The sequence below is a fragment of the Moschus berezovskii genome, chromosome 11 (assembly GCF_049115385.1).
Source record: "Moschus berezovskii isolate FMDL1 chromosome 11, NW_MosBer_1.0, whole genome shotgun sequence".
Taxonomy (NCBI): domain Eukaryota; kingdom Metazoa; phylum Chordata; class Mammalia; order Artiodactyla; family Moschidae; genus Moschus; species Moschus berezovskii.
Genome location: NC_142470.1, coordinates 61,921,141 through 62,065,319, shown reverse-complemented (window position 1 = coordinate 62,065,319; position 144,179 = coordinate 61,921,141). Strand labels below are relative to the sequence as shown.

The following is a 144,179-nucleotide window of genomic DNA, read 5'->3' as shown; positions in this document are numbered from 1 at the left end:
TCTATAGATTGCTTTGGGCAGCATACTCATTTTCACTATATTGATTCTGCTGATCCATGAACATTGTATATTTCACCATCTATTTGTGTCATCTTTGATTTCTTTCATCAGTGTCTTATAGTTTTCTATATATAGGTCTTTTGTTTCTTTAGGTAGATTTATTCCTAAGTATTTTATTCTTTTTGTTGCAATGGTGAATGGAATTGTTTCCTTAATTTCTCTTTCTGTTTTCTCAGCTTCTGTGTTGTCCGCTGTGGCAGGAAGAGTGGGCAGGGTCAGCACACATCCACGAGTCCACCATCCCAAAATAAGCTCCCACCTGGTGATGTCTGCTACAGTCTAAGGGCTAAACGGAGAATATAAAGTAAGAAAAAAAATATTGCTTTTGAGTAAAAGTCATCTGTGGTAAAATATGGACGTTGCATAATAAACCAGTATGTGAGGTTAAATAGGGTTTTTATTTTTAAAAAGGTTTGGAAGGCTTCTTGTACGTCGGTAGGAGTGTTTCTTTCTTGTTCGGGTTCTGATTCTGCTGTCCTTATTCAGGCTGGACTCCCAGGAGTCTGTGATGCACCGTGTTGTAAGCAAAGTGAAATCTGTTCCAGGGTGGATTTCCCGAACCAAGTTTATGATAGAGGACCATTTTAGGTATACATAAAATGACTGAAGTTAGAGTTCTGTCAAACTGTGGCTAGTTGGTCTTTTATATTAATTCTGTCGTGGAAGCAAACTTGCTTGAAGAACCACAAAGGATATAGAGATGAATAATCATTTTATCAGATTGGATCAACTTTCATCCAGTGTGGACATTAGGCTTCCTCTGGGTTGGTGTGACTCAGAAAATGAGACCAAATATTCATTAACTTCTGCAGGAACAGAGCAGAGGGAAAGCTGTGAACCTACTCAGTGAACTGAAGTCTCCATTTTAACTGTTCAGCTGTGTCCCCACTCACTCTCCAAGTTGACACATTTCACGAAGTTTAGTGATTCCCTAGTGCAGACCAGTGGAGCAGGCCGTGGCAACCCACTCCAGTCCTCTTGCCTGGAAAATTCCATGGATGGTGGAGCCTGGTAGGCTGCAGTCCATGCGGTCGCTAAGAGTCAGACACGACTGAGCGACTTCACTTTCACTTTTCACTTTCATGCATTGGAGAAGGAAATGGCAACCCACTCCAGTGTTCTTGCCAGGAGAATCCCAGGGACAGGGGAGCCTGGTGGGCTGCCGTCTATGGGGTCGCACAGAGTCAGACACGACTGAAGCAACTTAGCAGCAGCAGCAGCAGCAGTGTATAGGAATGAAAGGGATTTCTCTGTGTTAATTTTATATCTTGAAACTTTACTATATTCATTGATTAGCTTTAGTAATTTTCTGGTGGAGTCTTTAGGATTTTCTATGTAGAGGATCATGTCATCTGCAAACAGTGACAGTTTTATGTCTTTTTCAATCCGGATTCCTTTTATTTCTTTTCCTTCTCTGATTGCTGTAGCTAAAATTTCCAAAACTATGTTGAATAGTAGTGGTGAGAGTGGGCACCCTTGTCTTGTTCCTGACTTTAGGGGAAATGCTTTCAATTTTTCACCATTGAGGATAATGTTTGCTATGGGTTTATCATATATGGCTTTTATTATTTTGAGGTATGTTCCTTCTATGCCTGCTTTCTGGAGAGTTTTTATCATAAATGGATGTTGAATTTTGTCAAAGGCTTTCTCTGTGTCTATTGAGATGATCATATGGTTTTTATCTTTCAATTTGTTAATGTGGTGTATCACATTGATTGATTTGCGAATGTTGAAGAATCCTTGCATCCCTGGGATAAAGCCCACTTGATCATGATGTATGATCTTTTTAATATGCTGTTGGATTCTGATAGAATTTTTTTAAGGATTTTTGAATTTATGTTCATCAGTGATATTGGCTTGTAGTTTTCTTTTTTTGTGGCATCTTTGTCCGGTTTTGGTATTAGGGTGATGGTGGCCTCATTGAATGAGTTTGGCAGTTTACCTTCCTCTGCAATTTTCTGGAAGAATTTGAGTAGGATAGGTATTAGCTCTTCTCAAAATTTTTCATAGAATTCAGTTGTGAAGCCGTCTGGTACTGGGCTTTTGTTTGTTGGAAGATTTCTGATTACAGTTTCAATTTCCATGCTTGTGATTGGTTGTTGAGGTCCTTTAATGGACCAGGACCTGGCATTCTGGAGTCAACGATAAGAAAGTGAAAGAGAGAGAGAGAGAAAGAAAGAAAGACCCAAGCTCTGATGGAGCAAGGGTACTTTATTAGCAGAAATGCAGGCTTATATATCTTTAGTAAGATGATTACTCAGCTATTACACAGGATGAAATTTTATCAATAGCCACAATATGGATAGTCTAATACATACAAGGTCACTGATGCTGAAAAGAGTCACTGCATGTCTCATCCCCTGACCTCAGTCCTGAGAACTGCGTTCAATTCTACTCATTCTTGGAATAGGAACTGATAAGGAACAGAGAATCCTTGAGGAATAGAAAACAACATTCAGGACTCCTCCTGTTAAATGTTCCTTGACAATGGGTCTGTTAAGATTTTCTATTTCTTCCTGGTTCAGTTTTGGTAAGTTATACTTTTCGAAGAATTTGTCCATTTCTTCCAAGTTGTCCACTTCATTGGCATATAGTTGCTGATAGTAGTCTCTTATGATCCTTTGTATTTTTGTGTTGTCTGTTGTGATTTCTCCATTTTCATTTCTAATTTTGTTGATTTGATTCTTCTTCTTTTTTTTCTTGATGAGTCTGGCTAGTGGTTTGTCTATTTTATTTATCTTCTCAAAGAACCAGCTTTTAGCTTTGTTGATTTCTGCTATGGTCACCTTTGTTTCTTTTTCATTTATTTCTGCCCTAATTTTTATGATTTCTTTCCTTCTACTAACCCTGGGGCTCTTCTTCTTTTTCTAGTTGCTTTAGGTATAGAGTTAGGTTATTTATTTGATTTTTCTCTTGCTTCTTGAGGTAAGCTTGTATTGCTGTGAACCTACCCCTTAGCACTGCTTGTACTGAATCTCATACATTTTGGGTTGTGGTGTTTTCATTTTCATTCGTTTTTATGCATATTTTGATTTCTTTTTTGATTTATTCTGTGATTTGTTGGTTATTCAGAAGCGTGTTATTTAGCCTCCATATGTTTGTATTTTTAATAGTTTTTTAAATTGTTCAGTTCAGTTCAGTTCAGTCGCTCAGTCGTGTCCAACTCTCTGTGACCCCATGAACCACAGCACTCCAGGCCTCCCTGTCCATCACCAACTCCCGGAGCTCACTCAAACTCATGTCCATTGAGTCGGTGGTGCCATCCAGCCACCTCATTCTCTGTCTTCCCCGTCTCCTCCTACCCCCAATCGCTCCCAGCATCAGAGTCTTTTCCAGTGAGTTAACTCATCGCATGAGGTGGCCAAAGTATTGGAGCTTCAGCCTTAGCATAAGTCCTTCCAATGAACACCCAGGATTGATCTCCTCTAGAATGGACTGGTTGGATCTCCTTGCAGTCCAAGGGACTCTCAAGAGTCTTCTCCAGCACCACAGTTCAAAAGCATCAATTCTTCGGCGATCAGCCTTCCTCACAGTCCAACTCTTACATCCATACATGACCACGGGAAAAATCATAGCCTTGACTAGACGGACCTTGGTTGGCAAGGTAATGTCTCTGCTCTTTAATATGCTATCTACGCTGGTCATAACTTTCCTTCCAAGGAGGAAGCATCTTTTAATTTCATGGCTGCAATCAGCATCCGCAGTGATTTTGGAGCCCAAAAAAATAAAGTCTGACACTGTTTCCACTGTTTTCCCATCTATTTCCCATGAAGTGATGGGACCAGATGCCATGATCTTCGTTTTCTGAATGTTGAGCTTCAAGCCGACCTTTTCATTCTCCTCTTTCACTTTCATCAAGAGGCCTTTGAGGTCCTCTTCACTTTCTGCCATAAGGGTGGTGTCATCTGCATATCTGAGGTTATTGATATTTCTCCCAGCAATCTTGATTCCAGCTTGTGCTTCTTCCAGCCCAGCGTTCCTCATGATGTACTCTGCATCTTACCTCATTGTGATCAGAAAAGATGCTTGAAATGATTTCAATTGAAATACCTTTTTCCAGCCCTTCACTTTCAGTCTGTATGTGTCCCTCGTTTTGAGGTGGGTCTCTTGTAGACAACATATATGGGGGTCTTGTTTTTGTATCCATTCAGCCAGTCTTTGTCTTTTGGTTGAGGCATTCAACCCATTTACATTTAAGGTAATTATTGATAAGTATGATCCAGTTGCCATTTACTTTGTTGTTTTGGGTTTGAGTTTATACACCCTTTCTGTGTTTCCTGTCTAGAGAAGATTCTTTTTGTTGAAGATTCATTTGTTGAAGAGCTGGTTTGGTGATGCTGGATTCTCTCAGCTTTTGTCTGTAAAGCTTTTGATTTCTCCTTCGTATTTGAATGAGATCCTTGCTGGGTATAGTAATCTGGGTTGTAGGTTTTTCTCTTTCATCACTTTAAGTATGCCCTGCCTTTCCCTTCTGGCCTGAAGAGTTTCTATTGAAAGATCAGCTGTTATCCTTATGGGAATCCCCTTGTGTGTTATTTGTTGCTTTTCCCTTGATGCTTTCAATATTTGTTCTTTGTGTTTGATCTTTGTTAATTTGATTAATATGTGTCTCAGGGTGTTTCACCTTGGGTTTATCCTGTTTGGAACTCTCTGGGTTTCTTGGACTTGGGTGGCTATTTCCTTCCCCATTTTAGGGAAGTTTTCAACTATTATCTCCTCAAGTATTTTCTCATGGCCTTTCTTTCTGTCTTCTTCTTCTGGAACTCCTATGATTTGAATGTTGGGGCATTTGACATTGTCCCAGAGGTCTCTGAGGTTGTCCTCATTTATTTTCATTCTTTTTTCCTCTCTGCTTCACTTATTTCCATCCTTCTATCTTCCACCTCACTTATCCTATCTTCTGCCTCAGTTATTCTACTGTTGGTTCCCTCCAGAGTGTTTTTTATCTTAGTTATTGCATTATTCATTATTGATTGACTCTTTTTTATTTCTTCTATGTCCTTGTTAAACATTTCTTTCATCTTCTCCAGACGTGTCTCCAGACTATTTATCTGTAACTCCATTTTGTTTTCAAGATTTTGGATCATTTTTACTGTCATTATTCTGAATTCTTTTTCAGGTAGACTCCCTATCTCCTCCTCTTTTGTTTGGTTTGGTGGGCATTTATCATGTTCCTTTGCCTGCTGAATATTTCTCTGCCTTTTCATCTTGTTTAGATTGCTGTGTTTGGGGTGGCCTTTCTGTATGCTGGAAGTTTGTGGTTCCTCTTTATTATGGAGGTTTCTCCCTGTGGGTGAGGTTGGACGAGTGGCTTGTCAAGGTTTCCTGGTTAGGGAAGCTTGTGTCTGTGTTCTGGTGGGTGGAGCTGGATCTCCTCTCTGGACTGCAATGAAGTGTCCAGTAGTGAGTTGTGAGGTTTCTATGGGTTTGGTGTGTCTTTAGGCCACCTGTATTTTAATGCTCAGGGTTATGTTCCTGCGTTGTTGGAGAATTAGCTTGGTATGTCTTGCTCTGAAACTTGTTGGCTCTTGGGTGGAGCTTGGTTTCAGTGTAGTTATGGAGGCTTTTAGATGGGCTCTTGTCGATTAATATTCCCTGGAGTCAGGAGTTTTCTGGAGTTCTCAAGTTTTGGATTTAAGCCTCCTGCCTCTGGTGTTCAGTCTTATTCTTACATTATACTCAAGACTTCTGCATCCATACAGCACCGATGACAAAACATCTAGGTTAATGGTGAAAAGATTCTCCACAGTAAGGGACACCCAGAGAGGTTCACAGAGTTACATGGAGAAGAGAAGAGGAAGGAGGGAGATAGAGGTGACCAGGAGGAGAAGAGGGGAATCAAAAGGGGAGAGAGCAAGCTAGCCAGTAATCAGTTCCCTGAGTGTTCTCCACAGTCTGGAACACCCAGAGAGGTTCACGGAGCTCCATAGAGAAGAGAAGAGGGAGGAAGGAGATGGAGGTGACCAGGAGGAGAGGAGGGGGAGACAAAAGAGGAGAGACAGATCTAGCCAGTAATCACACTCTTAAGTAAAAATGGATACTGAAGATTGGATTCTTAAAGGTACAAAATTGATAACAAAAATCAAAAAGCAAACATTAAAAATATAGAATAGAGATTAGACTCTCAAAAGTACAATATGAAAAATACAAAACAAAATCACAAAGATTATAAAAATATATACATATATATGAAATTTGCTTTAAAAATAGGGTCTTTTTTTGCAAGGTAATAGTATGTTATAAAAATTAAAATTAGAGGAATAATAACTGAAAAATATTTTTAAATTTTTAAAATGATAATACTAAAATATATCTAGGAATTTCTCTGGAGCTGTTGAGGGCAGTGTGAGGTCAGTTCAGTTTCAGATAGTTCCTTGTTCCAGCTTATACTTCTTCTCAAGGTCTATAGGCCCCTTCCAATGTAGTCAGTGCTACTTAACCAGAGTTTTAATCTGTTGCACCTGTCACTTTCAGAGCAGTTCCCTCTTGTTTGTTTATTTTGGCTTCCTCTGTTTACAAGTCTCTTCAGTGTCTAATTTCTGCCCCGACACAAGGGGGCGAAGGTGGTCACTTATTTAGGCTAACGTTCAGTTGTGCTTTGGGGAGGGAGGAACACTGCAAACAAATATCACTGGCATATGTGGGGAGTGCTCGCAGTGTCTGGACCATACTAGGTTTGCCCCTATTCACGGTGTGTGTGCTTTCCCAACTACACTGCTCAGGCTCCAGGTTGCTCTGCAGGGAAACTGTCTAAAGCGGGCCCTGGGTTGCATGCACTTCCAGGTCTAAGCAGGTTCAGGTTCTCGGGTACTCCACAAAGGCACAGACTGGGTTGGGCCTGCGTTTTGTGCCCTTCCCAGGTCTTAGCAGCTCAGGCGACCAGGTGTTTGGCGAGCATACTCTCCCAGTTGGGTGGTGCGTCTTATCACCTCTCTGGTCCCAGCCCCTTGGTTTCCTGGGTGCACCGCGAGAGCGCCATCTCAGGTGTGCTGTGTCTCCTCTGGGGAGCTGGTCTCTGACTGCAACCCTCCTGGTGGATGTCAACCATCCAGGATCCCAGGAAGACTTGGTTAGCAACTGGGAGCCTGTTCACAGTTTGGTGGAGGATGCCATCTCTGGGGCTGAGCTTGCCCCTCGCCTTCTGGCTCTGGCTGATGCCCGCCTGCCTTTCTGCTTCCAGCAAGGGGAGGGGACGGGCCTCAGACTCTGGTATCTGCAGCTCTTCTCTGGTATTTGCTCAGTCCTTTGTTCTGTGAGTGGGCCACGATGTTCCTCAGATCTTTTCAAGGAAAAGTTCTCTCTCTGTGGTTTTTTTTTTTCCTCTCTGGCTCTCCCACAGTTTGGGTTGCTGTCTCACGTTAGCTCCTTCAGATTGTCCTCAGGGCATTCAGGCCCAGTCCCCACTCTATGCATGCAGCCCGCACCTCCCTGTTCAGCCCCCACTCACTGCTGGTGGACGCAAGCGACCAGGCTACCTCTCCTCTGGGAGTCACGGCTAGGCGTGTAATCTGTGGGTCCTTTTTTATTTTTTTTCTCCAAGTTATGTTGCCCTCAGAGATTCCAAAACTCCCCACAGACCCACCGGTGAGAGGGTTTCCTGGTATTTGAAAACTTCTCCTCCTTCACGACTCCTTCCCCAGGATGGGTCTCTGTCCCTAACGCTATTGTCTCTCTTTTTATCTTTTATATTTTGCCCTACCTCCTTTCAAAGAGAATGGGCTGCCTTTCTGGGTGGCTGGTGTCCTCTGCCAGCATTCAGAAGTTGTTTTGTGGAATTTGCTCAGCATTAAAATGATCTTTTGATGAATTTGTGGGGGAGAAAGTGGTCTCCCCGCCCTATTCCTCTGCCATTTTAGGACTACCTCTCCTCATTTTTATTACCCAAGAAAAAAAGAAGTTAAACCAACAATGGCATTAAAAATAGCATTAAGATTCATAGGATGAAACAAATTCCAAGGCACTCTCCAAGTGTTGCCTTGAGTAGAACATCTATCAAGGATTCATTTTCCATCCGGTCTGCCAGTATTGCCAGATGTTCTGCATGAAGAACACGACCATTAACATAATCTCATGTATAATTTTTAAAGAGGTGATGAGAACATCACTAAATACTTTTCAGACAGGAAATTGCACCCTACATCAAAAGGATCAATGGCTGTATTAAACTGATAGCTTACAGTGAAAGATGTCAGATTCATGATCTCCGAAGATTTAACTTTGGGACCAAGGACCAGGCTTGATCACTCAAGGGCGTTTGTGTAGCAGAGTTTTATTAAAGTAAGAAAAGGGACAGAGAAAGCTTCTGACATAGACATCAGAAGGGGGACATCAGAGAATGTGTCCATAACTAGTCTTATCAAGGCCTCATATACTTTTTTCAGACCCACTCCCACAACATACATCTTAAATTAACAAGATTAGAATGAGCAATAATGGCAAGCCACTCCAGTACTCTTGCCTGGAAAATCCCATGGATGGAGGAGCCTGGTAGGCTGCAGTCCGTGGGGTCGCTAGGGGTCGGACACGACTGAGCGATTTCACTTTCACTTTTTACTTTCACACATTGGAGAAGGAAATGGCAACCCACTCCAGTGTTCTTGCCTGGAGAATCCCAGGGAAGGGGGAGCCTGGTGGGCTTCCACCTATGGGGTCACACAGAGTCAGACACGACTGAAGTGACTTAGCAGCAGCAGCAGCAGCAGAATGAGCAATAGAAAGATCTTACCAGAACAACTCCCATAATATACATTTTAAGATGACAGGATTAGTCAGAAGGTTCTTGTTAAGGAGAAACATGTCCTATATGTTGCTATATTGACTAAGACAAAGCAATGTAGAAGAGAACATTTGTCTTTTTCTCCTTGAGAGTCCCAGACCCCTTTCTCCTTCTCAGGGGCTCCAGACCCCTCTCTCCTCCTCAGGAACCCTGGAATTATCAACCTACCTAGGAACTGATTCTCTCAAAACCAGCCATGCTTTCTGGATGAAAAGAGCTGTCCTCTGGACAGGAGAGAAGGCATTCTCCAGTTGTGTGTGTTTGGTCTCAAGTTGAATATCCACTATTTTGGTTTGTTTTTATACAGAATTACAAATTTTTCCAGTAATGAGAACTTTTAAGATCTATTCTCTTAGCAACTTTCAAATATACAATACAATATGGTATTATTCACTATAGGCTTCCCAGGTTCTGCAGCAGTAAAGAATCCACATGCCAAAGCAGGAAATGCAGAAAACACAGATTCAGTCCCTGGGTCAGGAAGATCCTCTGGAGAAGGAAATGGCAACCCACTCCAGGATTCTTGCCTAAAGAATCCTATGGACAGAGGAGTTTGGTGGGCTACAGTCCATGGGGTCACAATAGAGTTGGACATGACTGAGCAACTTAACAACAACAACAAGCCATATGTGTTGATAGCATGATACATAACAGGGAAAATTGATAAACTGACTGTTTATCAAAATTTTTATCTGTAAAGACCCTGTAGAAAAGATAAAGAGACAGCCACAGCCTGAAAAGAAATATTTGAAAACTGCAAATAGGACCAGATGATTCATGGCTAAAATATATAAAGAATTCTCAAAACTCATCAATTAAAAAAATCAAACAATCTAATTAGAAAATGGGCAAAAAAAGACATGAAGAGGTACATCAGCAAAGAGGATGACATACAGACAGCAAATAAAGTGATGTTCAGGTCAACAGCCATTAGAGATAAGCAAATTAAAACCACAATGCACTACCTCTACACAACTATTATTAATAAAACATTAAAGTAAGAAACAGGATTCCTGGGTGGCGCTAGTGGTAAAGAACCCCCTGCCAATGAAGTAGACATAAGAGGCACAAGTTCAATCCCTAGGTTGGGAAGATCCTCTGGAAAAGGAAATGGCAACCCACTCCAGTATTCTTTCCTGGAGCATCCCATGGACAGAGGAGCCTGGCAGGCTACAGTCCATGGGGTCACACAGAGTCAGACAGAACTGAAGTGACTGAGAACGCAAAGTAGGAAATAGTAACACCACTAAATGCTAGCAAGAATATAGAGAAACTAAATCTTTCAGTGGAAACATAAAATGGTAAAGACACTCTTGGGAAAAAGAAGGGCAATTTCTTATGAAATAAACATGTGCTCACCATGTGACCCAGTGACTGGTCTCTGAGGCACTTAACCAAAGAAATGAAAACTTAGGTTCACCCACAAGTCCATCTGACACAGAGGAATAGAAAATGTCTTCCACACAGTCATTAAGCAGATCCATAGCAGGATGACAGAGACGCTGGCACTCGGCTTCTTATATGGTAGAGCATCCTTTGTCAAGTCTACGGTGTCCGCTATATATAATGGGACATGACAAATTTGATTAAATTTATAACTGCTCCATTTTAGGGCACTTTAATTATTGTTTTTGGTCTCTAAGTTGTGTCTGACTCTTTGTGACTCTGTGGTCACAAAGACTGCCACCAGGCTAGCCCACCTGGCTCCTCTGTCCATGTGATTTCCCAGGTAAGAATACTAGAGAACCTTCTCCAGGGGGTCTTCCCAACCCAGGGATCGAACCCACATCTCCTGCATTACAGGCAGATTCTTTACCACTGGACCACCAGGGAAGCCCTATCAGTTCAGTTCAGTCTCTCAGTTGTGTCCAGTTCTTTGTGATCCCATGGACTGCAACACGCCAGGCTTCCCTGTCCATCACCAACTCCCAGAGTTTACTCAAACTCACGTCCATTGAGTCAGTGATGCAATCCAACCATCTCATCCTCTGTTATCCCCTTCTCCTCCCACCTTCAATCTTTCCCAGTATCAGGGTCTTTTCAAATGAATCAGCTCTTCGCATCAGGTGGCCAAAGAATTGGAGTTTCAGCTTCAGCCTCATGTCCTTCTAATCAATATTCAGGACAGATTTCCTTTAGAATGGACTGGTTGGATCTCCTTGCAGTCCAAGGAACTCTCAAAAGTCTTCTCCAACACCACAGTTCAAAAGCAACAATTCTTCTGTGCTCAGCTTTCTTTATAGTTCAACTCTCATACCCATACAAGACTACTGGAAAATCTATAGCTTTGACTAGATGGACCTTTGTTGGTAAAGTAATGTCTCTGCTTTTTAATATGCTATCTAGGTTGGTCATAACTTTTCTTCCAAGGAGTAAGTATCTTTTAATTTCACTGCAGTCACCATCTGCAGTAATTTTGGGGCCCAAAAAATAAAATCTGTCACTGTTTCCAATGTTTCCCCATCTATTTACCATGAAGTGATTGGACAAGATGTCATAATCGTAGTTTTCTGAATGTTGAGTGTTAAGCCAACTTTTTCACTCTCTTCTTTCTCTTTCATCAAAGACTAAAGTGCTCTTTAGTCTTTCTTCACTTTCTGCCATAAATGTGATATTATCTGCATATCTGAGGTTATTGATATTTCTCCTGGCAATCTTGATTCCAGCTTGTGCTTCATCCAGTCCAGCGTTCCTTATATGATGTACTCTGCCTATATCCCCTTCCTCTTGGATTTCACCACCCCCAATTCCCATCCCTTTAAGTCATCACAGAGCACGGAACTGAGCTCCCTGGGCTATATGGCAGCTTCTCACTAGCTATCTATTTTATACATGGTAGTATATATATACGTGAATGCTACTCTCCCAATTTGTCCCACCGTCTCCTACCCCTTTTGTGTCCACAAGTCCATTCTCCATGTCTGTATCTCTATTAGTTAGTTAGTTTCCATTGCTCAGTCGTATCCGACTCTATGCAACCCCGTGGACTGTAGCCTACCAGGCTTGTCCGTCCATGGGATTCTCCAGGCAAGAATACTGGAGTGGGTTACCGGTTCCTTCTCCAGAGGATCTTCCTGACCCAGGGATCGAACCCAGGTCTCCCGCATTGGAGGCAGACGCTTTAACCTCTGAGCCACCAGGGAAGCCCGTATCTCTATTACTGCCCTGCAAATAGGTCCATCTGTACCACTTTCCTAGATTTCACACACACGTGTTACTATATGATCTTTGTTGTTCTCTTTCTGACTTACTTCACTCTGTATGACAGACTCTAGGTTCACCCATATCTCTACAAATGATCCAGTTTCATTCCTTTTTATGACAGTATTTGTCTTTCTGTGAGTGTCTTATTTCATTCAGTAAAACGTCTTGAAGGGTAATTCACGTTGTAGCATGTGTCAAAATTTCCTTGTCCTTTTAGACGAGGTCTAGGAGTTACTTGAGCTTCCTAGGTAGTTCAGTGGTAAAGAAGCTACCTGCCATGCAAGAGATGCAAATTTGATCCCTGGATTGGGAAGATCCCCTGGAGGAGGAAATGGCAACCCAATCCAGTATGCTTGCCTGGGAAATCCCATGGACACAGGAGCCTGGAGGGCTACAGTCCATGGGGTCAGAAAGAGTCAGACATGATTGAATGCCTACACAACAGCAAGGGGTTTCTTCCTTATGAAGCCTGTTGAGCAACCCCCAACAGAGGCAAACCTATTTCTAGGCTCCTAGTGTCTTTGTCTGGAGAAGGCAATGGCACCCCACTCCAGTACTCTTGCCTGGGAAATCCCATGGATGGAGAAGCCTGGTAGGCTACAGTCCATGGGGTTGCTAAGAAGTAGACACGACTGAGCAACTTCACTTTCACTTTTCACTTTCATGCATTGGAGAAGGAAATGGCAACTCACTCCAGTGTTCTTGCCTGGAGAATCCCAGGGACGGGGGAGCCTGGTGGGCTGCTGTCTATGGGGTCGCACAGAGTCGGACACGACTGACGCAACTTAGCAGCAGCAGCAGTGTCTTTGTCTATATTTTTATTATAACAAAACACTGCATCGTAGTCATATGCTTGTCTGTCTTTCCTCTCTCTCCATCCCCCTAAAATATCCTAACAAAAGTACAAAACTCTTCTGAGGACAAGGATGTTATCTTATATAATAATCACATTTGGAGGCAGGTAGATTAAAAGATAAAGAACAGGGAGGAATTTGTTGTATAGAACTAGGCACGGATACATGTAATTATTTCCATACACACACACACACACGAACATATTCTTTATGGACTTGCTAAGCCTCAGCACGCTTTTATGTGGTTAAGATGTTATCATATGATTATGACTATTATTTTCGCCATTCACAGCCCTTCTTTAATACAGATGTTCAAGAGCACAGGGAGGTTTTCCAAATTCTCACTAACCACTACAAAATAAAAGAAGGAAGGTAATTGCGTGGTTTTAGTTAAAAGATTTTTCTGTTTCAGGACTGAACCTGTGACATCTGGTTTAAAATGGCTTCTGAGAAGTCTGCCCTGGTTCAGCCACTCCCTTCTCCCAATGAAAATGCTGACAAATACACAGAAAGGGCATAAAGTGTGTGCTTCTCTCCTGATCTAGGACTGGCCATCCTCTTGGAGAACTCTGAAGTCAAGGAGTGACTAAGTGCCCACGAGTCCATTCCCTGCTTTTCTACATTACTATAGCATCCATTGTGACTTCATCCATATCCATGAGCATCTCAGTCTGTTTAACCTGTTGTCACTAAATAAGGACATCCTTGCCCCGTTGCTTCAGCTGTGTCATGGCCCTGGGATGAAAGTGCTTTTAGCAAATGGAAAATGGATTCATCTTAGGATGTATGTGGGCTAGAAGTAGAAATAATCTAGATGGATTACTGTCACTTACAAATTATAGTTTTCTATATGTATCTTGCAATTCCTCACTTGGAGATCCTCCATGTTAGAAGTAGTCTATCCTTCCCATGGAAAGAGAAACAGCAATAGCTGTTGAAGCAGATGGAGATGTTGTTCAGTTGCTAAGTGTGTCCGACTCTTTGTGATCCAATGGACTGCAGCACACCAGGCTTCTCTGTCCTTCACCATCTCCCAGAGTTTCCTCAAACTCACATTCATTGAGTCAGCAGTGGTATCAGGTGATGATGTCTAGCCTCCGTCTAGTTTCCTAATAATCCAGGTCTTGTTGATTCCTCATTGTTAGAGAAGAAGATAAAACTCTGCTATAGGCTCAGCAGTTGACAGGTGGTTCTGACCTTCCCATTTTTGGAGAAAGTTCTTCAGGTATAAGAAAATGGTTTAGAGAATGGCACATGAGAGATGATTCTCACAAGGCTCGTCACTTAAGAAACTTCAGCTCTTCCCCATTTTGAAATCTTTTCCCTGATTCCTTCTCTCATTTAATCCCTAATGTGATGCTATAGGTACAGACAACACTGCCGGAGGAAAGTTGAGCTGTACATATGTTCAGCTGCCTCCAGGAAGATCCCCAGGAATGTGCAACCCACACACACTCTTCCTCTATGACTCCTACAGCATCCAGAGCTCACAGCACTCCTTCAGACACTGAATTGTATAAAACTTGGCTTCAAGCACAGCTACCTTGGGCCCAACCCATCTGTTTATTTCTTAAAGACTTAACCCCAGCTTTGGGATTTCCACTTCAAGGCTATTTAAATGACTGAAAATAAATTTCTGATCATTCACAAATGTATCAAGGATGACAAATCCATCCACAATGCTATCAGCCTTTTTTATGAACAATAATTGTAAAATTCCTGTCATAATGGATATGAATTCTCTCAGTGCTGACCCAAGATGAATTGTCATCCTATCTAAAGCCATTTTTTTAGTGTGATTTAGCAAGATACAGTTGAGGTCCTATCTATATCTACTATGGCTTCATTGATATATATATATATATATATATATATATATAGTATCCTGGTAACTTAAGCTAGAGATATACGACTAATTAGGTTCTGAGTTTGACAGCCTTCTGAGAAGTGGTAGCTAATTTATAAAGCATTCTGGAAAGATGCCTTCCCTAATTTAAAAGTTATTAAGTTATTAAAATATGATATTTTTAAACCAGTGAGATCAGTCCTGGGTGTTCATTGGAAGGACTGATGCTAAAGCTGAAACTCCAATACTTTGGCCACCGCATGCGAAGAGTTGACTAACTGGAAAAAACTCTGATGCTGGGAGGGATTGGGGATGGGAGGAGAAGGGGACGACAGAGAATGAGATGGCTGGATGGCATCACTGACTCGATGGACATGAGTTTGAGTGAACTCCGGGAGTTGGTGATGGACAGGGAGGCCTGGTGTGCTGTGATTCATGGGGTCGAAAAGAGTCGGACATGACTGAGTGACTGAACTGAACTGAAACCAGTGTATGGAAAAATAATGATTATTTTTATTTTAAAATATAATCTACAGAGATGAGCCAAAGATTTATGTATAAGAATATTGGTTGTCAGATTATATATAAAATTAAGTAATGGAAAACCTCATAAATTTTCAAGAAATTATGTTAATATGATGCAATATTATACATTCATTAAAACAATGTTTCAAGAGAATTTTTAATATCAAGGTAAAGTGTTCAAAATTATATTCAGTTTTTTAAAGAAGGTTATATTGGGAATTCCCTTGCAGTTCAGTGGTTGGGACTCCTCTCTTCCACGACATGACAGGTGAGGTTCAATTACCAGTCGGAGAACTAAGATCCTGCATGCTGCACAGCACAGCCTTTAATAAAAATTTTTTTTAAATGTAGGTTAAAGCATTATATACAGTATGGCTTCTTATTTATTTCAATGTATAAAAACCCAAAGGAAAAAATGTTTAAATATTAACTGTGATTAGCACTAGAATGAGAATTTGTACCTTTCTCTAATTAAAAATTTCCCCCACTGCACATATACTACTTTTGGAATCAGAAAAGAGATAATAACCAGAAATTTTTATTAGTTCATATTTTTCTTGCTGTTAATAAAAATTGTGGCTTAGAATCAGAATTTATTTAATATTCTGCATTAGAAATACAGTTTTTAAATAAATTCTGATTCTAAGCCACAATTTTTATTAACAGCAAGAAAAATATGAACTAATAAAAATTTCTCTGAGACTTAAAATAAATAAAGTAAAATTCACCTAGCACTCTGATTTTGTTTTCCAAGTACTATTCTCCAATGAAAGAAACCGGATTTTTTTATGGACTGAATTCCAGGACCTGAGGCAGTGAAAGTCCAAGAAGAACTCTGAATATCTTTTAACTTTTTCATTTTTACTTTTCACATAATTATTTTTATTATCAATTTTATAAGCATTACATGCAGAAGGAAAATATCTTTGAATGAAACATATCTGAGAGTTCATATGGTCAGTCCACACTGACATTAAGATAAATGAAATAGTGAAAGTGAAAAAGTAAAAAAAATAAAATAAAATAGAAGACAGAAATATAGATGAAATAAATAAATAGACAGATAAATAGATAGATACAGATGACAGGGAAGGAAGGTGCTCCTTACTATAGGATACCAGTTATTAAGTGAGATTTTAGTAATTGCACTGTGGTTACAGAAAAAGTTAACATTTGAAGAGGTCTGATGAAGTTAAGCACTTTTTGTTCTAATTTGGCAACTTTCTTGTAAACTTTAAATTATTACAACATGAATTTTAAAATTAGGGCTGTTTGAATAGTAAGGTATAATTCTTTGCCTGTATGTACTGAACTGAAGTGAAGGTGTAATTATTTATGTTATTAAATTAATGCATCAGTGGTTGTAGAAAAATGGAATAGGAGATAAAAATATCACAACTCATAGAGTCTTTAGACAAACATGCATTTCTGTTGTCTGTACTCTTTAATGGATATTTTTGAAGGCACTTAAATAGATCTAAAGAGAAACTTACAGTGCCTACTGGGCTTGCTCCAGTATCTGACACTGAGCTCTTGCACTGGACCCTAGACAGCCATCATTGCAGTGTGGTGACTCAGAATTACATCCACATGTGGCAGCCCGGGAGGACAGTGGGACCATATCAGACACGCCAAGCAGAGCCTCTTCCCAACCACTCAGAGCAAGCTTCCGGTCTGGAAACCACTGTCAGCCCAGCCCATCTGGAGAACATTAGCAGGAACTTCCACTGGTAGCATCACAACCTCCTCCAGGCATGAAGGAGCCTGATGACAACCAGAACATGCTAACAAATCTCCTGCTGCAGAGAAAGAACAAGATTACATTTAAGTTATATAAAACTGCCTTTCTTCATACAGAATCTTGATCAAAAACCAAGGCATCTGGAGTAATTACAAGACATCTACCTGCTAAGGCATCATTGCAAATTTGGAAGCAAATAGACAAAGAGGCAGTGACAAGGATGTACCCTACATTCTAACTGCCAGAATCGAGCTTCTTGGTACCATGCTCTGCCCTGACCAGAAATGACGGTTTATAGCTGGACGGGGAGGGGGATGTGAACTCAGAGGTCCATTGAGCTGGCACAAAAAATCTGGTTTCTCCTGCTGAAACTAGGCTGTTGCTATAGCAACCACCAGATGATGGACAGGTTTTTGAATGTTCAGTGGTCTACCGTGATAGAGCTCACAAGCTGTCCACTAAGCGTTTTCAGACCTGCTAATACATGCACCCTGTGGAATGATACTAAATGCTGTTTCAAGATTGATTTTAAATGCCTTTCTTCTACAAAATTGAAAAGATCAACAATCTGAACTATTTTTAGTTCTAAATAACCATTTACATTAATGCCAGTTTCATTCACGTGCCACGTCAAAACTCCCTGGAGAAGGAAACGGCTACCCACTTCATTATTCTTGCCTGGAGAATCCCATGGACAGAGGAGTCTGGTGGGCTAGTCCATGGAGGTCACAAAGAGTTGGACACGACTGAGCAACTAACACTCTGACTTTCAAGTCAAAGCTCCCATTCTTCACCAGCTCTGCTAATTTGCTTTAAGGAAAGTTGGACAGAATTCATGAAAAAGTACAGTGTCCCTGGATGACAGGAAGGTCTTTCCAAGGTGAATCCAATGCCAGGAGCTGGAAGGTTTCTAGAAACCAGTGAAAGCAAAACAAAATGCCTTTGACTTTCATTTGCTGTAATATATATATATATATATATATATATATCCTTAAGAAAACACTATCACCACAAAACAATTTCACTTTGGTTGAACCAGGAATGAATAAAACCCATACCGCAGTAGCATTTCCAGTGAGTTCTCCGAGTTTTATGCAATATACTCTTGACTGTAATACATCTAAAATACTTTTGACACCCAACATTTTAAAACTGCAGTGAGATGCTTAGAATTACTGGAATTTGGAGCAAGTGGCTTCCTCAGATCCCTGCCTAGTGAAGACCCTGGTAATCAATTAACCCACAGTGAATGTCTGAAAGAACAATCTCAAAATTCAAGCAAACCTTTTAGTGGGTTTATAGTTACAACTTAAATTTCTTTGATCAAATGTGGATTGTCTTTACTAAAAAATTTAGGCTAAAATTCATCTATCTTGAGGAAAAAAACATCAGACTAATTATATTCAGTAACCTTTTTACTGAAGTATGTTGGTGACTGTAGCCATGAAATTAGAAGACAGTTGCTTCTTGGAAGGAAAGCTATGAAAAACCTAGACAGCATATTAAAAAGCAAAGACATTAATCACTTTGCCAACAAAGGTCCATGTAGTCAAAGTTGTGGTCTTTCCAGTAGTCATGTACGGATATGAGAGTTGGACCATAAAAAAAGCTGGGTGCCTAAGAACTGATGCTTTCGAATTGTGGTGCTGGAGAAGACTCTTGAGAGTCCCTTGGACAGCAAGGAAATCAATCCAGTCAATTCTGAGAGAAATCAACCCTGAATATTCACTGGAAAGACTGATGCTCAAACTGAAGCTCCAATACTTTGGCCACCTGATGCAAAGAGCCGACTCATTGGAAAAGACTGATGCTGGGAAAGATTGAACGCAAAAGGAGAAGAGGGTGGCAGAGGTTGAGGTGGTTAGACACCTCAGTGAATCAGTCCATTGACTGAATCAATGGACATGAACTTGGGCAAACTCCAGGAGATAGTGGAGGATAGGGAAGCCTGGACTGCACAGTCCATGGGGTTGCAAAGTGTTGGACACAACGTAGCGACTGAGCAACAACAACAAAATACTCAGAGATGCACGCATATCTGAATTGTAATCAACTCAATTAACTCTCACTGAAATGATGCACCTCTATAAGAAGCACCTAGAAGAAGAAACAGGATATAAGACAGAACAAGAATGCAGAGCGACCTCTGTGCTCCTCCCTGTCACCACCCTCCAATGGCAACCAGACCCCAAGCCCATAAATTAGCTCTGCCTGTTGCTGAGTTTTACATAAATGGACTCACACTGTGTTATGTCTGTCACATTTAACTCAGCTGTTCCTTGATGAGGCTTATCCATGATGTTGCTTGTAATGATATTAATAGTTTGTTCATTCTCACCCTGGAATATAGTATTTGATCCATCAGTCAGTTCAGTTCAGTTCAGTCACTCAGTCGTGTCCGACTCTTTGCGACCCCATGAATCACAGCACGCCAGGCCTCCCTGTCCATCACCAACTCCCGGAGTTCACTCAAACTCATGTCCATTGAGTCAGTGATGCCATCCAGCCATCTCATTCTCTCTCGTCCCCGTCTCCTCCCGCCCCTAATCCTTCCCAGAATCAGAGTCTTTTCCAGTGAGTCAATTTGTCACATGAGGTAGCCAAAGTATTGGAGTTTCAGCTTTAGCATCAGTCCTTCCAATGAACACCCAGGACTGATCTCCTTTAGGATGGACTGGTTGGATCTCCTTGCAGTCCAAGGGACTCTCAAGAGTGTTCTCCAACACCACAGTTCAAAAGCATCAATTCTTCAGCGATCAGCTTTCTTCACAGTCCAACTCTCACATCCATACATGACCATGGGAAAAACCATAGCCTTGACTAGACGGACCTTGGTTGGCAAAGTAATGTCTCTGCTTTTTAATATACTATCTAGGTTGGTCATAACTTTCCTTCCAAGTAATCGTCTTTTAATTTCATGGCTGCAATCAGCATCCGCAGTGAGTTTGGAGCCCCCAAAAAATAAAGTCTGACACTGTTTCCACTGTTTTTCCATCTATTTCCCATGAAGTGATGGGACCAGATGCCATGATCTTTGTTTTCTGAATGTTGAGCTTCAAGCCAACCTTTTCATGCTCCTCTTTCACTTTCATCAAGAGGCTTTTTAGTTCCTCTTCACTTTCTGCCATAAGGGTGGTGTCATATGCATATCTGAGGTTTTTGATCCATGGATTCCATTAAAAAGGTAGTCTGGATCTACTTTAAGGGGTCCATTCTAGGAAATAGTTACAATTTTCAAAGTAACTTCTTCTCAAAGCTGAAAATCAAAAGGGCTAACAGAGAGTTGAGAGGCCCAAATGTGTTTTTCCTTGAAATCTGAGTGATGATCCTCCTATTGTGTTGCTTTGATTCGATTAGAATAAACATCAAATACAATTGCCTCTGAGCAATGAAAAGCATTGAGAAATAGTATTTTCAAAAGTAGCGTGTTTTCAGAAATTCCCCCATTTTTACTATTTTACCAGGGGATCTTCTCAACCTAGGGACTGAATCCAGGTCTCCCACATTTCAGGTGGATTCTTTACCAGCTGAGCCCCCACCGAAGCTCACCAGGGAACCCACCAGATCAAGGTTTAAAAGTCAAAATAAATTCTATTTTTTACGATCTGCTACATTAACTAACAAATCAGCACAGATCATCGTTTCTTTGGAAAGGAGTTTTAGGAGCTTTGGTGGCCAAGAAGAAAGAAACCAGGTAACAATTTCACCTTAAGTTTCCTCTGAAAGACTAGGGAAAAAACAAGTAGTTTAGAATGTTCAAAAACCAGAGGTGTGTCTTTTCAGCCAATAGATGTTTGTCTACTCCTGGTCAAATTTTCCTGTTTAATGTCTTCAGAGAAAACATGTGTACAAGAGACGGGCGAGATCTACATTGATTTCAGACTCAAACTTCACATGAACACACACACACTTGTAGTTTTGTGTGTTGCACAACACACATAGCATGAAATCTAAAAGAGAGCTGCTTTCAGGAGAGTCTAGCTGGTTGAGAAGGGCCTAGACCAGGCTTGACATCCAGGTCGGCTGGGGGTGGGCCCGGGCGCAGTTTCCCCCTGAGGTCAAGATGAGCGGAGAGTTCTCCCTTTCCCTGAGTCAGTTTCCTTTTTTATGTAACTCAAAAGGGTTTGACTATAGGGTCTAAGTTTCCTTCCCAAACTAACAGGCTCTGATGTTTCTTCAGAAATAAATCAAATGGTGAGAGGCAGGAAGGAGGTCAAAGCAGAGGTCAGGAGCTGGGCGATCAAGTTGAGAAGAGCCTGGAGGCCTGGCGGGCTGGCAACCAGTGAGGAGTAAAGGATTAGATGCCCAGGGGTTTCCAGAAAGGCCTCAGGAGCAGCAATAATGCACAGAAATGGCCTAATCCTCTCGCCTCTGTATTTCCTGCTGACCAAGGGCGGGTGGGGGAGACAATACAGGGGTCAGCTCCCGGCCTGAGGGAGGGCAAGGTTAGGGGATGGGCACCCCAAGATCATGGGGCTCCCCACCCACTTCAGAGAAGGCAGCAGTTTCAGGGGAGAATATGGGATTTGGAATTTTTTTACAAACTCCAAACAAAGTGAGAATTGTTTCAGATTTACCTAAAAATTGCAAATTGTCCACTCAGCTTGCTGCTGCTAAGTCACTTCAGTCGTGTCCAACTCTGTGTAGACGGAAGCCCACCAGGCTCCCTCGTCCCTGGGATTCTCCAGGCAAGAACACTGGAGTGGGTTGCCATTTCCTTCTCCAATGTGTGAAAGTGAAAAGTGAAAGCGAAGTCGCTCAGTTGTGTCCAACCCATAGCGACCCGACGGACTACAGCCTACCAGGCTCCGCCATCCATGGGATTTTCTAGGCAAGAGTACTGGAGTGGCTTGCCATTGCCTTCTCCGCCACTCAGCTTAACAACTAGCAAATAACATGAATGAGTCATAAACCTTTGTTCCATTAAATTAAACTAAGCCCCTGTGATTTTAAGGTTGCTTTTATTCTACTTCTGCTGTAGGATTTACCTTCACTTCCCGCCCCCCAGATGCCTTACCAGTAGTATCACCTCAAATTGTTAAGTATTTTGTCTTTCTTCATTTATCATGCACAAAATTTGAATTAGGGTCAGTTTCTGGACATTTTTCTGATTGGCTTTGTTTTCCATTGGTCTGTCTAGTTAAACTGCAATACCAGGCTATTTAAAGATGAATAAATAAATAAAATTGATCCTTTGACTCCAGTTATGATAAATAGAACATATTTTTCTCAATTTGTTTCCCCTTCTCTCTTTTAATTTTATCCATTGCCTCATAGACACATTGCTAGGTATTTGGCACTGACACTTGTATTAGGCTTGGTTTCACTCTTTTATGTTTGATGCTTATGATGTCTTTCACTGTGGTTTCTCTTAGCATCTCTGGGTCAGCTAAGGTTGCCTTCCAATTCCAATAACTCCCTTAGGTGAACTCAGGAACAATGTTTCTCTGAGTTTGCACAAGTTCAAAACCGTTTGCCTGTAGCCCTTACACCTGAAGGACATTTAAATGAGTATAAAACCTTTAACTCACTCTTCATTTCTTTCCATGTCTTTGTCCTGCCATGAAAGTTGCTGCAGAAAAGAACACAATAAGCTTCATTTTACCCCTGTCTTAGTTTTTCCTGCTGCATTCCAAGTGCTTTCTCTAACCTCAAGGCCATGTTTTTACATACATTTTTCAATTCTGTTATTTTGGTTTCCTTTTCAGCAACTCACATGTTGGCTCTCTTTTACTTATTGTCTATATTTATTTTTCTCTATATAATTTTTAATTCTGATGAAATTTCAAGCCAGAATAGTCAGCAGTATTCTCATTTTCCTTTTACCCTGATTCACCAATTTTTTATATTTTTCCCCATTTGCCTTATGATTTGTGCATTCTCTCACTCTTCCTCTCTCTCTTTCTCTCTCTGTCTCATATATTTTTATTTACACCCTTTTACCCTAATGGACACAACTTAGTGGCCGAACAACAGTAACAATCATAAATATATCAGTATATTGCCTAACAACTAGGTTTTTCTTTTTTTTTAAGATTTTTTAATGTGAACCATATTTAAAGTCTTCATTGATTTTGTTGCAACATTGCTCCTGTTTTATGTTTTGGGTTTTTGTCCACGAGGCATGGGGGATCCCAGCTCACCGACCAGGGATCGAACCTGCACCCCTGCATAGGAAGGCAAAATCTTAACCCGTGGACTGCCAGAGAAGTCCCGAGACCATGATACACGTCAGAGTGGACAGGCCAGCCCTGAAGACAGCCGCACGTGGGCGGGTAGGAGTCACCATCTTTGAGCAGACTTAGCTCAGCTGTATCTCTTGGTCCCCCAGATGTTGCCCCAGGGTGAGTCTCTGGTCAAAGTGTGCTTATTAAAAAGTACCTCTTTTCACTGAAAAAATATTTGGGAATGGATGACAAATGACATGGTTGCATGACTGGCCCAGAAGCAACAAAGCAGGCCCAGCTCCCTGGAGACAGGTGAGTCTGGCAGGTCTGGGCCATGTTTCTGGACGTCTCCTAACTTCAGGGTAAGCTGTCTGGTCAGTCACACATCCCAAGAGGATGAGGATGGCTTCCTCCTTTGCACAGAGGTGTTCTTGATGTTCTGGGAGACTGACTCTCTCCTGCATCTATCTGCTGATATTCAGATATAGGTCAAAGGGCAAATGCATGAGAAGGTTCCTACATGACATCCCCAAACCGGGTGAGGGGTTTATGTAAATGAGAGATCCAAGACTACCTGAGGAATTAATGGGGAATATAACATTCAGCCTGACACTTGCCACCAGTCAGTATCAATGCAGTGGTGACACACATTGATGTGGTTTCTTTAACTGGCCGGTGATGTCTCTGCTCCATGCAAACCAGTATATATTTGTTGTTGTTGCTGTTCAGTCAATAAGTTGTGTCCCCATGGACTGTAGCCCTTCAGACTCCTTTGTCCATGGGATTTCCCAGGCAAGAACACTGTAGTGGGTTGACATTTCCTCCTACAGGGGATCTTCTTGGACCAGGGATCGAACCCATGTCTCCTATGTTGGCAGGAGGAGATTGATAAACAACAAGGTCCTACTATATAGCACAGGGAACTATATTCAATAATCTGGGATAACATTATGAGAAAGAATGTATATGCGTGTATGTGTGTAACTGAATCACTTTAGTTATTACCCAGTACAGCAGAAACTAACACAACATTGTAAATCAGCTATACTCCAATAAAATAAACATTTTTAAAGCCTCTGTTAAAACTACTACAAGAATATGCATGTAAGTTAGACATTGTTCAGTTCAGTTCAGTCACCTAGTCATGTCCAACTCTTTGAAACCCCACGGATGGCAGTAACACCAGGCTTCCCTGTCCATCACCAACTCCCAGAGTTTGCTCAAACTCCTATCCATCAAGTCAATGATGCCATCCAATCATCTCATCCTCCTTCGACCCCTTCTCCTCCTGCCTTCAATATCCCAGCATCAGCGTCTTTTCCAATGAGTCAATTCTTCCTATCAGGTGACCAAAGTATTGGAGCTTCAGCTTAAGCATCAGTCCTTCCAATGAATATTCAGGACTGATTTGATCTCCTTGCTGAACAAGGGACTCTCAAGAGTCTTCTCCAACACCATAGTTCAAAAGCACCAATTCTTCAGCAATCAGGTTTCTTTATGGTTCAACTCTCATATCCATACATGACTATTGGAAAAACCATAGCTTTAACTAGATGGACCTTTGTTGGTAAAGTAATATCTCTGCTTTTTAATATGCTATCTGGTTTGTGATAGCTTTTCTTCCAAGGAACAAATGTCTTTTAATTTCATGGTTGCAGTGATTTTGGAGCCCAAGAAAATAAAATCTGTCACTGTTTCTACTGCTTCCCCATTTATTTGCCATGAAGTAATGGGACCAGATGCCATGATCTTAGATTTTTGAATTTTGAGTTTTAAGCCAGCTTTTTCACTCTCCTCTTTCACTTTCATCAAGAGGATCTTTAAGTTCCTCTTTGCTTTCTGCCATAAGAGTGGTACCTCCTTGTATCTAAGGTAATTGATATTTCTCCCTGCAATCTTGATTTCAGCTTGTGCTTCATCCAGTCCAGCATTTTGCATGATGTACTCTGCATATAAGTTAAATAAGCTGGGTAATGATATACAGCCTTGACATACTCCTTTCCCAATTTGGAACCAGTCTGTTGTTCCGTGTCTGGTTTTAACTGTTGCTTCTTGACTTGCATACAGATTTCTCAGGAGGCAGGTAAGGTGGTCTTGTGTTCCCATCTCTTTAAAAATTTTCCGGTATGTTGTGATCCACACAGTCAAAGGCTTTAGCATAGTCAATGAAGCAGAAGTAGATGTTTTTCTGGAATTCTCTTGCTTTTTCTATGATCCAATGGATGTTGGCAATTTGCTCTCTGGTTCCTCTGCCTTTTCTAAATCTATCTTGAACATCTGGAAGTTCTTGGTTCACGTATTGTTGAAGCCTGGCTTGGAGAATTTTGAGCATTACTTTGCTTTGCTAGACACTGTTACAGAGTTCTAACTTCAGCAAAATCTAGAAAAAGCATTATCACACAAAAACGTATCTTCCTTGATAATCTCTAAATATTTTCAAACAACGCAGACCTAGTATGCAGTGTTTTTTGCTTCTTGAAATTTTGGCTTTCATGGTAAAAGTTAATTGGATGTATTGAAAGTCTCAGTGACACCCCAGAGATAAAAGTCATTCATTTTAATTGTGAAATCCCCGGAGCACATCATGAGACCTGTGGTCGGCCAGCATCCGAAATTCAGATCACGAGTCATTCCAATATGCACTAATCATAAAGTGAAGGGCTAGATTTTTCCAAATGTTTTCTCTCCCACAGAATTGAATTTGCATCTAAAACCACAAAACTACATTTCTGAAAGATGTAGTCACAATGCCAGTGAGAGAAGCATAAGCTGTTAATTGCCAAAATGCTCTCTGCTAATGCACCAAAGGAAGCCCCTAGAAAACAGGGATCTGAGTTCAGAAGAACAGGATTGTAGATGAAACAGTGGAAAATAAAGACAATGGCAAGAGTCTGCTCTTCCTTCCTTTAATACAGACATTTGCCACTTTCTTGATCTGCTGACATTCTCAGATAGAAGCTGCATCATCAATTTAATGACAGACTTTTGGAGGAAAAAATGTATATATGTTTGGGTTTTGTGTTTATTTTTAGCTAAACAAAACTAGCATACATGCCACATGCTAATTAGTTATTCTTTCCTTCTGTTATAGAAAAAAAGTCTCCTAATTTCAGAAGAAGATTATTCTAGAAGACTCTTGGCCATCACTCAGTTCAGTTTAGTTCAGTCATGTCCAGCTCTTTGCAATCCCATGGATTGCAGCACGCCAGGCTTCCCTGTCCATCACCAACTTCCAGAGCCTGCTCAAACTCATGTCCATCGAGTTGGTGATGCTATCCAACCATCTCATCCTATGTCGTCCCCTTCTCCTCTTGCCTTCAATCTTTCCCAGCATCAGGGTATTTTCCAATGAGTCAATTCTTCATATCAGGTGGCCAAAGTATTGTAGCTTCAGCTTCAGCATCAGTTCTTCCAATGAATATTCAGGATGGATTTCCTTTAGGATTGACTGGTTTGATCTTCTTGCAGTCCAAGGGACTCTCAAGAGTCTTTGCCAACACCACAGTTCAAAAGCATCAGTCCTTCAGCACTCAGCTTTCTTTATGGTCCAACTCTTACATCCACACATGACTACCAGAAAAACCAAAGCTTGGACTAGACGAATCTAGTCAGCAATCACTAGCCATAGATAAGACGATGGTGGCACACTGCTTTACAAAACCCATACGCGTTTGTGCCTTTGACACCACAGCAGTTTTAGAATCAACTGCATAATTTTGAAACACATCCGATAATCTTATGGTTTTGTCTGAATTTCATATGATTAAATGCACAGTTAACTTCCATCTAACTTGAATCATATTTTGCTGAAAGTTAAAAAAGTTAAGCAGTTCTTCTTGCCACACATTTGGACATACAAATATTCACTGTCTGAGTGACAGAAATATGAATTAATTATGCCAACCTTACCAACTTCCCACTAAGAGACTTCTGGCAATTCTTACAACCTTTGATTACATTGCTAAGCATCAGAAAGGGATAATACAGATTTTATAACTAAGTGTCCACACTTACGTACCCATGAGCACAATTTGAGTTTCTTCTTAACTATGGTTGTATGTTTTATTAATATTCATGTTTCGATTTGTACTTGCATTTTCAATTTTATTCAACATAAAATTTAAGTTTTTAAGAAATTATCACATTCATATATAAAATTATATGCTTTTGGTTATCATTAGTGGGTTTTTCCAATCTTTTCTATGACTACACCTTTTATTCTCAGTATTTTACCTAAAAGTATCCATTTTGGGAAAAACCTGGGCTAATCCATTAACAGGGATGTTTCAGGAAGGCTAAATGTCTCCCTGTGTAATGTTCTACATTTCCTCAAACTCAAGCAAGTTGTTTGAAATGGATTTCGTGGATGAAAAAGGCAAAGTATTGGGTTCATTAAACAATAGAACTGAACTCCATCTGATCTATTATTTTAAAAAATGATTTGTAAGTTGCAGAATAAAGTCCCTTGGTCCACACCTAAGATCTAAGATCTGCTCTGTAGATAAACACAAGCTCCAAATCAATAAAAATGACTCATACAGAATCGTAGAATTATAAACTTTTTTTTACTAACTCGACACGTATTTGACATCTGCTCTACCTTAGGGATGTTGGAGCTGTTCAGTCATGTCCGACTCTTTGTAAGCAGCACTGCAGCACTCCAGGCTTCCCTGTCCTCCACTATCTCCTGGAGTTTGCTCAAACTTGTGTCCATTGAGTCAGTGATGCTGCAGTGGCAGATCAAAATCTTTGACCTCATTCCCCTGCAGTATTATAAAGAAGTCAGATAATAATATATATTTTTGTATAAAATATGCAATATAAAATGTCAAAGATCCTAGGAAATTATGCAGCCTCAAAAGCTTGAGTTTTCCTCCACTTTGGCAGCACTGTCTCCTTCACTCTTCTGTTGGGTCTCTGGCTCGTCCTTCCACCAACAACTGGTTTCCCTCCTCTTCCACCCAAACACCTTCTCTCCCCCACAACTCTGGTTAGTCATAGTTTTTGTTTCTCATAATATCACCTTCCTCCAGGCTCACATTCTCTCTCATGCCTTTCTTGAAACATCCTATTAGTTTCATAGCCCAGTTCCAGCTACCTATAAATCTCCATATTTCTCAGCGTAAATTCCCAAGACCCTTTCCTTCTACTAACCCTGGGGTTCTCCATTTCTTCCTTTTCTAGTTGCTTTAGGTGTAGAGTTAGGTTATTTAATTGACTTTTCTCTTGTTTCTTGAGGTATGCCTGTATTGCTATGAAGCTTCCCCTTAGCACTGCTTTTACAGTGTCCCAGAAGTTTTGGGTTGTGTTGTTTTCATTTTCATTCATTTACATGCATATTTTGATATCTTTTTTATTTCTTCTATGATTTGTTGGTTATTTAGCAGCGTGTTGTTCAGCCTCCATATGTTGGAATTTTTAATAGTCTTTCTCCTGTAATTGAGATCTAATGTTACTGCATTGTGGTCAGAAAAGATCCTTGGAATGATTTCAGGTTTTTTTTAATTTACCAAGGCTATATTTATGGCCCAGGATGTGATCTATCCTGGAGAAGGTTCCGTGTGTGCTTGAGAAAAAGGTGAAATTCATTGTTTGGGGGTGAAATGTCCTATAGATATCAATTAGGTCTAACTGGTCTATTGTATCATTTAACGTTTGTGTTTCCTTGTTAATTTCCTGTTTAGTTGATCTATCCATAGGTGTGAGTGGGGTATTAAAGTCTCCCACTATTATTGTGCTATTGCTTATTTCCCCTTTCATACTTGTTAGCGTTTGTCTTACATATTGCAGTGCTCCTATGTTGGGGGCATATATATTTATAATTGTTATATCTTCTTCTTGGATTGACCCTTTGATCATTATGTAGTGTCCTTCTTTGTCTCTTTTCACAGCCTTTGTTTTAAAGTCTATTTTATCTGATATGAGTATTGCTACTCCTGCTTTCTTTTCTCTATTTGCATGAAGTTTCTTTTTCCGGCCCTTCACTTTCAGTCTGTATGTGTCCCTCATTTCGAGGTGGGTCTCTTGTAGACACATATATGGGGGGTCTTGTTTTTGTATCCATTCAGCCAGTCTTTGTCTTTTGGTTGGGGCATTCAGCCCATTTACATTTAAGGTAATTATTGATAAGTATGATCCCGCAAAGAGTCGGACACGACTGAGCGACTGAACTGAACTGAACTGAATGATCCCGTTGCCATTTACTTTATTGTTTTGGGTTCAAGTTTATAAACTCTTTCTGTGTTTCCTGTCTAGAGAAGGTCTAGACATTTCTAATTTTATTGATTTGGTTTTTCTCCCTTTGTTTCTTGATGAGTCTGGCTAGTGGTTTGTCAATTTTATTTACCCTCTCAAAGAACCAGCTTTTGGCTTTGTTGATTTTTGCTATGGTCTCTTGTTTCTTTTGCATTTATTTCTGCCCTAATTTTTAAGGAGGCAAGAATATTCAATGGAGAAAAGACAATCTCTTTAACAAGTGGTGCTGCGAAAACTGGTCAACCACTTGTAAGAGAATGAAACTAGAACACTCCCTAACACCATACACAAAAATAAACTCAAAATGGATTAAAGATCTAAATGTAAGACCAGAAACTATAAAACTCCTAGAGGAGAACATAGGCAAAACACTCTCCGACATAAATCACAGCAGGATCCTCCATGACCCACCTCCCAGAATATTGGAAATAAAAGCAAAAATAAACAAATGGGACCTAATTAAAATCAAAAGCTTCTGCACAATAAAAGAAACTATGAGCAAGGTGAACAGGCAGCCTTCAGAATGGGAGAAAATAATAGCAAATGAAACAACTGACAAAGAATTAATCTCAAAAATATACAAGCACCTCCTGCAGCTCAATTCCAGAAAAATAAATGACCCAATCAAAAAATGGGCCAAAGAACTAAACAGACATTTCTCCAAAGAAGACATACAGATGGCTAACAAACACATGAAAAGATGTTCAACATCACTCATAATCAGAGAAATGTAAATTAAAACCACAATGAGGTACCATTTCATGCCAGTCAGAATGGCTGCTATCCAAAAGTCTACAAGCAATAAATGCTGGAGAGGGTGTGGAGAAAAGGGAACCCTCTTACACTGTTGGTGGGAATGCAAACTAGTACAGCCACTGTGAAGAACAGTGTGGCGATTCCCTAAAAATTTGGAAATAGAACTCCCATACAACTTAGCAGTCTCACTCCTGAGCATACACACAGAGGAAACCAGAATTGAAAGAGACACATGTACTCCAATGTTCATTGCAGCACTGTTTATAATAGCCAAGACATGGAAGCAACCTAAGTGTCCATAGAAGAATGGATAAGAAAGTTTTGGTACATATACGCAATGGAATATTACTCAGCCATTAAAAAGAATACATTTGAATCAGGTCTAATGAGGTGGATGAAACTGGAGTGTATTATACAGAGTGAAGTAAGCCAGAAAGAAAAACAGCAATACAGTATAAGCGAGAGACGCTGACTCCAGCGCAACCGATCATGCACAGAAGTGTGGCCGAGAGGAGCTGCCCCACGCCCGAGGTCAGGGCAGTGGCCGAGAGGAGCTGCCCCACATCTAAGAGGTGGTGTCTGCGCGGGCGCAGGAGGGCCGAGAGGAGCTACTCCACATTCAAGGTCAGGAGGGGCGGCCTTGAGGAGATACCCCTCGTCCAAAGTAACGTGTAGTGGCTGCCCTCTGCTGGAGCAGCCATGAAGAGATACCCCATGTCCAAGGTAAGGTACAGTGGCTGCACTTTGCTGGAGCAGCTGTGAAGAGATATTCCACAACCAAGGTAAGAGAAACCCAAATAAGATGGTAGGTATTGCAAGGGGGCATCAGAGGGCAGACACAATGAAATCATAATCACAGAAAACTAGTTGATCTGATCACATGGACCACAGCCCTGTCTAACTCAATGAAACTAAGCCATGCCATGTGGGGCCACCCAAGACAGACAGGTCATGGTGGAGAGGTCTGAGAGAATGTGGTCCACTGGAGAAGGGAATGGCAAACCACTTCAGTATACTTGCCTTGAGAACCCCATGAACAGTATCAAAAGGCAAAATGATAGGATACTGAATGAGGAACTCCCCAGGTCGGTAGGTGCCCAGTATGCTACTGGAGATCAGTGGAGAAATAACTCCAGAAAGAATGAAGACATGGAGCCAAAGAAAAACAAATACCCAGTTGATGATGTGACTGGTGATAGAAGCAAGGTTCGATACTGTAAAAAGCAATATTGTATAGGAACCTGGAATGTTAGGTCCATGAATCAAGGCAAATTGCAAGTGGTCAAACAGGAGATGACAAGAGTGAACATAGACATTCTAGGAATCAGTGAACTAAAATGGATTGGAATAGGTGAATTTAACTCAGATGCCATTATATCTACTACTGTGGGCAAAAATCCCTTAGAAGAAATGGAGTAGCCATCATGGTCAACAAAAGAGTCTGAAATGCAGTACTTGGATGCAATCTTAAAACGACAGAATGATTTCTGTTCGTTTCCAAGGCAAACCATTCAATATTACAGTAATCCAAGCCTATGCCCCAACCAGTAATGCTGAAGAAGCTGAAGTTGAATGGTTCTATGAAGACCTACAAGACCTTTTAGAACTAACACCCAAAAAAGATGTCCTTTTCATTATAGGGGGCTGGAATGCAGAAGTAGGAAGTCAGGAAACACCTGGAGTAACAGGCAAATTTGGCCTTGGAGCACGAAATGAAGCAGGGCAAAGGCTAATAGAGTTTTGCGAAGAGAACGCACTGGTCATAACAGACATCCTCTTCCAACAGCACAAGAGAAGACTCTACACATGGACATCACCAGATGGTCAACACCGAAATCAGATTGATTATATTCTTTGCAGTCAAAGATGGAGAAGCTGTATACAGTTAGCAAAAACAAGACCGGGAGCTGACTGTGGCTCAGATCATGAACTCCTTATTGCCAAATTCAGACTTCAATTGAAGAAAGTAGGGAAAAACACTAGACTATTCAGATATGACCTAAATCAAATCCCTTATGCTTATACAGTGGAAGTGAGAAATAGATTTAAGGGACTAGATCTGATAGATAGAGTGCCTGATGAACTCTGGATGGAGGTTTGTGACATTGTACAGGAGACAGAGACCAAGACCATCCCCATGGAAAAGAAATGCAAGAAAGCAAAATGGCTGTCTGAGGAGGCCTTACAAATAGCTGTGAAAAGAAGAGAAGTGAAAAGCAAAGGAGAAAAGGAAAGATATAAGCATCTGAATGCAGAGTTCCAAAGAATAGCAAAGAGAGATAAGAAAGCCTTCCTCAGTGATCAATGCAAAGAAATAGAGGAAACCAACAGAATAGGAAAAACAAGAGATCTCTTAAAGAAAATTAGAGATATCAATGGAAGATTTCATGCAGAGATGGGCTCGATAAAGGACAGAAATGGTATGAACTTAACAGAAGCAGAAGATATTAAGAAGAGGTGGCAAGAATACACAGAAGAAGTGTACAAAAAAGATCTTCATGACCCAGATAATCACGATGGTGTGATCACTCACCTGGACCCGGACATCTTGGAATGTGAAGTCAAGTGGGCCTTAGAGAGCATCACTACGAACAAAGCAACTGGAGAAGATGGAATTCCAATTGAGCTATTTCAAATCCTGAAAGATGATGCTGTGAAAGTGCTGCACTCAATATGCCAGCCAATTTGGAAAACTCAGCAGTGGCCACAGGATTGGAAAAGGTCAGCCTTCATTCCAGGCCCAAAGAAAGGCAATGCCAAAAAATGCTCAAACTACCGCACAATTGCACTCATCTCACACGCTAGTAAAGTCATGCTCAAAATTCTCAAAGCCAGGCTTCAGCAATATGTGAACCGTGAACTTCCAGATGTTCAAGCAGGTATCAGAAAAGGCAGAGGCACCAGAGATCAAATTGCCAACACCCACTGGATCATGGAGAAAGCAAGAGAGTTCCAGAAAAACATCTATTTCTGCTTCATTGACTATGCCAAAGCCTTTGACTGTGTGGATCACAATAAACTGTGGAACATTCTGAAAGAGATGGGAATCCCAGACCACCTGACCTGCCTCTTGAGAAACCTGTATGCAGGTCAGGAAGCAACAGTTAGAACTGGACATGGAACAACAGTCTGGTTCCAAATAGGAAAAGGTGTACGTCAAGGTTGTATATTGTCACCCTTCTTATTTAACTTATATGCAGAGTACATCATGAGGAACGCTGGGCCGGAAGAAGCACAACCTGGATCAAGACTGCTGGAAGAAATATCAATAACCTCAGATATGCAGATGACACCACCCTTATGGCAGAAAGTGAAGAGGAACTCAAAAATCTCTTGATGAAAGTGAAAGAGGAGAGTGAAAAAGTTGGCTTGAAGCTCAACATTCAGAAAACGAAGATCATGGCATCTGGTCCCATCACTTCATGGGAAATAGATGGGGAAACAGTGGAAACAGTGTCAAACTTTATTTTTTTGGGCTCCAAAATCACTGCAGATGCTGATTGCAGCCATGAAATTAAAAGATGCTTACTCCTTGGAAGGAAAGTTATGACCAACCTAGATAGCATATTCAAAAGCAGAGACATGACTTTGCCAACCAAGGTCCATCTAGTCAAGGCTATGGTTTTTCCCGTGGTCATGTATGGATGTGAGAGTTGGACTGTGAAGAAAGCTGATCACTGAAGAATTGATGCTTTTGAACTGTGGTGCTGGAGAAGACTCTTGAGAGTCCCTTGGACTGCAAGATCCAACCAGTCCATTCTAGAGGAGATCAGTCCTGGGTGTTCATTGGAAAGACTGATGCTAAAGCTGAAACTCCAAAACTTTGGCCACCTCATGCGAAGAGTTGACTTACTGGAAAAGACTCTGATGCTGGGAGGGATTGGGGGCGGGAGGAGACGGGGACGACAGAGAATGAGATGGCTGGATGGCATCACCGACTCGATGGACATGAGTTTGAGTGAACTCCGGGAGTTGGTGATGGAGAGGGAGGCCTGGCGTGCTGTGATTCATGGAGTCGCAAAGAGTCGGACATGACTGAGTGACTGAACTGAACTGAACTGAACGCATATATATGGAATTTAGAAAGATGGTAACGATAACCCTGTATATGAGACAGCAAAAGAGACAGAGATGTATAGAACAGTCTTTTGGACTCTGCAGGAGATGGCAAAGATGGGCTGACTTGGCAGAATGGCATTGAAACATGTATAATATCATATGTGAAACGAATCACCAGTCCAGGTTTGATGCATGATACAGGATGCTCGGGGCTGGTGCACTGGGATGACCCAGAGGGATGGGATGGGGAGGGCGGTGGGAGGGGCATTCAAGATGGGGAACACAAGTACACCTGGGGCAGATTCATGTCAGTGTATGGCAAAACCAATACAATATAGAATTTTTTTAATAAAAAAAGAAATCCCAAGACACAAATTTGGATTGGTCCAGGGTGCTTTTGCATGAGCATGTAGACCAAGCAAATTTGGAGGCAGTGCCTCCCCTCCCCACTCAGTCAGGGCCTGAGACACACGGATGAGGGGCATTTCCTAACAAGCATCGGGAGTGCAGGTATTTTTGTGAAGAAGCAGGAAGCACAGTTCGTGGTTATTTTGCTATTTACAAGTATTAAAGGAAAATACATACACACTCTATTTATCCCTCAAGTTCTTAGCTATAAATCCACAATAAGGATGAGGAATCACTATAAACGCCTTATGTTACAAAGACAAACTGAACTAACGTAAAGTAAACAACACTTAACTAACAGAAATTAAACTAAAATTAAAGTCAGCACAGCAAATGTTGCTGAGGATATAGAGAAAAGGAACACTTGTGCACTGCTGGTGTGAATGTAAATTGGTGCAGCCACTATGGAAAACAGTATGTGCGTGCATGCATGCTCAGTCACTTCAGTCATGTGTGACTCTTTGCGACCCCAGGAACTGTAGCCCACCAGGCTCCTCTGTCCATGGGATTCTCTAGGCAAGAATACTGGAGTATGTTGCCATTTCCTTCTCCAGGGGATCTTCCTGACCCAGGGATCAAGTCTTGCTTCCTGGATTGCAGGTGGATTCTTTACTAAGCCACCAGAGAAGCCCAGAAAACAGTATGCTCCTGATGCTGCTAAGTCACTTCAGTCGTGTCCGACTTTGTGTGACCCCATAGACGGCAGTCCACCAGGCTCCCCCATCCCTGGGATTCTCCAGGCAAGAACACTGGAATGGGTTGCCATTTCCTTCTTCAAGAAAACAGTATAGAGGTTCATAAAAAAATTAGAAATAGAATTCCCACATGATCCAGCAATCCAGAAACTGGCTATATATTCAAAGGAGATGAAATCATGACTTGAAGAGGTAACTGTATCCCCAAGTCCATTGCAGCATTACTTAAAGTACCCACTCTCTAACGTGGAAAGTGTTACTGGGGGATGAACTGATAAAGGAAATATCATCTATGTATGGCCAGCAGCCTCTCTCAGGGCGCCTGAGCTCTGCATTTTATTCCACCATAAATCTTCTCCACTCCTCTCTCTGCCTTTGAGTTTTGAGTCTCTGCCAAGATACAAGTGATGGTGCCTAAGTCCCAGCTATAAATAAAAAGCCTCTGTTTGTTTTCACTTGGTGACCTTTGTTTATTACCACAGAGGGTAAAAAAAAAAAGTTTAGGAGCTAAGATGACAAATACCTATAAAATCAGATAGGATATGTGTAGAGCAAGCAGAGACTTAATCAGCACGTTTCTGTCCTTTGAGAAGGACATTATAAGTTACTCAGTGTCCTTGACACTTAAAGTCAAGGTCAGGAAATGTCCCCTACGGAGACAATCTAACAGAATAGACACATCAGGTAACCACAGAGGAACCCATCTCAGGAAATCATTTGCAAAGCCGGTATTGCTATGTACAGTGTTGCCTTTGTTTCTTCCAAGCTGCGATGATCAAAAAATTTAACCAAGCGATATAAACGTAATCAACCCACAACAAGATGCAGAAACATATTTGAGCATCTAGTCTAATGCACCGGAGAAGGCCATGGCATAGAAAATCCCATGGATGGAGGAGCTTGGTAAGCTGCAGTCCATGGGGTCGCTACCAGTCGGACACGACTGAGCAACTTCACTTTCACGCATTGGAGAAGGAAATGGCAACCCACTCCAGTGTTCTTGCCTGAAGAATCCCAGAGACGGGGGAGCCTGGTGGGCTGCCATCTATGGGGTCGCACAGAGTTGGACACGACTGAAGCAACTTAGCAGCAGTCTAATTCACATCGTCCCTCCTTTTTGAAGCTGATCCAGATCTTTTGTAGTAAAGAAGCCGAATGCCAATGCAGGAGACACAGGTTCTATCCCTGGGTCGGGAAAATCCCCTGGAGGAGGAAATGTCAACCCACTTCAGTATTCTTGCCTGGAGAATCCCATGGACAGAGGAGCCTGGCGGGCTACAGTCCATGGGGTCACCAAGAGGCAGGCAACTTAATGATTAAATGAAACAATGTAGCACAGTAGCTGGCTCTAGTACGGCTTGATGTTGGTGTTTGCTAGGCTGTGGACTCCCATCAAAGAAAGAGTTACACGAGTCAGCAGTGACCTAGCCGATGTAGCACTGGCATGTTTAACCATACCAGCGGTCACATAGCTTTCCTTAAAGAGGCAGATGGTCAGTTTTTACACTTGCAGGACATAGGGTCTCTGGGGCAGCTGCTCAACTCTGCCTTTGTCAGCCAAAGCAGCCCTAGGCAACAGAAAACAAATGAGCATGGCTGCATTAATAGCACTTCCTTCCCCCAAACAAACAGAGGGCTGGATTTTGAGGCCAATCGTAGACCTACTTTTGACATAAAATGCCAACACCTCAAAGGAAGATAGGTGTTAGAAACAGCGAACAAATCCAACAGTATCTCCTAACAGCCCAAGGCTCGTCTCTGGACCAGTATCAAAAGCAGTGTGATTTGTTCCTTGCATTTTCTGAAGAAGCAAGCGCTGACCTTCACATTGGTGAGAGAAGAGGAAGGTGGAGTACGGGTGAAGAGCCTGCCCAGGGAGGAGCGGAAGGTCCCTTGGCCCTCAGTCTCCGTGACGACGACACTATTCTCAAAGGGATCACTCACCCCAACAGCCTTACTCAGTGTTCAAAGAGCGCTAGAAAATAGGAATTATCACTTCTATTTTACACTTAAGGCAACAGTGATGCAAGATAGCTTCTTGTTTGAGAACACAAGGCTCCTGGCAGGTAAAGACAAAGTCAAGCCCAAGTCTACCCACCTGCAGAAGCCCTGTGCTCAGTTCGCAGGACTAGAGTCAGCAGCTCGGGAGGGTCCTGCAAGTATCTACCACAATGCCCGCCAGAGACCAAACAACCTGAGCCTCCATTCACAACGTGATGTTTGATATTCTCTGAATTCTTGAAATCTGCCACCCAAAGATGAGAAGAAACCTCGTACGATGGAATTAAATAGCTTGGATCAATAACTGCACTGAAATCACATTCACGATCTAAGCAAAATGCAACCAAGTGCATGTTTATCAAGAAAGAAGTCTTATCTATTTATAGGTTCTAGCTCTTTACATATCAAAAGCAGAGAACATAGTTTTTCTATAATTAAAACAGACTATTTTTTATTTAAACACCTTTTAAAGGTGTATAGAAGTTCTGGTTTTCAAGTTCTCACTAGGATGAGATTGAACTTTTAAAATGGAACGTTGATCTACAGCATTCATACGACTTGCTGTGTTCTTTGTTTCTGTCAGACTTTCTCACCTCTTCTTCATAAAGGCTTCCTTTATATGGGTTTCACTAAAGGGAAGCATGAGCCGGGACGGGGGGGGGGGGTGTGGGGGTGGGGGTCTTCTCTAGTGGTCCAGTGGTTAATACAGTGCTTCCACTGCAAGGGATGAGGGTTCTATCCCTGGTCAGGGAACTAAGACCTCAAATGCCATGTGTTGTGGCCAAAAAACGGGGGAGATAGAATAAAGATTTCATTCTTTTTTAAATAAAAAGAAGAAACATGAGGATTTGGGGAAACAAAACCACACACACACTCAAGACTTATAACTGGCTTCAACCATACACTTAAAAGTTCACATATTCTCCAGTGGATTTTGACTTAAACTCATTAGCTGTTTCCTATCAAAAGATGCAAGCTTTATAGAGTCATTGCAGAAACCATGGCTAGATTCCCAAGGGTGTCAATGGAGATTTTCCTTTTGAGATGCAAATAAAGAGGTTGTTTTGTTTTATTTGTTTGTTTCTTAAGTCTCAAACACACACACACAATGACTTGAATTAACTCCTGTTAGATTTCAAAACCCGGAGAAGGCAATGGCAAGCCACTCCAGTACTCTTGCCTAGAAAATCCCATGGATGGAGGAGCCTGGCAGGCTTCAGTCCATGGGGTCTCTAAGGGTTGGACACGACTGAGCGACTGAGCGACTGAGCGACTTCACTTTTCACTTTCACACACTGGAGAAGGAAATGGCAACCCACTCCAGTGTTCTTGCCTGGAGAATCCCAGGGACAGGGGAGCCTGGTGGGCTTCCGTCTATGGGGTCACACAGAGTCAGACACGACTGAAGTGACTTAGCAGCAGCAGCAGAGTTCAAAAGCACCATAGCTTCAGCTCAGAAAGCACTGATTCTGTACCTGGCCCTGCCACCATGATGCCCTTCTGTGCTGGGATATCTCAGAATTTCCCCCCCACAAGCTCCCTAGAGGTCTCCTGGCCCCATTAGCCTATCTTAGAGACTTAAAGAAATTCTTGGCTATGGTGTTTTTCCTCTCTTCTTACAAAGGTTTTAAAAAGTCATTTTTTTAAATGGTAATTTAACATTCAGGTTATTTTGAAAGCCTTTGCAACCAAAGATTGCACAAGCAAAGGTTCTTATAGCGCCCTCACCCACGTGTCCATATGTTATATTTTGGATAGGCAAGATGTTAAATATAAGCTTTAATAAATGCAGCGAGGCTAAATGAAGTCAGCAAGCGTGACATTTGCATTCACTGTTTAACCATGATTTTGCCTCCCTGTTCCAAATGAAGATAGACAGCTTGAGCATGAGGGGGGAAAATATCTGGTTTTTTACCATTTTGTGTACATTTATTCTGTTTCAAGTCAACCATCTCATTTCTAATCTCTAATCTTTTTTCAGTTTTCATTCTTCACAATCTCATGGCTCAAATGGACAAAGACAAAGTAGGGAAAGAATATGACAAATAATAGCTCTCAAGTATATTTGAGATAAGGTGAGGAGGCAGAGGATCAAACTTGCCTGGGACTTGTGATGTAAGTTACCATCCAGATGTGTTTTGTAAAACACAAACTCCTCAAGAATATTCATATGATTGTGTATCGAGTGGAAGAGCTACAGAATAATACATCTTTGTTACTTGATTTCAAGTATATTCGCAAATAGCTTTCAACACTGACAAGGGAACAACACTCAGGCACTCTCTTTGTGGAGCGGAGCCAAACACCTGGGTGGAAACTGAAAAAGAAGAATCAAGCAAATTACCTTCATTGAATTGTCATGAAGTGAAACACTCAGGTCTTTAGGAACATCAAACACAACCTTTTGATGAGTGGATCCGTCTTCATAGCTAAAATTCTAGGAAAGCTGCCTTGTGTTGCTTAAATAAAAGTCAGAGTGTCTTTAAATGAACTTATCTATGAAATAGAAAGAGACTTACAGACATAGAGAGCAGACTTGTGGTTGCCAAGGAGGACTGGCTTGGGAAGAGATGGAGTGGGAGGTTGGGATTAGCAGGTGCAAACTATTATATATAAAATGGATAAACAACAAGGTCCCACTGTACAATGCAAGGAACTATATTCAATATCCTGTAATAAACCATAATGGAAAAGATTATGAAAAAGAATGCATCTATATGTATAAACTGAATTTTTTGCTCTACACCTGAAATTAACATAACACTGTAAATCAACTAGTCTTGCTATTGTTAGTTGAGTCCAGTGAGTCTTGTGCAACCCCAGGGACTGCAGCCCACCAGGCTGCTCTGTCCATTGGATTCTCCAGGCATGAATGCTGGAGTGCGTTGCCATTTCCTTCACCAGGGGAAGCCAACCCAGGGATCAAACTCATGTCTCCTGTTTGGCAGGCGGTTTCTTTACCACTGAGCCACCAGGAAAGCCCATATACTTCAATAAAATTTTAAAAAGTAATCAGAGTGTCTTATGTGACAGAATAATGCAGAGTTAGACAGAAACAGAACAATGGTGGAGTGGGTACTCTGGGGGCTGGCCTGTCCTCTAGCAGGAAAATGGGAGATGGACTGGGACGCACCCCCTAGACAGACTGACAGCCAACATCCCTGAGGATTCACTCCACCAGGCGTTGGGCCAAGTAATTCATGTACATCATCTCATGTAAGCCTCAAAACAGCCCCAGCTTGTAATCCGCAATGCTACTATGATGTTACTCAGGCTGCCACTAAGAGTAGACATGACCTACCAAGTGATCGTTGTGTATCAAGAGCTGTTCTTCCTTTACATCTATGCGTTTAGTCCTATGACAACCTGTGAAATCAGTCCCACTCACTGGATGAGGTCACAGAGACCCACAGACATCCTCTTAACCAAGGGTATACTATGGGAAGCCAGAGTCCACGTGGAAGGGGGTGAACCTGGAGAGGACAACAATATGGAACATATCCACCCAGTCTCTGAAAATCAGGGACATCTCAGTCTGGAGCCTTTTGTCCAGGGATTGCATCCATCCACTAGTGCGTTGTGTGCTAAGTCGATTCAGTCATGTCTTTTTTCAACCCTATGGACTATAGTCCTATGAACTATAGACCCTATGGACTCTATAGCCCACCAGGCTTCTCTGTCCATGGTATTTTCCAGGCAAGAATACTGGAGTGGGATGCCATGCCTACCTTCAGGGGATCTTCTCAGCCCGGGGATTGAACCCATGTCTCTCACATTTCCTGAATTGGCAGGCGGGTTCTTTACCACTATAATCACTTGGGAAGCCCCCATCCATCCACTAAACATGTGACTATTATGAATGAATACCTTCTATGGGATGCTCACTGCTCTCAGACAGCATCTCGTGCCCGTCAGGTCTTGGTTTTCTCATGGTTCTTGTTTATAAACGCAGATGCAAACCATCTGATGAGCATGAACACTTTCAGCTGTTCTTTGCCTCTGCTCCCTGTCTTCAGGCATGTCAGAAGTGATGGTCCCACTGCTCAGTTATTAGTTATTAGCAGTAGTGAATAAATTGAGGACACAGGAAAAATGCAGCAAAGAGAGGGACTCCACTACTTCCTTTATTCACTGTGATCCTGGCAACTAAAACATTTTTTTAATTTTTACTTTTTATTGGAGTGCAGTTGATCTCTAGTATAGATTTGACTCATTGGAAAACACTGATGCTGGGAAAGATTGAGGGCAGAAGGAGAAGGGGATAATAGAGGATGAGATTGTTGGATAGCATCACCATCTCAATGACATGAATTTGAGCAAATTCTGGGAGATAGTGAGGGACAGGAAAACCAGGCATGCTGTAGTCAGTGGGGTCCTAAAGAGTCAGACCTGACTGAGTGACTGAACAGCATAGTTGATCTACAATGTTGTGTTGATGTCAAGTGTACAGCAAAGCAGATCAGTTATACATATACATGCATCTATTCTTTTTCAGATTCTTTTCCCATATAGGTCATTACAGAGTAACAGAGTTCCCTGTGCTGTACAGTAAATGGTCCCACTGAAACATCTTTAAATGGTAGCATGCAGCGTTCTAGAATTTAGCATTTGTATCATGTTATACGCTAATACAAGTTTCTTCATTCTAAGGATGAGACTGTCTGGTTTGACCTTTTAGAGAAAAGCATATTTCAATATAATGCTATAACTATCTATCTTTCCTGCAAATGCCTTTCAAGCATTTATATCAGATTTTCACAAGTACTGTAAAGCTTGGAAACAGGAACTCATTGACCTGAAGAAGGTAGAGTTCCAGCTCACCGGAACCAATTAGACAACAAAAGCAATGAGAGTAAAGAGTTATGTTTAAGGCTGGCATACGCCCTCCCTGTTTGTAAAGCCAGTGGGAGGATGACAAGGGAGGTGGGGACAGAATCATCCTTTCAGCTGGAGAAGGAATTGGAAGCAAACCCCAGGCAAGCAGCTACCCTGACAGTGCAGTGCACGGCTCTGAACCTGCTAGTCCAGGTATGGCATATGATGACGTTTTTCTAGCTTAATTGTTGAACCAAGACAGCAGGGACTTCTGTGGTGGGCCACTGCTTAAGAATCCACCCTGCAATTCAGGGGACTCTGGTTTGGTCCCTGGTCCTGTAACTAAAGATCCCCATGGAGTAACTGAGCCTGTGGACTGCAAGGAAAACACCCCACACAATGCAACAAAGATCCTACATGCTGCAACCAAGACCCGACGCATCCAAATAGATAAATAAATAGATACTTTTAAAAACCAAGGTACTCAAGCCACTGTTTCAAAAATGGTTCTAATCAGAATGTTTTGACCTGTTTGTGTTTAACAATCAGTGAATATATTTTTGCTGTTGTTCAGTGGCTCAGTCATGTCTGACTCTGTGTGACCCCACGGACTGTAGCACACCAGGCTTCCCTGTCCTTCACCACCTCCCAGAGCTTGCGCTAACTCATGTCCATTGAATCAGTGATGGCACCCAACCATCTCATTCCCTGCCACCCCCTCTCTTCCCATGATGCCACACAGTGAGAAATCAGGTGCTAGGCAGTCTGACAACCAGAAACCTGAGTCACAACAAGGTCCCCAGAGACCCCTGTCCTTTCCACCTTGTTTGCCATTCAGTTGTCGTTCCTCTCACTTTCGTTTGTCTCCTCGTGGCTGCAGGAAGGCTGAGAAGATCTGAGCAACCTGTCTTCACAGAGCAACATCCAATACCTGGGGAGAGAACCGTCCCCCTCTGCACCGCTTTCTAATAAAGAAGAAAACCTTTACACAGATCCTCTGCCGCCACCACCACCACCAATAATGGAAAATTTTGCTCAAAACTTTGGCCCATTTTTAATTGTTAAGATTCTTTTTTTTTTTTCCTTATCGTTATATTTTAAAAGGTCATTGAATATTCACAATGCCAGGTCTTTATCAGATATTTGTTTTGCAGAGATTTTCCACCAAGTGTTTTTTCTACCAAGCTTTACAAAATACTGATGCCAGAGCCTCGTCCCCGGAGATTTTTATTTCACTGGTCTAACATGTGCTCTCAGAATCCAGATGTTTAAAAGTCCCCCAAGTGATAAGAAGCTCCAGATTAGAGCAATTAAGACATACATCCTTGGGGATGGAGAAGAGCCCTGGAGACATAGGACATCCTGAAGCCAGAACAAAATTGGAGTCAGCAAGACTCCAGTTGAATATGAGATAGCCCTAATGGTAAAGAATCCACCTGCCAATGCAGGAGATGCCAGAGACGCAGGTTCTATCCCTAGTTCTATCCCTGGGTCAGAAAGATACCCTGGTGAAGGAAATGGCAACCCATTCCAGTATTCTTGCCTGGAGAATCCCACAGACAGATGAGCCTGGCAGATTACAGTCCATGGGGTCATAAAGAGTCAGACACAACTGAGCACATACCCACATACTTTTAAAAAATAATAACATTTATAAGCATCAGTAACAGGGATAATGGGGTAAAGAGACGTCTTTTAAGGTGTCTGTCTGCCCCATTATAAATTACTCCTCCCTGCTGTCACCAGGGGCAGGAGTTGATCCAAAGGAGCTGTGTCTATGGAGTGTGACAGGACCAAGAGGACTCTAATTAAATCACTCCCCAGGAAATGCAAATGGAAGTGAGAAGCCTGAATCCTGAAATCTGACCTGAACTGGGGATGTTGGTTCCCCCGTAGAAAGTGCATGAGACACAGAAGGCTGCAGCTGGGAGGCCAGCCCTCACCGTCACAGCCACACAGACCAGAAAACTGTCAGCCCCACTGCTGAGTGCTCTCTCCAGGGGCCAGTAGCATGGGAAGCCCAGTTATGAGACTCTGTTTTGCACGTGGCATCAGCATTCTTCCTTGGAGACTGAAGCGGTAGCCTGGGGTGTCTACAGCCCCAGAAGGGAAGGATTGTCAGGCTGTGTGGACACGCCAAGGAAACCGGATCTGGGCACCTGGGAAACAAGAGTAGATCAACTTTGGGAGTTTGGGTTTGGGTTCACTCGGAAAAGGCTCTTCTCCTCTACACGTTCTCTGGTAACCGACCTGTCCCTTCCCCTGGACGCCCTACCTGAGAACTGTGATCAGAAACTGGGGACACCTGTCTTCTCCTTGCTCAGCGTCCCGACTCACTCCACTGGGTCCTCAGAGCGTGTGGGGTGGTCATGTGACACTGGGCAGCCAATCAGCATCGAGGAGAGTTAGCCTCGGCCTCACCCGCCAGGTCCCGACTCAGCACTGAGACCTTGCTCCCACCTCCTGGAAGATGCTTCCTGCACTAGCTGAGAACAGCAGACGTTTGGAAACCTTGAGAGGGGTTCCTGGTGGTGGTTTAGTCCCTAAGTCCTGTCTGACGCTTTGGGGACCCCATGGACTGTAGCCCGCCATGCTCCTCTGTCCATGGGGTTTCCCAGGCAAGAATACTGAAGTGTATTGCCATTTCCTTTTCCAGGGGGTCTTCTTGACGCAGGGACCCAACCCGTGTTTCCTGCATTGCAGGCGAATTCCTTGTCGCTAAGCCACCTGGAAAGCCCCTTACAAAGGTTTGTAAGTCTTTAAGTCACGTCATGTCTCAGAGAGCAGAAATGCTGGAAAGGGAAAATGTAAATAAAGAATGAAAAGGTGTGGGACTTCCGTGGTGGCTCAGTGGTCAAGACTTCGCCTTCCAATGCAGGGGGTGAAGGATTCAGTCCCTGGTCAGGGAGCTAAGATCTCACATGCCTCATAACCAAAGAACCAGAACATAAACAACAGGAGCAGTATTTCAACATACCCAGCAAAGGCTTAAAACGGCCCACACTGAAAAAATAAAAATAAAAAAGAGAATGAAGGTGTTTGGTTTTTTGATATAGCCCAATTTTACTACGATTTTAATCCAGTGACACATCTTTTAGAAAAAAAAAAAAAAGGAGAGAGAAAGAGATGCCATAATGGATTGCATGAAAGTGAAAGTGTTAGTCGGCTGATTCTTTGCAACCCCGTGGACTGTACTCCACCAGGCTCCTCTGTCCGTGGAATTCTCCAGACAAGAATACTGGAGTGGGTTACCATTCCCTTCTCCAGGGGATCTTCCCGACCCGGGGATCAAACCCAGGTCTCCTACACTGCAGGCAGATTCTTTACCATCTGAATCACCAGGGAAGCCCCAGTGGATTGACCCATGGTCCTTAAAAAGTTATGTCCAAGTCCTATTACCTGGAATCTATGAATGTGGCCTTGTTTGGGAAGAGGGTCTTTGCAGATGTCATTAAGCTAAAGATCTCAGGGTGATCCTGGATGACCTGGGTGGGCCCTACATTCAATGGCCAGTGTCAAAGAGGAGAGGCGCAGAGATCACAGTGAAGCAGCCACAGAAAAGACTACCTGGAGCCCGCAGAAATGAGAGAGGTGAGGAGCGACCCTCCACCAGAGCCTTCAGAAAGACGGAGGCCCTTCCCAACCTTGATCCCAGACTTCTGCTTCCAGAACTGGGAAAGAATAAATTTCTATTGCTAAAGTCACAATGTTTGTGGTCATTTCTTACAGCAGCTCTGGGAAACTACTATAAAAGCTAAATAAAAAACATAGTTTGCAGAATCATTCAAAATTTGGGCTATAGGAGGTATATATTAATACCTAAACCCAACTTCTTGTTTGTATTAATGCTTGGTCTGACATTAAAAGAATATTCAGCAAAAGGCTTGGTGCTCATCCAAAAATATTTTCTTTCAAGCAAAGCCAGATTTGGGGAAAGAATTGGCCTGGTTTCCCAAACTGGCCGCAAATCCTATTTTTTAAGTCAAAAGCGATGTCATTTTTGACTGCCACTAGAAGGGGTAGAGGAAGATCATTTCAAAAGGAACCTTTATCTTCAAATGGATTTCAGATTTCTTATGTGGGGTTTCCAACCATGTGAGTATTTTTACAGATGAACTTAAGGCATTTAAAAGTATTTTCATTGTTTGGTTTTCATATTCTTACCTTACAGGCCAAGATAAAATATGGAGAAAGGGTGAAATTGCTATTATCTTTCAGGAAACAGGTGACAGAGACTCCTCCATGTGTTTAAATTCACTTCATATTTTTGCATTTTTTTAAGGCTTCCAGCAACCAAAGAGCAGAAGTGATACTTCCTTCTTATAAAGCATCGTGTGCTTCCCAGCTCAAAAAGCATCCTATGTGATTATAGGGAAAATTAAACAATTGTATTTTCAGCTGATTCATACAATGCCAAAGTGTGGCAGTCAATCTCATTACCCCAAAACATCCAGTGGCTCAGAAAAGGACAGACTAGGGTTCTGCATTCGAACACCAGGTCCTGCGTTTCCCTGGTGGTCGAGTGGTAAAGAATCTGCCTGCCAATGCAGAGGACACAGGTTTGATTCCTAGTCTGAGAAGATCCCACATGCAGTAGAGCAACTAAGACGGTGCGCCACAACTGAGTCTGCGCTCTGGAGCCCACGTGCTGCAACTACTGAAGCCAGCAAACCCTAGAGCCCGTGCTCCCCAACAAAAGAAGCCGTCTCAGGGGGAAGCCCAAGCACCACAACTAGAGAGGAGCGCCTGCTCACTGCACGTACAGAAAATCCTGAGCAGCAACAAAGACCTCACGCAACCAAAAGTAAATTAACTAATTAATTAAATAAAAAGAATTTGTTAAAACATAAAATAGAACACCAGGTCCAGGTGTGAAGTTACTCATCCGCATGGCTCCCTCGTCAGGTCGAATCCTCTCCTTTCTCAAGTTAAATCTTCAGAAGGGCTCTACTTGTCCTTCAGCCGAAGCCAGGAGACCAGTTCAAGAACAGTCGTAGGAGGGGACACCTCTGTGATGACTAGAGACCCCGACCCCACCCGGCAGTGGCCCCAGTGCCTGGCATCACCCTCAGACACCGGCTCCATCCCCTTTCAGCCTGCAGTGCTAACACCCCATCATGGCTTTGTCTGAAGGTGCCTCATAGAGAGGAGACCTGTGTCACTTGACAGCATGGGGGCCTGTCCTTGAAGAAGATGGGAACAGGGAACGTTCTCACCAAGGGCAGTGGAGGTGCTGAAATGAGACCCAAGGGAGATAAGCACCCTCCCAAACCCTGTTCTTGCAACAAATACAGGATCACAGAAGGAGGGCTCCAGCTAAAAGGGGTAGTTTTCTCATTGGGTATTTCAAGTTAAGTGTTAGTCGCTCAGTCATGCTCGAATCTTTGTGACCTCAAGGACTGCAGCTCACCAGGTTCCTCTGTCTGTGAGATTTTCCAGGCAAGGATACTGGAGTGGGTTGCCATTTGCTTCTCCAGGGGATTTTCCCAACCCAGGGATCGAACCCGGGTCTCCTGCACTGCAGAGAGGTTCTTTACCAACTGAGCTACAAGGGAAGTCCTCTCAGGCATTTCAGATTGTGCCTAAATGTGCCCAGACACTTTTCTGTGCCTGCTGGGCTGGTGGTGCTGACGCTATCATGATGGTGCTCTGCCCATTCTCCATCAGACCCGGGCGTGCAGCGCGCCAGGCTGACCTCCAGCTGCTGCCACTCCATCCACATGCCTGGGGGCTTCCTCTGGCAGCTGGAGTCCCTCTGGACAGCATCAAGGAACTAACACTGCCCCCCCACCCCCTCAATGCAGCCCTTGAAGAGAGATTGGCACATCTAACACCCCGGCTCTATCACCCTCAGAGCTCAGTGCTTTTGCCAGGGACCCCCACAGGATAGATCGTGGGGACCCACCCTGATTATCTGCTTCACGATGCTCTTTTTATCGGCTGTCTCTGCTTACAGGCCTTCCTTCCCCAAGCTCCCTCCATACTGATATTTCCTGGGGTCACCTCCACTTGCACTTGTCTCAAAGTCTGCTTCTGGGGAAACCAAACTACAACAGCTGGCACAGTTCTCTGCAAGCAGAACCTCTCCTCTGTCTAATGGCTGCTGGCTCTGCATCCACAAAGGCTGTCTCTGTTCATAGCACTATCTTATTATCTCAGGAAAAGAATCAGAAAGAATAGTTATTTGGTCTAAATACATCATTCCCCTCCCGGCTTGTGAGTTGATTGCTGACAGAGAAATAATTTTAGATCTATTATTTTTAATACACTTAGAAAGAATGGTATATCAGGTGCCAAGGTGGTGCCAGTGGAGTGCCAGGGAGTTACCAAAATCTCCACCTCCACCTAGAAATCCAAGGAGTCCCACTGTGCCCCCATGGAGGTCACATGGAGACTCTAGAACACCACCTGAGAGTCACAGGGTGACATAGCCTTTCTCCGACTGGAGTGGGGTCACAGGAGCCCTACCAAGACATTTAAATAAGACCCTGAATCATATACTGCCCCAAACATCCAGGTTTTAATTTTAAAAACCACTTGTCATACAAAATATCAGGAATAGCTCCAACTAAATGAGAAAAGACGGCCAGACGACCGAGAATGAGATGGCTGGATGGCATCACTGACTCTGTGGACGTGGGTTTGAGTGTACTCCGGGAGTTGGTGATGGACAGGGAGGCCTGGCGTGCTGTGATTCATGGGGTCGCGGAGAGTCGGACACGACTGAGCGACTGAACTGAACTGAACTGAGACATCAGCCAACACCAAGCGGACATTCCAATGTTAGAATTCTCCGACAGAAGCTGAAAGCAGCATCAGAGACATGCTTCACCAGCCAAACGTGGAAAGCAAATCTGAAAAATAGGAAACCTCAGAAAAGATGGAGAAGATACGAAGAAGAACCAAGAAAATAGTTTAAAACTAAAAAGCAGACTAGCCAAACTAAAACGCTCATCAGTGATGAGAACAACAAGAGAATGGAGAGGAAATAAGAAAGAGTCAGTGAACTTGAAGACAGAAGAATAAAAATGACCAAATCTAAATGATACAGAAAATAGATGGGAAAATAATTGAATAGAGTCCCAGGGGCAAGTGGGGTTATACCAAAATGTTTAACTTTCATGTCATCAGAATCCCACTAGATCAAAAAAGAGGATGGAAATTAAAGATACTTTTAAAAAGACTGGGGACTTCCCTGATGGTCCAGTGTTTAAGACCTGGTACTCCTGACTCAGGGGGCATGGGTTCCATCCCTGGTCAGGGAAGCATGACCCAAAGCATGACCAAAAATGAAAAATAAACAAATAATATGTAAAAATTAGGACTGAACACTTCTTAAACTTGCCAAAAAGTGTAAACCTACAGAGCAAGCAATGAACAGTCTTCAAACAAAATAAAAACAAAGAAACGCACCCTAAGACATATTACGGGCAAACTACAAACACATGTGTGAGACACTGCTTCCTTCAGGCACGTCCCCATGCACTCGGTTGTGATTCAGTGTTAATGGGTCGACAGTAGGTATTAAACCAGATGTCTTTAAAAAGAAACACATTTAAAAGGTTATCAATCATTGTGTATATGTATATGTACCAAAGCTTTCTTATCCATTCATCTGCAGATGGACATCTAGGTTGCTTCCATGTCCTGGCTATTATAAACAGTGCTGCAATGAACATTGGAGTACATGTGTCTCTTTCAATTCTGGTTTCCTCGGTGTGTATGCCCAGGAGTGCGATCGCTGGATCATATGGCAGTTCTATTTCCAGTTTTCTGAGGAATATACACAATGGAGTATTTCTCAGCCATCAAAAAGAATGCATTTGAATCAGTTTTATTGAGGTGGATGAAATTGGAGCCAATTATACAGAGTGAAGTAAGCCAGAAAGAAGAACATCAATACCGTATATTAACGCATATATATGGAATTTAGAAAAATGGTAACCTGAACCCTGTATAAGAGACTGCAAAAGAGACATAGGCATTTAGAACAGTCTTTGGGACTCTGTGGGAGAGGGTGAAGGTGGAATGATTGGAGAGAATGGAATTGTAGCATGTATATTATCATAAGTGACCAGTCCAGGTTCGACGCATAAATTTTCCTCTGTTCAAAAAAATTAATTAATTAATTAATTAATTAATGGTTTTCTCTGGGTATATGCCCAGGAGTGGGATTGCTGGGTCATATGGTAGTTCTCTTCTTAGTTTTTAAAAATTGATACAGCCACTATGGAGAATACTATGGAGGTTCCATAATTTCTTCAAATACACTTTTAATACCCTTTTCTATTCTTTTCTCCTTTTGTAATTTCTATTCTGCATAGATTGGAAAAAATAAAAAAATAAAAGGTTATCAATCAATCACTTCATGAAAAAGCTACAATCAGGAGCCCACAGGAACTAATCCTGTTCTTCACCTGGAGCTGTGATTCATCATTGCTAATCTACAGTTCCTGAGAACACTCCAAGATATTATGACTGCAAATAATGAGAACTCACTGTAGCTATAAAACAACACTTATGAACAGGAGAGAAAAACTCTTTTACTTTGTTCCTGAATGTCCATAAAGCTATGACAAAACTAGACAGTGTATTAAAAAACAGAGATGTCACTTTGCTGGCAAAGTCCATATAGTCAAAGATATGGTTTTGCCTACATAAAGAAGGCTGAGCCCTGAAAAATTGATGCTTTCAAATTGTGGTGCTGGAGAGACTCTTGAGAGTCCCTTGGACAGCAAGGAGAACAAACCTTGCAAATCTAAAGCAAATCAGTCCTTAATAATCATTGGAAGGACTGATGCTGAAGCTAAAGCTCCAGTATTTTGGACACCTGATTTCAAGAGCTGACTTATTACAAAAGACCCAGAAGCTGGGAAATATTGAGGGCAGGAGAAGATGGGAGTGGCAGAGGATGAGATGGTTGTATGACATCACTGACTCAATGGACATGAATTTGAGCAAACTCTGGGAAGAGAAAGAAGCCTGGTGTGCTGCAGTTCTCGGGGTGGCAGAGTCAGACACTGCTTAGTAACAGAACAACAACAACAAAATTGGAATATAGTTAGTGGATTTACAACGTTGTGTTAATTTCTGCTGTAAAGCAAAGTGATTCAGTCCTAACCTATACATTCTTTTTCATATTCTTTCCACGCTCCCAAAGACATTCTATGAAGCCAACATCATTCTGATACTAAAACCAACGACGCCACCGAAAAAGAAATTACAGACCAACATCAGTGACGAATATAAATGTAAGTATTGATCTTAAACTGTGTTAAAGGAGACCTGGAAATATGTTGGAAAGAATAGCTTGAATTGAACAAGAGAAGTATGAGACAACTTAGTATTTCTTTAAAAAAACAAATAGGGTTGGATTGAAAAAAAAATGGTCCAAAGTTTCTACTTCATATTCATGCTTCTGCTATCTCCTGAAAACCTGAAAGTAAGTTGCTCAGTCATGTCTGACTCTTTGCAACCCCATGGACTGTAGTCCACAAGGCTCCTCTGTCCATGGGATTCTCCATGAAAGAATACTGGAGTGGGTTGCCATGCCCTCCTCCGGGGATCTTCCCCACCCAGGGATCTTCCCCAAACCCAAGTCTCCAGAATCGCAGGCAGATTCCTAACTGTCTGAGCCACATCTTTCAGCATCTGCTGTCTCTTAAATTCATGCAATTATTACCCATTAGTTTCCATAACTAAAGCTATTTTGTACCATTTCTATCACTCACTGAAAAAATGTTAAATTGATGTAGGATTTTGACTTCTGAAATAGGATGCTGTTTTTAACTCCGTGGTAATTATGTTCGGTGCAGCCTGCTTCAACCTAAAATGATGAGTGTTTTGTGAAAGACAGATAACAAATTGCAGAGCTAATCAATGGGAAAATTAGCCAGCAGCAGAGGTAGGTTTTAATTAATGATATTGCTCGCTTGTTAGGAAAGGTCTCTGAAAAGGTAATCAAAAAAACATCACATTTGGGCCGTTTGTTCTCTAAGGACTATTTTTGAAAAGGAAATTTCTTGACTAGTTTTCAGTCCTTTCTCAAATCCTTCTAAGGATCGGGGGTGGAATTACATGTCCTTGACAACTTTCTGATGGGTCTCCCCTCTTCCTGTGTGGAAACAGATGAAGACCGCCCAAATGAGGACAAGCTAAGGCTATTTATTCAGAGTTGGTGATAGCAAGAGCCACTATCAGGCTGCCCTGATGGCTCAGTAGTAAAGAAACTACCTGCCAACGCAGGAGACACAAGAGACATGGGATGGATCCATGGGTTGGGACGATCCCCCGGAGAAGGAAATGGCAAATCCCTCCAATACTCTTGCCTGGGAAATATCATGGACAGAGGAAACTGGCAGGCTACAGTCCATGGGGTCACAAAGAGTTGGACACTACTGAGCAACTAAGCCCATTTATCTTGCAGCCCTGGGCTAACTAGTAATCAGACAACCTATGTGGCTGATTAGGGTACCGTATTTGGCTTCCTAAGGACAGTATGCATCAGGAGTGGGGCAAACACTTGAGAAGCTGGCGGTTATGAACCCTGACTGTGGGGCCTGAGTGTCCACAGGCTGTGGTTTGACTTCGTGGCCCAGCTGCTGCGAATGGTGGGGCAGAGTGTTACTGTCAGATGTGGTCTGATGTCGTGCGTGGGTCTGTAGATTCAGTCTCCATGGAAGCACCTGTCCTGTCATTGGCATCTGTGTCTGCAGGACCCTGGGAGAGTGCTGGAACTCAACAGTGGCTGAAGGAGAGGGCGCATGGTCAGAAGGCTCCCTGTAACATGCATCCTTCTCACTCCTTGTACCCGTGCTTTCATATCTACAAACCAGCACACTTCCACCCTCTAAGAGCAGCCTTTTATTGAACAATTGCTGGATGCGCAATCTGGGTAGGCACTTGGAAGTCACACGGAGCAGCCCTCTGACTTGGCCGACTGGTCTCATTTCACAGATGAGGAAATGGTTTCCAAGTTATCATCTTGCCCAAGTTGCTGCTGATCACTGGCCGTGTGACCCATGACGGTCTGCTCTCTCTGTGACCTTTCAGTTTCCTCTTTCGAAAGAGGGAGACAAAAACACTGGCATAAGAATCTTGTTATGAAATCAAGAAATGGGGGAAAAGAGAAAAAGCTCTTCCGTGTGGCAAAATGCCAACCACACGGTGTAAAGGACGGATGGGATTAGGAAAGCGTCGTCCTTGCAGGGGAGAATCAAGATCAGAGGCCTAAACCAGCAAGGAAAAGTTTGAGGAGAAACAGAATATTTACATATCCTCAAAGCATCTCTACACAAATTACTTTTAATGATAAAGGAAGGAATAGTAACTTGACTGTGGAGAAAACTGGCACACTCCACCTTAAGCAAGTAACAAAAGTTTCATTGTTACTGGAATAAATGAGCACAGTATATAGTTTCCAAACGGATGCTCTGTCACACTGGGGTGTTTCTGCCCAAAAAGAAAAACAGCGTAATCTGAAGCTAATCTGAATTTGACTGTGAGGAAGCATCAGACAAGCCCACCTGGAGGGCACTTAACAGGAGATATGATCTGAACTGTGCAACAAATGTGAAAGTTAAGGAAACTGTTTCAGATTAAAGAGACCAAAGAGATGATACAATGAAATACAACAGATGATTCATGATGGGCTCCTGGGCCCTGTTGTTTATCATTATTATAAAATACATTATTATTATTTTGTTTATTATGATAAAATATATATTACACAATAATATATTATTGCTTATTATTATTAAAAAGGACTTCCTCAGGACAATTAGTGAAATGTGCATAAAGTCCGAGATGAGATCACAGTATAATAATATCATTTCCCTAATTATGTAAGACAATGTCTCTGTTGTTAGGAAAATAAAATATAGATTTGCCCAACTATGTGAAAGTAGCTCATCCCCAGGGACGCTTTCACAAGGAGAAATGGTGTACAGCAAGGAAGTCACTTATGATGGGTCTTGCTAGTGGTCTCAAAATAAATGGAGAAGAAGCACACAGATGTTCCCAGACAGGGTTCACAGCCCTGGGGGCCAGATGCTGAGATGCTCAGCGTGGTTCCAGGAAGGAGCCTGGGGAGGCCACTCGTGCGAAACACATGCCGGACACAACTTTCAGTTTTTGCCGTTTTTCTTAAAAGTGAAAAATCCTCCTAGGATTTCTTTCTGTTTGCTAAAACAAGTACTTGTGTTTTTTTCTAAAAGCAAAGTGTCTTAAAGCCACTTTGGAGTAACTGTATTTTGGGGGGCAGAAAGGACACGATGGATGCAACTTGCTCTCAGGATAAAATATTTCAGGACAAAACAGAAGTAATGGGGGATGTGACAATCCCAGTCAAGTGCCAGAGTCTGGGGAGTCTTGGTGAAGACATTATTTCTCTAATTTTTCTTTAAGTTTGAAATTATTCCAAAAAAAGAAAGTTTTTTAAACCCTTGTTATTAATATTAAATGAGTCAATATTTATAAAAGGCTTAGTATGTAGGCCTTAAAACATCAGTGTTAGCAATGATTGCTGCTGCTAAGTCACTTCAGTCGTGTCCAACTCTGTGTGACCCCATAGACGGAAGCCCACCAAGCTCCCCCGTCCCTGGGATTCTCCAGGCAAGAACACTGGAGTGGGTTGCCATTTCCTTTTCCAATGTGTGAAAGTGAAAAGTGAAAGTGAAATTGCTCAGTCGTGTCCGACCCTTAGAGACCCCATGGACTGCAGCCTACCAGGCTCCTCCATCCATGGGATTTTCTAGGCAAGAGTACTGGAGTGGCTTGCCATTGCCTTCTCCATAGCAATGATTATGGTCCCCCAGGTCAGAAGTAACAGGGCCATCTCTAGATGGCCTTAATCCCCCACTTCTTCATCTCCTACTTCAGAGTTGAGGGGAGAGAAGCCTTTACATAAACTGTGAAGTGCGGTGCACTTGTGGATGTCTGTGAGCTTGTGCAGTGAGCTCCCCCTCCTGCAGGTATTTGTGAAGTGGGTTTAGTTTGTATCACTGACCAGGTCATGGAGGCTCAGAAGGTTCAAACAGCTTCATGAAGGTGACAGGGTTGGCGGAAAACCAAGATCTCCCTGATGAGTCTTGTCCTTTTTAAAAAATATTTATTTTTAATTGAAGAATAATTGCTTTACAATGTTGTGTTGGTTTCGGCCATACATCAGCACAAATCAGCCATAGGTACACATATGTCCCCTCCCTCCTGAACCTCTCTCCCACCTCCCACCCCCCACCCCATCCCACTCTAAGTTGTCACATCTGAGTTAGTTCTAATACGGTGGATGAACCTAGAGTCTGTTACACACAGTGAAGCAAGACAGAGGAAAACAAATATCATATACTAACGCATATATATGGAATCTAGAAAGATAGTACTGACAAACCCATCTGCTAGGAGAGGCAGACATAGAGAACAGATGAATAGAAAGAATAGCCTAGAAGCATATACATTACCATGTGTAAAATAGATGGCCAGTGGGAATTTGCTGTACAATGCAGAGGACTCGAACCCTGGGCTCTGAGTCCTCTGAGATTTAAGTCGTGGATTATGTGGAAAAGTTTGCAAAAGGGAAACTTCTTTCACAGCCTGACTTGTTTTCACCTAGGTCAGTTCTGCAGGTGTGGCTGTGACCCTCTGACCCTGCCCGACGCTGCTCCATTTCCTGTTGGAGCTCCAGGATGGGGAGATGCAAGCTGGATGGTGGCAAGAGGCAGCCATGCCTCAGTTTCTTCCTGTACAGGCTTCTTATCTACTGAAGTGAAGTGTTAGTCACTCAGTTGTGTCCAGCTGTTGTCTGCCAGGCTCCTCTGTCCATGGGATTCTCTAGGCAAGAATTCTGGAGTGGGTTGCCATTCCCTTCTCCAGGGGATCGTCCCAATCCAGGGATCAAACCCATGTCTTCTGCATTGGCAGGAGAGTTCTTTATCACTGAGCCACCTGGGAAGTCCTGCTGCTGCTAAGTCACTTCAGTCCTAGCACTACTTAATGGACTCCAAACAGGTGAGTATCTGAAACTCATTTTTGCAGGGCCCACATGCACATTTGTCTTACTGATTAAGTATGAAGAACACGTCTGTAGGTTATTTTACTCCATGAGGTACTAATTTCATTTACAGAGTGACAATCTCAGAACCAAAGACATAATGCTTAAAGAAAAATGATCCTAGAGAGAAAAATCTGTCAGCCTCAGTTTCCACATCTGTCAAATAATCTGTGGGTTTATTGTGAGAATGAATGGCATAAAAATAGGAGAGCAATTTTTTTCTATGAACAGTAGTTAAGTGAAAACAAGTCCCCCAGATTCAACAATGATACAGTTCGAAAATATTTACCCATTTCTTACCCAAACCCAGACACTTCTCAGATGGGAGTTCACAGAACTTCTGGATTTGACTGCTAATCAAGGACAAGTTTCCAAAGAGGGAAGGAATGTTTCCTGTGAACACATCTATCATCTGACAACACTGGATAAGAGATAGAATAGTGGGACCCTGAGCTTATTAGGAGGAAATGGGTAATACCAAATGGGTTTCTGATGCTTAAGAATAAATTTATTCTGGTTTGTTTATTTTAAGGAATGGAATACTAAAATGCCAGAGAGCCAGTGAATTTTTCACAAATCTGTAGACTGATGAAAAAAAAAACTAAATAATCTGTTTCTACTTGAGATGCCTCTTAGCAATTAAAGGATGTCAAAATATTTTATTTACCATACACTTGGACAGAAATGATCATCAGTTGATAGCTTTATGTCTATCAACTAGCTTTCTGATTTCCTTAGGAAGCAATAATTAAGTCAATTTAGCCCCACTTCATTGATTAACCCAACCATAAATAATAAATTCACTTAAAATTTTACAATGATTTGCATATTTGCCTGCAGGTGGTAATTTTTCTACAAGCATAAAGTTAATTGTTATTTGGCTACTCTTATTTAACTTGTCATTAAAATTTCCTTAAGGTAATCAAGGCACTAACTTCTGCAGCATTTAAATATGTATACACTATAAGAAGAATATATAAATTATTTTCTATTTCATGGTTAAGGGATTTTAGTAATGGCTACTATTATATATTAATTACTACAATTATTAGATATAACATTCCAGGCACTAGGGAGACATTTCAGTACCTGATCTCTACTCTTCTATTTTATTTATTTATTTCTGGCTGCCCTGTGTCTTGGTTGCTGCATGTGGGCTTTCTCTAGTTGGGGTGCATGGGCTTCTCATTGCAGTGGCTTTTCTTGTTGCAGAGCACAGGCTCCAGGGCAGGTGGGCTTCAGTAACTGCAACTTCCTGGCTCTAGGACTCGCAGGCTTCAGTAGTTTAAGTTTCACACATGGGCTAGGTAGTTTCCGCCCACTTAGTTGCCCTGTGACATGTGAGGTCTTCCCTGACCAGGGACCAAACCCGTGTCCCCTGCACTGGCAGGTAGATTGTTATCCACTGCGCCACCAGGGCAGTCCCTGAGCTCTACTCTTAATGATAAACCTGGAAGGTAGGTACCCCTTCAGTGTGCCTGCCAGGGTCCCTAAGGGCAGCGGTCCCCAGTCTTTCTGGCACCAGGGACTAGTTTCTCGGTTTCCTGAAAGGCAGTTTTCCCACGGATTGGAGTTGGGGGTGGTTCATGATGATTCAAGAGTGTTACATTTATTGCGCACTTTCTTTATACGACTTTACACCAACTCCACCTCAGATACTCAGGTACGCGACCCCGGAGGTCGGGGACCCCTCTGTCAGGGAACAAGGGGTGGATTTTCCTGCATCACTCCCATCCCCAGCAGGCCCAGGACCCTATCACGTCCCTTTCGTGTAGCCATATTGTCGGTGGTTCATATTTATCGAACACTCTTCTCCAAGCGCATGTGACACACGATCCCTTCACTGCAGCTGCTCCCAACTCCAGGTGTCGGAAACCATCACCACAGCTGGGGATACACGGAGGGGAGCGTTTTGGCCCCCACTGTTGATTGAGGGCAGCGCGTCTTGCCCAGTCGGTTTTAGTTGAACACCCGGTGATGGTTTAAATGTCCGGAAAGAGGTGCTACTCAGCTTCGCTGTGTACTGCCCCTTCTCCAGCCCGGAGTCCCGGAACACAGCGGTCACTCAGTAAATACTGAATGGATTGGATATCCAGTTCATTGTTTTCTTCTAAAAATCCTGAATTAGGTCAATGAATGTACATACGAATTTTAAAATAGTGTATTTAGTGAAGGATTTGTGTCTCCAAACTGTCAGCTCCTGCCGGGACCTAGGATAGAGGGCCAGGGGGGTGGGTAACCTGTCCCTCTGAGACGGCCACTACCTGGTGGCTCCCCCACCCCCTCCCCAACAGCCCTCTGGGGCCGCCGGAGGACTACAGGGTGAGGGGCTGCCTACCGCCTCGGTCGCGCAAGCGGGGAGCGCGTTGAAGTTCAAAGGCGCGTGTTTACCAGCAAACAAAGCGCGTCGTGTTCTTGGTCCCAGGGACCAGCTGCGGTCCCCTCAGAAGGGACAAGGACCGCGGCGACAAATGGACATTCCGCACGCTGGCAGAAGGACATCAGATCTGCCGCCCCACCCCCGGCTACAGCGCCTGTTCTCCGCGCTCCGGGCCAGCAGCCTGCGGGCCGCGGTCCCTAGAACTTTGCCGGCCCGGCGGAGATGGCCAGGTCGACGGTGCATTAGGGAATTCCCAGGGGCAGGTGGCCACTCCCGCTACAACTCCGAGCCCTGGCGCCTCCGAGGAGTTCCCGGGAGCGAGGGCCGGGCGGCGGCGCGGAGCCAGCCGAGCGGCCGGAACAAAGGGAGCCCGCGGGCCGGGAGGATGCTGCGCTCGCTCCCCTGCGCCCCACCCGGGCCGCTCCCGGGCGCTGCCTCTCGCGCAGGTAGCCCGGCCTTCGGCGCCGCGGGAGGGTGTGTCGGAGCGGGGCGCACAAAGACTCACTTCCGCGGGCCTGGTGCCCCGACCCCGGCCCCTCAGCTCACAGCAGGTCCTAGTCCCTGCATCCCCGCCGTCGGGCAGGCCCGAGAGCCCGCGGCTGCGGCGCGCGGTGCCGGGCGGAGCCTGTGCAGGTGACCCTCGGGACTGGCTGGCAGCGGCGGCGGGGACAGGCGTGCCTTTACAGGCCGCCACGACGCCCCAGTCTACGATCACTCTGCCACCAGCCGGGCTCGGCTCGCAGCCGGGGAGGGCCCACCTTGTATCCCCTGCGCCGCCGCCGCCAGGCAGCGGGGCCAGGCAGTGGGGAGAGGTCGCGGAACTTCCCGAGGCCAGCTGCCGCCCGCTAGGTGAGCCCCGCAGCTAGGGGAGGCCGGAGGAAGCCGCCGAGGCGGAGGGGCGGGGGGCAAGGGGTGGGCGCTGGGGAGCGCTGGGCGGGGCGCGGCGCAGCCTCTGCGCGGGGGCTGGGAGCAGGGAGCCGCCGCCTGGAACAATGAGGCGCGCGGCGCTGGCTGAGCGCAACACCGCGCCGGCCCGGAGGCCGAGCCCGCCGCGCTCGCTTTCGCCGCCCAGCACCCAGCGATCAGGACCGGAGGAGACCCGGCCGGCCGTCCGGGACGCGAGCGCGGGCCGCCGGGTCTCTGGGGCGGCGCCAGGAGGCTGCTCGGCGGAGGCGGGCTGCCGCTGCGGGAGCCGCTGAGCCGTGCGCGCGTCTGGCGCCCGGGCCCCGGCTCTCTGGTCCAGTCGGTGCGATTGTGGGAGCGCGTGGCGCGCGCCCGAGTGGCCGCGGGAGAAGATGTGACACGCTCGTCCCCGACTCCACGCCGCGGGGTCGGGCTGGGAGGCGCGCCGTACGGAAAAGGTGGGCGACCGAGGGCTCGGGGTCGGGCGGTGCCAGGCGCCTGCCGCTGGGTCGCCGGAGCCCGGGCGCAGCTCGGCACCGAGTTAGACTCGGCGACCCGCTCCCAGACCTGTGGTGGGGTGTAGGGAGCGCTGAGGACAGTTTTGGGGGGAGAAGCAGGAAATTCCTCGAGAGGTGAGCCCACCGGAAGACTTGCGCTCCGGGGATAGGAGGACACGGTGTGCCCCGGTGACTCAGTGACCCTGCTCTTTAATTTTGGCTCTGCAAGGGGCTCGAGGTCTTTAATTGTCTTCTCGACCCCACCCGCAGGCACAACTGCGCTTCTTAAAGGCTAAAGTGTGTTGCACTGGTATCTAGTTTTCTGTAGCTGAAACGTTTGGGGCAGAAAGATCTTGTGACTCCTGAGCAGTGGTGTGTTCGTTTCGAGGAGGGCGGCTTAGGAGTTGTCCCACTTTCCACCGTGTACCGAAAGGAGATTTGATGCATTCCGGGGTACGGCATGCAACGTCCAGCTCATTCGGATTTCGCGATGCAGCGGGATGGAACGGAGTGAAACTCCTGGCTGGAGCGAAGCGGCTGCTGCCTCCTTCCAGAGCGATCCGAATAGCTGTTTGAGAAGCCGTGCTTTCCAGGAATTTAAATGAGACTTTTTGCGAACGCCTTCCAGGTCTCTCCCCCTGGTACCGTGTTTGTTTTGTCAGGCTGAACTTTCAAAGCTGTTTTATAATCCGAGAAGCACTTTGGGAGAAGAGTAATGCTTGGCTGGATTGGTTGTGAACGTATTTTTAGTGATCAGGCTGAAAAATTGAGGAGAGGCAAACCATATTTGGTCGGAATCCTTGCTTTGTGTGCGGTTGGCGTTCTGACCGGGAAGGGGCCAGTTGATCCCAGCTCGGTCGGCTGTATGCTTGGTGAGGACATTGCTGCGGGACTCGAAAAGCATTTTAAGTACTTTCTGCACATTTTAAACGCCTCGGGCGGGTTACTCGATAGTTACTTTTTTTTTTTTTAATTTTGGTCGACATACTTTGCCATATTGAAATAAAATTCATGACTCGTGGGTTTCAAAAATTGAAATGCTGTTGTTGCAAACTTGGGGTTGACGTTTTCTTTTAAAAGGAGAAATGATGTGTGGCCTTGAGCTTATTTTACCCTGCTATTTTTCTGAAACTGGCAACCAAAAATTTTCCAAGCCTTGAAAGCTCGCATTTCCCACTAATGCATCAGGAAAACTGTTGGCAGCAGGGAGTGGGTAATGCTGGAAACTAATGGAAGAATTGCCTTGAATTTTACAGCCGAACTTAAGAAAAGTCACTCAAACGTGGTGGAATTCTTGATAAAATTTTTGTTGTGAGTGAGGTAAACTGGAGTATTCCTTTCTGCTTGGTGCAGGTGAAGCTTCTGGAGCTTTGTGCTAAATCTCTGTAGAGACTGTGCAATGAACCTCAGCTCTTAGTGGGGTTCTGAGCCCCACAGTTCAGACAAGAAGGGCCAAAGGTAAGAGAGAGCTCAGCAGAAACCAGCATTTGGTGAGTGTAATAAGTGGTACCTGAGATCTGGGAAGTAAAGATAAAGAATTTAGGACATTTATACTGGAGGATTCAAAGCTGAGATAATTTCACATCTGAAAATATGTGAATGGATTTATTATGTAGAGAAGAGCAGGCAGCGCTGCTCAGTCTCTAATGAGGATAATTAAGAGGGAAAGGTTTACTCGTGGGGTAAACACGTCAGTTGGGTCTGGGGAAGGATTTGTGGCCAGCCTGTGAGATTAGTTGAACAGTGAAGTGGTTGCTGAGAAATTCCTGTGGACGTTTGTTTCTGGAGCTCTTTTTTTCTGAGAGTCTCCTTTTCCTGAAATGATGAAGTGTGTGAATGCTTATACTAACTGGAGTTTTATCTTCTGTGTCTATAATTTATCCAAGTGTTTCTCAGTGCTAAAGTCTTTCTATAAATACCAACTTATTTCTATACTTTTGTACCTATTGCTTAGATAAGCCAATGCCAAGTTCCTTTCCAGAAACTTGGAGATATTTGACCTTTGAGAAACTTTTAATTAGTGTCTGGATTTGGTGTTTCATTCTTGATGCTTTTGCATGAAAAACGTCTTGTGCATTAATAAGTGGGACAGCCTTTGTTTTAATATTCACCTAAGTATACAGTGTTTTTTCTCCCTCCTGGATCTTCTATTATATCATCTTAATTTTTAATTGCTTAAATTAAGTGAACTACTCTACTCTTCTTTCTTGAATGTCTTAGAAAAGATAGTGCCTTCAAGGTAGGTGTATGTCAAGCTTTGCAATTTTAATCATTGAACACTCCTTTAAAAAGAACTAGGGGATTAAACTGACAACTGATAGTAACAGAAATAATTACATAGAATCAGATACTAATTTTGGAGTCAGGACTGTGCAGGTGTAATTTACACAGCAGTTTTCAATGTTCTTAACAGGTTGGTGTCAAGTCCAAACCCTGAGTATGCTGGAAGAGGTGACTAGCTACTCTTATGCATAAACATTGGACTGTGGATTACTACATCTGCCATTTTTCTACTTTTGAGCAATTTATGTGTAAACATGGGGCTTGGGCAAAAGCATGGATTTATTATGACTCTTACAAAATCCCATCCTGATCTTAAATTCTAAGCTCTGTTCTGCCCACCAAAATTGATGGGGAAGAAATGCAATTCAAAATGCATGGAATACACCTGGCCTGTGCGTGAAGTGGTGGCCCTAATGTAAAGGGTGTGAGACTGACCTGAGCAGTCCTCAACCAGTAGTTTGGTCCAGCCCTCACATCCATCCTAGACCTGCCACTTGGTAAAAGCTGGGTTTCCCGCAGTGGTCTGCCTACTGCTTCCCTTGGCCGTAGGCAGGTTCTGGTCTGCCTCCCAGCACCAAGTCCCTCCTGCTTTGACATGGAATTGCCCTGTGGATGGAATGACCTCAGAGCACCGCCACCCACTCTCAGGCACTTGTCTGAACAGGCCTGTCCGTACCCCTCCTGCTTTCCACTGCCCCTGTGGTCTTCTCCGGAAAGAATCCCCAGTTCCAGGCAGATGTTGTTTCTAACAAGTGTGAAGGTTGGGGTAGCAGTTTTGCACTGGACTTTCTCAGAGAATGAAGCAGGAAGGAGACCTCTCGGTCCTGAGTCCTGCAGGGACCTGCGTGGTTTTCAGGGCTGCCAGACGAAGACTGTGGTTAAACTCTCTCCAAGGTGTCCTCCAGCATGGGGATTGCATGGAATGGATAATTGTGTTTTCTGGCATATCGAAAAGCTGATTCCCCTGCTCAGAAGAGAAGGAACCTTTAGTTATCCATACTGGACATCCTTTCCAACAGCCCATAGTCCTGGGGAGAGCTGTGACGCCAAGAATAATCAGAGCCTCTGCTTTGAGACTTTTCATGCCCCACCCTGCTGTTATGTCCGCACAGGGCATCAAGGGGCACCTTGGGCCATGCTATGAGACTGAGCTCAGAAGGAGGAAGTGGCTGCCTCAAGAGTGAGAACAGAGCTGGGATCTGAACTTGGGCTTGGATGTCTCCAAATGCAGATGACACCACCCTGATGGCAGAAAGGAACTGAGGACCCTCTTGATGAAAGTGAAAGAGGAGAGTGAAAAAGTTAGCTTAAAACTCAACATTCAGAAAACTAAGATCATGGCATCTGGTCCTATCACTTCATGGCAAACAGATGGGGAAACAATGGAAACAGTGACAGAGTTTATTCTCTTGGGCTCCAAAATCACTGCATATGGTGACTGAAGCCATAAATTAAAAGACACTTGCTCCTTGGAAGAAAAGCTATGATCAACCTTGACAGCATATTAAAAAGCAGAGACATTACTTTGCCAACAAAGGTCCGTCTAGTCAAAGCAATGTTTTTTCCAGGAGTCATGTATGGATGTGAGAGTTGGGTCATAAAGAAAGCTGAGCTCCAAAGAAGTGATGCTTTTGAACTGTGGTGAAGAAGAATCTTGAGTCTTGAGAATCTCTTGGACTGCAAGGAGATCAAACCAGTCAATCATAAAGGAAATCGGTCCTAAAGATTCATTGGAAGGACTGATGCTGAAGCTGAAGCTCCAAATACTTTGGCCACCTGATGGCCAACTGACTCATTGGAAAAGACCCTGATGCTGGGCAAGATTGAAGGCAGGAGGAAACGGAGTGACAGGATGAGATGGTTGGATGGCATCACTGACTTGATGGACATGAATTTGAGTAGGTGTTGGGAGTTGGTCAAGGACAGGGAAGCCTTATGTGCTGCAGTCCATGGGGTCGCAAAGAGTCAGACATGACTGAGCAACTGAACTGAATGGAACTTGGGTGTCTCCAAAGGCCACAAAGCAACATGAGATACCACTCTGAAGAGGAAGGGCATTAACTGGGAGCTCCTAGCCCCACCTGGGCATGCCGGCTCTGGAAGGTTGTCCAGGCTGCAGGCGCAGGGCCTGGAGCCCGTGTCTTTTGGAACCTGGAGGCAGACAGAAGCTTGAGTTGCTGCTGAAAGATGGCCCAGGCCATTTGGGATATCTGGTCATGCAGTAGTAGGATGAAATTCAGGCTCACAGGGTGTGACAGCAGTGACATTTCCAAAGAAAAATATAAGCTAAGATTCAAGAGAATTACCCCTGTGCTTTGAGGCTTCCCCAGTGACTCAGACATTAAAGAATCTGTCTGCAATGCAGGAGACCTGGGTTCGATCCCTGAGTTGGAAAGATCCCCTGGAGAAGGGGATGGCAACCAGCTCCAGTATTCTTGCCTGGAAAATCCCCTGGGCAGAAGAGCCTGCCAGGCTACAGTCCATGGGGTTGCAAAGAGTCAGAAATGCCTGAGCAACTAACACACTTTTGAGTTACTGGGTCATCGAAGAGTGCAAGCCTAGAAAGTAGCCTCTTGGGATGTTTAGAAATATATTGGCTAAAGCATTAGATAATACATCGTAAAGAAAAATCCTACAGTGTCTTGATCAGAAGCCTTTGTTTTCAGAAATTTAAAATTCACATATTTAGTCCTATGCTAGGCTGCTTCTAGGATTTGAGCCTGAGAGGAGAATGCTATATTAACTTTAGAACCATTGGTTTTCTGCTTTCAAATTATACAAAATTTTCAAGTACAGGTTCTTGCATGTTGCTAATTATTGTGGCTTCTAGAATGATTTTCTGGAGTAGGAAATGGCAAACCACTCCAGTATTCTTGCCTGGGAAATACTATGGACAAAAAAGCCTGAAAGGCTACAGTCCATGGGGTCACAAAAGAGTTGGCCATGACTAAGTGACTGAGCATTGGGAATAGGTAAATCTTGTAGATACCCCAATACCTTTCATGAATCAGAAATTAATGTGAAAAGTAGCTTCCTTGAAAGTCTATTGATGGCTTTTTTGCAGTGTGTTAAAACCTGTATTTGTACCTCTGGCCACAGATGGGTAGGAAAAAATGCAACTGATACAGAATTTGTTTTCTAAATGATGCAGTTAATCCAATGACAGTGTCAGACTCTAGGTGCATGATTAAATGAATGAATTTGCTTTTCCTATTAGAAGAAGGGTCTTACTATGTAAATTATATTTTACAATTGGGAAAACTATACCCCTGAGAAGTCCCAGTGCCAAAAAAAAGAAAAGAGGACTATCTTTTAAAAGACGACACAAGCACACACACACATTGGCACACCCTCACACACACGCACACTTAAATATGGGAGGAACACATCCCGAGAATGATGTGACTTTATGTCAGATATGAGGAGAGAGAATGTGAATCATGACAAGTTATCAATCATGGCTGGGATTCACCGCCGCTGAGAAACAAACTCAGGATCAGAACCCTGGCCTTCTGACCGAGAGAACACTCTTCTTCCTTTATCAGTGATCTCTGGAGAATTCCACATCGTCAGTGGGGTAGGAAGATCTCAAAAATGTTTAGAGTTTAAACTGCACTCTTAGTTTATTATAAGTGGACCATGTGTTAGAAATGGCAATTCACTCCAGTATTCTTGTCCTAGAGAATCCCATGGACAGAGAAGCCTGACGAGCTACAGTCCAGGGGGTCACAAAAGAGTTGGACATGACCGACACAACGACAAAGACTGCTTGTGGGAACACACACTTTTCTCTCTGTGTGCAGTGTGAGGGTTCTTACAGCATCAGCGTCTTCGGGTACCCGGGTAGGTGCAGGATGTGTTTCATCTGCGGGACCAGATCCTGCAGTGGCACCTCCAGCAGGGCATCTAGGGTGCTGGGCTGGGCCAGGTGACTGGACTTCTGGCATCAAAACTCAAGCTCCCTGCGGGGGGAGGTAGATTCAGAACAGGATTAGAGGAGGAAGATCAGGTGTGTGCGTATGTGTGCTTGCTTTATACTGTGTTTTTACATGGTGGATGAAAGCAGGACTGAGGGTTGCAGTTAGATATTTCAACATCCCCCTTGTTTATCCTGTGTGCTTGCCAAGGACACTTTTGCTTAAAGTCAAGTACCTTGGGATGTCCAGTCACCTGTGTACCTCAAAACCAAGTGTCCTTCCTTTAGTGTCTGGCAGTTTGTAGGGCAAACAGAAGGCAGGCACTGTCACAGGCCCCCTTGCTTGTGTGGGGAGAACAGCGGACAGATGGTAAAGTTCACACTAAGATACACAAAAGTGAGTGTCAGTCGCTCAGTTGTGTCCGACTGTTTGAGACCCCATGGACTGCAGCCCACCAGGCTCCGCTGTGCATGGGAATTTCCAGGCCAGAATACTGGAATGGGTTGCCATTCCCTTCTCCAGGGGATCTTCCCCACCCAGGGACTGAACCTGGCTCTCCTATATTGCAGACAATTCTTTACCAGCTGAGTAAAACCTCTAGCATCTGATGATCTCCAGGTGCCAGGGCAGTGACATCATGGAACACATCAGGTCTGGAGCAGGCCTTCCTTTTCTCACATTTTGTTAGCTACTTTAGGAAGTCAGTCTTAAACCATTCAACCTTATTATTTGTATGCCTCCCTGAATCTCACAGAGAACACCTGAAAAGCGCCTCTCTTTTCATAATGATCCCAGATGTGGTTGGGCATCTTTGTTCCTTTCTTTAACAGAGCATTCAGAAGTGAGGGACATGTGTAGTTGGCCGGTAATTAGTAAATAAATTGGGTAGCACCTTCCCAGGGAGAGTTTACAAAAGCACTCATCTCGGATCCGTAAACGTATCAAATCCTAACAATCAAAGCAACACACATTAGCAGCCCCTGGTGGGATAATAAGGCTGGTCCCCAGGGATGGGCTGGTGGTGGTTGTGGTTGGGCTGCATTTTTTTCCTGCTTGCCCATGTGTGTGAACAGATATTAAAATCTGGGAAAGGTCCTTGGGCGGGACCACAGAGAATTGTAAGTGCGGTGCTTTGACTCTGAGTTCTGGCCCACCCGTGCAGGTGGAGAAGGTAACACACACCTTTGGTGGGAAGCCGGAGATGGTACTGTGCTATGTGTCCCCCCGGTGTGTCACGCCTGGCCTGAGTGTCACACATGGCCGTGACGCATTCTGCCAGCACTCCCTCCCTGCAGGAGGCAGCCACCCAGACTGAGGGCATCTTCCCAGGACAGAGGGTCAGCTGCATTTGGAGTCATGAGAGTTTATATGGCTTTTCCTGTATTTTCCAAGCATCTTCCCAGACTGCGTCCTCTATGTGCTAAGCACTCTGCATTGCTTTCCCAAAAGGTCGAGTGAGGGCTCAGGGCAGCCCTGGGTGAGTCCGTTAATTAAAGGAACTCTTTCCATTACTCTGAACCCATATTAGAATGAAAATAAAGACTGTCACCAGTGGTTGAAGTTAGGGACTTCAAGTGATTCTCCGTGGTAAATAGAACATTGCAGGAGTTTAATGAAAGCACATGGCGTTTTAAAAAAAATACATGAAGCGTTTGAATAAACTGTTCTTGCTCCATGTAAGTATGCTTAAGATACAAGGGATGACTTGCAAAGGAACCTAAGCGTGGTTTTCCTCTCACCCAAGGAAGTCATTTTAAATCGCTTTCATAATCCAGTTAAGTGGATTTTAACGACAGCATGTGTATTGGTCATTAGCAGCCACGTTGCTGCCTGTGGCATTGCGGCAGTTCCATCCCGTGACAACCCCCAGCACCACCGCCACTCAGCATCTCCACAAAGTCTCACAGGCCCAGGTCTGTCCTGGACATACACACCTGGCAAAGGAAGCTCTTTGGAGGAACCTCCATCCGCTGTTGGGCTTCCCGGGTGGCGCTAGCGGTAAAGAACCCACCTGCCAGCGCAGGAGATGTAAGAGACGTGGGTTCAATCCCTGGGTTGGGAAGGTCCCCTGGAGGAGGGCATGGCAAATCACTCCAGTATTCTGCCTGGCGATTCCCATAGACGGAGGAGCCTGGCTGACTATAGTCCACAGGGTCACAAAGAGTCAGACACAACTTAGCGCTGCACCATCCACTGTCACAGGCCTGGGTTGACTCCCACAGCATTCAGTGCTACTGCTATTTGCGGTAATATATTAAAATTGAAAATCTGGGAAAACGGTTCCATTTTGTGAAGGACCTTAGCTCTCTGCACACCCTTGAGCCCTTTTAATTTTCCTCATGAGTCACGCTGTGCCAATTTAATGAGGTTTGCATTACCAGTTGGTTTCCCTGCACTTTTTAATTATGTTGTTGTCCTGGACAAAGTCTTTGATAACTGGAAGTGGGTAGAAAATTCTCTTACTGGGTTCTGAAATTCTGATGCCAGTCAGGAAGGCCTAAGCCTGTGATCAAACTAGCTCACCAACTTGTGCTGCGTTCTGGGAATTCAGAACCATGGTTTATTGAAGCTGGTTTCCAGTGGATCCCAACATTTCAGGAGAGGGTGTGAACTCAGCCTTGACATTTGCAGTGGGCTGTGTTTTGCTTGTTTGTTTGGTTTTCTTCTTTCCGACTGCTTTAGACTGCTTGAGAAAATTTACTCTCAGGTAGGGAACCTCAAAGTCAAGACACTTTTGTGGCCTCCTCGAAACTGATGATGAATAATTCAGATCTTACAAGAGGTCCTGCCTTTCCCTTGTTTGTGCTGTGTGTGTGCTCAGTTGTGTCAGACTCTTTGCAACCCCATGAACTGTAGCCCTCCAGGCTCCTCTGTCCATGGGATTCTCCAGGCAAGAATACTGGAGTGGGTTGCCATTCCCTTCTCCAGGGGATCTCCCTGATCCAGCGATTGAACAGGTCTCCTGCATTGTAGGCGGATTCCTTACCATCTGAAACACAAGCAAACCTGACAAACAGGTAAATAAAGATGATCTGTCTCCCAGGCGTAGAGGCCAGGCACCTGCTCTGTCCAGCTGAGCTGCGTATCAGGACGGGTGAGGGGCAGCTGTCAGGGGAGGGAGTCCCCTCGGAATTTGGGGGTCTTCAGTTTTAGCCTCATAAAGAGGATCATAGAAAAAGCAAGAGAGTTCCAGAAAAACATCTACTTCTGCTTTATTGACTATACCAAAGCCTTTGACTATGTGGATCATAGCAAACTGTGGAAAATTCTTCAAGAGGTGGGAATACCAGACCACTTTATCTGCCTCCTGAGAAATCTGTATGCAGGTCAAGAAGCAACAGTTAGAACCAGACAAGGAACAATGGACTGTTCCAAATTGGGAAAGGAGTACGTCAAGGCTATATATTGTCACCTTGCTTATTTAACTCCTATGCAGAGTACATCATGTGAAATGCCAGGCTGGATGAAGCACAAGCTGGAATCAAGATTGCTGGGAGAAATATCAATTACCTCAGATATGCAGATGACACCACCTTTATGGCAGGAAGCAAAGAGGAACTGAAGAGCTTTTTGATGAAAGTGAAGAGGAGAGTGAAAAAGCTGGCTTAAAACTCAACATTCAAAAAACTAAGATCATGGTATCCAGTCCCATCACTTCATGGGAAATAGATGGGGAAACAGTGGAAACAGTGACAGACTTCATTTTCTTGAGCTCCAAAATCACTGCAGATGGTGACTGCAGCCATGAAATTAAAAGACACTTGGTCCTTGGAAGAAAAGCTATGACCAACCTAGACAGCATATTAAAAAGCAGAGACATTATTTGCCAACAAAGGTCCACTAGTCAAGGCTATGGTTTGTCCAGTAGTCATGTATGGATGTGAAAGTTGGACTATAAAGAAAGCTGAGCACCAAAGAATTGCTGCCTTTGAACTGGGTATTGGAGATGACTCTTGAGAGTTCCTTGGACTGCAAGGAGATCAAACCAGTCAATCATAAAGGAAATCAGTCCTGAATATTCATTGGAAGGACTGATGCTACAGCTGAAACTTCAATACCTTGGCCACCTGATCCGAAGAACTGACTCATTGGAAAAGACCCTGATGCTGGGAAAGATTGAAGGTGGGAGAAGAGGACAGAGTGATATGATTGGATGGCATCACCGACTTGATGGACATGAGTTTGAGCAGACTCTGGGAGTTGGTGATGGTCAGGTAAGCCTGGCATGCTGCAGTCCATGGGGTTACAAACAGCTGGACACGACTGAGCAACTGAACTGAACTGAACAATGATCCTACATGTAGGGAAGCAAAGGAGACACAGACATAAAGAACACTGGACTCTGTGGGAGAAGCAGGGGATGGGATAATTTGAGAGAATAGCATTGAAACATGTATATTACCATATGTAAAACAGATGACCAGTGTAAGTTCAATGCATGAAGCAGGGCACCCAAAGCCAGTGCTCTGGGACAGCCCAGAGGGATGAGGTGCGGAGGGAGGTGGGAGGGGGGTTCAGGATGGGGGGACATATGTGCACCCATGGCTGATTCATGTCGATGTATAGCAAGATTATCACAATATTGTAATTATCCTCCATCAAAATAAATTCATTAATTGAAAAAAAAAAGACTCTGAGATGTGGGAACTTACCTAGTCTGCCTTTGTATCGCCAGCTCGAACATTCCTCTTGTAGATCCTGTAGATATTTGTTGAGTAAAAGTCGCTTCTTTCATGGCAGACTTGGGCTTGTTGCCATCAAGCAGTGGAGTTCCACCCACCGACTCTTTATCCTCAGGGCTGGGGAGTCAAGGAGAGGGACCCAGGACACTCCTTCCATGAATGGTGCATCTCACAGGGCTGTTACTGTATCGCTCCCTAGTTCACGCTCTTTGGCCACAGTTAACAAGTGTGGGAACAGGAACGTGCTGAGGTCAGACGTCTCCTTCTTAGCAAGAGAACTAAGTCGGCTTCTTGTCATGGTCTCCTCAGCCCCCAGACTCTCCCCTGAGGGAGGGCGGATGAGGTTTCTTGTCCTGGATTCCGTGCTCGCTGCCATCAGCCTCCGTCTCCATCTCTTTCTCTGATACACACCTCATTAAATCCATACCTACAAGAGTGCTGTGGGAGCACGGCAGGGGATTTCAGTCCCTGACCTCTGCTTGGAGACTTGAACACGGATGCTTACTTTATTATAGCAGGTGCTAACGATTTATGAGCTGTGAAAAGTTTCTTTTCAGTGCACCAGAGGTCAGAACTGGACATTTAATTTGAAACCCATATGGCACTGACTTGACAGTATGGGGAGACCCTTCATAAACTGTAGAGGGCGGTCGCTGTGAGAGACATGGACTCTGGAGCCAACAGACTAAGTCTCAGATTCCAGGCCTCCACTTTGGAGGAATTTGTGGTCATTATTCTTTTTTCTTTTCTTCTTTCTGTTCTACTTTTTTTTTTTTTAATTCAGACTTTTAGAGCAGCTTAAGGTTCCCAGCAAAATTGAGCAGAACATATGGAGACTTCCTGTATACCCCCTGCCTCACACATGCACGGCATCCCCTATTTTCAGCATACAATCCGACAAACCTACATTGATGCATCATCAATGTCCCAAAGTCCATAGTTAACCTTTGGGTTCACTCTTGGGTTTATACATTTGATGTTGTTGATGTTGTTGTTGTAGTTGCTAAACTGTGCCTGACTCTTTTTTGACCCCATGGGCTGTAGCCTGCCAGGCTCCTCTGTCCATGGGATTCTCCAGGCAAGAATCCTGGAATGGATTGCCATTTCCTTCTCCAGGGGATCTTCCCAACCCAGGATCAAACATCAGTCTCCTGAACAGCAGGCAGACTTCTTTGCATCTGAGCCACCATGGAAGTTGAAAACTTCAGTTCAGTTCAGTTCAGTTCTGCCGCTCAGTCATGTCTGACTCTTTGCGACCCCATGAATCACAGCACGCCAGGCCTCCCTGTCCATCACCAACTCCCAGAGTTCACTCAAACTCATGTCCATCGAGTCGGTGATGCCATCCAGCCATCTCATCCTCTGTCGTCCCCTTCTCCTCCTGCCCCCAATCCCTCCCAGCATCAGAGTCTTTTCCAGTGAGTCAAAACTCAGCTGCCGCACGTGGACGAGCAGCAAGGACTGGTGGTCGCACATGGGGCCCAGAGCACACGCTCCGTGGTCCTGGTCTCCCTTCCAAGTTCACTTAGAATACACAGAATCAAAGACACAGCTCTGAAGACCTCGAAGGCAGCGACAGGGGAGCAGGAAACCAAGGCTGGCCCTTTGCACATGGGTTCCTTTAGGGCTTCCAGTTGTGTGCCTGTGAAGCTGGCCCGACTAATGTCCCATGGGCTCTTAAGTTCGGTTTCTCATCATGAAACTGAGGCATCATAGCGCACAGCTCACAGGTCATTCTTAGGTTTATCACTGACACAGCAGCACACTTGGAGCCTGTGAGCTCTACCCCTTCTACCCCCAGGCGAGGCTTAAACACAATGGTCAGATGCATCCAGGCCACTCAGTGTCACCTCCAGAACTGAGCAGGCTGCACAGAGGTTTCCGTAAGTCATGGAGGATGAATCTTATTAGCCCTCTGGAAATGAGTCAGTGCTTGTACAGATGAACAAGCAAATAAAATAGAGTGCCTTCAGCGCTTTGAACAGCACTTGGTTTTATAAAAAGACAAGACCTGGCTGCCACCCCCCGTCACTTTCCTCTGAGAGCTCGTGCCCGCCCCTGAACCTCAGCACCCTCACCTGTGAAGTGAAAGCCTCTGAGGCTGATGGATCCCAGAGCTTGGACATCATGATGTAGAGTCTTAAAAAGTGGGGGACCTAAGATAAAAGTCAAGACATGTGAATGTGTGTAACAGGACAGCAAACCAGCTTTATCATCACCATCCTGTCATCTGGGCATTGAAAGCCAGCAGCGCTGAAGACCCTCTCCCCAAAGCCGAGCCTTCACCAGCAGGACTGACACCCACATGCACCTGTCACTGCCGTACAGACACCTGCTGTCTGGTAGCCACATGGCACCCTCCTCGAAGGTCTGAACTTTTACTTCTGCATCTGTTTAAAGGACCCTGAAGCCCTCCATGTGTCTGAACAACCAGGAACCCCGGCATGAATACCCTTGCAGAATAGACTTCTTCTGGGAGGGATGAGGTACCCCAGTTTCTGCAGCTCCCTTGTCAATGTTCAGGAACTCTGTGCATGGGTGCTCAGTCGCTCAGTCATGCCTGATGCTTTTGTGACCCCATGAACTTACCCCCTGCCCAGCTCCTCTGTCTATGGAATTTTCCAGGCAAGAATACTGGAGTGGGTTGCCATTTCCTCCCCCAGGGGATCTTCCTGACCCAGGGATCGAATCCACATGTCCTGTGTCTCCTACATTGGTAGGCAAATTCTTTAGCACTGAGCCACCTGAGAAGCCTCCAGGAATTTTGTGAGCCAATTATTAAATTATATGAAAAACAAAGATGGTCAGCTCTCAAAACTCATCAATTCCTAACAGTTTCATCCCATCTTCTGCCATTTCTCCTCCAGGAGTCCTTTGCATCTATTGCATTCATGTGGTAAAAATACTGAGATGAGCTTGTGTGTCTCTTCCCACCTCTGAGTTCACTAAGGACACATTAGTAGATTGAAATTGGCCGTGGTGGAAATATTTACACCACAGAAATAGGCAAATGCTAAAAATCAGGTCTCCTCCCCACTCCCCTTGCCTGAGAGCCAGTTTTAAAACTTTTATCGGTACATTGCTGAGCAGGGATGGCATTTAGAGAAGTTCCTTTTGAAAGGTTCGTTACAAGCTGTGTTTATCATAGACCATTCCGGAATCCAGTAGAAAGTGTGGAAAAGGAAAAAAGGAAGAAGGGATGACCATTCTGAGAGCACCAATGCCTGGAAGTACACAGACTGTATAGAATCTAATAAAAATCCTCTGGAAGACCGGCTGAGCTGTATGATGGCATCTCAGCCCTGCAGAGGAGAGCTGGTGTTCATGACTCAGCTCCTTAGCATCTTCCTTCTGTGGAATGGGAATCTGGGTATGATTTGCAAAGGCAGTAGTGTTCAGCGCTATGGGGAAGTTTTTGTAAGCGTAATTACGCTGTACTATTTCCTTAATTCATGTACCTGTGCCTCAGGTGTTAAAAGTCCCTTGCCAGTGGGAGAAGCAGGCATGGATGCAGGGCTGGGTAGCACGGGAAGCAGCCAGGGAACGGTGCCCCAGCGGGTTCCTGAGGTGACCGCCCCTGTTTTCCTGCAGAGGAAATGGCCCTCGCAGAGGCACTCAGCCGGGAGCCAGTCTCGCTTGTGGGGTCCGGGGCTGCACCGGTCAAGGTGGGTATGACTGGTGTGGGGAGAGGTGATGGGGATTAGGAAGCTGTGGTCAGACAAGCATCTGTGGGTGGTTCTGTGGGTGGTTTGGGGATTCCTGCCAAACCACCCCCTGACCGCATGGGAGGGCGGTGCCTGTTCTCTCTCCTGCCCTGAGCTTTTTACTCACTCACGCAGTCATCCAAGGGCCAATGTGCAATGCAGGTGTGTGGGCCCTGTCTGGGATTTTGGTTCAGGTTTGGAGCAGATGCCAGGAGGTTTCATTTTTTTTATTAATTTTTGTTGGAGTATGGTTGCTTCACACTGTTGTGTCAATTTCTGCTGTATAGCAAAGCGAATATATATATACATATATTCCCTCTTTTTCGGATTTCCTTCCCATTTAGGTCACCACAGAACATTGAGTAGAGTTTCGTGTGCAATGCAGTAGGCTCTCATTAGCTTTCTATTTTATGGGCTACCTTGGTGGCTCAGACGGTAAAGAATCTGCCTGCAACACAGGGGACCAGAGTTTGATCTCTGGGTTGGGAAGATCCCTTGGAGGAGGGAATGGCAACCCACTCCAGGATTCTTGCCTGGAGAATCCCACGGACAGAGGAGTCAGGCAGGCTACAGTCCATGGAATTGCAAAGAGTAGGACACAACTGAGCGACCACGGCAAAGTGAATCAGCTCTATGTATCCATGGATCCCCTCTCTTTTGGATTTCCTTCCCGTTGAGGTCACCAGAGAGCGCTGAGTAGAGCTCCCCGTGCTCGAGGGCAGGTTCTCATTAGTTATCTGCTTTCTATTTAGCATCAATAGTCTGTATTTGTCGACCTCAACCTGTCAGTTAATCCTCCCCCGGCCCTCTCCCCCTTGGTGTCCATCCCTTGTTCTCTGCGTCTTCATTGTCTCCAGTGTGTCATCCATTGTCTCTATTTCTCATTTTTCACACACGTGTAGCACCACACACAGAAGTGTTGTTCTGGAACCTCCGTGTCTTCACCCAAGAGAAGAGGATGCCCCACAATAATAAGGCTCTTTCCAGCTCCGCATCCCTCTGACTCTCGGTCTCCATCTATCCCGACGATCACCTTGTGAGCTGTTCAGAGCGGCTGCTCCTAATTTTCCAGCTAAGAGAACAGACACGGCAGAGGTTGACCGAGGAGCACAGTAGCACGTGGGGCACCCATGCTTCTCTCCACTTGCCGGGTGTTTTCCTCGGGAACATGGACCCTGCCTGTGAGCCCTGGGAGCCACCTTGTGGTCATCTGCTCTGGGGCCACCCTCAAAACCCATCCTGCAATGAACGGGGGAGCACCTGAGTTCCCCAAGATACCTTGAGCTCTGCTAGGATGACTCTATAGACTTTACAGCATAGTCATTCTTTTCTTAATTTTCCTCCTGTTCAGTTCCTGCAGTACTCTGTTCAGCTGCGGGACTTTATAAGATTGTGGATGTAAAATATGGTCCAACCTATTTAGTATCATTAGATGACAAGGAATGTGTTGCAAGTAGAAGAGATTTTTGTGGGTGTTTAGGTATTTCCATCTCTTTCCACTGCTTAATGACAGAAGAAGACAGAACGAGGGCATGCACTTCAGCCCTGGAACCTGTGTTCTCACTGTGACCACGTCCAGCTTTGTATCCACAGGTAGCGTGCTGCATTTCCCTAGACCATGGGTTCCTCTCACTGGGGAGAAGAGGGGCTGAGATGAGTGTGTGAGGGGTGGGGGTGGAGAGATCACAGAAGCAGGACCACCGTCACAACCCCCCATTGATGCAGCATCTTCAACCCACATCCCCGGGGTTCAAGAAAGGCAGCTTTATCTAAACTCCACAGAAGCTGTATTTGGAGTGTCTCACTCTCCTGTTTCAATTCCCCTTCTCCTTTCCATCAGCCTGTGTGTGTTACTCAATCGTGTCTGACTCTTTGTGACCCCATGGACTGTACCCGCCAGGCTCCTCTGTCCATGGGATTTCCCAGGCAAAAAAATTTGCCATTCCCTTCTCCAGGGGATCTTCCTGACCCAAGGATCGAAAAGGGCTTCCTGCATGCAGACAGATTCTTTACCATCTGAGCCATGAGGGATAGTTTTTACCTTCCATTGGGCAAGGGAAAACCGGCTCAGAAAGTATTCTTCCAAATTTTTGTCCTCCCCTCCACAGTCCTTGAGAAATGGCAACCCACTCCAGTGTTCTTGCCTGGAGAATCCCAGGGATGGGGGAGCCTGGTGGGCTTCCGTCTATGGGGTCACACAGAGTCGGATACGACTGAAGTGACTTAGCAGCAGCAGCCACAGTCCTTGAAATACAGCTTTTGAACTTAAAAGCTGAGAATTAACATAAAGGGCTGCTGGTTCTTCTGTGACAGTCATCCTTGGTCAGAGAAGGTCTGCTCTTTGTCCCTGTGAATTCAGGAAGGTACAGCAAAGGGGAAAAAAAAAAATCAGTCAGGATGCCTAGCATCCTGCCAGACTTGTGAACTTGGTTCTGTCTTTCCCACATGACTTTAGGCCTGGGGCGGGGGGTATGTTTGATGTGTTCGGCATCGCATACCTGGAATCCAGCATGTGTCAGGTGTACAGGTATCTGTGGAGTTTATAAGTGAATGAAGCAATGGAGAATCAGCACTGTGCTTGTGTGCACACACACCAGATACAAGAACAATCGTGCAGCCCTCAACCAGGGCACAGTGACCCAGTGACTGGCAGCGACCAGAGGTGGGTAGGAACTGGAGAACGGGTGGCTGAAACTCAGAGAAACGTCAGAAACTATTTCATAACCTGGAAACATGTTACTGGTTCTGAAACTGGAAACTGGAGAAGCAGGCTAGACTGAAAACATCCAGACCACGCTGGATTTTCCTGAGGTCCACTGAGTCCACCCCAGCCCCTCGCACCTTTGCTGAGGTGAGGTCTGCAGATGGAAAGCTTGGCTTTGAAGCTCTCGGCAGAGTTGAAAGCTCCACACAGAGAAGTGTATTTAAAGACTCATGTTTTATATTAAATCTTCAAGTTGATTTCTTATTTGACTCCATGGTAAGTGTGTATATGTATTTTAAAACAAAAATTAATGTCTTTCTCACAGCCTGCTGTGAGCTCAGAGCTCTTTTATGCTTCCATAAATCATTTTAGCTTTGAGCTTTTCTCTTCCAGACTGATAACGCTGTCACATGAAAGTCTTCACCAAAGCTGGAATTCACTGTTAGATTTATATTTTCTGCTGATGTATTGGCAGGAATTATGACCCCAAAAGATCAGGAAACAGACATAAATATAAACACAGTTAACGAGTTCTTATTCTTGTTTTTACAACTTTCAGGACAAGTTTTATGTTGACAAATTTTGTTACGTTTGAAATCGTAAGTACTTGAAATCTGTGTAAACAGAAATAGTGAGTTTCCAAACCCAGACTGCATGGTTGCGAATATTTTGCCATTTTACTCCAGACATGCTTGAGCGGTGACTCAAGACCCCTCCTCCTCTCACCCAGGCCCTTCCCTCCCTCCTCAAAGGGGCTTCTATCTGCCATTTGTATTGGAGTTGTCAGATTTTATGTAAACAGTAGGATGTGCTGGGTTTGTTTTGCAGCTTCATTTTTGCCTCAGTGCTTCCCTGACATTTATCCACACTCCTGTGTGCGGGCAGAGCTAGAGCAGTGAGCTTGGAGTCTGAGGAAGTGGCTTTTGCCCGCTTCCGCTCTGATGGAATACACATGCCTCGTGGGGTGTTTGAAGGCTCCTGACAGGGGGTCTCCGAAGCACCCTCTTCTCTGGGCTCTTGGGCGAGTGCGTTCGTGCTGTCGTGTCTGACTCTTTGCAACCCTATGGACCAGAGCCCACCAGGTTCCTCTGTCCATGGGATTACCCAGGCAAGAATACTGGAGTGGGTGGCCATTCCCTTCTTCAGGGGAATCTTCCCGACCCAGGGATCAAACTCAGGTCTCCCCCATTGCAGGTGGATGCTTTAGCCTCTGAACCACCAGTATACATATAACCCCTCCCTCCTGAACCTCTCTCTCAACCCCCACCCACCCTTCTAGGTTATCAGAGCACGAGCTGAGCTCCCTTGTACAGCAGCTTCCCACTGGCTATCTACCATAAGAGCGTCTACATGCCTGTGCCACCCTCTCAGTTTGTCCCGCGCTCTCCTTCCTCCCACTGCGCGCACAAGTCTATTCTCTATGTCTGCGCAGTGTTACTTCTTTACGTTTACACAATACCAAACCTGAACTGAAAGCCACTGTGTCTTGAACTCTCACTGTGGGCCAGGTCCTGTGGTAAGTCTTGTAGACCAACGAGGGTTGGGACACGTGTGCTGCATGTTGAATGAAGAAGCTGAGGCTTAGCGGATTTATCGAACGTGACAAGAAGGCTCAGAACAGGCTGTCTGACCTCAGGGCCTTCTGGTCAGCTACACACTGTAGAGTCGTGGGTCTCACTGTCCAACCCGCAGTCTGGACTCGCGGGCGGTGTCCCTGAGCTGCCGCTGGGTGGTGCCAGCCTCCCCCACCACTGCATCCTGTCTCCTGCTGGTGATGCTCCGGACCCTCTCAGATGAGGATCAGGGTTCCTGCTGGCTGGAGGCCTCCTCGTAAGGACCACCTGCCGGCTACTGACACTTTCACCACGAATCTGGGAGAAACTTTACATCCCCGTGGCAGTATGCCACTTCCCATCCTTCCCATCACCTTGAGTGTCAGAGCTCCTTCAGCTGTGAGCCTTGGCACATTACTGGTATAAAGTGTAAATATCTGAATGCTGATTATCGTAAAACAAACAGACCACTGTGTCCGGAGCAGATGGGTGTGATTCAGGCAGCCAGAGACCCCAGCTGGCAGGCAGCTTGTGCATCTCTGAACAGCCAGAAACAGGCTTCCCAACCCCCCTGCCCTGCCACCACCTGCCACCCCCCTTGCAGAAAGTTCTGAAAGCTAAAAGCTGCCCAGGGCTGCTTGCCTGTGTGAGCCTTTGCCTCTTATTAATTTTTTTAAACTTTTTATTTTCTATTGGGTATAACTGATTAACAATGTTGTGATAGTTTCAGGTGAACAGCGAAGGGACTCAGCCAGCCATATATATATATCCATTCTCCCCTAAACTCCCATCCAGGTTGCCACATAACATTGAGCAGAGTTCCCTCTGCTGTACAGTAGGTCCTTGTTGCTTATCCATTTTAAATCCAGCAAGTCTCTGCCTTTTCAACCACTTTCCATCTGCCCTGCCACCCCAGGACAGACCTTGAACTGCTGAGGAAGATGGTCCCATTGAGAGGGCATGCCCCTGTCCAGCTGGGCATCCCACCACTCCTGGTCGCCCATGTGCATACCAGACAACCAGGCCCACCACCCTGGCCAGAAGGGACTGAGCCCCACCTCCACTCCACTCTGTCCCTCAGGGTCCACCTCTGGTCCCCTCCTCTTTGAAGCAACCAGGATGACCTCAATCCTGGTCGCTCTTCTGTCCACTCACCCATCTTAGGACAGCGAAGGCAGTCAGAATCATCAGTTTGTCTTCCTACCGAGAGAGCAAACCCCCTGGGATCAGGGACCTCCACACCTGGAGCTCCTCTGCAAGTGTTGGGAGCTGGCATCCCATTCTGATGGGTGGAATTCGTGTGGTTGGCCAGCCAGGCGAGGCTGTCCAGTGGCTGCCAGCTCAGAGCCCTGTGGATTCTGTGAACATAAAAAAGGATGTTAGGGGAAACAGGATTTTAGGGGACCATGTGATCCACCAATGCAGGGACCTAGGCTAGAATTCAGCATGGTATTTGTGGCACAGAGGGGAAAAAAATTTCATTAAAATTTTAAGCAAGGTGCACCATCCCCAGCTTTGAGATATAATAGAAAAAGATGGAACTCTGGAACAGTGTAGAGGAAGGGAACCATTCAGAGCCAAATGAGATTAATAATGTTTGTAAGGAGTTTGTTATAAACATTATGTGTGTTTAGTCACTCAGTCGTGTCCAACTCTTTGCAGCCCCATGGACTGTAGTCCACTGGGCGCCTCTGTCCATGGGATTTCCCAGGTAAGAATACTGGAGTGGGTAAAACTGAGAATGAAGAATTAAAATGAGACAGTATGGATGCAGTGACTGGTTTGTGGGGGCACCTGCTGACAGCAGCGAGTGATGCTGGTCTGCTCCATCCCCCTGACATCTCTGTCCATAATCCAGCCTGCCCCCGCCTGACCTAACGTGACCCCACGACTCGGGTATCCTTTGATGGGAGCCGCTCATAGGACGTCAAGTGGCTCACACTCTTCCACGCTGACATTGCCCCAGGCACCACGTTCTGCACTGAGGGGAAGCCTGGTGCTAAGGTTTGTAACTTACACGTTTGCCCAGTGAGCTCCCTCCAGCGGTCCAGCCCTGCTAGCATCCTTCCTCCAGTCCTGGACTGCCTCATCCTTTTGAGGGCCTGGGGCCACGAGGACACTGACCAGAAGCCGCCAGCAGTGGGGTGCCCTTCCTCCTGTCCTGAGGATGAATTGCTGTCCTGCTGGTAAGAGGGAGACAGAAAAGGGGCTATCCTCCCACCAGGAGTTCTGCTCGACCTCGCTGACCTTTTCCTTTCTATTCTTCTGACATTAGCCTAAGAATGGGCTAAGATGGAGAGCGGATGCCCTAGGGAGTGGACTGTCCCTAGCCTTGAGGATTCCTCACATTTATAAACAATGAAAAAGAGAAAGTGGGTCCTCTGTGAAGGGAAGGCCTGAGGTGCTGAAGAGACGGGAGCACTCCCTGCAGGGCAGCCCCCTCCTGTGCTTGGCAGGCTGAGTGTTTTCTTGAAGATGTGATGATAGCTAATTTTAGAAAAATGATTCTTGAAAGAAAATGACTCCTGAAGGCTGTTAAGATGCACGAGTGCCTCACTGTAGCTCATACACTACATCTTCTTTATTATTATCTCAGTGTTAAAACAAATACTTAGGTTTTAGACAACAACACACACACACAAAGGGCACGAGAGTTTCTCAAACCAAGAGAAAACCTGGCCAAATAGCAGTTGTGGCAGACCCATCCATCAACGTGTGTGTTAAAAAAAAAAGAAAAGAGAAAAGAAACTCTCCATTCAAGAAAACCAGCGATCAAGCTTGTCAACCTCAGGGGGTAGGAAGGACGGTATTCAAGAAGCAAAGCCCGGGAGTAACTTCTCTTTTATTGTTGTCGTTGTTTAATAAGAGTTGTGTCCTACTCTTGCGACCCCATGGATTGTAGCCTGCCAGGCTTCTCTGTCCATGGGATTCTCCAGGCAAGATTACTGGAGTGGTTGCCATTTCCTTTTCCAGGGGATCTTCCCAATCCAGGGATCCAACCCACATCTCCTACATTTGTAGGTGGGTTCTTTACCACTGAGCCACCAGGGAAGCCCTAATTTCTCTTTAGCCTTGAACAAAATAAGATGGTATTAACCCTCAGCTCCCTCAGCTGCTGGAGAACCCCATGGACAGAGGAGCTTGGTGGGCTACAGTCCATAGAGTTACGAAGACTCGGGCACGACTGAAGTGGCTGAGCACAAATGCACGCGATCCTCAGGTGCATCGTGGCGTTGGTCTGTGCCGGTGCTTAATTGCATAGCTTCATTGGACAACTTATCACAAATTGTGCCTTTTTTGAGAATGTGATTTCTTTCTGAATGACTTGAAGGAGCATTTGAATACTCTGTGCTCTTGTGGAACATCCATGCGGAAATGGAACTCATTTCTCTGAGAACTAGTATATAAGATTTGGGCATCCGAATTCCAGAGCAGGTAGAAGCATCAGAATGATTTCTCGCAGTGGGTCACTTTTTTGTTTTGTCTCTAATCCTTGTCCGCATGTAAGGTTTCCTAGAAGCTTGGCTACAAAAGGCAACAGAAAGTGGGCAAAAGGTGAGAAGAAAGAAAATTGGTTGAAATAGGCAGAGAGCAGCCAATTGGAACTTATGCCCTAGCACGGCCAGATGCTGATGTTGGAATCCTAAAAGGAAAAGAGAGATATCCACACAGCACAGGCCATGTTTCTCACCTGGCCAGCAGGACCTCAACAGCCTCAGTCAAAGACACCATCCCAGAAAAGGCTGCATGTGCTCCATCAAGGAACCCCTTTTCATCACCACCTGGGGACCAGTGATTTGTATGATGAGCCTCTATTTGTATGTCCCTGGTGACATTCATGTCCCCCTGCTGGTGATGAAATAGATCAGCGAGTTACAGACACTATCCATTTGAGCTGTATCATCACAGCGTTTCAGGTGTTCTATACTATTGGGGAAAAGATGTTTTTCCTATCATTTATCCAACATTTCTTCCTGTTAGGTCGTGTGCTCAATTGCTCAGTCATGTCCAACTCTTTGCTACCCCATGGACTATAGCCCGCCAGGCTTCTCTGTCCATGGGTTTCTCCAGGCAAGAATATTGGGGTGGGTTGCCATTTTCTATTCCATTTTCTATTCAACCCCTGACCCAGGGGGTCGAACCCACATCTCCTGCATTGGCAGGAGGATTCTTTACCACTGAGCCACCCGGGAAACCCTATTAGGCTGTATGGTTATTTTAAAGCAAAGACTGATCCAGCCTCTGACTCTGACAGCATCCTCCACCTTTGTGTCCTGGATCTTTGCAAAAGTACAAATGACTGGGACCATGACACATGTAATGATTTCTGCAGCCTGTTGCTAGCAGAGGATCTGCACCACCTTGAGATTTCATCATTTTGGAGGACGTTTCCTTAACTGGCAGCAGAGGTTTGCAGTGACAGAGGCTGCGGGCACAGCCGCAGTTTGTTAACAGTTGAAGCCTCACCCAGAGCGGAGGCAGTGAACCCATGCCTTCAGGTTATTACCAAGCATCAGGCGCGGAAGTCTCACCTGATGAGAAGTCATCCTGTACCTTGGGATGATGTTCGTTTCTCCACGTCCAAGGCCTCACAGACCTGCCCTTCTACCTCCCAGAGACCTGTGGAGGGAGCCCCACATCCCCCAGGGTCCTGGCCCCTTGCAGCCCCGTCTGTCCTGCAGGGCTTCTCCTTTCCTCCTTTCCAGTCCCCAGATATCCTCTCATCACATCCCTCCCTTTCACATCTCTCACCTCCCCATGAGGGAAAGGGTTTCTTGAGTCTTCTGCTGGGAGTCAGGCATATCCATATAAAGCAGGCTGTGCGTGCGATGCCCTGAGTGTGCTGTGGGATGTGGCAGGTCCCCTCCCAGCTCAGTTCCCATGGCCTCCTGACCCTGCTGAATGGAATCAGCTGGGTGTTGTGCTGGCCCCCAGCTCCTCCTCAGGAAGTCAAGGCGTTGCCAACCCCAGCCCTGTGCACACCCCTCACTTTGACTCTGAAGCGAATGCTGAAATAAGAAGCCTCTGTTTCCTATTCTTTAGTGACCTGCCAGGATGAGCTCAAAGCTATTCCCAGTGCAGCCAGCAGTAATGAGGATTTCCAGTCAGGAGCAGAAAGACTGCCTTTTATTTTATTTTTTTATTGGAGGCTAATTATTTTACAATATTATATTGGTTGGTTTTGCCATACATTGACATGAATCCGCCCCGGGTGTACATGAGTTCCCCTTCCTAAACCCCCCTCCCACCTCCCTCCTCCCCTTATCCTCCCTCTGGGTCATCCCCGCATACCAGCCCCGAGCATCCTGTAACATGCATCGACCATGAACTGGTGATTCGTTTCACATATGACAACATACATGTTTCAATGCCATTCTCCCAAATCATCCCACCCTCACCCTCTCCCACAGAGTCCCAAAGACTGTTCTATACATCTGTGTCTCTTTTGCTGTCTCATATACAGGGTTATCATTTGCATTTTTCTATATTCCTTATATATGCATTAGTATACTGTATTGGTGTTTTTCTTTCTGGTTTATTTCACTCTGTATAATAGGCTCCAGTTTCATCCACCTCATTAGAACTGATTCAAATGCATTCTTTTTAATGGCTGAGTAATACTCCATTGTGTATATGTACCACAGCTTTCTTATCCATTCATCTGCAGATGGACATCTAGGTTGCTTCCATGTCCTGGCTAGTATAAACAGTGCTGCAATGAACATTGGAGTACATGTGTCTCTTTCAATTCTGGTTTCCTTGGGGTGTATGCCCAGGAGTGCGATTGCTGGGTCATATGGCAGTTCTATTTCCAGTTTTAGTGGCTGTACTAGTTTGCATTCCCACCAACAGTGTAAGAGGGTTAAATTAGCTACTACTGTCAGAGAAGGCAATGGCAACCCACTCCAGTACTCTTGCCTGGAGAATCCCATGGACGGAGGAGCCTGGTGGGCTGCCATCTATGGGGTCGCACAGAGTCGGACACGACTGAAGCGACTTAGCAGCAGCAGCAGCAGCCTTACTGTAGTACAAAGAATTGGTCTTTGTCCCAGGTCTTGAAATGGAGCTTCTAAAACCCTTGGAATCTCCTGAATTATAAGAGGGTCTTTGTTGTGCTAAAGAGGTGAGTCTCAGTGAACCTCCCAGGATGCGGGCAATCATCAGAAAGACCAATCCAGTGATGAGACAGTGGGGGCTTTGGGCCAGCCTGACCTTTGGAGATGGGACGGCAACTAGAGTTTGAATTCAGTCACACGGCCAAGTATTCAGTCAGTGATGTCCCCCTAATGAAACCCCAACTAAACTCGGGTACAGGGCTCAGTGGAGCTTTGTGATTGGTCAACACGTGCATGTCCCTAGTGTGACATTCCTAGACCCCAGGTATAGAGAGCCTGGAAACTCTGTCCTTGGGACAACCCCACCCAGCCCTCAAATTCTAAGTATCCTTTTCCCAGAGACTGTGATCACTGGTTTATATTAATATTAGTGCTTTCTTGAGTTCTGCCAGTCTTTTTAACAAATCTTCAAACCTAAGGGTGTCATGGGGAGCCCCCAGATCAGTAGCCAAACTGCCAGAAGTGCAGATGGGCTGGGGAGCTCACTCCAGGCTGGTGTCTGAAGTGGGGCCATCGCATGGGACTGAGTCTTTTCCCCGTGGGGGCCCTGCTAGCTGTGGTGGTTGGTGTCAGAGCAATGCGGCATGGTGCTCAGCTGGAGGAAACACAGAATAACTGTTATTAAGGGTAATTTTGTGATTGCTAATAGAAATGTTGAGATCCTGGAAACAGCTTTTCGATCATTAGGATGGGGCATCACAGTTTGAAGCACAGGCTCCTGAGTGGACAGGTTTGGGAAGATCATTTAGCAGTTTCTGCTTGGTGTGGTCCCCAGGCAGTGTCTTTCTGGGGACACTGCTCATTGGCTGTCCCTCAAGAGTTATGGGCAGAACTTGGTGGTGAGCTCTGAGAAGCTTTTCCAGCACCCGGACATTGCCGAGACTGTCAAGAATGGAAATGTGTATTCAGAGTCCCGCAATTTGGAGTATTTAGAATAGACAGCCTCATGCGGTACCATCAGATGGAGTCAGAATTTAGCATTAAAAGTGTGAGCAGGTGGGTTTTTTTGGTGCTGCCTACTGCGTGCTATCTCTGTGGCTTTGGGAAAGTTACTTAACCTCTCCAGGCTTCAACCCCCTCCTCTACAAAATGGACAGAGCAGTGTTTCCTTACTAGATTGCTGTGCTAAGTCGCTTCAGTCATGTCCAACTCTGTGCAACCCCATGGACTGCAGCCCGCCAGCCTCTTCTGTCCATGGAATTTTCCAGGCAAGAATACTGGAGAGGGTTGCCATTTCCTCCTCTGGGGACTCTTCCCAACCCAGGGATTGAACCTGCATCCTTCATTGGCAGGTGGATTCTTTACCACTAGCGCCACGTGGGAAGCCCAACTAGGTGCTGAAAGACCAAATAAGATAATGAAGGAAGCATGTTAAGTGAGCACAGGGTCTGACAGAGAGCAAGTTAACTGCTGGCACTATTTCTTGTACATTCGTTCGCTGGCATGAGTGTGTCTGGCTTGGTGAGACCATGCTCTGTGTGTGGGTTTGACGTGTGACTGCAAAGGAAATCTACAGCCTTGCTTTCATGTGTCAAGCAGACAGCTTTTAGGAAGCCACAACTTAAAAAAACACTTCAGTGAATGTTGCTCTTCACATAATCCCTCTGAGAGGCTGGACTTGTCTCAAGGGTGCATGACTGTTGAGGCATCTGGGGAACTTCTCATCTGGCATTTCTAGCAGAGCCTGTTCCAATGATCGTTTCTGATGTAACGAATCAGCTCCAGACATGTGGCTCAGAAGAGCAACCTCTATCACTTTAAACCAGTGTCTTTATCACACCTGGTTCTGGGGGTTAGCTGGCTCCACGGGGTTCCCTTTTGGGGTCAGCTGCAGTTGCCGCCAGAGGCTGGACAGAACTGAAATCATCTGAACGTTCCACTGGGCTGGAGCCCAGGATGGTAGTGGGCTGGGACAACTGGACACCCAGGGCTTGGCTGGGCATCTCTCAGTCCATGGAGAGATGTCTGCTTCTGCTGGTAACTACTTCCTCCCTTGTGAGCATTTTAAAGGCAGGCATGGAAGCTGCTGGACCTAAGCCTGGTAACTGGTCAGAGCACTCCCTCTGCTCAAATGGGAGAGACACAGACCCACCTCTCTGTGGCAAGAGAGCGAAGGACCCATGTCCATCTATAATCAGCTACAGGGCCGTAAGACGTGTGGGTTTCTCACCCTGGCACATCATTTTTTCCACAAGAGACTGTGTGTAGCCTCCTCAGGTGATCACACTGACCTAGGGATCGCCCACTTGGTCTCAGTTCTTATCTAAGTAAAAAACCCTTGCCCTTGCATGAAAACCTCATCTGCTCCCATCTCCTCATCTGCTCCCTTATTTAAAATTTCGACATTTGTCCATCTTACTCTATCAGAGGCTGGTGGTGGGGGTGAACATCTGGGGGTGTTTTGAGGTCCACAGACACCTTATCATAACCTTCCCCACCTTTAGTGGCTGGGTCATCGCTTACTAGGGACTATCGGGGCCTTGTGAGGAAGTTTCCCTTAGAAGCACTTGGCCCTTGGTTGTACAGGATCTGAGCTCTGAGCTAGTGTTCTGATGAGCAGGTGAGAGAGGGCGACCCGGACTAAGCCCTGCTGCCAGCTTCACCAAACTGAAATCTGGAACCAGCTGCGGGGAGGGGTCGGGAGGGGGGTAGAGGGGCGAACTAGGCAGTCATGGTGGTGGGCAGGCAGACACATCACCAAGGTGCCTTGGGTAGTTCTGCAAGGTACACGGAGCTCACCTCCCCTCTCCCAAGACCCCGGGCTGAGGGGATGTGACTTCCTGTTCTGCTGGCGTCCAGAGTGGGGGCATATGAGCGCTGAATTTAGCCGGAGCTCCGGGCCATCCTGGTTTCTGACGGTCCTTCCAACCGTCCCCAGAGGCCCTCTAGGATGGACTGTCCCCAGCGCTGCCCTGCGTGGCTCACTGTGACACCCTCTGTTCTCAGGTCCAGCCCGCCACCTCGGGACACAAGCGCTGACCCCGCGGACCTGCCATGAAACCGCACCTGAAGCAATGGAGACAAGGAATGCTCTGCGGGGTGTTTGCGTGGGGGCTCCTCTTCGTGGTGATCTTCCTCTACTTCACCGACAGCAGCCCGGCCACTCCCGCGCCCAGCTCCTTCTCCTTCCTGGAGACCCGCAGGCTTCTGCCCGCGCAAGGGAGGCAGCGGGCCATCATGGGGGCCTCGGAGGGCCTGCCCGAGGGCGCGGACTCGCGGCAGGGGTCTCCCCAGGGACTCCCACCCGGCCTCCTGCAGACATGGGCCAGAGACGGCTTTGAACGTGAACAAGAGTTTCTTTCGGCCCAGACAGGGAGAACATCCCCAAGTGCTTTCCCCCATGAGGACCCCGCTCCAGGCACGTCGAGGCGCCTCTCTCCTGGGGACCCGGGCCCGGAGGGGGCTTGGCCGCCACGCGCAGCCCCGGGACGGCGGGCGAAGCGAGGGCCCCGGAGGCAGGGCCGGAGCGCAGGGGGCGAGGACGGGGAGCGGCTGTACTCGTCCATGTCCCGGGCCCTGCTGCGACGGCTCTGGAAGGGCGACGCGTCGGCGCGCATGCTGCACCCGCGCCTACAGAAGGCCATGGGTGCCTACCTGCGCGCCAACAAGCACGGCGTGCGCTTCCGGGGGCGCCGCACGGCCAGGCGGAGCCGCTCTGAGCTGCTGTGCGCGTTGCGGGGCCGCGTGCAGGTGCGCACCCTGGACGGCACTGAGCTGCCCTTCTCGGCGCTCGGCTGGCGCGCACTGGTCCCTCCGGTGCCACTCAGCCGGCTGCTCCCACGTGGGCTCCGGACCTGCGCCGTGGTCACGTCGGCAGGTGCCATCCTCAACTCGTCACTGGGCGAGGAGATAGGTGGGTCCCCGCGGCCACCCGACCCCCAGCCCCAGGGCGGTCAGTCTGACACTGTGTTTCTGGAGAGTTTTGGGTCTTCTTCTTTCCTTGGGACCGAATGAACCCAGGTGGATCCAGCAGAGGTCTCCTTTTATTGTTGTTTAGTCGCTAAGTCATATCCGGCTCTTTCCGAGCCCATGGACTGCAGGCCACCAGGCTCCTCTGTCCATGGGATTCGCCAAGCAAGAACACTGGAATAGGTATTCTTACTAGAATACTGGAATGGGTAGTCATTCCCTTCTCCGGGGATCAAACCTGCATCTCCTGTGTCTCCTGCATTGCTGTAGAGAGAAAGGTTAATTTTACAGCCTCCTCCCTGCCCTTGTGGGGGCTGAGAAGCCTGAAGGCCACTGGACAGGCAGGTAGGCTGGCTGGAAATGCATGTAAGGGTTGCTGTTGCAGCCTGAAGCCCCAGATTTGTGGGGCAGGCTGGCGGCGGGCAGTTCAGGAGGGTTCCCACATCTAGATGCAGAGTTCCTTCTCCTCAGGAAACTGCGATCTAGTTTCAGGCCCTCGACACTCCCAGTGCCCAGCCCAGCCAGCTGCAGCAGCGATGACCCGGTAGCTCCTCCACTCCTTTGGCAGACACACAGCCCCTCCTCTGGGCAGGTTTCTGCACCAGGTGCCAAGAAATCCAAGTGCCTACTGGAACGCAGCCTCCAGCCTCGAGGCCAGATGTAAAACTACGCCCCCACAACTCCTCACAGTGAACAGTGTTAGGTCAGCCCCCCTGGATGCGATCTGCAGGAGTCACTGTCCGCTGGACAGAAAGGAGTCATCGCCATCTCTGGGGCTGGGGCATTTTCCATGTCCTTAAGAAGTGGCTGACACAGCCCAGGCTGCACCACCCAGACCTACTCCCACAGGGTCTTGGCAATGAGGCTGAATCTGAAATTTTTAAGAATTTGAAAAAAAACAAAGCTCAAGCCTGGGCTTGAGGCCTGGAGTCCCAGTGTCCCCGTGCTGACATTAAGCAGGCTCATAATCACATTGTCCGAGTCTCACAGAAACTTGCAGCCAGAGCTGAGCAGAATGGCTGCTTCCAATTAGGAGGGAGCTCTGGCTCAGAGGCCCATGGGGTGAAGTAAAGCCACACTTCCCTCTGGTTCCCAGGACATGATTAATCACGGAAGGAGGAATTTAACCAGCGTACTTTAAAGCAGATGTCGACTTGCTCTTGGTTTTGTTTTTTGCTTTGCTTTAAGCCCCACTGCCTCCTACCTGTGTGTTTGCATTGCTTTCATCCATCAGGCAGAATTCCCTCACTCTTTATTTGGGTGTAAAAATCCCCAACCAGAGTCTTGTAAATTCTCTTCTATTCGACCAGAGTCTTATAAATTCTTTTCTGTTCAGAATTCAGAAGAGAGTGTGAATGGCACTGGGAATTCCATGTTTCTGGGGAACACGATGTGTCAGTTATATCTTTCTTAGTTTCTGGCAACCAGATTTAATTGACAGCATCTGCGCTCACACAAAAGTTCATGATTAGAATCGTAGAAAGGTACGTGAAGAACAAACACTTGGAAATTTTTTAAAATTCTCTATTGTTTTGCTTCACTTCCTTTGAATCCAGTTTTGTATCTGCCTTTTTAAGAATATACACTATAGCACAATTCCATTTGTAAAGATAAGAAGCCTTTCATTTTCATAAGCTGGCATCTCTCAGCATCGGCCCTCGTGATGCCAGGTGCTGACATGAACTGAATGTACACATACTTATCCGTACACAGTTGTTAGCACCTCTCTTGATGAGAACAAAGTCACAGAGCCAATTTCTTCAGGAAGCTTGGAATTGCGGATGCTGTGTGTTAGTGGCTCAGTCATGTCTGACTCTTTGCAACCCCATGGACTTCAGGGTAGTCCGTGGCGTTGCAGTAGCCCACCAGGCTTCTTTGTCCATGGAATTTGCCAGGCAGGAATATAAGAGTGGATAGTCATTCCCTTCTCCAGGGGAGCTTCCTGATCCAGGGATTGAACCCACGTCTCCCTCGTTGCAGGCAGATTCTCTACCATCTGAGTCACCAATAGGGCATGCTGTACTGTTTAACTAAACTCACCTTAACCCCTAAGCATCTGTTGTACTTGTGAATTGGTTAAGTGAAGATCAGAAGACTTGCTGGAGGTTGTGGTCTTACGAGGACAGAGCTAGAAAATCTCCCCGGGGTCCCTCCCCAAGGGAACCAGGGATGCCCCAGGGTTGCATGCAGCTGCCCCCTCAGAAGCTCCCTCTTCTGGCTGCTGCAGTGCCATGGTGTTTCCCCAATTCTGTTGCACTGAGTCATACCTTGTCATTGTTTTTGAGAACAGTGTAGCAGCTGTAAACATCTCCACTTTGAATATGTTACTGAAAAGCAAACTGAACTGTTTTGGAAACATGGAACACTCATTGCTAGAGTTGTGAGATGATGTTTTCTTCACCTGTTCTGTAAATAATAATTATTCGTGAGCTCACTAGCAGCCATCCTGGGGAAGCACCCTCTAGACAAGAAATGTCTGCCCTGAGCTAACAGGCATCGCCTGGAATGCGAGATCAAGTCTGTTCCTTGAAACTCAGATTCCTGCCAGTGTGTGGGAAATGGGAGGATGGAGAGAAGCTTTGCAGGGAGGGGATGTCTTCCTGGGTGAACTTGGAATTTGGCATCCTGTTACCATTGCTTAAAAAAGCAAGAGAGCAGATCATATAGTCATTCAACAATCATGGTCCCCAGCTCTTCACCAGCTACCGTGCTCACCACTAGTGATGGAAAGATGGATGAGGCCCAGCCCTAACCCTCAAATCTTCTGCTGTCTGGTGGGAAAGACAGACTATAAAGAGACACTTCTGGTATCACAGTTAGAAGGACAGAGGGACGTGTAGACAGGGAAGAAATGACCTTGGAATCCAGCCACCCCTCGAGGGCTGATGTCTGAGGAGGTAAATTCAGGCCAAAGGCCAGCAGAGCAGGTGGATGAGAAAAACAGTTCAGCGTGTGGGTGATGAGGAAGAGCACAGGGGCTGGGGGTGGAGAGCCAATAGACAAGCTGGACCAGTGACAGGTCAGCCCCATGCTCTCATATGTCATTCTCCGGAAGTTAGACTTCACATAATGATCATAATAGTAGGTACCACATATACATGGATGGCATCATCAACTCAATGGATATGAGTTTGAGCAAACTCCGAGAGATAGTGAAGGACAGGGAAGCCTGGAGAGCTGCAGTCCATGGGGCCACAAAGAGTTGGATACGACTTAGTGACTGAACAACAGCAATGTGTAGGGTCTTCCCTGTTACTGCACAGAAGTTCCCATCCTCCATGCTTTTATGTGTTAACCAGCCTTGTGATGCCAAGTGACAGACAAGATTATTCCCCTTTTGTGGATAAAGGAAACCGATGCACCTAGAGACACAGAGGGTAGAGCCGGAATTGAACTCCAGTCTGGGTCTCAGAAATTCCAACTGCATCCCTGGCTTCCTGGTGCAGAGCTCTGAAATCTTAAAGCAGAGGAGTGATGGATCAGGGTCTCATTAGGGAAAGATTGCTCCAGAGCCAAGATTGGCGCGAGCACATTGCTCAAGTCACAGTGAAGCGAGAAAGACCTGAGTGGCAGGTTTGGGAGGAAGAACTGTCTCCTTGGCAGGCTGTTCCCCGGAGACTGGGGCGTGGGGTCCCTCTGCAGATTCCTGCCCTCAGCAAGGGTTGGGGGCTCCGGGAGCGCAGCGACCTGGGCTGGGTCTGGGTCTCTTGCTGCTGCGCCTTCTGGCCGGCTGCTGCGCCTTCTGGCCGGCTGCTGCCTGCAGGGTTTTCATCTTCCTCAGTGATGTGCTGAGTCTGGCTCTGTTCTCAAGGTCAACGCGAACTGGCTCTTGCCTGGAAACATGTCCTCCAGAAGTGACTGACTCTATGTTCTCTTCTCCTGTCTCCTGTCTGATCCGTTCCTCTCCCTCTAAATGTGAATGGACAGTTCAGTTTTAAAGGCGATTATCTGACAGAGGCACAGCCAGGCAAGATCTGCCTAATGGGCTCTCACAGCTCGTCCTCTGCACACTCCCCCTCCCATCCTGGTCCCTTCTGCTCCCTGACAGCTGGAGGAGGTTCAGTCTCTGTCCCTGCCTCTCTGTGTCCTCCACGAAATTGATCTCTTAACTCTTCAAACTTATGCCACTTCCAGAAGAGTGAAGCTTGGTTAGCTTTCTGTGCCCTGTGCCTTGTCAAGTCCTTCTGAGGCTTAAAACACACCTCAGTGCAGAACAGGGTTTCCCTGGTGGCTTAGGTGGTAAAGAATCCACCTGCAATACAAGAGACCAGAGTTTGATCTCTGGGTTTGGAAAAATCCCCTGGAGAAAGAAATGGCTACCCACTCCAGTATTCTTGCCTGGAGAATCCCATGGACAGAGAAGCCTGGTGGGTTACAGTCCATAGGGTTGCAAAGACTCAGACATGACTGAGCAACTAACACTTTCAGTGTAGAACACCAGCTTTTAAAAACTGGGGCATTTGCTGCAGTGATCGATTCATTTGAAGTTTCTACATAATCAGTTAGAAATGCACTCACTGCCTGGCCTCCTCAGTTTGTTCACCTTACCTCTACATGGAGGCTGTGTTGAGTGGGTGTGGTTTAGAGAGAGAACTGGTCCAGGAGTGCTAGCATCCTACCTCTGGCCCTGGTGCCCACCCTGATTACCTCTCAGTGCCTGGAGGCCACCCCACTTCTGCCCCAGGTCAGCAGTTCATGGAGTGTGTGACCTTTCACTTGGAGTCCCCAAGACCCTTTCAGGGGTTCACAAGGTGAGAACTATTTCCATTATAGTACTCACAGGTCCTTTTAGCTTTGACAATTGAACAGGATGATACAGGAGCAGCAGTGGATAAAACAGATCAAAGCAGTGGTACCCAATGGTACTAGCCTTCATGGAATGCTTTGCTGCCAAGCTTAACAGTAACAGGAAGGGGTGCCAGTTCCAAGTATGGATGTCCTTGATGAAGCAGTGAAAATGATTGGTTTTATTAGATTTCAGTCTCTCAAGTACATGTGTTTTTTAAGACCAAATGGGAAATAACAATGAAAGCATTTCTGCAAACCAGCCCCCAGTGGAAAAGCACTCTTGTGATTGAGCTGTGAGTGGAACGAGCCCCTTTTGTCATGAAACACAATTATACTTGGGACAGATGACTGATAGACAGATATACTTAATTTAGACTTGGACATTTGGCAGGTATTTTCTCAAAAAGGAAGTAAGTAAGCCTGTCACTTTTAGGAACATAACCAACAGTATTCATTGCCAGTGACAAAGCTTTCAACCGTGAGCTTAGAAGCTTCCCAAACTTAAAAAGTGATGATATCCATGGTGATATATATGATATTTGATACTTTATAATGGAATGCATAGATATTTGAAAGATCTGCATGACTTAATGAGCTGATAGTTTCCAAATGACCCTTATACAAGTGTTACAAACTATATATGGGTGAATCATTTTTTTAAAACTTGAAATATATTTGATGTACAATTTTGTGTTAGTTTCTGGTGTACATCAAAGTGATTCAGTTATACATACATATATTCTTTTTCAGAGTCATTTCCATTATAGGTTATTACAAGGTATTGAATATGGTTCCCTGTGCTATGCAGTAGGTCCTTATTGGTTATCTATTTTATATATAGTACTGTCTGTCTGTCAGTCTCAAACTCCTGATTTGTCCCTTTCCTATTCATTTTCCCTTTGGTAACCATAAGCTTGTTTTCCATGTCTGTGAGTCTGCTTGTGTTTTATAAATAAGTTCATTTATCATCATTTTTTAAGATTCCACATATAAATATCATAGATTTGCCTTTTCTGTCTGACTTTCTTCACTTAGTATGATCTCTCAGTCCATCCATGTTGCTGCAAATGGCATTTTTTATTCTTTTTATGGCTGAGTAGTATTCCATTGTATAGATGTACCACATCTTTGTTCATCTGTTGGTGGACACTCAGGTTGCTCCCATGTCTTGGCTATTGTAAACAGTGCTGCTGTGAACATTAGGGTCCATGTATCTTTCCAAATTAGAGTTTTCTCTGACATTTGGCCAGGAGTGAGATTGCTGGGTCATATGGTAGCTCTGGTTTTAGTTTTTTAAGGAACCTCCATACTGTCTTGAAACTGGAGAGAACCCATAGAAATTCCCTATTGTTGATTAACTGCGGTTTCAGCTCTGTTTCTAGGAAACACATGAGACTCCACAGAGCTGTCTAGATACACACACGCATCTTGGCATTTCCTGCATACGTAAAGCATGTCCTTAAAGACTGTGACTATGTTTAGATGCATGCCAAGCATCTAAATATAACTTAGATGCTATAGAACCACTTGTAATGGATTGATGTGGTTTCATGTTTATTTGCCCCCAGCCAGGATCTCATTCTAAATAAACAGTATACCGAACAATGTGTGCGGAGAGGGGGGAGGAGTGTCTGAACTTTACTGGGGTCCAGTTAGTTTCAGGTATTGAACAGAGGCAAAAAGTCATTTTGTCACATGTGTGCCCTCAGATTCCCACGATGCGGTTTTGAGGTTTAACTCTGCTCCTACACGTGGCTACGAGAAAGATGTCGGAAATAAAACCACCATCCGCATCATTAATTCCCAGGTAAATTGAGTAGACTTTTCATGGATGTACATTTTACAGGTAAATAGCTTAACTGGGTGAATAAAAAGAAATCACCCAGCTCTCCATGACCATGATCTCGGGGTTTTGTAATAATAATTACTGAGAAAAAAATGCAGAGACATGGGAATTCATGTGTGCTGTGAAGAGGGAAAAAAAAGTAAATAAGATCAAAAGGAAAAAATCAGAGTAGAGGTAGAAATATATATAGGTAGCACATTGAATTCTGTGAACTGTGAAAAAGAAAGTTAAACAGAATAAATCAGGGGTGGAGGGCAGAAAGGCAAAGATACAGAATTCAAGGGGCAGCAGAACACCTCAGAAATTTCACTTTGTCATTTGAAAATTTTAAAAAGGAAGATTCTTTTTTGTGTGTTCTTAAGAAGAATGTTTTCCAAAATTCATAACAAAATTATTCTCAGAGCAAACCACAACAATTTCTAGCATTTCAAACTATATGTAAAAAATGGAGTGATGAGAAATTTATAGTGAGTTTCTTACCGAACAAAAGGTGTGCTTTCTGCATCAGGCCCTGGGCTCGCAGCCTGAGAGAGAGGTGAGAGCCAGGCCCCGCTTCCTGAATTCAGAGACGCCACTGATTAAAGATTCCTCTTCTGTCTCACGACAGCTTTTCAAAGAGGAGAAGATAAGCTCCAGCAAATTAAGACACCTGTCACTATGAGATACACCCTGACTTAAGAAATACTAAGATGTGAAGAAGAGTGTCCTAAAACTGAGACAAATCAATGCATCATTCCCCGCCCCACCACCACCACCTATAAAAAGGTGATGGGCAGATGAGATTGAAGGACTCACCCAGGGCCAGAGAGAGCCCCAGTCTCCAGATCTCTGGGCTCCGTTTGTCCTGAGGCTGTTTGTCTCAGGGAGGCACCTGAAGATTCCCGTTCTTCTAGGTCTGCAGCTCGCTCTCAATGACCTGTGAAAGCCACTGAGGAAGAGGCTTTTGGGGTAGCCGAGGAGCCAGGGGATTCAATCCAGAGCTGATATCTTTAGATGGGTCCAGTGTGGGCTCTTTTCTTAAAAAAGGAAAAACCTCCCCAGATATTTTCTAAATTTCTCATATGTAAAGCCTGCCTCTCTCCCTCCCCCCAAAAGTCTGAGGAACATTTTTTTCCAATTCCTCTTTTAAACTTTCACTTCTTGGGCTTCTGTGGTGACTCAGTGGCAAAGAATCCACCTGTCAATGCAGGAGACACAGGTTCGATCCCTGGTCCAGGAAGATCACACATGCTGCAGAGCAACTAAACCCGTGTGCCACAACTACTGAGCCTGTGCTCTAGAGCCTGGGAACTGCAACTACTGAGCCCAAATGCTGCAGCTGCTGAAGCCTGTGTGCCGTAGAGCCTGTGCTCTGCAACAGGAGAAGCCACCACACTGAGAACCCCACACAACACAGCTAGAGAAAAGCTTGCACGACAATCAAGACCCAGCACAGCCAAAAATAAATAAGATTATAAAAAACAAGTTTTCACCTTTTAAAAAATAGTAATTCCGAAGACCTAATCCCTTGCTTTGCAGTGATTTTTGTATATATTTGCAGATTCTAACCAACCCCAGCTATCACTTCATGGACAGTGCATTGTATAAAGACGTCATCTTGGTGGCCTGGGACCCAGCTCCTTATTCTGCAAATCTTAACCTGGTGAGTATTTCCTTGGTGCCCTGACCCTTGCAGGTCAGACGGTGCCTTTGTCTGATACATAACAGAAAGAAGTCAGGGACTGAACTTGGACAGGCAGAATGAAACTGATCATAGGCACTAATTAAATTCACATATGCTCATGCTGTTTGGCTCCCAGTTGCAGTAGCTCCATGGTGAGCATCAACCCCCTGACGATAAAGTGTTTCTGTTCTGGAGGACTTAAAAAAACGAAACGTACAACATCTAGATGCTAGGAAAGTCCTAGTCATACCGAAAATTGGACTGCTTACATGCTGAATTTTTCTATTGTAGGACAATTACATCACCTTCCCAGTAGTTAAAAGATATTTTGAAATAAACGGAAAGTTCTTGGTGGGACAGGCTAAGCTTTGTGACTCCACAACTCATTATTATTGAAATGGAGCCTGTCACAGGTTTTTCCTGAGCGTGCAGCTCTTTGGCTTCTGCCTCCAAACCTTCTTAATCTTATATAATAGAGGATAAACAAGATTATTCAGTTCAGTTCAGTTACTCAGTCCTGTCTTTGTGACCCCTAGGGCACTCAGGCTTCCCTGTCCATCACTAACTCCCAGAGCCTACTCAAACTCATGTCCATCGTGTCTGTGATGCCATCCAACCATCTCATCCTCTGTTGTCCCCTTCTCCTCCCGCCTTCAATCTTTCCTAGCATCACGGTCTTTTCCAGTGAGTTAGTTCTTCTCATCAGGTGGCCAAAGTAATGGAGTTTCAGCTTCAGCATCAGTCCTTCCATGTGTCCGGGGGAGGCATGAGGAGGCAGTGGCCTGCTGCAGGGTCTGAGGTACTGAGCTCAGCAGTGCGTGCATGGACCCTTTTGAAGGAGGTCACCCTTATCTTCATTGCCTCCACCATAGTTTGGCCTCAGGTCAAGCAACAGGGAGGGAACACAGCCCCACCCAGCAACAGAAAATTGGATTAAAGATTTACTGAACATGGCCCCACCCATCAGAACAAGACCCAGTTTCCCCCTCAGACCTTCTCTCCCATCTGGAAGCTTCCATAAGCCTCTTATCCTTATCCATCAGAGGGCAGAAGGAATGAAAACCACAATCACAGTCAACGAACCAAACTGATCACATGGACCACAGCCTTGTCTAACTCAATGAAACTATGAGCCACGCCATGTAGGGCCACCCAAGATGGACGGGTCATAGGCGGAGAGTTCTGACAAAACGTGGTCCACTGGAGAAGGGAATGGCAAGCCACTTCAGTATTCTTGCCTTGAGAACCCCATGAACAGTATGAAAAGACAAAAAAAAAAAAAAGATTATTGCCAACCAGCAAATATAAGGGAGTGGGCTTCCCAGGTGGCTCAGGGGTAAAGAATTCACCTGCCAATGCAGAAGACATGGGTTTGATCCCTAATCCCGGAAGATCCCACATGCCATGGAGCAACCAAGCCCATGCACCACAACTACTGAACTTGAGCTCTAGAGCCTGGGAGCCACAACTACTGAGCCCATGTGCTGCAGCTACTGAAGCCCAAGTGACCCAGAGCCTGTGCTCCATAGCAAGAGAAGCCACCTGGATGAGAAGCCCGAGCACCACAGCTAGAGAGTAGCCCCTGCTCCCAGCAAAGCCTGTGCATAGCAACAAAGACCCAGCACAGCCAAAAGTTAGTTGTTGTTGCTCAGTCGCTAAGTCATGTCCAGCTCTTTGCTACCCCATGAACTGCAGCATGCCAGGCTTCTCTGTCCTTCACCATTTCCCAGAGTTTGCTCAGACTCATTTCTGTTGAGTCAGTGGTGCCATCCAACCATCTCATTCTCTGCCACCCTCTTCTCCTCCTGCCCTCAGTCTTTCCCAGCATCAGGGTCTTTTCCAATGAGTTGGGTCTTTTCCAATGAATCAGCTCTTCATTTAAAAAAATACATATATAAGAGAATTGCATTGACAGCCTCTATACTTTGGGGAAGCCTGGTGTGAAAAGCCAGTCTACTTGTTCTGAAAGGGGGCTAGGAAGAGGGGTTGCACTTTATCCCCATGAGCAATGCTGTAAGCTGTGCCACTGGCTGTGGACTTCTTCTCCATGACCCCAGAGGATGCCAGCTTCCTCTGATGAAGATGGGAACAGATTTCAGCCCTACTGGAGGGTAACTTTCCAAAAAAGCTGCCCATGGTGGACTGTCCCTCTGGAAGAAGCATTCTGTCACTGCGCATTCTGAGACAGAGGCTGGACACACACCTGGCACGACTGTAATTATTCTCACCCAGGAGTGCACACTGGCATCTCCTGAAGTCTTATCCCGCACATCTCCTGTTCCCAGGAATCCGGCCATATCCAGCCTCCACCTGTGATTTTGAGAGAGCTCTCTAGTGGATTCTCACACACACCATCTACCAAGAACCAGCATCAAGTGGGTGTTTGCACTTGTCAGCTTCCTTCCACCCTAAGGTTCTGTGGTTTTAAGTTCTGACAGCTTTCTTGCTGTTTTGGACCCATGAGAGTCTCTGGCTGTGGGCCTTGTTTCCTCCTGATTTGGAAGCTTCCCAGCTCAGGGCATGAGCTGTCTGATCGATGGACACGGGCCGTGACTGTGCTGCTCTCGGGAGGCCAGGCTCTGCTTCTGCTCCATGAGGGTCTGGAGGAGGTGGTGAAGACCCTGAGCTCCTCTCTCACTGCCCCCAGGGTTTGGGGGCCACAGTTCAAGTTATTCTTCTCAAAATGTTTAAAGCTACAGACCACATTCAACCAGGGACTGTTATGTAGGATCGTAATACAAGCCTGGGCTTCCTTGGTGGCTCAGAAGGTAAAAAATCTGCATGCTATGCAGGAGACCCAAGTTTGATCCCTGGGTTGGGATCATCCTGGAGGAGGGGATGGCTACCCACTCTAGTATTCTTGCCTGGAGAATCCCATGGACAGAGGAACCTGATGGGCTACAGTCCATGGGGTCGTGAAGTGTCAGACACCACTGAGTGGAAACACCAGTACCTTGGCCCAAGACGTCTGTTTGAAGGGATGGTCAGCTGGATGAGCCCCTCCCCACACACCTCCAAACCCCACTTCTCAGTGGCACCTGAGATGCTTCTGAAGACTTTTTAAAAATCAACCTTAGTGTGTATGTTTTTATATAATTGTTGTTCAGTTTCTAAGTTGTGTGCAACTCATTGCCACCCAATGGAGTCCATGGGCAAGCTCATCTTCTGATGTCTTATCTTTTAGACATTTCATGCCCTTCATGGGGTTCTTGAGGCAAGAATACTGGAGCAGATTGCCATTCCCTCCTCTAGTGGACCACGTTTGGTCAGAAGTCTCTACTGTGACCCATTGGTCTTGGGTGGCCCTGCACGGCATGGCTCATAGCTTCATTGAGTTACATAAGCCCCTCCACCAAACCCTTCCATGACGAGGTTTCAAGCAATCATTTATGTGTAATCTTTGTACATGTATGTGTTGCTGGGCAGTAGTGAATGTATACAGTCCTGTATTCAGCACCACAACGAAGGAACAGAATCTCCCCATCATTGCAGAGAGTCCTGTGTGTCACTCATTCACCTCCCAGACCTGGCCCCAATCCTGGGCAACAGCTGACTTGTTTTTGCACTAGATATTAGATTGGGAAAGCATATTTCTGAAATACAGTGATTGAAACCATGGCCATGGGCCATCTGGCCCTGTTTTTTGTTTTTGTTTTTTTCCCCTTCTTTTTATTTTTGTTTTTCTTTACTTCTTTTTTGTTTGTTTGTTTGCCTCTGTTTTTGTAAATAAAGTTTTATTGAAACACAGCCATGTATTGTACCATCTGTGGCTGCTTTCCATGTAAGTATACAGTGGAGCCCGGGAGTTGCAGCAGAGACCCCATGGCCCCGTAGCCTGACCTCTTTTACTACCTGGCCCCTTCTAGGAAAGTCTGCTGACCCTGCTCTAGCCCTTCTCCCTCCTTTCACTAAAGATTAAGCACCAGTCCCCCAGGCTAGACCTTAGCCCCTGTACTCACTCACCCCTCATCCAGTGTAGAAGTGCCTACAGAAGGGGCGTCCTAACCGCCGCTCCCAACCTGGTCCTCAGCCTCTAAATACCCACGACCCCAGCACTGCCCAGTTTCCTTTTCACAGTGTGGACCTTGACTGTGTGTTTTTTTCTCTTAGTGGTACAAGAAGCCAGATTACAACCTGTTCACGCCGTATGTTCAGCATCGTCAGAGAAACCCGAACCAGCCATTTTACATTCTTCACCCCAAGTTTATCTGGCAGCTTTGGGACGTCATCCAGGAGAACACGAAGGAGAAGATCCAGCCCAACCCGCCGTCCTCTGGCTTTATCGGTATGTGGCCATCAGGTTGAGTGACTAGCAGCAGGTGAGGGTTCACGCTAAGTGAATGTACATTCGTGCTATAAGATAAGAGCATCTAGAGGGTGTCTTTAGAGGGAAGATAGATTCACTGAAAAGAGTGCAAAGACTCTGTTCCAGTTTCTACGGGCAAGTAACAAACTACCCCAGCATTCCGAGATCTGAAACGGACTGCTTCATTTTCTCTTGTGATGGAGTGGGTCAGGGAGGGCCCATCTGGGCCCTTTGTTCCAGACTCATGGAGTCACTTGCGGGCATTCGGCTGCCCCATGGTGTGACTTGCTCCCCTGTTGGGCCCATCTGCTGGGACGCCTGGGGTGGTGTGTCTCAGCTGGACTGGTGACCATGTGCCTGCAGGTGGTGGCCTCGTAGTAACTGGAGTCTTGATGGAAGCTTAGGCTCCTGGCAAGTGTTCCAGTGATAGGAAGTGGAAGCGGACTTTCTCAGGGCAGAAGCCTGAGGACTCTCTGTGGGTCACAGCCATCAGAGGCCCCCCAGACTCAAAGGGTGGAGACCCCAGGGCCGCCCAGGACCACCACCACTTGCATACACGTTGTTGATGTGGGGCCAGGTTGAGGATGGGAATTCATGGCCACTGGACCACCTCCCAGGGGTTGCAATGTCACCAGTGGGTCTGGGCTTTGAGTAGCAGGATTCTCGGGCTGAGCGCCACTCTCTCCACCGGAGAGTGGACGTCGTGTAACAAGGACATCACACTTGGCCTGGTGTGTTGTTTGCAGCCAGGTTTTTATCCTCAAATGTGGTCTAAATCCATTTCTTTTCTCGTGTTTCAGCCTCTCGCCCTGTTGTTGTCTGGTGGTACCTGAACAGGGTGATACTAAGGAAGATCTTAGCTCCCCTTGGCAGTATGAAAGCTGCAGTGGAAACACAGGATAGGAATGGTGTCCATGAAACACTGGCAGCAATCTCCACCCTAATATTAGTGAATTTGCAACCTGCACGCTGACTTGGGCTGCACAGGTGGTAACCATGACTAAAGGAGCGTTTATGGAAGTGACGTGGGTTGGTCAGCAATACAGGCCCAAGAAGCATGCGAAGTGAGGCTTGTGGGTTTAGAGCAGTTTTGAGGTATTACAATAATATGAAATATTTTATGCAGAATTCAAGACGAAATTCACAACTGCATGTTATTTTCCTTAAGCAGGGTTCCCTCACCCATTTTATCTCATGCCTTTGATGCACTTTGTTTCCAAGGCACTTTGTCAGATTCTAAGGGGTTTTTTTTTTAATTTATTTATTTATTTTTAGCTGAGCTGGGTCTTCATTGCTGTGTGCAGGTTTTCTCTAGTTGTGGAGAGAGGGGATACTTTCTAGTTGTGGTGCACAAGCTGCTCATTCCAGCGGCTTCTCTTGTGGCACACGGGCTTTGTTGCCCTGCGGCACGTGGGATCTTCCTGGACCAGGGATCAAACCTGTGTCTCCTGCATTGGCAGGTGGATTCTTAGCCACTGTGCCAGCAAGGAAGTCCAGGTTGTGTTCTATTTTTTCTGTGAGTGAAAGATTACTCTGGGTATTCTGCTAGGAGACACTGCAAAATTCCCAAAGCAAAGGGTCCAGTTACGTAATTATAACCACAGGTGGCAGGTTAGATACAGTAATCCAAGCTACCACATAAGGATTCTGGAGCTCCAGTATGAGTGGAACAAACTACAAAGTGTCAGTCTTAGGCGCAGACATCTGGGATTAGAATAGGTCAGAAAAACCAGGGTGGACTATGGTTTGTCTTTCGTGTGCTGTCACGGAATCCTGCTGACCTAGGGAAGAACGTGGAACAGGATGGAGTGATACTGAGACAGCATAATGGGACGTGGCCATCTGATCAAGTCTCCCTGGGAATTCCTGTGGTGGAAATCTGATCACAACAACAGCTTGGGAGCACAGTGGAGGCTCTCAGACGCACTTACCACCAATGTGAATTTTGAAGTTTCCTCTGACATAGTCATAGCTGGCGAACATTTCCCGTGTGTCTTTGCTGTTGAAAGAAATCCTGCCACTTGTGGCCAGCTTCCTTTCACAGCTATGTGCTGAGCATTTAGAGTTTTCAGGGACACTGCTTGCCTGTGTGGCTTCTTTTCCAGGACAAGGGGACTGCAGCTGTGGGTCATTTCAGCAGTGGGGGCTGGGCTGAATGACAGTCCTCTGATGTTGCTGGCTTTCCAGTCGCAGGCAAGTCGCTTGCTCCTCTGAATGTCCTCATGCTCCTGGGAGAAAGGAAAGTCATAGCAACACCTTTTTATGGGGCCAGTTCACACCTGTGGTCATTTTCTAGCTCCATCCTGTCCAGGTTGGCAGCTCTTAGGCACTGGTTGGCTGCTCAAGTGTAAGTTAATTAGGATTAAACAGGAGGAAAATCTCTCCCTCAGTGCTTGAGCCCCATTTCAGGCTCTTAAAGTCCCATGCTCCCTGTGGCTATGGCCCTGGGCAGTGTGGATGGAGACCGTCTTCACCCCAGGGAAAGTTATGAAGGACAGCAGGAAGAAAAGGAACTTTTGGAGGGGCAACCAGTTCCTACTGGACGCTGTGCTCTGTGGGTGGGGACCTGTCTGATGGAAGACGTTTGATGTTATCCATCATATTGATGAATTGTTACTACATCCGCGTGTCAATTCTAATAGATACCATCATTTATTCTATATGTAAACATGCAGACTTTTCTTCCCTTTAAACTATTTCCTTAAGATAAATTCCCAGGTGTATATGAGTGCTGAGAAGAGGGTGTGGTATGTTGATCACTGTTGGAAGTGCCAACTTACTGCTTTTTCCCTGACTTCTGACCAAAGGCCATATTTGTATTTCCGGGTCACAGAAGGACATCCTTATGTGCGTCAGAGATGTACTCTGTGTACCATCCCCTTGTCCAGAGCAGCAGCAAAGAGATGCTTATCCCTCGTGCAAAGCACATGTATTTTTTTTTCTAAAGAGTAGAATTTTGTTTTAGCTATATATATATGTGTATCTGGGCTTCCCCAGTGGCTCAGTGGTAAAGAATCTGCCTGTCAATGCAGGAGGCCTGGGTTCGATCCCTGGGTCAGGAAGATCCCCTGGAGAAGGAAACGGCAACCCACTCCAGTATGCTTGTCCGTGGGAAATCCCATGGACAGAGGAGCCTGGAGGGCTACAATCCATGGGGTGACAAAGAGTCAGACACGACTGAGGGACAAAGCAACAACATACATGTATCCCTCCCTCTTGGTTCTTCCTCCCACCTGCTCTCCATCCCACTGCTCTCGGTCATCACAGAGCAGCATTCTGAGCTTTTTGTGCTTTATATTTTTTTAATTCAGAGGAAGTAACATAGGACTTCCCTAGTGGTCCAGTGATGAAGACTTTGCCTTCCAGTGCAGGGGGTATGCTTTCAACCCCTGGTCAGAAGCTAAAATCCCACATGCCATGTAGCAAAAAAAAAAAAACAAAACAGAAGCAATATTGTAACAAATTCAATAAGGACTTTTAAAATGGTCCACATTTAAAAAAAAAAAATCTTGTTTTATAAAAAGAAGTAGCATACATCCAGGTAATTTGGATGCTCCACAGGACCCGTTTCTTTGGAACATTTGTTCCACAGTGTCAGGACCCTTCCCCGCAGTCCACTGGGAGCCACTTGTTCACATGGCAAGAACATCTCTCTTTTTCATCCCTGTCTGGATGCTGGAGGCCTTCTCTCATTACCTGGTACTGGGAGGTGGTTCTGACAGCACTGAGGCCTAGCTGAGGATGGAGAGTCATTTCCTAGGAATTCCATGGTTTCCACATTGCCTTCATACATTGATAGTTTTGTGGGAGGTGTGTGAGTTCACCCGGAGTCCTGAAGCCTGGCTGGATGGTTCTGCCGTCTGATGTAGGAGGCCTTCCAGCTTCACCCCTGGGGACTCGGCTGAGCATCGTCAGGCAGAATGGCCTGGTGCATCAGCCTGACCAGCACTGATAGGGCCCTCGCTTTAGCCTACGGTTGACAACGCTTTCATTGTACAAACCACCAACACCCCCTCACACCTTTTGAAAAGGCAGCCTCAATTGTTTATAGCATAAATACTATTTCTAGACTTCACAGATGCAAACGCTGTAATTTCAGGCTATTGAATATACAGGCAAGAATAATATGCTTAAAAACAAGTCATAACTTCGTTTCTTTTCCACTTTATTTTGCATTCAGTACTCTAATTTTCCAATATATCATCCAAACTCAGATGGTAACACAAAATAATAACATGTTAACTCAAAATAATAAGCCGCTTAACATCTCTATACATGACTGTGTAAAACCAATCTTTATTATGTTGACGAGGAACAACTTTTTATATTTCCCTGTAAACAGTGAACCCTGAATGTATGTTACCATCAAATAATACAATATAAATGGGCTAAAAAATTTATTTTCAAGTATTATTCATGCATTACATGATTTTGCTTAATATAGTAGATGCTTGTTAAATTATTATTTTATTACATGAAATGCTAATTTCCAAGCCACTTTTTTTTTTACAGTTTAAGTAACTCATTTTATTGAGCTGCTATTGTGAATATTGTCTTTGACTTTTTTTTTTAATTAATTTTTATTGGAGTATAGTTGCTTTACAGCCTGTTAGCTTCTACCATACAACAAAGTGAATCAGTTATACGTATACATATATCCCCTCTTTTTTGGATTTCCTTCCCATTCACCCCAGTTCCCTGTGTGACACAGTAGGTTCTCATTAGTTATTTATTTTATAAATAGTATCAATAGTATATATATTCCAATTTCCCAATTCATCTCATCCCCATAGAAACCACATTTTAATTACAGATGTCTTCTGGAAATGTCACTTAAAATGTCATTTTTGCTCCTTCAGTAATCTTAAGTACAGTGTTCATAATTTTCCATCTTATGATGAATTTATGGAGAAACCACAGAATAACTACTGCATTTCCATTAAACCAGCACATTCAATACCCTTAACTTTTCATTCTCACCCCTCATTCAGAAACATGTTTTGCAGGGTTTATTGGATATTCTCAGAAATTTCTCATTTACCTGACATGTGAATTATGTTCAAGTGTTACCTGAAATTGATGAGAGCCTGTATTTTTCCCATCACTTGCATTAGGTTCTATTTATGTCCATAGCTTATTTTGCCCCATGTTAAAAAGATACATTCATCAAGGAGAAAATTCTATTGTTGTTAACAATTTGGGGTATCATTTTAAATATTTTGCCAGGTGCAAAGTAAGATAATTTGGTGTGATCACAATTAAAGTCTAAATGATTAAGTTCTGTTAGACTCTAACACATCAAACACATCTATGTATCTGCAAAGTAGAGGTTTGGGTTTCTTTTTTTGGTTGCACTGGGCTGGGTGTTTGTTGTTGCCAGGTGTGGGCTCTCTAGTTGTAGAGTGGGCTTAGTTGCTTATGCGGGCTCTTAGTTTCCCACGCAGGTGCTAAACCAGCATCCCCTGCATTGGAAGGCAGATTGTCAACCACTGGACACCAGAGAAGCCCCCAAAGTAGAGTGTTTATAGGAGAACCTTGTTTATTCAGAATTTGTGTTCATCTGAACATAACGTGCAGGTGGAAATTTGCTTTTTATCCAGGTTTTGGAAAAATAAATAAGTGTATATACTGCTTGTTAAGCTGAGTTATAGACTATGACATTTTATTAAGACCAGTGGAAATGCTTTTTAATTGGTTAGATAATTATATTGAATTATACAATATTTTAAAACCTGTAATTTGGCAAATGAATGGCTCTTGAGTCATAATTGCCCAGAAAAATTTGCACTTTTTTTTCTTCAAATGAATCCCTACTCATTTGTAAAACCTGGCCAAAAAACTTAACATGAATTATGTTCAAAGATTTTTAGGAACTGGCTGCATGCCCATTTGATTGGTTTGGAAAAATACATTTAAAAGTGTCTAAATATTGATCCACTTATCAAAAAGTCTGGCTCCACACTGAAAGCAGTAAAATTTTATTAGTGCTGAAAGCAGTTCCTTTTGGATAGTCCATAAACGAAATTATGTAACATAAAAGTTCCTTAAGTGATTTTTCTAAAAATTCTTTACTGAATAAGATAGCATGAGATGATTTGTATTCATTTTTGCTCTGGGGGTAATCCTGAGCAGTCCTAAGAAAGGAAATGAAAAAAAAAATTTTTAGTGTAGCCAGATGTGAATTCCCCATATGGGTCTGGCTTGAGGGAATGATGAGGAACAGTGTGATGCTGTGAGTTTATACATACAGGGTATCTGTGCAGACAGGCTGCAGCCCCGCTGGCCTGCCTGCTTACCACCAGGGACCCCTACCTGCAGGGTTGACCCTTGGCTGGCTTCTGGGAGCCTGGGTTTGGGGAGAGCCTCCCTTCTGACAGGATGGGTCACTGTGCCCAGATGCTCATGCAGCAGTGGGGCCTCTTCCCAGCACCTGCTTCCTTCTGAAGTCTGGACAGTGTGAGCCAGGTTTGTAAAAAATCACTGACTCTCTGCTGGGTCCTGTAGGTCCCTCTGGCAAGTCATCAAACCCGGAGGCAGGCTGGGGAACTCAGACCCGGTCCCACATCAGCATAGTGCAGAAAAAAAGTCTGTGGACCACGTGTTGTTGGTGTTGATGTCACCATGGTGATAGAGCAGCATCACCGCGGGTCAGAAGAGATGCTGCTGGCAGTGCAGGCGTTTGTCTCAGTCCATAATGAAGACACTGTCTTCAAGTCATCCTCAGGATGGTAGGTCATGGGCCGGCCATCTGTTTTTAAATGTAAACATCCGTTCTTTAGTTTACTTTTTTTTTTAAGATTTATGTATTTATTTTTTGGCTGTGTTGGGTCTTCATTGCTGCACTCAGGCTTTTTCTAGTTGCAACAAGCAGGGGCTAGTCTCTAGTTGTGGCACTCAGGCTTCTCATTGCGGTGGCTTCTCCTGTTGCGGCTCATAGGCTTTAGAGAACAGGCTCAATAGTTGTGGCACACAGGCTTAGCTGCCCCACGGTATGTCGGATCTTCCTGGACCAGGAATCGAACCTGTGTCCCCTACATTGACAGGCAGATTCTTAACCACTGAACCAGGGTAAACCCTACTTTTTTTTTCTTAAAGAAACTTTTTGTAAGTCCCAGTCCTCAGCCTGTGCCCAGTTGAATACAGAGCGAGTTTAACTGAAGAGCTTCCAGCAGTGCCTAACAGCCTGGTCCCTCCCAGTGTGGTCCCAACCCCACCTCCTGCAGTCTTTCCCCCTCACACTCCATCTCCCAACTCGATCCCCCAGCTCTACCAGGGCTGGCACACACTCCAGACATCGTGGTTCACCCACTTCCTCTTTGCAACACATGCAGAAGTTTCATTTCAGGATTTTGTGTGTAGCTAAGTACCCTATGGCAACCCACTCCAGTGTTCTTGCCTGGAGAATCCCAGGGATGGTGGAGCCTAGTGGGCTGCCATCTATGGGGTCGCACAGAGTCAGACACGACTGAAGCGACTTAGCAGCAGCAGCAAATACTCTGAACTCCTGGGGAAAGTGATGTGCAGATTTAACCACGTTTAATAATGATGTTCAGTATTTATTATATGGCAGAGTTTAAATTTAAACTCAAATTTATGTGTAATATCGGCTTGGTAAATTAAAAAGCAGAGTATACATATGCTAAATGAAATGACCATGATGTCTGAAAAAATTTTAAATAATTAAAAATATTCTCCACTTGGTTTTCTAAATCTTGTCTACCCTTCACACATACCCTACAAATTGCAAACTGATTTTTCCCTCCCTTTGAAGGTGTTACCCTAACAATTTGATGTCAGCACTACAATTGCCTGTCATTTAAACACGTGGGGCAGAATTAGCTCTAACTGAAATTTTAGAATGCTCTAGACCAAGGCTCATGGTTACAGGAACTCACAAATTCATGTGTGTGTGTGTGTTAGTCGTTCAGTCATGTCTGACTCTTTTGTGACCCCATGGACTACAGCCTACCAGGCTCCTCTGTCCATGGAATTCCAGGCAAGAATACTGCAGTGGGTTGCTATTCCCTTCTCCAGGGGATCTTTCAGACCTGGGGATTGAACCTGGGTCTCCTGCATTGGAGGAGGAGTCTTTACTACCTGAGCCACCAGGGAAGCAAGCTCACACAAGAACACAAAATGAGATGCAAAAACCAGGAGGAAGAATGCAGATAACTCAAGATAAGGACCCCACTTGCTAAATCTCTGTTGGCCTTCAGTTGGGTTGGCCATGAAATACCTAGCAAATTTCTGTATTTCTGAAGCTCTAAGAGTTGTTTTAAAATATATGTATATATGAAGGCACTGATCCTTAGTTCTCTCTGGCTCTACCTGGATCTGGGTCACACTGTGGGGCTCATGGAATGGGGAGGGGAGGAGGGAGCCAGCAGAGCTGGGAGGAAGGAGGGGGTCTGAGCTGGGACTTGATGTTTCCACATAGCTCTTGGGAACAGCTTGACTTCCCAGAACCCGACCTGAAGAATCTCCATGTCTCTTGTGGGGAGCAGCGTTTACTTGCAGCCACAAGCAGCTTCATGGTTGTCAAGGCACGTCCTGATGTCTTCTGAACAGGACACCGGGTCCTCTCCATCATCCTGTCTCCCCTCCCCCTCCCCCGAGGTGGTGCCTACAGATTCAGCCCTCACCTCCCCCAGGAATCTTTCTCGGCATCCCCAAGCCCTTCCCTCTGCTCCCCCAGGCCCTCGTTCTAGATTTTGCCCAGTTGTAAGCATTTTCATGCTGTAAACACAGTTGATTACTTCGAAATATGCTTGTTCTCTGCAGACCAGCCTGGTCTGTAACAGGAACTCACTGTGTGATTTCATGTCTTTTTCATAACAAGGATTATCCTTTCCTAAAAGGGAGAAGGAAATGGCAACCTACTCCAGTATTCTTGCCTAGAGAATCCCATGGACCGAGGAACCTGGCAGGCTACAGTCCATCGGGTCGCAGAATCAGACACGACTGAGCGACTTAGCATACACACATACATAATTTTAAGTTTAAAAGGTGTTACTACATCGCTTCTTGGCCTTTCAGCTAAGATCAAGTGTTAAGAGTGTTAACACAGGTGATGGGGAAAATAACAGAGCTCGGAAAATAACGCTCTTTAGCATAGATCCAGATGAGACTTCCTCCATGATGATGCAGCTTTACAGCTATTTGAAATATTAAAAATAAAAAAGAAATCAAAGAAACTTTAATATGTATAGTTCCAGTGAGAAAAACACTTTTAATATGAATCTTGAACTCTGTGTCTCCATCTCTTTCCTTTTAAGGATTTTTTTTTTTTCACATTACAGGCATTTCTTTGTTACCCCACACTCCTCCTGCTGTAAATCAGGTGGGCCTGGGTGTGGAATGAGACAGTATATTCGGACTTGGGGATGCAGATCTGGCCCCAACCATCCTCTGCTTAAGTTTGATTGCTTGGTCTTTGCTTCTCTCATTCCCGGGTCCCCAGTGGTCAGCTGGATGGGTGAATGTGTAACAGCATCGTGTCTTAGCACGGCCCCGGTCCCCAGACCTCACACATGCCACTCACTGGGAGCTAGAGTCACAAGGTGAAGCCGACAAGGCAGGGGGCACAGAGCAGGTATCTCCTGCCCCAACTGTGACCCTCTACCCCATCTGAAGGTGCCCCTCCCATTACTTCTCCTTAAGAAAGTAGGTCATATAGGAGGACTCGGGGAACTCAAACCAAGACTCTGTGACAACCTAGAGGGGTGGGATAGGAAGGAGGGTGGGAGAGAAGTTCAAGAGGGAGGGGACATATATATACTTATGGCTGACTCATGTTGATGTTGAGCAGAAACCAACACAATTCTGTAAAGTAAATTATCCTTCATTTAAAAAATAAATGTAAATTTTTTAAAAGAAAGTAGGTCATACAGTCATTCAACAAACACGGGTCCCTAACTCTCCACCAAGACTGCGCATGCCACTAATGAGAAGATGGATAAGTGACCCAGCCCTCACCCTCAAATCCTCTGCTCTCTGGTGGGAAAGAGACTCTAAGCAGACATATGGTTAGGACAGAGAGACACGTAGACAAGGAAGAAATGACGGTGGAATCTGCCACCCTTGAGGACTCCCCCTCCCCGAGTTGCTCACGGCTCTGCTTCCCCCTCCCCCACCAGGCATCCTGCTGATGATGAACCTGTGTGGCGAGGTGCATGTGTATGAATACGTCCCGTCAGTGCGGCAGACAGACCTGTGTCACTACCACGAGCCCTACCATGACGCCGCCTGCACACTGGGCGCCTACCACCCGTTGCTCTACGAGAAGCTGCTGGTGCAGAGGCTCAACGTGGGCGCCCATGGCGACCTGCACCGCAAAGGCAAGGTCGTGCTGCCCGGGTTGCAGGCCGTGCGCTGCCCGCCAGGCGCCTGAGGGGCTGGCCGGGCTCTGCATCCCGGAGATGCTGGAAGGCACCCCGGAGGCGGTGTGACCTCATGTCTGTAGCTGTGACTTTGTGCTGACCACGGGGATCCTTCCCTTTCTAAGCCATTGAGTGTGTCCGGCTGTTCAGAACATAGAAATGGAATTCAAAGAAACAGACTCCAGAAAGATACAAAAGAAAAATTTTCAAGGATAGCTAGGAAAAAAACAAAATGTGTAAGAAATGGATAAATAGCTCCAGAATGTTGATCTTTCCTTTCAGCTGACACACCTCATGGATGATGTGGTTTGTACCTGGAAGCAGCCTCGCTTCAGGACAGTACCTGATACATCTGCTGTGTCATTTGTATGTCATTTATCGTGAAAGAGCCCAGAGTTGATGACGAACGTCTGGATTATCACTCAGACCTGTTTATAGGAAAGCAGACCCCACAGGATATCCTGTGAGGTGTTTTCTCCACCTCTGCTCCCGGCTGCCACTGAAGGCTTTGCAGTTTGTGTATCAGGACACGTTTCTAAAACCGTGAAGCCCCCTTCCTGGATAGTCTGAGAAGAAGCCAGCCCCGGATAGCACCCAGGAGAGTCACTTTGCTCTCCTGCAGCGTCTCCTTGCTTGACTAGAATACCCAGGCACGCAGGAACATCGCTGGCAGGTGCACACGGGATGGGGCAGCAGGTGGCCTTGGGCGGGAAGGCCCCAGGCCCCAGCTTTTCTGGCCTCAGCCCCCGCCAGCCCTCCACACAGCCTGCGAGTCTGCAGGCACTGACAGTTAGGACGTCCCCATGGTGGTGGGGGTGGGGGGTCCTTCCAGCCTAGAGCTGCCCCCTGTGCTTTAGAGCTGCCCCCTGTGCTTTAGAACTGCCCCCCTGTGCTTTAGAGCTGCACCCTGTGCTTTAGAGCTGCCCCCTGTGCTTTAGAGCTGCCCCCTGTGCTTTAGAGCCGCACGCCTGTCTCTTCCATGTGTTTTCTTCACAGTTCATAGCATCTGTTGGGATCCTGACAGTGATACACTGACTTCTGCTAATTCTTCCTGCAGTCACGTGTTTAGAAATCCCACCGTCATCTTCACAGACTGTTGTACATCAGTAACATAACAAAGCCATATAATTAAATGCATTTGCGTGAAAGCACTGCTCTTTAACAAATAAAAAATAAGTATATGATTCAGAGGGAAAGACAGTGAGAGGGGAGAGTCAGCCCACTGTGTTAGCTGTAGCAGCTCATTTTGTTGTCATCTCAATTTTTGTCACAAAAGCAAAAAAAAATTTTTTTCCCATAAATGTAGTAAATCAGAAACATTATGGAATACCTTAGTTCAACATACCCAACACCTATCTCAGTGGTCCAGTTACAACTTCTTGGCCAGAACAGTCACAACTTCATTAAATATGTTCTTCTCCACAAGTGTGTGAACATCAGGAAAGTTTAGTACAGAAGGTTTTTTTGTTCCAGGATTGTTTGTTTGTTTTTTCCTGAACAAGAATGGTTGGCAGAAACTGGCCTCTCTGGTTGGGCTGCTGCTGCTGCTGCTGCTGCTGCTGCTAAGTCACTTCAGTCGTGTCCGACTCTGTGTGACCCCATAGACGGAAGCCCACCAGGCTCCCCCGTCCCTGGGATTCTCCAGGCAAGAACACTGGAGTGGGTTGCCAGTTCCTTCTCCAATGTGTGAAAGTGAAAAGTGAAAGTGAAGTCGCTCAGTCGTGTCCGACTCTGCGACCCCACGGACTGCAGCCTATCAGGCTCCTCCATGGTTGGGCTACTCAGCAAAAATCAGGCCAATTCCCAGACATCGCCTATGGCTTATTGTCACAGTGAATTTGGGGTCATTGAAAAGCTTTGATTGTGACAATATCCACTACAAGCCTACTGTGAGAGCCTCGCTTCCAGATTTATGATAAGGGGTGGATAATTCTGTCCAGCCTGCCAACTAATATCCAAGCAGACATGAGCAGGCCACTTTTCTCCCTCGTTTCCTGAAGGACCACAGCCCTGTGCAGTGTCCAGTGAGTCCCAATGCTGGGAAGTGGCTGGTGCAGGGTGACCGGTCCAGTCACCCTGGGCCCTCCCCGGACAGTGCAGGTTCTGACCTCAGATGCCCATGACCCTGGAAGTTTTTTTACTCACCTTCCTACTGGGTTCCCCTGTGGGCCTCCTTGTGTCCAGAACAGCCCCTTCTGCTGGCATGAGATACTGGGCAGAAGGAAATTTCCTGGCGAGTCAGCATAGATATTCAAGTTCAGAAGCCCCAGAAAACACTTCAAAGGCCTCCAAATGCATTTTGTTGTAACCCATGCACTTTTAAAATGTACTTTTAGCTCACAGAGGTTATAAGAAAGACTGAAGAGGATAAAGAAAATTTAATTAAAGGTTTTGGATTTATTATGGCCTTAAAGACTCTTGGGAACCAGGGTCTGTTAAAAACACTGAGACAACGTGGTACAAGTATTCATACATTGCAGGCTGGACATTTTTCCGCTTAAGAGTCTAAGTTGTTTAGCTCCTTGAAACTACTAGGCAGTTATAGTTGATGTGTTGGCTCTTCACGTCTGCAGACAGTGATTAAGCCCTCGAAATACACACATTGCAATAAGCAGCCGGCCTTTCCATGAAGGAATTAAAGGAAATGGTGCCCGCTGCATTTCTTTCAGGCTTCACTCCTTCCAGACTTTCCACCCTCGCTGTAAAGAGATGCTCCACAATCTGAGGCTGTTAGGTGGTCCTTTCTTCTCTCTCAGGACTGAGGGTCACACTGCATCACTTCTTGAGGTAACTTCACTGCATCTTTTGCTGTTGCTGTTGTCACGCTGAAATGTTGACCAGGAATGACAGCTCACTCGCATCCAGGTCCCAGGTCCTCCCCTTGAGGCTCTCCAGCCCTTCCCCAGGTATGAGGGGAGGGTCTAATAGGTAGAGCATCCTTGCTGTCCCCAGGGATGCCAGTGCTGGTCCTGTGCATCATCTTAAGGGCGAAGGGCCCACAGGTGGACAGGAAGGGGTTACATAAGTTCCCTCCTCCGTCAGGACTGGTGAGGGGCTTTGGTTCAACTTTGGTCCCAGGGTCTGTCACTGTCCACAGTATGCAGGGCTCAGGGAACCCCAGCCCTGCCTTCCCCTTATGTCCCACACCCTCCTTTAATCAACCCTGGTCTCCCCAGTAATTGTCATCACAGTAGCTGTAGCATCTAGACAAAGCCATGCTGAAGTAATGATCAGCCTTCTCAAAGCTGGGAAATGAAAGGAAGTGTTTAAAGCCACCCGGGGTCACTCTGTTACATGACCATGAGCCAGTTCCTTCTGGTGGAACAGATTAATTCCTGATGTTGTGGACTGTCCCTTAGGGGCAGGAACACTCACAGCCACAGAATTAACTAGGTCCAGTCTGGCGGTGTGGAGTGGGGTCAGGGTCACGTGAGGGATGGCAGGTGATGGAGGATTTCATGTGCACAGATGACGTCATGATGAAAGCACTCTCTCCAGCCTTTCTGTTAGAGATCAAGGCACCGTGCGTGGTTGAGGCTCGTGGCCAAAGTGACCCAGTCCCACTGTTGCTTAAAAATGGGGAGAGGCAGAGCCAGGAGGTAGGGTGATGACCAAGAAACACGTGGCTGAGTGCACAGGCCACATAGTGTCTGAATATAGTCAGCCAGATTGCCTATGTCGACTTCCCACTTTCTGATCATTTAGGACTCTTACCCAGAGGTTCCACAGCCAATGAGGGCAGTTGTATGTAGAAATTCAGTGCTTAGGGAAAGTGTGCCTGAGTTCACACTTGTGTGTTCTACTCCAGATATTTCCATCATGAAATTATTCTACATGTGTCTGTGTGTCTGTCTCTCAGGCATTATTTATACAACTGGTAAACGAAAGATATTAATCTGTTGAGGGAATAAATTATAAGTTCTGATTCTTGCTTTATTAAGTAACTGAAGCCTTTTAGTAAGAAGAAATTCAGAAAATTTCTCTATGAGCTCAGGCTAATGGAATTTAAGGAATGAAAGATACTGATATAGTTCTGACTCTTGTTATAACAAGTGTGCATGTAGATATAGTTATATAATTGTATATATACATATCTACATACATGGTTGCTTTTAAACTGTTTTTTTTTTCATCATACTTTATTTCTAAAACCTTGACAATAAATTTTTTTTAATTATGCAAACACCAGTTTTTTAAGAAAAGTAAGCAAATGCTATATGTCTTTCTGTGAAGCAAAACATCCACTCTTCCCATGCTCTCATACTTCACACCTCTGGCTACATTAAAAAGTATGGCAGAAATATTTTCAAGGTGCTCTGAGGGTAGAACTACAACCTAAAGGTTGTGTCCTCATCAGAAACCTAATTGAATTCTGACCTTTGATGGGAAGTTGATCTAGAATTCATGGTTTTTGCAAGATTAGGGGAAGAAATGCTTATTTGGTTCTATGGAAAATAGTCTCCTAGCTTAGGTTTCACACAAATTAACTGCATCAGAACTGTTAAAACCTAACATTTATGACACCACACATTGTGTTATACTCTAGATAAAAATCCTTGTGAAATTTTTCTTGGAAAAAAAATCCTTGGAAACCAGTCAACTTTTTTAACAGCTTTGGGAATTTTTTTGTATGATACTTTTTAAAATGAAATGTGTACTCTTCAAAATGAATTAAGGCTTGAGGTTTTCCAGGAGTCACCTTTTAAACGTGTTTGTACACAGTTTAACACTTTGATATTTTCTAGTTTGGTTTTGTATATTTTTATGTGTACACAATGTACAGACTTTTTTCCCTGTAAATAAAACATGTTTTCATTTGTCTAGATGTGTCTCTGCTTTAATTTATAGAAGTTGCACAAAATAACGAATGAGGGGCAAAATCATGAGGTGTCTCAAGAAAAAAAATGGCACAGAGCCGAGATCTAACGGGAAGATTGTAAACGGCCTAAGAACAGCAGGCCTTCCCACTCTGAATGGACATACCCAACCTGAAACAGAGGTAGAGCCAGTGGTCTTCACCAGAGGGTTACCTGCCAGAGCAGGAGAATGGGTGTGGACATTCAGGGGAGTGACAGACCTAGGCAATCTGTGCCATGCTCAGGAAACCCCAAGTGCACAGAATCTGGCAGGAGGGAAGCCCTCCAGCACAAAAGGCAAAATTAAGCAGATGGGTCCTAATGTTACTTATAAGCCAGCACGTTGATTAATTTATTGTCACCAGCGTGACAGAGCTTTTAGTCTTAGAGACTACAAATAAGGGCTTCCCAGGTGACTCAGTGGTAAAGAACCTGTCTGCCAATGCAGGAAACATAGGAGATGCAGGTTCGATCCCTGGGTCGAGAGGATCCCCTGGAGGAGGGCATGGCAACCCGCTCCAGTATTCTTGCCTGGAGAATCCCATGGACGCAGGAGCCTGGTGGGCTAGAGTCCATGGGGTCGCAAAGAGTCAGACACAGCTAAGCGACTGAGGATGCATGCACACAGGATAAATGCATGCCTAGAGGGAGGCCTGGAGACACTGACATCACCTTACCCACTGCTGTGTCACGTTACCTTTAGTGTCTTTGCCCTTCCTCGTGAAGGGAGATCAGTTAGTTAGGCCCCTGGAAGGAAATTCCCAGAGATTTTCTGATTAGAGTGTGAAGGAATCCTGGAGGGGAAGTGTCTAGGGTTGGCTGTGAGGACCGACATGAGCAGCTGGGGGGCCCTGAATTCCCTCTGAGTGATGTGCTGAGTCACAGGGGGCCCACACTGTAGCTTGCCATCAGTTTTCTTTCCCCACAAGGTGCAAGATGCCAGCTTCCAGGTCATTGAAATGCAGGCCCAATTTGGGAAGACTAGAGCTGGGGCCCTGCAAGGATGCTGAGATGAGGTGGCCAGGGACAAAGACGAGGCCAAAGAGCGGGGAGCAGGAGGCCAACTCTGCCTACCTCAGGCTAGAGGTGCCAGGGGAGACAGCCCTGGGTGCTCCGTGCTGTGCTTACAAAACCAGGTATACAGAATCCGGGAGGAGGGAAACCCTCTGGCAGCAAACCTCCACTCACCCCTCATCTGAGCAGGGGTTGGCAAACTGCAGCCCACAGCCTCCTTTTGTCAGTAAAGTTTTATTGGGCTGCAGCCACACTCATGTGTTGACGTCTTAGCCATAGCTACTCCATACAGAATCGAGCAGTTGCTACAGAGACCTAATAGCCGCCAATCCTAAAATATGTATTATCTGGTCCTTTACAGAAAGGATCTGCAGAGTCTCAATTTTAGATACAAAATACAAGAGCTCATTTAGGCAAGCATTGTGTTAATGACAGGCAGGTGGTCCTCCCAAACCACCTTCTAAGCTGGTTATAATATTAGCTTCAGAAATACTGGGGTTACAGAGGTTAATTCACCAGCCTGCAACCTCACAGCCAGGAAGTGATGGAGTCCAGCTTGCAGTCCCCATCTGACTCAAAGTCTCTGCTTGGAACTCTTAGGTCAGGCTTTCTTTTTCTTTTCAATATTTATATATTTATTTGGTTGCCCTGGTTCCTAGTTGCGGCATGCTCACAGAATGTGAAGTCTTAGTTACTGGCATGTGGGATCTAGTTCCTTGACTAGCGATCGAAACTGGGCCACCTGCACTGGGAGCATGGAGTCTTAGCCACTGGACCACCAGGGAAGTCCTGTGTCAAGCTTTTTAGAGCCTTCTCTCCCTGAGACACTATTCTGCTGCTCAAATACTGCCCCTCCTCCCCGAACTCCCCCACATGCCCTGAGGGCTCAACTCTGGAGCCTCATTTGGCTTGAATATTTTGAAAAATTGTGCTTTGAAATTTATGGAGAGAATAGTTCCCTAAACCCCTGAACTGCGTGTGTCAAGTGCAATTTCTACTTCCTGATTAGCAGCCCGTCTCTGTGTTTGTCACAGCCTAGTGGAAGGAGCAAGTCTCATATGCAAAGAGAAAGCCGACATCCCATAAGCTCCCCCCAACACATACACAGCTCCCATCCTAACTGGTTGGTGTTGTGCTGGAGAAACCACCTTGAAGAATGAGACACCACGTGTGAAATGATGACAAAAGTCAAAGGAACAGAAAAATCAGTGGATACAAGGGGAATTTGCAGAGACTGGAAGGCAAAACAACTTAACAAAAATGAGAAAGCTGGGGGTGAGACGGAAGCTGAAGAGGGAAGGGATGTATGTATATGTATAGCTGATTCACTTTACTGGACAGCAGGAGCTAACACAACATTGTAAAGCAACTATACTGCAATAAGAAAAAGAATTATAAACCTGGTATGCTGCAGGAGCAAGATCTAATCCAAGCTCCTAGTCCCTCAGCCTTCGTTCACTTTGTTGTGCTGCTCCAGTGTTACTGGCCTCCCCACCCACCTCGGAGTTATTAGGCCCGCTAGACCGCTGCTCTTGATGGCTGCTGCTGTTGTTATTGTCTTGTGACTAAGTCGTGTCCGACTCTTTGAGACCCCATGACTGTAGTCCACCAAGCTCCTCAGTATACTTGCCTTTCCAGGCAAGAATACTGGAGTGGGTTGCCATTTCCTTCTCCAGGGGATCTTCCTGACCCAGGGATAGAAACCACAACTCCTGCATTGTCAAGCAGATTCTTTACCATCTGAGCCACTAGGGAAGACCTTTATAACACACATAAATACATACATGACTTAAAAATAATTTTAAGTGCCCAAATAATTAGAACTAGTGATTATCTCTGAATGGTGAGAAAATGAGGAGCTTATTTTATCCTGATACTTTACATATTTTTGAAAGATCTATAAACATAACAACATAAAACAAATTTTAACAATATTCAGGAGATCTTGTGGTCTAGTGGGAAGAGATGAGCTCCGACAGTGTGGCTGGTCAGAGAAGAGAACCCCTCTCCTGTTTTGCTTTATTCATTTAATTGATCCAGATGTGGTGGGGATCAGAACCCCCAGATGCTCACTGCTACACAGGCAAGTTCAACACCCAGCACCCTGTAATGTCACTACCAACAGCACGGGATCATGTTATTGATGAGAAAGGCCAGGTCAGTGCCTACCTCCTCACTAGCTAGGCAACCTTGAGTGCAGCATTTATTTTCTCTGATCTTTGTTTCATCATGTGCGAAAAAAGAGGTCATAACAGCACCTACTCATTGAATTATTGCAATGATTAATTTAGACAGTGTGTGTAAATTATTTAGCACAGAGTCTGACAGCTAATGAAATGAATCGTTGCTGGTCTTGTTATTATTTTTATATTTTGATCTCCTCAGTCTAATATATCTAAATAATTAATAGAAGAGGACATTCACGAATGCTAAACAGAGCAGATGGTTGCTTTTTCACAGACATTTCAGATGTTTAAATTTTAAAGTAAAATGAAACTATGTCATTGTGGGGATGATTTGTTTTCAAGTCTCTCTAAACAAAATGCAGCAGGAATCCTCCTCTTGCATGAAATAAGGAAGCCCAGGTAAATATGAAAGAATATTTGTTTCTTCTTTCTGACCATTTTCCTGCCTACAGAGGATCTGTGCCTGCTGTAAGGAGATCTGTATTGTATTGCCCACAGGAAGGAGCTAATCACCTCTCAGCGATGCTGGTCAGAATCTGCACAAACTCTCACTAAACAGAATAAATCGGCAAACGGGGGAGTGTTGTCAATACTTGGTTCCTATTTATTTCCTCTTCTTTACAGCTTTCTGCTCTCTTTGAACATGTGCACTGTTGGCCCACAGTTATCTGCAGAGCAAGTGCTGCAAAACAAGTTGAAAGTAGTGAAAGAGGAGGTGTCAGTCGCTCAGTCATGCTGGCCTACAAGAAACATCAGGGCCTATTGGCCTAACACCATCCATCAGACATGGGGATGAGGTGACTCCATGGCTGCATGTAGCCCTGGAACCACCCAGGAGCAGCCAACAGAGGGACCGGCCGACAGACCTGCAGAATGGGAGGAATAGCACGTCGCTTCTGCTTTGAGCCTTTACACCCTGGTGACTCAGTGGTAAAGAATCTGCCTGCAATGCAGGAGACCCAGGTTCAATCCCTTTGTGTTTCAGCAGGGGTGTGTGGTCTCAGGTCTGAGTGTGGTCCAGGGGGCCTGAGGGGCAGTGGCTGGAGGTACTGTGACTGAGCAGGACTCCTAGAGCCTTGGGGATGGGGTGGGGACAGAACCCCTCCCCCAGATCCTCTGCTGCAGCTCCTCTCTGAAATGCACAGACGATCGTATTTGATGCACAAATACATCCTGAGCTGTTTTGCAGATATAACCAAGTGGAAGATGTTAACTACTTGAGACCCTGAACACACAGCCCAGGCCTCCTATAGCCTGACAGACGATGTTCACCCTGTGACACCACCTACAGCCTCCCTATCAGCCAATTAGAGGCTTGTGGGCAAGCTGATCACACACCCTGAGACCCCCTCCCTTACCTGCTTTTAAAAGGGTTTTGCCAAAACCCTTCAGGCAGTTTCGGGGAGCTAGGGGCTTTTTAGGGCATGAACCACCCTTCTGCTTGTAGGGCCCTGCAACAAACCTCTGCTCCAAACTCCAATGTTTCAATTTGTTTGGCCTCACTGTGTGTGGGCACACAGACTTGCGCTAACACAAGTTTGGGATGCTGTCCAGGGTTTTGATGTATGTGGTGAACCAGCCATCAGTATGTGGTGCTTTCTCATCATTGGCCAAAATAAATAGATCTAAGGTAAAAATGAAGGTACCCATCTTATGATCACGCCTCATGTCTGAGGCTAGCAGAATAGGCCATTCCAAACAGACCACTTTGGCTTAAGGATTATTTTGCTCTAAAGGCACCTGAAAGACAGTAGGTGCAAGAAGTGTGCTCAGATCACCTATTTTCCACCTGGAGGCAGGAAACGAAGCTCCTCTATGAATGATACCCTCTGGTTCTAGGAGAAAAGAAGCATTCCCATTCCCTGAGAAGGGGAGTCGAGGTGGACAGAAATCTGTACAAACTCTGATGAAATACCTTGACCTTCCTTTAGCCTCTGAGTATTTTAGTTTCTTCCCCATGACGGAAACTCTGTTCAATCTGCTGTACAAGCACCGAGGCCTCCAGAGGCTCCCAGGTGCCTGCAGGAATCTGCACTGTGCTGTGTGCTGTGCTTAGTCGCTCAGTTGGGTCCAACTCTTTGTGACGCCATGGACTGTAGCCCACAAGGCTCCTCTATCCATGGAATTCTCCAGGAAAGAATACTGGAGTGGGTTGCATTGCCTTCCTCCAGGGGACTTTCCCTACCAGGGATCGAACCCAGGTCTCCCACAGTGCAGGTGTATTCTTTACCGTCTGAGCCATCAGGGCAGCCCAAGAATCTGCACACCCTTCTGTAAACCTACTGTTTGTCAACTTAATTCTCAGCCTAATTGGAGTCCCTAAGACAGTCAAGATAAAGCTTGGCCTTCTCAACAGACCCAGTGACATATATTTATTGCTGGTTGCTGCAATTCAGTGCTTTTCTTTTGTTTCTTTTTAAACCTTTCATTTTAAAAATTTTATTTATTCATTATTTTTGACCACACCATGAGGCACATGGAATTAGTTCTCCAACCAGGGATCATACCCACACCCCCTGCACTGGAAGCGCAGAGACTTAGCAACTGGACTGCCAGGAAAGTCCCAGTGCTTTTCTTGTTTGGAGGCTTCCTAATCAAGAGAGGAAGGCTTCCAGCAGGGGACACAGCAATTTTACCAACATCTTGGCCATTTGTATTCTCAGGTCATTTGCCCAAAAATGTGAGCAGAGAAGAGAGGTTGCAGAGTCTGCTGGGGTACCATGGTCCTGCCATGGAGGAGATAGTGGGAGCTGTTACACTATGAGGGCAGGAAGAGGAGAATGGAGCCCAGAGGACCCCTGGTCCTTAAGCTGCCACGCCTTGTGTGACAACTGAACACCGGCCAGTCTACTGAGGCTGAGATGCAAATGAAAAACTGAGTTATCCTCGGGAAAATGGAATGGGATTGTGGCCTCTGTGCATGTTTCCCTCCCTGGCCGGAGGAGCATATGTTCATATTTTTAATGGTCTCCTTTCTCTTCCCTTTCCTTCTTCCCTACATTGTACGAGGCAGAGATCCCTGGGACAAATTTCATGGAAGACAATTTTTCCATGGACAGGGATGGTTTCGGGATGATTCAAGCAGATGGCATTTATTGTGCACTTTATTTCTATTATTATTACATCAGCTCCATCTCAGAACATCAGGAACTAGATTCTGGAGGTTGGGGAGCCCTGGCATAAAGGGCATTCTAGTGATATTCATGTTGAAACTGTGACTATAAGTTTCAGAATATTCCGAGGGCATTACAACTGCTGCAGAAGCCCCTGTGTCTCCTGAGTTGCCTGGAGCTGGTTGATTGAATGATGGTGGCTTGGACTGGATCCTGTGGGGAAAAGCCGTGTTGTTTCAGGTGGGAGCTGTCACTTCAAAAGTGTGAGGGTAGAAGGAAGGTTTAGGCAGGTGCTGAGTAATCAAAGGTGTGGGTGCAGGAAATAGCTCACAGTTTTGAGGATGTGCCCACCTGATTCACACATTCTTTCAAGTTGGAAGGAATGCCTCATTACAAGTCTTAATGGGAAGCAGTAGGGAAACTTGCAACACTGTGTGCTTCCTCTCCCAGCCTGCAACCAGGAGGGTGGGCACATGGCCGTGCACTGACCAACTGCATGTCTTCCCCCTGGACTCTGAGGTCTGCATTTGTGGCACAAAGTCCCCAAGGTCATGGAGACATGAGCCCTGACAGCATCTTGGCCAGGCCACCAGTGGACCCAAGCTGGGCTCCGTCCACAGCCCCACCTCCTACTCTTCTCAGGACTACATCCCTGATACTGAGCTCTCTGAGCTGCTTCATATATCTGGGAGATTAATCCTTTGTCAGTTGGCTCATTTTCAATTATTGATTAATGCATATATGTGGAATCTAGGAAAACAGTACTGATGAACCTATTTACAGAGAAGAAATGGAGACGCAGAAGTCGAGAATGAACTTGTGGACACAGTGGGGGAAGGTGAGGGTGCAACAAATCAAGAGAGTAGGAGAATCCCAGGGACGGGGGAGCCTGGTGGGCTGCTGTCTATGGGGTCGCACAGAGTCAGACACGACTGAAGTAATTTAGCAGCAGCAGCAGCAGCAGCATTGACATACATACACTACCATGTGTAAAACAGCTAGTGGGAAGCTGCTGTAAAACACAGGGAGCTCAGCTCAGTGCTGTGTGACAACCTAGAGGTGGGATGGAAGCAGATGAGAGGGAGGTCCAGAGGGAGTGGGTGTATATATACACATGTAGCTGATTCACATTGTCGTACAGCAGAAACTGATACAACGTTGCAAAGCAATTATGCTCCAATTTAAAAAAAAAGACTGATTCTCAGCCCAGTCACCGTTGTCATCAACAGCTCAACATCCTTCCTCTTCTGATGAACTTGCCTAAGTCTGTTTCTATCTCTTGCAACCAAGGACTGAGTAGTACCCCAAGCAATCCAATGCGCTCCTTAAAAACGAGACAATTTTCTAGCAAAGATTTTTTCTGTATCTTTCTAGCAACCACTTTTAATCACAACTATTGAAATATTTTGATAACATCATTTGTTACTATCTTTCTAAATTCCATATATATGCATTAGTATACTGTATTGATGTTTTTCTTTCTGGCTTACTTCACTCTGTATAATTGGCTCCAATTTCATCCACCTCATTAAAACTGATTCAAATGCATTCTTTTTGATGGCTGAAAAATACTCCATTGTGTATATGTACCAAAGCTTTCTTATCCATTCATCTGCAGATGGACATCTAGGTTGCTTCCATGTCCTGGCGATTATAAACAGTGCTGCAATGAACATTGGAGTACCTGTGTCTCTTTCAATTCTGGTTTCCTCGGTGTGTATGCCCAGGAGTGCGATTGCTGGATCATATGGCAGTTCTATTTCCAGTTTTTTGAGGAATCTCCACACTGTTCTCCATAGTGGCTGTATTAGTTTGCATTTCCACCAACATTGTAAGAGGGTTCCCTTTTCTCCACACCCTCTCCAGCATTTATTGCATGTAGACTTTTATACGAGACTGCAAAAGAGACTTAGGCATATAGAACAGTCTTTGGAACTCTGTGGGAGAGGGTGAAGGTGGGATGACTGGGGAGAACGGCATTGTAGCATGTATATTATCATAAGTGACCAGTCCAGGTTCGACGCATGATACAGGATGCTTGGGTGCACGGGGATGACCTGGAGGGAGGATATGGAAGAGGGAGGTGGGAGGGGGGTTCAAGAAAGGGAACACATGTACACCCGGGGCGGATTCATGTCAATGTATGGCAAAACCAACCAATATATTAATGTAAGGTAATTTGCCTCCAATAAAATAAATTAAAAAAAAAAACAGTAAATGATGGAACAGAAAAAAAAAACTCATCTGACATCATGCTCATTAGAAAAGTTTTTGTAAGTAAGAAATTAACTTAAATGGAAAAATTAGAAGTTAGTATTATAAATATAAATTACAATTTGCTTCAAAATCTCAGAGTAGGCTGATGGAAAGCTAAAATACTTTGGCTATTGTAAAATCAGAAATGAGATAAGGTATAAATTACATATACAAGTATAATTTACATATACAATACAAATAACTATATAAATTATGTATATAATTTATATACACATGTACATATGCATGTGTGTGTGTGTGTGGTTGTATACTTTCCAACCAAACACAGATTTCCTTGTACTTTTTTCAGAGCTTCAGAATCAGATTTATCATCCTGCTAACTTTCAGCTCAGTTCAGTTCAGTTCAGTCACTCAGTCGTGTCCAACTCTTTGCGACCCCATGAACCACAGCACGCCAGGCTTCCCTGTCCATCACCAACTCCCAGAGTTCACTCAAATTCATGTCCATCGAGTCGGTGATGCCATCCAACCACCTCATTCTCTGTCGTCCCCTTCTCCTCCTGCTCGCAATCCGTCCCAGCATCAGAGTCTTTTCCAGTGAGTCAACTTGTCGCATGAGGTGGCCAAAGTATTAGAGTTTCAGCACATGACATTTAATGAACATCTGACACCTCCGTAAACAATTTTTTGAGTTTCTTCTCTCAATTTGAAAATTTCTGAACCACTGTGAAAAGACATCTACTTTTTTAAAGACATAATATTTTCTGTTTCTATCGGAAGGTTTTAAGAGTTGATTTTCCCCTGTAACTTATATCAGTAGTAATTTTATGAAGCTTATTACATGTGCTTGACACATTGACAGTGTCATTGAACACACTGCTTGGTAAATAAAGATTAGTCATCAGTATGAAGTTGTATTTATGGAAACACAAAATTAAAAACTCAAGTAACTCAAAAATTCACACCTTGAAAAAAACATGTTCCAGAAGCAAAATTCCAAGATGATAACACTTCTCAAAGCAATCTAGATTCAGTGCCACCTCTACAGAAATAGCAATGCCTTTTTCTGTAGAAATGGAAAAGCCAGCACTCAAACTCATACAAAATTACTAGGAAACCAGAAAAACCCAAACAGCCAGGTGTCCTGTATGTGAGTAAAAAGGACAAACCCCCCTCCAGAACTGTGGGCTCTTGGAAACAAATGCCTTCAGGCTCCAACATTCCAGACTCTAGGGATCATAGTGAAGGTTTTTCCTCTAGGGCTAGGATTAACTGTAAAATGGGCTTACAGAATCAAGGTTCCTCAACCTACAAGCTGATGGCAAAGTTGCAACAACATTAAAATCCCTGTGTCTCTGTCCATGTGTGGCTGAGTCCCTTTGCTGTTCACCGAAAATTACCACGAGGTTGTTAATCAGCTATGTGCATGCAGGCTGCCATTTCAGTCATGTCGAACTCTTTGCAACCCCATTACTCCCACCAGGCTCCTCTGTCCAAGGGATTCTCCAGGCAAGAATACTGGCGTGAGTTACCATTTCCTTAGGGAGGGGCACTCAGGCAGTTACCCAGATCTTAAAGCCATGGTTCTCAGATCTGGTTGATCGGATGGCCCAGCTTTTTGCTGTTTGGAATCACAGCACAACTGTGAGCTAGCTCTCCTTCTGAAAATGTCTCTGAATTGAGAAGTTCTGAGCTCCTTATGATTCTTCTGCCTCACTTCAAAGCTACAGGCCCATCCTAATTAACTGCCTGTCTTTCGGAGATGGATGGAATGAGCTACTTGCATCTGTTTGATGTTCTTCCAAAAGCATAAATTACCCACTCAGCCCACCTCTAGCATCCGAGTCAAACGGGCTCGAGAAAGATGAAATAGAAGCAGACAAAACCTCACCCCATGACCCTCCACCAAATACTTGGAAAGTGGAGATAGAGAAAGGATTTTGTCTGTGGGATCTATGGTTTGAAGAATTCATGCAATTTCCTCCTCTTCTCCTGTTTTCTGAAGCGTTTTTTTTCCACTTCCTCAGTCAATAAAGAAAAGCTGAGTAACAGCTGTTTCATCTCTTGCTCTTATAAATTGGAAATGGATTTTTTGTAACACAGCGAAATTCTGTACCACAAAAATCGATGAACCCATGGACAGTGGGAGAGGGATTTGACCTATTTAAGGATTAATGAAATGTAGGTACGAGCCCAGTGCTGAGCCTATGTCTCCAGCTTAGCCTCTGTCCACCTGCCTCCTGGGGAGGGATTGCGGGGGAGGGGGAGCTGCCTTTCTCTGGGTGGTGCACACGCTGGGCTAATCTCTGATGGCTTCCGCGCCTCTGATCCCACTGTTCCCACGCCCCACCCTTCACTGTCTTCATCTGCCCAGCACGGTCCCCGCCTGAACATCCCTCCGTCCACAGAGCCCTCCCCCTCGGCATCTCCTGCTGTGGATCAGCCTTTGCTCTGAAACAGGGCTGAGCTCATTCCTCTGCTGTCTGTCCTCTGCCTCCAGGCCTGGGCTCCTGGAGGATGCAGGCGACTCCTCCACAGGGAGCAGTTCTGAATTCATCACTTGGGTTCGTCAGGATTGCCTGAAACAAGCATAGAGACCCGTGCTCACCTCCGTGCTTTATTCATCTCATTTCATGTCTCCAGTGCCTTCCCTCTGTCCTCCTCTCCAGGTGCTCAGATACTAACCATCTACTAAGACCAAGCTGAGAGCATCCCAGGTGGCACAGGGTAAAGAACTCACCTGCCAAACAGGAGACATAAGAAACACAGGTTCAATCCCTGGATTGGGAAGATCCCCTGGAGAAGGAAATGGCAACCCACTCCACGGAAAATCCCATGATCAGAGGAGCCTGGCGTGCTACAGTCCATGGGGTCACAAAGAGTCAGACGCTACTGAGCAACTTAACACACATACACAGTAGACCAAGCTCAATTCCCACCTCCTCCGTGAAGTCCTCTAGGACTCTTTTTCCTGACTCTGGTTGTACCTGCAACCTGACTCCGTTGGTTGATTCCTCCTCTGCTCTGTATAAAACTCTGGATCTCCTCCAAAGCTGGCCCTCTCCTATGACTCTATACTCTGTCCCTTCGTGGTTCCATCCACATCACATCACTACCATGGTCTAGGGGCTGTTCTTCCATTTATCTTCATCCCTAACTTAATTTTAATTGAATCTATTCAATTCCTTCTTGACTATGCCACTGAACTATTTTAACAGATCAACACGGAACCCAAGAGCTTTCTTTTCCCAAAGAGTTCTACCCACCATGAGCCTCACCTCAGGAACCAGAGTCATCCCCTACTTTGTACAAATTTAAGAAGTGCCCCTTCCACTAGACACTTTACTCACAGCATTGGAACTTTCTCATGATATATTAATTTTATCTGAACAAGACACTACCTCCACCAGCTGGAAACTCTTATTATAAAAATAGGAATCTGTGCTGTCAGGGGAATAAATGACAGCCTTTAGAAGCAAGACCATCATTCTCTAAAGTACACCTGGTCACCCTGATGGACTGAAATACAGGTGCCTTCCCTGTTAAAACTGTCTGGAGCACGTCACCCAGGCATTGGTTCTGCATGTTTACTTGATACAATGAAATAATTGAAAAGTGAAAGTGAAGTCGCCCAGTCGTGTCCGACTCTTTGTGACCCCGTGGACTGTAGCCTACCAGGCTCCTCCATCCATGGGATTCTCCAGGCAAGAATCCTGGAGTGGGTTACCATTTCCTTTTCCAACCCACTATTAGCTATGTTCATGTTTTTTTAAAAGGAAAAGAAAATAAGAAAAACAAAGCATTGTTAAAATCATACCCTTGAAAGTTTCTGGAAGTAAACAGGAGGAGTGCCCGACATTCTTTTTTATTATTATTATTTATTTTATTCAGGGACTTCTGGTGGCTCAGTGGTAAAGAATCTGCCTACCGATGCAGAAGAAATGGGTTCGATCCCCGGTCCAGGAAGATCCCAGAGCAACTAAGCCTGTGTGCCACAGCTACTGAGCATGTGCTCTAGAGCCCAGGAGCTGCAACTACTGAAGCCCACATACCCTAGAGCCTTTGTTCTGTGACAAAAGAAGCTGCCACAATAAGAAACCCTGGCACTGCAACTAGAGAGTATCTCCCACTCCCCGAAACTAGAGAAAAGCCTGAGCAGCAGCTAGGACTCAGCACAGCCTAAATGAATGAACGAATGAACATTTGCTTATTTACCTGGCTGCACCAGGTCTCAGTTGGGCTCCCCAGGTGGTGCTAGTGGCAAAGAGCCTGCCTGCCAATGCCAGAGACATAAGAGATGCCAGTTCGATTCCTGGGTTGGGAAAATCCCTTGGAAGAGGGCATGGCAACCCATTCCAGTATTCTTTCCTGGAGAATCCTCTCAGAGGAGCATGTACATTCCTCTGTCTCGTCACAACAAAATTTTGCAGCAACGGACGTTAAAGCCCTTGGCGCATCACAACTCTCAGACAGTCCGTGTTACAGCTCTTGTGTTCTATTTAGAAAATAAAAGGAAAACACATCCTCGAGGCATGAGGGCATGCCAACCCAAAAGATGCAAAGAGAAGAGAGAGAGAGGGTGCACACGAGCATGGGAGAGAGACCCCTGGCCCTTTGGTTCCTCTTTCTATTTGTTCTTTCCTCCCCCCAGGCCTGCCTTATGTAAATTGGGCTAGCCAGGAGTGCTGTTGGTTCTACCTGAGGTCCTCACTCTGGTCCTCGCACCTTCCTTTGTTCTATTTTCCCGGGCTTTTCCCTTCCTTGTCCTTTAACCACTGCCATTCTGGACTCCTTTTTCCTATTCTAACCACCTAACAATCCCATGGGAAGAGGAGCCTGACGGGCTACAGTGCACAGGACTGCAAAGAGTCAGACACGACTGAGCGACTAAGCATGCACACACACGCAAGTCTCAGTTGTGGCACACAGGATCTTAAGTTGCAGCATATAGGATCAGGCCTGGGCCCTCTGCACTGGGAAGAAGGAGTCTTTTCATGTGAAATTTGACTCAAAGAAAATGAGAGATCATTTATCCGTTCTGTATGTAATAGTTTGCATCTGCTAACTCCAGACTCGCGGCCCATCCCTCCCCTACCACTCCCCCCTTGGCAACAAGGTCCCAGTATAGCCCAGGAAACTCTACTGAATATCCAGAGATAAACCATAATGGAAAAGAATATAAAAAAGACTTTATCTGAATGTAACTGAATCACTGCGCTGTGCAACAGAAATTAACACAACATTGTAAATCAACTGTACTTCAATTAAAAAAAGGGAGGAGGGGGATCTCTGAGAAACTGATTTTTGTCTTGTCTCCTTTCACTGCTTGTTTCTTTCAAATGTAAATCTTGACACTGCAAACACAAAGCTGACTCTAAAAAACAAAATAAAAAGAGAGAGGGCCTGAAATGTTCCAACTTGAAAGAGCAGCAGACAAATGGCTATGATGATGCAGCTGTACAAACGCTGATTGAAAAGGCAACTTGAAAGAGAAAAGCAGTGTTCAAAGCAATTATTAACACTAGAAGCCCAGAGATCATTGGATAAATCAGAGCTCAAATGAAAGTCTCTTCCTGCGCATTCTAGCCGGATGTACTTGAATCTTCAGAAAATATTGAAATGCACATCTCAGCTTTTCTAGCATCTGCATCTGTGTCTCCAAACTCTGGGACTTACTGTGAGTAACACATACGTGTGTGCTCAGTCGTGTCCAACTCTGTGTGATCCCACGGACTGTAACACGTGTGTGCTAAGTCACTCAGTCGTGTCCAACTCCTTGTGATCCCATGGACTGTGACCCGCCAGGCTCCTCTGTCCATGGGATTCTCCAGGCAAGAACACTGGAGTGGGCTGCCATTCCCTTCACCAGGGGATCTCCCCAACCATGAATCGAACCCAGGTCTCCTGCACTGGCAGGTGGATTCTTTACCACTGAGCCCACAGAGAAGCTCTCAAGGAGGAAGATTGTCTCTTCAAGGTTCTGACCCTTGTGAGATGAAGAAATGCTATTCCCTAAGGAGGTAGGTGAAAGCAGATGCACAGTGCATACTAAAGGGGAGGGAGGAGACCCAAAAAGGCAAAGAAAAATATTTTACTTCATAAAATATGAATTTAATTTCACCACCCAAGAGAAATTTACATTAGCCAGACTTCCCACTTCCAGGCCCTTCTGCCCATACCTACCACCATTATGATGCATGGTTACTTACTTCATTGATTTTTATAACATTGGCAGGAGCTTCCCTGGTGGCCTGATGACTAAGATTCCATACTCCCAATGCAGAGGCCAGGATTTGATCCCTGGATGGGGAACTAGATCCCACGTACTACAGCTAAGACCTGGCACAATCAAATAAATAAATAAATATATTTTTAGAAAAAGACTGGCAAATAGGGAATAATCATAAACAGGAATGTCAGATTTAAGGAGGGTAATTATTCAATTTACTGAACTTGCAAAAGTCAAAACTTCCAAGACTTGGTACCTAATGGAGAAATGCCACAGGGAAGGATGCGTGAAAACATCTCTTAAAGAAGCAGAGGTTGGGGACTTCCCTGAAGGTCCAAGGGTTAAGACTGGGCCTTCCAATGCAGGGGGATGAGGGTTCAATTCGTGGTCGGGGAGCTAAGATCCCACAGGCCTTGAGGCCAAAAAACTAAAGCATGAAACAGAGGCAGTGTTGTAACAAATTCAATAAAGACTTTAAAAATGGTCCACGTCAAAAAAATCTTTAAAAGAAGAAAGAAGAAGAAGCACACATCACAGTTATCAGAGCTGAGCTCCTGGAAAGGACAGAAATATCTCCTCACCTTCAGAGCCCAGCTCCATACATCAAATCAGAAGATTTCTGAAAAAGAGTGTATGATACTCAACTTATCATTTTATGTGCACCAACTACTGTAATTTTATAAAAATATGTGAAGGCTATTGACAGGTTAATCATACCCTCCAGCTCAAAAAAAAAAAGTTCTAGCTTAGAATGCACCGAGATAGTGACTAAAAGGAAATCATCCATTTTGTCTATGGTTATAAAAAGGAGAGAGGCCAGGGTGATGCCCCTCTGTTGCTACACACTCGCCACACTCACTCAGGGACAGTAGAAAGGCCCATCACCCCTCTGCGACTCTGCTGCTTCTCAGGCAAGGTCTTACTGTGACTAAAGAATCGTGCAAGTGAAAAACAAATTCGTGCACTTAAAGTAGTTTGCATTTGAAAATACTTCACTCCTTCTTGGCATCTCACATCTTCACTAGACTTTTTAAAGATCCATAAACCTTATAGACATTTCAGAAGCCATTTTATGCTCCTTTTCCAATGACAAACCGTTTCTTCACTTTAATGTACTCTACATAGGTAAGCTTTTTGGGGGGTGGGGGAGGGGTGTTAGTTCTAGAAGTTCTTGTAGGTCTTCATAGAACCGTTCAACTTCAGCTTCTTCAGAATTACTGATCAGTGCATAGACTTGGATTGCCGTGATATTGAATGGTTTGCCTTGGAAATGAACAGAGATCATTCTGTCGTTTTTGAGATTGCATCCAAGTACTGCATTTCGGACTATTTTGTTGACCGTGATGGCTACTCCATTTCTTCTAAGGGATTCCTGCCCACAGTAGTGGATATAATGGTCATCTGAGTTAAATTCATTCATTCCAGTTCATCTTAGTTCGCTGATTCCTAGAATGTCGATGTTCTTGTCATCTCTTGTTTGACCACTTCCAATTTGCCTTGATTCATGGACCTAACATTCCAGGTTCCTATGTAATATTGCTCTTTACAACATCGAACCTAGCTTCTATCACCAGTCCCATCCACAACTGGGTGTTGTTTTTGCTTTGGCTCCATCCCTTCATTCTTTCTGGAGTTATTTCTCCACTGATCTCCAGTAGCACATTGGGAGTTCATCTTTCAGTGTCCTATCTTTTTGCCTTTTCATACTGTTCATGGGTTTCTCAAGGCAAGAATACTGAAGTGGTTTGCCATTCCCTTCTCCAGTGGACCACATCTGTCAGACCTCTCCACCATGACCCTTTTGTCTTGGGTGGGCCCACATGGCATGGCTTAGTTCCATTGAGTTAGACAAGCTGTGATTAGTGTGCTCAGATTGGCTAGTTGTCTGTGATTGTGGTTTCAGTCTGTTTGCCCTCTGATGCCCTCTCTCAGCGCCTACTGTCTTACTTGGGTTTCTCTTATCTTGGACGCAGGGTATCTCGTCACAGCTGCCCCAACAAAGCGCAGCCGCTGGTCCTTATCTTGGACCTAGGGTAGCTCCTGTCAGCCGCCGCCCCAACTTTGGATGTGGGGTAGCTCCTCTCGGCCACTCCTGCGCCGTCGCAGCCGCCGCACTCCTGCAGATGGTGATTGCAGCCATGAAATTAAAAGACACTTACTCCTTGGAAGAAAAGTTATGACCAACCTAGACAACATATTAAAAAGCAGAGACATTACTTTGTCAACAAAGGTCCGTCTAGTCAAGGCTATGGTTTTTCCAGTGGTCATGTATGGATGTGAGAGTTGGACTGTGAAGAAAGCTGAGCACCAAAGAATTGATGCTTTTGAACTGTGGTGTTGGAGAAGACTCTCGAGAGTCCCTTGGACCGCAAGGAGATCCAATCAGTCCATCCTAAAGGAGATCAGTCCTGGGTGTTCATTGGAAGCACTGATGTTGAAGCTGAAACTCCAATACTTTGGCCACCTCATGCGAAGAGCTGACTCGTTTGAAAAGACCCTGATGCTGGGAAAGATTAAGGGCAGGAGGAGAAGGGGACGACAGAGGATGAGATGGTTGGATGGCATCACCAACTCAATGGATATGGGTTTGGGTGAACTCCAGGAGTTGGAGATGGACAGGGATGCCTGGTGTGCTGCAGTTCATGGGGTCGCAAAGAGTCAGACATGACTAAGCGACTGAATTGAACTGAACTGAACAGTTTAGTTAAGCTTCAGGTAAGCTTAGGGCTTAACAGTTCAGGTAAGCTTAGGGCTTCTCAGGTGGCTCAGTGGTAAAGAATCCACCTGCCAATGGAGATGCAACAGATGCAGGTTTGATCCCTGGGTTGGGAAGATCCCCTGGAGGAAGGCATAGCAACTCACTCCAGTATTCTTGCCTGCAGAATCCCATGGACAGAGGAGGCTGGCAAGCTATACTCAATGGGGTTGCAAAGTCAAACATGACTGAGCAACTGAGCACACATAGGTAAGCTTAAAGATTGGGTGGATTTTAATATGTAATAAATATTTACACATGCACATTTCCCTGTACATGACACACAGACAACTACTAGCATTTCCCATGCTGGACTGAATTTGAATTTGCTGGGCTTGTTTAAAGCACATTGCTTCTGATTCTTATATTAACATTTGTTGACTCTCATATTTTCCTTTTAAACTTATTTTTGAGGAAAAGTCAACAGAAATGACATTTAACTGGGATGTCTGTACATTGACATTTTAAATTTTATGTTATATAAGAGAAAATGCTAGGTGAAATTTAAATAAGGGCATTTTGTGGTACAGTTAAGCCAAGAACTGTAGGTATCAAATTGAAGCTTCTTGCACGGGTGATCATATCTCCAATTTCAACTCTAAAGTCTCTTGATCTTACTCAATCAGTTATGTGGTCGTAGACAATGACTGAGATTCAGCTAACAACACAAATCAGTAAGCAATGGCCTGCAAAGTCTTAGCCTCAGATTTCACTGTGTTCGATTTCTTCAGTAACTTTGTTTTGTGGAGAAGATGTACATGTTTGCTTAAAAGCTGTACATATTGTAAATACTTGCTAAATATTAAGATTCCACCTTGCAATATGAAAACAATTTGACAGTGTGAATTTCCGTTCCAAACTGAGGCATCTGCAAGCTGTCATTTTGTATAATTCACCCCAGAGATGACCCAGTCCCTCAGGTCCTTGGAGCCCTCTCCTGGGCACACCTGGGACCAGCGTGAGCCATCCTGTGGACATCAGTCTGTTAGCAACCAGCATGTGATGATAAAGACATCACGTGTGGTGTGCCTGTGATCCTAGAAGTCCAATGTTGAGATGCCAAGCCTTGGAAAGTTAAAATCTTGCACTCCGCTCGCTGAATTGAGTCCTGAAATGGTCCTCCATGGTGATCATCATGGGCTGGGGAGGTAGCTTGAAGGTCAGGACTGAGGGAGGTGCGTGCAGGCAGTGCCTTCTTCCCAAGTCTAGGCACGCTGCCCTGGTTAACAGGGACAAGGTCAGCCTCCCTATCTTCTCTGTGACCCAAGCCCAGCCCCCTGTCTGTTCATGAAATGTGCTTGATAAATACAAGGAATGAGTCAGCTTTTTCTCCAAGGAGCGGTTTCATCTTATTTCTTGATGCATCACTTTTTACAAAATGGGAGGATAGCACTCAGAAATTTCAAAAAGGCAGAGAGAAAATGTTCATGATGTTTCCTCAGCTGTCAAATAAGATGTGACACAATTACAAAGCACATCAGGACTTCAGGCCTGGACCTGTTCGCCCCAAGGATCTCTAAGCAATGTCTCAAGCTCCCCTGATGAGCGTGAGCCCAATTACTGCCCAATTTGGAAAGAGTCGCTATTTCTATGCTGTATTTCCCTTTGTTGCAAACACAGCATGGAGTCGCTTCTCATCCTTCTCTCAGCAATAAAAATCTACAAAAGAAAGAGTGAACCCAACTTTTCTCTAAAGTTGCTCTCAGTAGATTCTGAACCAACCTCCTGGAGAAGAAAACAAATATTTCTACCCATCACACGGCCTGCCATTTTACAGGTCCCATTTCCAGATGGAGCATCTTTTGTATCCATTCAACAACTAAAGCCAGGTGTATTTCAGAATGGTGGTTGAAATGACCAGAGAGTAAAGTTAAAACACAGATGTAATCGTTATATCAAAAGCAGCCAGGTAGAAAGCCTAGAAAAGTTCTCAGAGGTAAACAACCAACAAATTCATTTATTTATTTTTTAACTTTTTATTTTATATTGGAATAGAGCTGGTTAACAATGTTATGATAGTTTCAGGTGGACAGCAAAGGCACTCAGCCATACATATAGATGTATCCATTCTCCATTAGTTTAGTTCAGTTCAGTTCAGTCACTCAGTCGTGACCGACTCTTTGCAACCCCGTGAATCACAGCATGCCAGGCCTCCCTGTCCATCACCAACTCCTGGAGTTCACTCAAACTCATGTCCATCAAGTCGGTGATGCCATCCAGCCATCTCACCCTGTTGTCCCCTTCTCCTCCCGCCCCCAATCCTTCCCAGCATCAGAGTCTTTTCCAGTGAGTCAACTCGTTGCATGAGTTGGCCAAAGTATTGCAGTTTCAGCTTTAGCATTAGTCCTTCCAATGAACACCCAGGATTGATCTCCTTTAGAATGGACTGGTTGGATCTCCTTGCAGTACAAGGGACTCTCAAGAGTCTTCTCTAGCACCACAGTTCAAAAGCATCAATTCCTTGGCGATCAGCTTTCTTCACAGTCCAACTCTCACATCCATACATGACCACTGGAAAAACCATAGCCTTGACTAGATGGACCTTTGTTGGCAAAGTAATGTCTCTGTTTTTTAAAATACTATCTAGGTTGGTCATAACTTTCCTTCCAAGGAGTAAGCGTCTTTTAATTTCATGGCTGCCATCAGCATCTGCAGTGATTTTAGAGCCCCAAAAACTGTTTCCACTGTTTCCGCACCCATTAAACTCCCCCCAAATCCATACTACCACATGACATTGTGCTATACAGCAGATCTTGCTGGTTATCCATTTTAAATATAGCAATGAGTACATATCAGTCCCAAACTCCCTAACTATTGCTTCATCCCATCCTTCCCCCATGGCAACCATAAGTTTTTTCTCTAAGTCTGTGAGTCTGTAGCTGAAAAACTACAAATTTGTTACTAATAAAAGCAAATACCACATTCCTGGGGAAAGGTATTTACTCCTATGCTGCATGAAAATAGAATTTTGTTGAAGAAACATGAATTGAGAGTGAGGCATTGCAGTGAAATATCTATTCCATAAAAATCAATTCTTCATAAAATAGTGCTTCTTAAATATGACTGCACATCTGATAAAATCATAAATTGATGAATATTGGAGTCAACTGTAATTGGGAGCCTCAGGTCAGAAAAGGGGGATCCCTCTGGCCTCCAGTGCTAAGAATTAGAAGTCCCGAATCCTTCCATAGAGAGACTGAATAGGGAGGCTGGGACCCTCCCTCCTCAGCTCAAGGAGGGGTCTGCCAGGGAAGAAGTGGGAAAACTAAGCAGGCCCACCCTTTAAAAAAGGTCTCAGCTTGCCACTCACAAAATTAATACATTCTTTGAAGTGTGTGCAGTAGAATATTTATTACTATTTGCTTAGTGTTCAATTTGATAAATTTGTATACTTAATAAGATAAAATTTAGAAAATCAGTGTTTCTTGAGAACTTCAACATCGACTATGAATCTGATTAATTATATGTCTAAAAACATTTTAAGTGATAATAACCAATTTAGCAAGGCATATTTATTTCGGAGACTCAAATGCCTGAAGCATCAGAAAAAAGAAACATAAATATGGTGACTACAAATGACTATTTCTTCACTTCTACTCAAAACTATTTTAGACTGTCAATGTTGTGGATCTACTTCATTTCTTTATTACCTCTGTTACTATTTGAATACGTTCCTCGGGCTGCTGATATATTTATTTCGCTATTTTCCCTGTGGCTAAGCAGTAATATTTTTGATTGCTTGCTGGTCCTGCCAGATCCCAGAGACAAGGAATTCCTTTTCAGGCCAGCTCTGGACAGGAAGCCAAGGTGCCTGAGCACTAGACACAGCTTCTTGCCCCAGAAAAGCTGCAAATAATCAGCCTGTGTGACTTTGCATAATTAAATTTCCGCAAGCCTTTTGGTGTGTGGTGCTGTGATTCATGGGGTCACAAAGAGTCGAACACGACTGAGCGACTGAACTGAACTGAACTGAAGGATATTTAACATGAGCTCTATCTTCGTGACAGTCTTCCCCAATGGCTCAGTGGTAAAGAATCTACCTTCAACACAGGAGACTCAAGAGACATGGGTTTGGTCCCTGGGTCAGGGAAGCTCCAGTATTCTTGCCTGGAGAATCCCATGGACAGAGGAGCCTGGCAGACCACAGTCCATGGGTTCGAGAAAGTGTCGATACAACTGAACAACTGAGCACACACGCATTCATGCGTTACCTTCGTGACAAAATGTTAAGTATACAGTACACAACTGATGACTATGGGCACAATACTGCACAGCTTATCTTCAGAACCTACTCATCTTTTGTAAATGAAAGTTTACACCTCTCGGAGAGCAGGAACATGAGGAGGGGCTAGTCAATGGGACCTTTCAATCCTAGACTTTCTCCCTAGGTTTTAGGTGGTTTTTGTTTTGTGTTTTGCTTTTTTGTCAATACTAGCCACATTCCTCCTTGCAGTAGGTGGATCAGTGGCCCCCAAAAGGTATGTCCACATCCCTCTCCTGGAACCTGAGAGCTGGACCTTATTTGGAAAGGGGGTATTTTCAGACCCTTTTCAGTTAAGGATCTTGAAATGAAGGGATTATTCAGGGGGAGGGGGCGGGGGGGCTAAATTCAAGAACAAGTGTCTTAGAAGCATCACTCAGAAGATACTTGACACAAAGAAGAGGAGGAGGCGATGTGACCACAGAGGCAGAGACTGAAGCGATGCGGCCATGGCCAGGGGTCACCCGGAGCCTCCAGAAGTGGGTCTAGAGTCTTCCCAGGCAGCCTCAGAGGGAGCAGGACCCCACCTACACCCAGATTTCAGGCTTCTGGTCAAGAGCACTGCAGAGGACCTGTGTCTACTGCTTCACATCAAGCGTTTGCTGAGCTTGCTACAGCAGCCATAGGAAGCTAATACAAAGGTGCTTTATTTATTTATTTATATTCTTTATATTTAATTTTTTTTCTGATGTGGATCTTTTTTAAAGTCTTTATTGAATTTGTTACAATGTTGCTTCTGTTTTTATGTTTTTGGCTTTTGGCCTCGAGGCATGTGGGCTCTCAGCTCCCCAACCAGGCATCAACCCCACACCCTCTGTATTGAAAGGTAAAGTCTTAACCACTGGAATAGCAGAGAAGTCCCTTTTTTATTCTTTTAAAAATTATTATATTAGTTTCAGATGTCTGACGTGGTGATTTTATACTTTCAAACATTATGAAATGATCATGGCAATAAGACCAGTTACTATCTACACCATACAAAGTTGTTATCACATTATTGACTGTGTTCCCTATGTGTGCATTACACCCTAATGACATACAGAATTTAGAGCTGGAGGTTTCTACCTCTTACCACTCTACTTCTAAAATATTTCTTGGCCTATCTTACAAAGTCCAGAGTCAGTCTTTAGGACACATTGCTATCTGTGTATTTGGTGGGGGGGCTGTGTGGGTGTTCAGTCATGTCTGAATCTTTGCAACCCCCTGGATTGTAGCCCACCAGGTTCCTCTGTCCATGGGATTCTCCAGGCAAGAATACTGGAGTGGATTGCTATTTCCTCCTCCAGAGGATCTTCCCAACCCAGGGATCAAACTCAAGTCTCCTTTGTCTCCTGCATTGGCAGTTGGATTCTTTACCACTGAGCCACAGGGGAAACCCATAGCTATCCATAGTCTGCACAAATTACTAAAAAAAATGTATTTCTCATCAGTATTTTATTACTGTTAGTAGGACCACAGAAAATTGATGCTTTTGAACTGTGGTGTTGGAGAAGACTCTTGAGAGTCCCTTGGACAGCAAGGAGATCCAACCAGTTCATCCTAAAGGAAATCACTCCTGAATATTCATTGGAAAGACTGATGCTGAAGATGAAATTCCAATACTTTGGCCACCTGATTTGAAGAACTGACTCATTTGTAAAGACCCTGATGCTGGGAAAGATTGAAGGCAGGAAGAGAAGGGGATGACAGAGGATGAGATGGTTGGATGGCATCATCAACTCAATGGACATGAGTTTGAGCAAGGTCTGGGAGTTGGTGATGGACAGGGAAGCCTGGAGTGCTGCAGTCCATGGAGTCACAAAGAGTCAGACACAACTTAGGGAGTGAATGACAACAGTTCCAATAAAACTCTTGCACCAGAATAACCCAGTAGTTAATGAGGGTGAGTTTCTTTCTTGAATTTTCCCAGCTTTAAGTGAATGAAGTATGATTGAATCAGAACAGTCACTTTTTGTAATACTAATGAATTAAAGAATGAATAAATCTAAACAAAGATAATCAATGGCTGATAAACATCACCAATAAAAGAAGCTTCCTGATGGATAAAAGTGGTCTAGTCCAAAAAACTCCAGGAGATGGTGAAGGATAGGGAAACCTGGCTTGCTGCAGTCCATGGAGTCGCAAAGAATCAGACACAACAGAGCAACTGTGCAACTATGCTGCTGCTGCTGCTAAGTCACTTCAGTCATATCCGACTCTGTGTGACCCCATAGACGGAAGCCCACCAGGCTCCCCCTTCCCTGGGATTCTCCAGGCAAGAACACTGGAGTGGGTTGCTATTTCCTTCTCCAATGTGGTGAAAGTGGAAAGTGAAAAGTGAAAGTGAAGTCGCTCAGTCGTGTCCGACCCTTAGTGACCCCACGGACTGCAGCCTACCAAGCTCCTATAACAGTCCATAAAAAGGGAAAAGAAAGAAAAAAATAATCAAGCCTGAATCTGATCAAACATTTAGATCCATCTACCAATTTATAGAGAAGGAAATGGCAACCCACTCCAGTACTCTTGCCTGAAAGATTCCATGGATGGAGGAGCCTGGTAGGCTACAGTTAACGGGGTCACAAAGAGTCGGACACGACTGTGCAACTTCACTTTTTTTTCACTAATTTATAAGAGCTACAGAGAACAGAGGAATGTGTTAAAAATTCCATCAGGTTGAAATAAATGAAATCCAGACTGTAGCAAACTCTACAAATTACTCAGTTTCTTCAACAGAAGAATTAAGGTAAGGAGGACTTCTCTAGTGGTCCAGTGGTTAAGATTTCACCTTCCAATGCAGGGGGTATGGTTTGATACTTGGTCAGGGAGTCAAGATCCCACATGCCTCAGGGCCAAAAACCCAAGACATAAAACAGAAGAAATATTGTAACAAATTCAATAAAAAGACTTTTTAAATGGTCCACATCAAAAAAATTATACATAATTAATATAGGGGAAAATAAAAGAAACTCAAGAAATCAAAACAGGGATCTCATTTGGATTCTGATGTAAACAAAATTTAAAAATCCAATTAGGGAAATGTGAAAACAGACTGGATATACAATGATATTGAAGGATTATTGCTTATTTTTTGTGAGGTCACAGTATTCTGCTTAGGAAGCTAGGGTACTTTTGTATATAGTTGAAAAATCAAAAATAAAAGTTTCAAAAACCCTCACCAAGGCCCCAAATGCTCTTGCCTAAGGTCATACAGATGCAATTTGCAAAGCTCAGGTTGAAACACTGTGAACAAAAGCACAAACAGGCAGGAGTCACTGCCAACAGAAATCACCCTGCATTTGCAAACCTGTATATAAAAGATAGTTTCTTGATGCTCCACTGTAGTCAAAACCCATCATCTTCATTCCCCATTGCCATGAAATGATTCCGTAAGTGTCCCTAATTTGCTTTGATATCTGGGCATGAGACCTGGAATGCGTGTAAATGTTGGTCTTTTATTCAGGTGCTTTCATCTCAGGCACCAGGTCTGCAGGCCCACTTCATTGAACCACTTTGAACTATGATGTCGGGCAGAATGAAATGGCAGAGAGTTTTAAATGTCTTTCTCAGCTATTCCAGTTAGCCTAAATTGACCAGAAATGCCTTTGTATTTTTGGGTTTTTTTTTTGTTTGTTTCTTCTGCTCAGTTGTGCCTGACTCTTTGCTACCAGTATGGCAGCTGTGGTCATGTATAACTTTCAAAAATTAAGTATAGATTAATTAAAATTAAATAAAAATTTTAAATCCAGTATCTGAGTCATAGCAGGTCACATTTCAAGTTTCTCTAGCAAGCTGTAACTACCATGTTGGACATCACAGATGAGAAAGATGTTCATCATCACGGGAAATTTTATTAAATATCACTGATGTGGAGCCTCCTTAAAAAAGCTTTCTGAGCACAGATACAGACAAAGTCCATGAGTGTGTCCTCAACAATTATTTACTAAATTGAAAGAAATTAGAAAAGTTGCACAAAATATGTTTAATGCATATGGGTACAAGCTCTTTGTTCTATTTGGTTCTGGGAAACTTTGTTCTAGTAAATTCCCTTCAATCAGTTCAGTTCAATCGCTCAGTCATGTCTGACGCTTTGTGAACCCATGAACAGCAGCATACCAGGCTTCCCTGTCCATTACCAACTCCTGGAATTTACTCAAACTCATGTCCATTGAGTTGGTGATGCCATCCAGCCATCTCATCCTCTGTCCTCCCTTTCTCCTTCGCCTTCAATCTTTTCCAGCATCAGGGTCTTTTCAAATGAGTCAGCTCTTCGCATCAGGTGGCCAAAGTATTGGAGTCTCAGCTTCAGCATCAGTCCTTCCAATGAATATCCAGGACTGATTTCCTTCAGAATAAACTGGTTGGATCTCCTTGCTGTCCAAGGGACTCTCAAGAGTCTTCTCCAACACCACAGTTCAAAAGCATCAGTTCTTCGGCGATCAGCTTTCTTCACAGTCCAACTCTCACATCCATACATGACCACGGGAAAAACCATAGCCTTGACTAGACGGACCTTTGTTGGCAAAGAAATGTCTCTGCTTTTTAATATGCTATCTAGGTTAGTCATAACTTTTCTTCCAAGGAGTAAGTGTCTTTTAATTTCATGGCTGAACTCACCATCTGCAGTGATTTTTGAGCCCAAAAAGATAGTCTGTCACTGTTTCTACTGCTGCTGCTACTGCTAAGTCACGTCAATTGTATCCGACTCTGTGCGGCCCCATAGACGGCACCCCACCAGGCTCTGCCGTCCTTGGGATTCTTCAGGCAAGAACACTGGAATGGGTTGCCATTTCCTTCTCCAATGCATGAAAGTGAAAAGTGAAATTGGAGTCGCTCAGTCATGTCCGACTCTTAGCAACCCCATGGACTGTAGCCTACCAGGCTCCTCTATCCATGGGATTCTCCAGGCAAGAGTACTGGAGTAGGTTGCCATTGCCTTCTCCACACTGTTTCTACTATTTCCCCAAATATTTGCCACGAAGTGGTGGGACCAGATGCCATGATCTTAGTTTTCTGAATGTTGAGTTTTAAGTCAGCTTTTTCACTCTCCTCTTTCACTTTCATCAAGAGACTCTTTAATTCTTCTTCAGTTTCTGCCACAAGGGTGGTGTCATCTGCATATCTGAGGTTATTGATATTTCTCCCAGCAATCTTGATTCCAGCTTGTGCTTCTTCCAGCCCAGCGTTCCTCATGATGTACTCTGCATAGAAGTTAAATAAGCAAGGTGACAATATACAGCCTTTTCGTACTCCTTTCCCTATTTGGAACCAGTCTGTTGTTCCATGTCCAGTTCTAACTGTTGCTTCCTGACCTGCATACAGGTTTCTCAAGAGGCAGGTCAGGTGGTCCGGTATTCCAATCTCTTTGAGAATTTTCCACACTTTGTTGTGTCCACACAGTCAAAGGCTTTGGCAAAGTCAATAAAGCAGAAATAGATGTTTTTCTAGAATTCTCTTGCTTTTTCAATGATCCAACAGATGCTGGCGATTTGATTTCTGGTCCTCTGCCTTTTATATAGTCAATAAGTAATCATAAAACACATTTGACGTATCATATGACACATTTTATGTGTTTTTTCTAATTTGTTATTTAATAAACAGCAATTTTAAGTGGTCATAGTTTTGAAAGATTGAAGTGCAAAATTAAATTGTCAGATAGTGGTGACTTGCATTGCAAGCAGAATTACTTTTATATATGTGTGTATGTGTGTATGACAGTTAATTACTCAGAAC

At 45.0% G+C, this 144,179-nt stretch overlaps 1 protein-coding gene and 1 pseudogene across 2 annotated transcripts; one reads left to right on the top strand and one right to left on the bottom strand.

Moving 5' to 3' along the window:
- Positions 1-58,734: 58,734 nt before the first annotated feature.
- LOC148776166 (uncharacterized) lies at positions 58,735-60,893 on the bottom strand (annotated as a pseudogene).
- Positions 59,305-116,623, top strand: ST6GAL2 (ST6 beta-galactoside alpha-2,6-sialyltransferase 2). Of its 2 annotated transcripts, none has more exons than XM_088841387.1 (6): positions 59,305-59,438; positions 87,895-88,801; positions 95,355-95,452; positions 97,032-97,133; positions 101,265-101,439; positions 111,597-116,623. In XM_088841387.1, the coding sequence occupies exons 2-6, from the start codon at positions 87,943-87,945 to the stop codon at positions 111,848-111,850; spliced, it is 1,488 nt and encodes a 495-aa protein (XP_088697513.1). In that variant the 5' UTR covers positions 59,305-59,438; positions 87,895-87,942; the 3' UTR covers positions 111,851-116,623. The 2 variants fall into 2 exon arrangements, with proteins under 2 accessions (XP_088697513.1, XP_088697512.1); XM_088841386.1 differs by lacking the exon at positions 59,305-59,438 and adding an exon at positions 59,829-59,950.
- Positions 116,624-144,179: the final 27,556 nt, after the last annotated feature.

Coding starts and splice junctions, on each gene's coding strand:
- ST6GAL2 (XM_088841387.1), top strand. CDS start 87,943: ATGAAACCGCACCTGAAGCAATGGAGACAAGGAATGCTCTGCGGGGTG. Junction 88,802..95,354: donor GTCACTGGGCGAGGAGATAG/GTGGGTCCCCGC, acceptor GTGTGCCCTCAG/ATTCCCACGATGCGGTTTTG. Junction 95,453..97,031: donor TCCGCATCATTAATTCCCAG/GTAAATTGAGTA, acceptor ATATATTTGCAG/ATTCTAACCAACCCCAGCTA.